This window comes from Zootoca vivipara, chromosome 10, assembly GCF_965207765.1.
Source record: "Zootoca vivipara chromosome 10, rZooViv2.hap1.1, whole genome shotgun sequence".
Lineage (NCBI taxonomy): Eukaryota > Metazoa > Chordata > Lepidosauria > Squamata > Lacertidae > Zootoca > Zootoca vivipara.
The window spans coordinates 24729017-24873195 of record NC_142593.1 but is presented as its reverse complement, the minus strand read 5'-3'; the positions used below and the strand labels follow the sequence as shown (position 1 = coordinate 24873195).

At 42.3% G+C, this 144179-nt stretch overlaps 1 long non-coding RNA gene across 1 annotated transcript; it reads left to right on the top strand.

Annotated features, from left to right (window-relative positions):
• Window positions 1–31594: 31594 nt before the first annotated feature.
• Window positions 31595–92690, top strand: LOC118076833 (uncharacterized). The gene is made up of 5 exons (XR_004691569.3): window positions 31595–31808; window positions 60927–60986; window positions 87551–87661; window positions 88444–88504; window positions 90100–92690. It is a non-coding gene; the product is annotated as an uncharacterized LOC118076833 (long non-coding RNA).
• The last annotated feature ends 51489 nt before the right edge of the window (window positions 92691–144179 follow it).

The following is a 144179-nucleotide window of genomic DNA, read 5'->3' as shown; positions in this document are numbered from 1 at the left end:
ATGATAGATAGATAGATAGATGATAGATACAGATAGATGATAGATACAGATGGATGATAGATAGATAGATACTATACTACATTGAAATGTTTAAATGTTTCTTTGATTGTCCTTGAATCATCCTAGCACACTTCATGCTTTTGACCGAAGGTGATTCGAAGTCCCGGTGTGATTGGGAATTATGCAATAATCTGAGTTCCCACCTGTGGGCTTCTAAGTGTGTTCATTCAAGAGCATTTACAAAACCCATTCACACAGGGGATGGTGCATGCAGGGATGCAAGGATCTTGACTAGTGTACATTCCTCCATGCCCTCCACTCATGTTTACATTCTGTATTCTGCAACAATGGCTAAACAAGATGGGTGAGTCTGTCAGTATCAACGGTATTTACTGTCAGTACCTATCACCTTAGACAGCCAATTCAAGGCATGGCCTCCCCACCACCTTGCCTTTCCATCAGGTAACTTAGCAGTGTGAAAACTGACCAACCACCTGTTTGTTGGAGAAAATGGTTGAACATAAATGCACAGGTATTCAGCACCCTAGAGGATCTCTGGATCAGGGCCAAACAATGCATAGAAACTTTTAATACCCTTCGTTAATAAATTCTTCTGATACCTACTTGATTTTTTTAAAAAAATTATTCTGCCCATGGCTAGAATATCAGGTTATATTGTACTGTACTTTATTTGTAGTAAGGTAGATAGCCTCCAATATCAATGTGTGTTGCCTTGCATTGTAAAATAGAATCTTGCACAGTTGAGTTCTAATCTAAAATAGGCTGCTTCTCTGTTTCATTTACCATGGATCACAGGGATGAAAAAAGTTTATAGACATGGAAGATGAAAGAGAGGAGTAGGAATAATAACGAGAAATAAAGAAAGCAAAGAAATATGTATAAGCCAGTTGCCACTGAGGCAGACAGAATGAAGCAAGTTAACAGAAACCGATATAAAGCTTCAGGCTTCAGAGCTGAACTGCTGGCTCAGAACACCTTCTGCTGCAAAAAAAAAAAAAAAGCGAGAAAAAAGCAAGATGGGTAATAAGAATGCAGAGAGTGCAACTTTCAATACAAGACTGTAGCTCAAAGATCTCATTCCTTCAACTTCAGTGTAACATTTTCAAGCTGATAGGCTTTCAAAGGGGTTTAATTTGTAATTTCACAAATTAAAAGTTCTTGCATAATTCTAAACTTCTGTTCCATATTTTCACAAACACTTAAAAAAATTACCCATTTGTTTCCTGGAGCCCGAAATAATTAATGTCGCCATGAGTTTTCCCTTTGTGTTATTCTAAACAGTGGTTTTGCATACAGAGATTTCTGTGTGAGCGCTATAACAACAGCAACAGCCCGTCAGTTTCCTTTAATGGTTAGCCATGTTTCCTGGAAAGGCAATTCAGTATGGTGGATGGGGGTCTCAGTCCAGTGCTGTGAGTGTGTAACTGGAATGATTAGATGGAGTTTGATGAAATGTAGTTTTGGAAGATGGGGAAACTGCCCAAGTTGTTCCCTGTTGGATTTCCAGTTTTCTGAATTTGAATTTCCTGTTTGCCCCACATGTTCTTTTTATGCATTTACAAGTAAAACAAGTATATTTAAAAGACTACATAAGTCTCTAGTACTCTTTCATCCAAAGGAGGTTAAACTCAGAGAAGTGAGGAGCACACCATTATATTTATTAAACGAAATTAATATTTACTAAATGAATACAATATTCATTAAATGAATATTAGTAGGATAATCTAGTTAACACACATTATATGCAAACCAACAACTCAGAAACAGAGTTTTATAACAATTGTGGGAAATGAGTAATTATAACAATTGTGGGAAATGTTAAGTGTGTTGGGAATTCCAGCCCTCTGTGGTGTAAAGTGCAGTTCCCAGGATTATTTGGGAGAAGTCATGTGCTTTAAATGTGGAATGACCTTATATTCACTTTGGCAGCTATTCTACTTGTATTTATGCACTAAACATTTGATAATTTCCTGTTTTGATCACTGCCTATCTAGCCCCAGGACTTGCTCTTCATAGGCTGGTCAGATGCAATAGACCAGGCACGACCAACTCTCTAGAGACTGTGGTCTACTCCCAGTATAATAAAACTGGCAGTGATCTACCCATTGTCATTGCCAAGAGTTGTCAAGTTTTTTGGGGGAGCATTGCCCAGAGTTGTTGAACTTTTTTAGGGAGGAGTGCCCAGAGTTGCAGGGCTTCTTTTTTGGGGGGTTGCATAAAATCGGGCACCCAACAGTCCAGCGTTGTCCCTCTTCCCTTTCACCGGCGGCGATGGGACATAGCGCAGGAGGTGGGGAAGGAGCGATAAGTCAGGAGAACCAAGGCAATCACTTTTTAAAGTCCCGCAATCGATCTGGAGCACCCAAGCGATCAAACTGTAGATCGCGGCCAACAATATAAGAAAAGGTCTACTTCCTGAAGGAGGAATGGAGTAGGATGATATGCAAGTTACATCTGCTTGAAATTCCCTCTTCTACACAACTACCAGTAGTAAAAGTGCACAAACCATGTTCTCCATTTCACCTGGCCACTCCACCACTTGCTCTAACACTACTGTCATCTAGTGCTATGGAACCATTTTGATTCATCTTTCCTCCACCATCACAAACAGCTCAAGAATTTTGCAGTTCAGAAATTCTACTTGAACAAAATACTTGCCAAGGCATCTACTACCGGTAAGTACAATCTGTGCAAATCATCTGCAAACACAAATTGACTAAAACATTTAAGCAATAAGCCAAAATAATTTCTTCAAAGCAGATAGGTTACTATAGACATTAATATAGAACAATTGAGTTTGAACTCGATAATTTGATAAGGATATTTCTCTTTGGAACGAAGTCAATAAAGATTTTATTTATTTATTTTAAAAAATGCTGACAACACTCCTAGACAGAACCATATTCATTTGATTAACTGTTTTCTATAACTGCCCATTTATTCGTGAAAACTGGCAAGATTTACTAGTTCAGACAATGATCTTTGGTATTGATTTCTGAAGTCTGCTTGAGTTGAAATAAATTGGCATTTATGTCACTAGCCTAGAAAGAATAAAATGTGAAGGAGCTTATAACGAAGCCCTCCGGAGCAACCGTATCAAACAATACAAAGGTTTTTTAACTTCACTTTGAAGGTGGAAAATGAGGGAGGAATGGGGTAAGATGACCCTGTATATTTCTAGAGAATAAAACAACAAGAAGAGAGAAAGCAGAGCAAAATACAGCAAAACGAAAGAGTATTCCACTACGGTAGATTCAGTAGAGTATTTCAGTGTATCTCTTGCGATGGAATAAAATGCAATTCTATGCATATTTACCCCACTGAACAAAGACATGTAGAGCGTTGCACTGTTGGGTTGAAATCCTAACACACTTACGAGGGAGTAGGAACCATTGAATTCATTTCAGCAGGACTTACATTTGAGTAAGTGGGACTACAGTGCTGATTGATTCCAAATTTGACTATGATATAAAACTCAGTTGCTCCAAAAAGGCACCAAAGGATGGTGTAAGCATCAATGCATCTACAAATTGTAATTCATTATGTTCTGTTCTTGCTTTCGAACAGATGCATCTTCTGCAAAAGCGCCAAGTCAACATATAACTTACAGAGTTGTTTATGAACTTGCACATGCCTATTATGTCCTGCGAGCTCATTCTCATTCCATAGCAGCCTTCCCCAACCTGGTAGCCTCCAGATGTTTTGAGAAAAACTTCCATCATCTCTGACAACTAGCTGTGCTGACGGGATGATGGGAGCTGGAGTTTAAAACATCTGGAAGCCACCAGGTTGGAGAAGGGTGGTGTTGTTTAGCTTAGTGCACATTATCTATCTACAAATGTACATGGTCTACTAGACAAACATGTAGATGGTCACTTCTAACTCATTTCTAATACTTTGCAGTGGCTATAATTTTCATCTTCTATAATGCACTTGGAGTAACATAGGGAGAGAATCAACCCAAATTCTCCTTATGTCCCAGCACCACTGTTGACAGGTTTTACTTTTTAGAAGTGGTTGGTCAGAAAGAGAAGTCACCAAGAACATGTTGTGGCACATCTTGCTTCTCTCTCTCTCCCAAATGCCAGCTGCAGAGCCATCAGGTCAGATAACAGTGTGCCGCTCTGCTAATTCCTCCCTATGGAACTCCCTTGCATCAGATGTCAAGGAGTTAAAGAACTACACAACTTTTAGAAGACATCTGAAGGCAGCCTTGTATCAGCAAGTTTACTATGGTTTTATGTGTGTTGTACTACTACTACTACTAATAATAATAATAATAATAATTCTTCCACCTGGGGCACTTGACCCCTGAAAAGACAGACACAGTGTTATTGCTACTGCCCAGTGATCCCCACTCCTTAGAATAGGCATTCCCAAACTGCAGCCCTCCAGATGTTTTGGCCTACAACTCCCATGATCCCTAGCTAACAGGACCAGTGGTCGGGGAAGATGGGAATTGTAGTCCAAAACATCTGGAGGGCCGAAGTTTGGGGGTGCCTGTAGTTTTGGGATGCCTGCCTTAGAAATTGTTGGCATTCTATGATGGATGTGATGAATTGGCCCACCCAATTCCTCTGCCCTCAAATGCAAAAAGAGGGTGTGAAATTTTGAGAAGCCATTTCTGCACATCTCTGCCTTAAAACCCCCTGTGGTTATTTAGTGAAGAGTTAGTTTTGCAACTCATTATAGCAGGTGAATCGGGCCGAATAGCACTTATGCAGGTTTGTCAATAACAGCTATGGGCAATACAACAGGCCCTCCCATTACTCACTTTACTGAGGCTTAAAGCGGGGAAAGAAGCACAAGTCTCAAATACAAACTTGCCTGAGCCTTATTCAACAAGCTAAGCCAACATCAGAAAATTGATTACAGTATAGGCAGCATTTTGCCCTGAAGCTCATTTCTTGCTTTTCGGTAGACATAGCAAATAGAATATCAAGCAAACAGGAGCCCATTATCTGGAATAGTTCCCAAGATAGTTGGAGGCATTTTGGAAGAAGGGCTTGAGCGCAACGTTAGAGTCTGACATTCCAGATTGTGCAAACTACTATTACAGGAGTTTAATTATGGAGAAGCAGCTTGCCTTAATTATCGTAGCCAGCAGTGACTAGACCCAGGCTAAAATAACGAGAGGAAAATAGCAGTGGAAATATTAATTGAAAAGGGTTGCTTGGTGACATTTTCATGCTTTGTGACATATGGCTTCATGGGGAGAATCTTGTAAAATGGGCAATAGAGGCTAAAAGCTAAAATGTTATTATGGAAATGGTGGTATATAGAGTCACGGGGCACTCTAAGGCAGGGCAAACATATGGTGTAGGAAATGTGGGTCATATCCCTCATTCAGAGTGCATATAGAGCAAAATAAATAAAGAATACAGCTATGTAGCCTATAATTGCCACTCCATATATACACTCCTGAAACAGCAGAGACTATTCAGAATATAAGAAGAAGCTGTTTCAGGTTGTCTGAAATTAAGCTATATTTTAAATTTTAAAAGTAGGAATTTGGAGGAATTTGCATTGTGCACTGGTAAACCAGTTTCTTTCTTTTTTTATATAATATATTTATTGATTTTTTTCAACATACAACATAAAAACAGAACAAGAAAAAACACAATACATATATACCCAACATAACAAAATATCCACATTGCAACAAAAACAAAAATATTTCCAATCAATCTTATATCACATATCTCTGTCGACCTCCTCCATTCCCTCCCAGCTACGTTTCTATATATCACTTCCTTAATACTTTCCAAATCTTGATTCCAATCTTTTCAATAATTATTTAAACCTATTAATACTCTTAATACCTTATCTATACAATAAATCTTTTATACTTATCTTAAAATATAAATCTATTCTAATTAAATCTTAAAAATTCAATACCATAATAATACTTATCTAAATCTTAATCCACAATACTCTTAACTAACATTCTTCTACAACCTCCTTTTGCTTCCAGATCTGTAGCTAAATACTGCTAATCTTACAATTCTTCTCTATATAAACTTTAGATTTCTTCCAATCTTCTTCCACCGATTCTTCTCCCTGGTCCCGGAGTCTCCCAGTCAGCTCGGACAGTTCCATGAATTCTATCAGCTTCATCTGCCAATCATCCACCGTAGGTATGTCTTCAGTTTTCCAATTCCTTGCTAATACAATTCTAGCTGCTGTTGTGGCATACAAAAAAAAAGGTAATATCTTTCTTGGGTAATTCCTCTCTAATTATCCCAAGTAAAAAAGCTTCTGGTTTCTTAACAAATGTGTATTTCAACACTTTCTTCAATTCATTATAATTTTTTTTCCCAGAAGCTCTTTACTTTGGGGCATGTCCTCTGGTAAACCAGTTTCAATAAAAATTGGAGGTGCCTGATGATGCCCGACTCTCTCCCCCAAATATGGAACGGTTAGTGTCATGTCCCTGCAGGTGATGTTTGTGGTGACAAAGTAACTTTGACAGGAAAGGAACAAACTCAGTTGAAAGTTAGCATCAAAAAGCTAAAAGACACTTTCTTTAATATATGAAGAGCAAAAGAGAGAGGAAGGATCATGTCACATACCCAAAATTAAACATCAAACTTCATCGTATGCATCACTATGTTTAGGGCAGTTTAACATTCCTATAGAAATTACGGTAAGTGGGGCTCCATCTTCTAGACTTTTTAAAAAAGGTATTAAAAACTCTCCAACTTATGCTGGAGGAAGACATAGATGAAGGTGCCTTATTGGATTTGAGCCCCGCCACAATGGTATTACACTGGTTTTATTTTGCAGAGTGTAGTTTTGATATGCGGAAGTGTTTTAGCATATCTTAAGATGCTGTTTTGTTTTGTTTTCTTCTAAAAGGTGACATTGATTTAAAAACAAAAGCACAGGATATTTCCCTACATCATTCCACAGCAAGCAAGGGATGTTTTAGAAGTGACATTTGTTTTCCCTATGTACATGTGGGGAAAAACACACACACAAATCGAGGTGTACGCAGTCGCATATCGTGAGTGCATACCTGACTTTCCCGGTGCCAATTGTCATCATGTAAAAAGGCAACATGATGGTATGTTAAATGAACAAGACAGCCATGAGATAATTGTAAGCAGCATTTTACAACTTTATTGTATGGTTCTAGGCCCACAGTAAGATGCTTTTGGCAGTCTTGAGCCCTGAATTCCTTTCTAGGGACCCTCAATTGAGAATGAAGAACCAGATTTGATTTGCAATTTTTAATGAATGAAACACAGAGTTCACTTATGATCAGCATCCAAACAGAGCGCTGGGAAGTTATCCATCAAAATGGCAGGTTGTCATTCAAGGGGGATTGCTAATTTACTCCTTCCAGCCATATTCTTTTGCCCTGCCTCCGTGGAGCCTGCAGCTGGTCTTCTCACTGAACTCATGTACATCCATTATGTTGCATTAGGGTCACAGAAGGTGTTAGACCAAAAATAGAGAGAATTCTTCTGTCCAGTAGTGGATGGCAGATTACTATCAAATTTTAATTTTATCCAATACGTTTTTTCAAGGCTTGGGAAACTCAAAAGAAACTTATTAGCAAGACATCTCGCTGGAACATATATTGGATGCATGCATATTATTTAGTTCCCTCATGACAAGAAAAGATGAAGGGAGCCTCTGCGATGCAAAAGGGTTTGGAGAGCCATGACACTAATGTGATCTCCAATTTTGCTGTCAGATATTATTTGCTTGACATCTGGCAGCTGTGCCTGGCATGTTCTGAATCTGTATGCTTCAATTCAGCACGGTAGAAACTAGCAAAGGAAGGGTGAGTTACAGATGCAGGCAGCCCTGTTGAAACTGGTGTGGACGGAGGACAATTAGCAGAAGATACCCCACAAATGAATAGGTCAGCCCTTCACCAATCTGTTGCCCTCCAGATGTTTTGGACTACAGCTCCCATCAGACCCAGGAAAATGGGAAGTTACAGAATATTCTCTAGGAGAGCGTGGAATGAATTCTTCAGTAGCACAAAGGGGGGAAATGTCAAAAAATCCCATAAGGTTCTCTTCTGCTCAATTTTTCTGGCTCACTTAAAACAGAAAGAAATGGAACTGTTAGTTCATACTGGTGGATGAAAAAAGAAATGGGTTAAGACAGAGTGAGCCATGCACAGTGCTTCTTTAAACAATATTAAAATATATTGGGTTAGATCCACAGTTGCACCCTATTCACAAGACATAAAGTGGGAAGGGGTATTTCTCTGATTAATGTTTTTAATGTTTGATGTTTTATCGTGTTTTTAATATTCTGCTGGGAGCTGCCCAGATTGGCTGGGGAAATCCAGCCAGATGGGCAGGGTATAAATAAGTTGTTGTTGTTGGTGGTGGTGGTGTTGTGTGAGAGAGAAATTCTCCAACTGTTTGGGAGTGGTCTGAAAAAGAAAAACTGTGAAAAATTGAGCTCAGTCTAGAAAGTCTTCAAAACTGCACCCAAACTATAGTCATGGCCTTTGTGACCATCTGGTTAAAGCATTACTTAATTTCAACAGTGATAAAGTGAATGTGACAGGTAGGTAGCCGTGTTGGTCTGAGTTGAAGCAAAATAAAAAAAATTCCTTCAGTAGCACCTTAAAGACCAAGTTTTTTATTTTGGTATGAGCTTTCGTGTGCATGCACACTTCTTCAGATACACAGAAACACTGAAACAGAAGTAACCAGACCCTTATGTATATTCAGAGGGTGGTGGGGGTGGGTGGGAATGGGTGATGGGCTGATAGGAGTGGTAAACCTGTTGATGGCTGTTAATGACTGCTGATGACTGCAATAGGTCCTGCTGGGGAAAAGCAAGGGCTGGTGTGTCAGTCTTTGAGGGTGGGTGCCCTCACTTATGTATCAGTGGTTTTTCTTTTTTTAACTTCTTCCTTCTCATGTGGATTGTGGGGAAACAAAACCCTATATGCCAGGGGTCCCCAAACTAAGGTCCGGGGGCCGGATGCGGCCAATCGCTTTCTAAATCCGGCCCGCGGACGGTCCGGGAATCAGCATGTTTTTACATGAGTAGAATGTGTCCTTTTATTTAAAATGCATCTCTGGGTTATTTGTGCGGTATAGGAATTCGTTCATTTCCCCCAAAAAACATAGTCCGGCCCCCAACAAGGTCTGAGGGACAGTGGACCGGCCCCCTGTTGAAAAAGTTTGCTGACCCCTGCTATATGCATACAAATTTGCTCTGAGGAATTTGGGGGGGGGGGACAGAGCTTTGGCATGCAGCTTGACAGAGAGAAATGTCCATAATTCATAATGACCTGGTTGAGAGCACAAATTTGCCTAGCTTTTAATGCTCATTTGAAATATGAACGGAATGCTATTTCTCTCAAAGGTTCTTCTGCAGCACATGAAATGAAGTTGTGCTGCGTACATTGGCAAGGGGTGCACTTTCCTTTGTAGCTGGTGACCCATTTCCAAACAGAGTTGAGGAGAGTTTGTGTAAAGTCTATCACACTGAATAAAGTGTTAGACACTGTGGAAGGAGAGCTTCAGTTGCACCTGATCTTTGCCCTCTACACAGCTGATCTGTAAATGGAAACGTTTTTTCCCCCCAAGAGAGAGCAATTTGAACAGATAACATTTGCTCTTACTACACCAGCCTTCTAAACATAGAAACAGCTGGTCCTGCTCATACAGCTGCTTTGCTTAAGATCTGCATTCTTTTAAACTTCAGATCAGTTGTGAATGCAAGGACTATGAATTGGATGTCTGCTTGCTTGTTTGGCCAGGGAATAGCACAGTAGAGGTTCGGCATCTCAGCAAAAGGGCAAAACAAACAAGAACTGTGCTTGGAAAGTGGATTTTAGAAATCTGACTGACACTGCTCTGTACAAGGCTGACGTTTTCAGGGGTTAGGGTATGAAATTGAAACTCGAAAGACGATAAAGCAAAGGGCAGAGAGCATCTTTCATTACCCTTATGAAAGCTTGTGCACTTTTTGACACTGTCCTCCTTGATGGAGTACAAGGTATTTCCTCCTCCACCGCCGCTACCCTTATTGAATGTCAACATCTGTCTCAAAGCCGAATGTCACAATGCAAACTACTTTTCTGAAGAGTGTGTGGCATGTTGATCTCCTAACAGCTTAACAAATATCCAATATAAAGTAAGTGGTTTGCTGTGCCAGGTATGGGCAGAAAGAGGGAAGAATGCAGCAGAACTGAAGAAATTATCTCCCAAGGCTATAACCAGAAACAGCCCTACCATTAGGCAGAGTGGGGTGGTTGCCTCAGGCGGTTGATGGTACGTCTCATAAGAGGGCAGCAAATTGTTAGCTGTTTAATTTGTTATTATTTGACTTTTACTGCCAGAGAGAGAGAGAGAGAAGGGGGAAAGTGCTTGTGGGATTTTCAGGTGCAAAATAACTTGGTTGGTCTTGGGTCCAATGCATTTGACTTAGGAGGTGTGGGCTCTGTTTAGTGCTTGGCCTAGGCAACAGCTCTGGCTATCATTCACAACCCACTTACTTCAGATAATTTCTTTCAAAGCACCTGGTGTTTGCAATATTTGATTTGTGTGAATTGTGACCTAATTTTTCTGGGTCTCAAACCCTTGGTGATTTAGGGACTTGATAGATTCAGCTTCAAATGAGACCTGAACCAAATTTCTCAACCATTCCTAGGTCAAAGGAAGGGTCAAAGACCATAGCTCAGCTCAACTCCATTTTCAGTTAATGTAGATATATTATCTACATTACTATATTATCTGAAAAGGACTAAAAACAATAAATACATAAATTCAGCATAATATCTATAAGGCCTAGTCACTGATCCACACTTTCCTTTCATCTTTTTGTTGTTGTTTAGTAGTTTAGGCATGTCCGACTCTTCGTGATCCCATGGACCAGAGCACACCAGGCATTCCTGTCTTGCACTGCCTCCCGCAGTTTGGTCAGACTCATGTTGGTAGCTTCGAGAACACTGTTCAACCATCTCATCCTCTGTCGTCCCCTTCTCCTTGTGCCCTCAATCTTTCCCAGCATCGGGGTCTTTTCCAGGGAGTCTTCTCTTCTCATGATGTAGCCAAAGTATTGGAGCCTCAGCTTCAGGATCTGTCCTTCCAGTGAGCACTCCGGGCTGATTTCATTAAGAATGGATAGGTTTGATCTTCCTGCAGTCCAGTTCATCTTTTTAGGACTTAAATTTCACATCCAACTCATATACTTCCCACTATGCACCAAATCTTGGCATAATTTAGTTCTAGATGCCTTTCAAGAGTATATATTGACTCCCCCCACCCTGGAGGGTTTTGAATTATTTTTATGTTAACTTTTATTCCAGGCTTATGTTTGGGTTTTTTCAAAGCCCTGGGCTTTTACCATCACCACAATTTTCTTCTGAAACCTCATAAGCAGTGATGCCAGCAGGGGAGGACTTGGGGGGAGATGTCTGGGGCCTCACTCAGTAGAATGAGCAGGAAAGCCCCCAAACACAGTTGGGCTGGCTTTTCACATTTTGAAGTCATTGAAGTAAAATATAATTGTCATCTACAGAGGGAAGACCCCATAAAACCATAATAGCAGAATCTCAAATCACCTAACTGCCCCCCTGCTCATAGAGGCTATTGTTTCTGATCTGAGTGGGGAAGGTGTGTGTGTAGGAACACAGGTTAAAATTTTACAGATGCTAAAGGGCCAACGTGCATCAAAAAAGACAATCTCAAGTGTGATTGACATAAGAAACCGGTCATTACTCCAGCAATGAGTGCCATAAACTGCAGAACAAAGGCATTAGGAGGCTTAGATTAGTTTTTACTTATACCCTTTATATTATAGCTGTGGTAGAAAAGATGTCTGAGCAGCCAATGGAAGAGATATCACTCTATAATTGAGAGAAAAAAGAGTAAAATGTCCTGATGGGTATATATGAAAGTAATTTCTTTTTGAAGTGGTCTGTGAAACAGAGTTTCACTCCTGGGACCATGCTCTGTGAATTCTGGCTTATTTCTGTTTTAGGCGTTCTTAAGGACGTCTTAGAAAAGGTGAAGTCTTTTGTGAAGGTTCCTGCATCTTCATGTGTCTGTAGTTATAGCAGCTAACTCTGTGGGTACCTAGGCCAGACTTGACCTCCGACGTGTGATCTGAAGTAACTCACTTCCCAGGGATCCAATTTAGAGTCGGAGAGCTGTTTCACATGTTTACAAGAAATGCCAAAGGAGGAAACCCAAGTCTTTGTCTCTTACCATTTCGTCTAGCACAGGGCTAGATGTTGTTGGAGCAATCCCCACCCCCACCCCAAATGTGGCCAGTAGTAAGAGATGATAGAAGTTGCCTGATTTGATATGTGAAAGAGATAGGCTGGCCAGCACAGTCCAATGGGTGAGCTGGGCAAGTCATTAATGATATCATAATGACACTCAGTGCTAACAGCTCACAACATTTCTCCAATGAGAATAGGGACGTACCATTCCATAATGATAATTTTACTATTTATACCACACTCATCTTACTGGGTTGCCCCAGCCACACTGGGCAGCTTCCAACATATATAGAAACATAATAAAACATTAAACATTTTTTTAAAAAAAACCTTCCCTATACAGGATTACCTAAAGACGGCTGGGGGGGGGGTCAGATAACTCCACACCCTCCAACATTTCTCCAATGAAAATAGGGACACCCTAAAGAAAAGCGGGACATTCAGGGATCAAATCAGAAACTGGGACAGCTTCTCTAAATCAGGGACGACCCTGGAAAACAGGGACACTTGAAGGGTCTGCAGTGGCCATAGATAAAGGGAAGGAGTCTAGCCTGGGTTCATGGTACGTGGCAGATGATGCTATGCATTGGTTTGGGGTAGGAGCCAATACCAGTAGCAGCTGGAAGGGGACATGGCTATAGCATGGGACCAGGGTGAAAACAGTGTTGCTCTGAGCTTTGACGAGGCCTTTAAGCCAGGCCTAAACAAACCATTCATATATGTCAGTTCAAACTATCTGCCTAAACTCAGTTTGAAATGGAATCCTGTAATGTCATCCTCGTTAAACCTTGGCAAACATTGACACTATTGACTACACTCACTAGGTCAGGGGTCAGCAAACTTTTTCAGCAGGGGGCCAGACTATATTTTTTTTGGGGGGGGGATGAACCAATTCATATGCCCCACAAATAACCCAGAGATGCATTTTAAATAAAAGGACACATTCTACTCATGTAAAAACACACTGATTCCCAGACCGTCCACTGGCCGGATTTAGAAGGCGATTGGGCTGGATCCAGCCCCCGGGTCTTAGTTTCCCTACCCATGCACTAGGGGGGCATGAAGATATAGCTCCATTCTGCCATTAATTCAATTTTTCTAACTGCCTTAAAATGAATAAGCTTGGGAGGTGATCTGCTTCGAAATGCTTCTCCTGCACCTCTCTAAGTTAAACAAAATAATGACAAAATGCTGGATCTTCCTACATTTCCTCCTTCAAAAAAAATTCATAAAATATTAATTCGGAAAATGTTTTATCAAGAGTGTTTCCTTGAACATTTTTATATTGTACATAGTACACAATAGACATTATATATTTGTAAAAGACTAAGTGGTACAGGAATGCTTTTAAATACATACCTACATACATAGAATGAAGTTATTGCAGTACCGTTTTTCTTGAATTACATTAGTAGTTTAAAACAGAATAGTGATACAGATGTCATATCAATAAATGAAGTGTCCACGTACTATAAATATTATGAAAGACTGGTTTTCTCGTGTCCTTGATTCTTGATCCTTCAATGCATAAAATAAATAAGTTAAAATAAAGATGACATAAAAGTCCAATAATATAAGAGAATTATATCAACAGTTGTGCAACTGAAGGTAGGGATGGACTTAGGGAAGCTTTTAATATTTGATGAATTATTGTATTGTAATATTTTGCTGGAAGCCACCCAGAGTGGTTAGGGAAACCCAGCCAGATGGGTGGGGTATAAATAATAATTTTTTTCTGATTCTTATTCTTACCCAATGTCTTCCTCCAGGTGTTGATTGTCCCTTTAGATCCTGATGACATGAGATTCCTGACTTGGGCTTTGTTGAAGGAATTAGATGGTTATCTTAAAAGTTTAGTCTTTGGAGTATTTTTAAGGAATTATTTATAGCAATTCAGAAATAAGCTGTACTCAGGGCCTTTTTTTTCAGCCAGAACTTGCTGGAATTCAGTTCTGTCACCTCTCAGGTGGGTGCTATTGCCATTCTAAGAAAGCCACAAAGGTGATAATGGTGAGTTCTGGCACCTCTTTTTCTAGAAAAATAGCACTGGCTATGCTGTTTTTGATTTTTGTAAAGGTCTCTGCTGATTTTTAACCTGTGAAGCCATACCTTACATGCAGTTTTACACCTTAAAATCAAGAGTAGTCTCTCTCCCTCTCTCTGCACTCCCCATCCAACCTCCTTACAGTACTACAAATCATAACTTCACTGATATGACCACTGTATCTCATTTAAAACACTTTAAAAATAATAAAGTTCTGTTCATTAAAACACACATGAGAGAGAGAGAGAGAGAGAGAGAGAGAGAGAGAGAGAGAGAGAAGACAAGCTGCTCCTTAAATAATTAATCTAGCCATGAGATTTTATAGCTTGGGGGACACCTTCCTCACTCAGTGTCACCCCAGTGACAGATTAACAATGCTGAGGACCATCCAACCATGCAAAATATATGAGGAAGCCTTCCTACTCACTCATACCTCAAACCTTGGCCATACATTTGAATGAGTAGCAGATCCTGACTTACTATGTTGTCAGCATTTTTAATGAGACAACCCCAACCCTTAACCAGCCCCTGTTGCATCCACCACCCCACCACTTCCACTGGCCAGGGTGGAAGGGGGTGGGCAGGAAAAAGGCCTCTTTATTATATCAGCTCCCAAGCTGGCGCAGTGGAAAGGCCCAATTGAAGCCACTGAATTAATAGGCCCCTATTATAAGGCACCAGGCACCATTTTGTAGTGGTATTTGGGAAGAAAGTGCTGGTGAAACTTGACTCAGGTTATGGGGATTCCTTTTATGGAGGGTGGGGGTGAAAATGTATCAAATTCTCAATGGACCGTCTATATCAGGCATCCCCAAACTGCGGCCCTCCAGATGTTTTGGCCTACAACTCCCATGATCCCTAGCTAACAGGACCAGTGGTCGGGGAAGATGGGAATTGTAGTCCAAAACATCTGGAGGGCCGAAGTTTGGGGATGCCTGGTCTATATCCATCTGAAGCTCCAAAACAGGCCTGTGGTTGGGGGGGGGAACAACATATTTCCCAGGGACCGCTTTGGAGCAAACATTCTAGGGTTAAAAAAAAAGTTCACAATAATCAGTTCCCTTGTTTTTATAGTACACTGGTAATCACATTTGTGAATATAAAGTACAATTATTAATTAGAATTAATAGCCTCTAATCATCTACTGTCATCAACTGATTACATTTAATTAGGCTTCACTGGAAACTAATTTCAAATATTCATACTTAAAGCTAATATCAATATATTTTGTATGTCTTCCAGCAATAAAAAAAGGGTAACTTAACTAAAGCCACCTGTTTTCATGGTTTTTCAAGATTCCCTCTAGATAATATAACGTGCACTCAGCTCCATATCATTGATCAGATCCTAGACTATTTGAGAAACGGGTAAATATATTATCTTACCCTGGATGAAAAATTTGTTGTTTCAAGACCCAAGGCAAGCCATGGTGTGTCCTAGGATACCATTATTTTTCTTTCAAGTAGATAATGAAAGATAAACTAAAAGAACAGAGGGGTTTTAAGGACTGACATCTTTGCAATTAGAGGGCATTGGTCACATCAGACTGAATGCCTGATTGTGGTCTATTCAGATCAAAAAATGTATAACTAATGTTACTGACCATTATGGCCAATGCAACTCTTAAACTAGTAGAAACAAGAATTCCGGCTTGGGATTCATCTAGTCCAGCCTTTCGCATGATGAATTCTGCATATAAGTTAAATAAGCAGGGAGACAATATACAACCTTGTCGTACTCCTTTCCCAATTTTGAACCACTCAGTTGTTCCATATCCAGTTCTAACTGTAGCTTCTTGTCCCACATAGAGATTTCTCAGGAGACAGATGAGGTGATCAGGCACTCCCATTTCTTTAAGAACTTGCCATAGTTTGCTGTGGTCGACACAGTCAAAGGCTTTTGCATAGTCAAAACTCATAACAGTATCCATTTATATGTGTTAATGGTATCAGGGTACATTGCAAACAATTCATTGGAGAGAGGCAGAGCTGATGAATAGCGCCTCGTCTCAAAAAATGGGTGAAAGCCTGGGTGAAACATTTCCCAACACTTAAAAACATAAACAAAGCATGATGAAACAAACTAAAGAACTTTTCATTCCAATGGGAATTAATCTGCAACTACTTTCAATGTTTGTATCATAGTCACATTAAAATCAATAGGACTTAAAACTGCCTGACTGAATTGTGCTTACATTATTATTGCCCCCCCCCCCCCGCAATGAAAGCAAACAGCCTACAATGCATCATATTGCCTGTTCTTCGTTTTATTTTTATATTCTGTTATTTTATTTTATTTTTGCCTCTCCAACAGCATTTGGCCTTTTAACTACTAAAGTGTTAAGGAGTGCTTGTTTCCTAATTAAATTTAAGCACGTTTTAAAGTGCAGCTTGATTAGTTCAATTAAGCAGGATTATAAATTACCCATGATATTTTGTTCTGCAAATTTCATAAAGCGAAACATTCTTCAGTTGTTATTGGTATGCATTCCACAAGTCATTAGCTCTTTATTCAGGAATGCAAATTTGCTCCTATTGATTAAACTGGCATTTTCATGCAAATGGAAATATTTCATTTTATTATCTTTTGTAAGTATTAGAAAACATTTCTGAAATATTTTATTTCAGCTTCTCTCGTAGTCTTAGGTTTCTGCTGTTGAAGAACAGTACTGAGCTGGGCAGACTTCAGGTGTGACGAGCCTCCTTCATTTATTACAAGAACCCCCAGTTTCACCAAGTGCAAAGCAGTGATTTGGGGAAACTGATATGTACTTAGTATTACAGAACATGGAGGAAGCCTCTAAGCTCATTCTCAACCCAATGATTTATTTTCAGTACCAGAACTGAACTCTCATCCTTTTTACATATAAATCTATTCCTGATTCTGCCCCTCCAGGGCGGATTCCTTTTTTCTTTTTTTTTCTTTTTTTTTGCTGCTATGGTTAAATGATTGTGAATCAGAAAACATTTCTGATCAATGGCAAATCTTCCAAAAATTTACCAGTACCTCTCAATCTTCATTTTGCTCATTCCCAGTGTATATCATAATAAAAAGGCCCACTTTGTCTTCCCATGCCTCGTCAATGATATTGTTTTTTTGTTTTGTTTTCTTTTATCATTAGATTACCCTGATCTAGAAAAGGAGATCAGGCTTCTGTGCACGCATTTCCTTATTGGCTCAGCATCTCTTGTGCATGCAGGTTCCATTGCCGGATGCTTGAATGCCACAACTGGGTCTATTTACATAGTACACAGTGCTAAATCAGAAACCACACATGCAACCAGGCAACAGCTTGAGAAGGGATAAGAAAATGTATTTGCGTATCAGGGATGCTCAGATGCAGTTCTGTATCCTGCCAATGCAGTCCTGTTCAGACTGCTGCATGACATAAATGTAGGATATAGCTTCACACTGGTCCTGAACATTGAATGAAAATCTATCTGCCAAGTTTGGATAGTGTGTACTGTTTACTTAACACAGCAGCCATGGCACTGCAATAAATCTTCACTCTTTCGGTGCACAACCCTACTTTCAACTCATTCACACATTAATCTGTTCCCACTTCAGCACTATTTGTTTGTTTGTTTGTTTGTTTAAAACCTGCTTCTTCACTGTGTAATCTCAGCCAAATGGAGGACCATTTGGGGGAAGAAGATGACATTGGCTGTATTGATGTCCCTGAGGACAAACTCTTCCTACTCCTTTCATTCTGAGTAAAGAAAGAACTCATCCATAATGACACAACTGGTCAACATTCCCTGTCTTTTGTTACATGTTGACAGTGACCCTCCAACATTTTTCTGATGAAAATAGGGACGTCCTGTTTGTTTATTTATTTACTTACTTACTTACTTACTTACTGCTTTTGTACTATTTATACCCTGCCCATATAACTGGTTTGTTATATTGTGTGTGTGTGTGTGTGTACACACACACACACACACACACACACACACACACACACAATAAAACAGTAGACATTAAAAGGTTCCGTATACAGGGCTACCTTCAGATGGCTTGGGTGTGTGTGTGTCACTCCATACCCTCTGACATTTCTCCTAAGAAAATAGAGATGTTCCACCATACCCTCCAAGATTTCTCTGATGAAAATAGAGACATCCTAAGGAAAAGCGGGGCATTCCAGGATCAAATCAGAAACTGGGGAGGCTTCTGTAAATCCAGGACTGTCCCTGGAAAATAGGGACACTTGGAGGGTATGCAATGAATGCTGCATGACAAATCTTTTGCTCTGATCTGATTAAAGATGCTTTCAATCACAGATGAACTCGGAAACAGGATGAAAAAGACTAAGAGTGAACACACGAGAGACTGACACTAAGAACAGGGTGATTTGCCCATCCCTATTTGGACTTGATTAGAGGCGAAATGCACAACATCAAATGCAGCTAAATGTTTGTGTATATTGAATTTTTTTTACTGAATCACTTTTTGTTCCCTTGACATATTTTCTTTCCTCCTCTGCCATGTGTTTTCAGATCAGGATGCTTTTCTTCCAACTGTCTCCAGGTTGATAAGTAAATCCTTTGTGCCTGCTGGGAAAGTACATATCTCTATGCAGAAGTATTTAATCAGCATGCCACTGTCAGTGCAAATAGTTTTTGTTGTAATCTTGCATAATGCACTCCAACAGCACTGCTACAGATAATTGTTTCATTTACATCCTTCAAAGGGGGGGGGAGTACAAAACATTATGACTAATGCAGATTGATGGGAATCCTCTGCTAGTCTTTCACATAAAATCACTTGCATAAAATCCTATGATACTGATGGAAATGATAGAAACAGGTGTAACTGGAATGGGAGAACACCGATAATCATATTACATGGGTTTTTTATATTATAGCCAAGATGATGCTTTTGAAAGCAGTCATTAAAAAATTCCCATCTGTTCACACCATTTGTCAAGCCGAGGCTGAAAAGTGTCTGAGAACAAAATCAAACATGAGGTGTGTGAGGGAATTGATTGGAAATCTTGCTGCTGCTGGTGCCATTTTCACCTGCTTGTTTTTCGTTTTTTCGTTTAGTAAGATGCAAGGCAAGTTTGAAATTGGTGAGATATCTCATTAGGCGGCGAAACACAGTGAGTTAGTCTGCAAGAAGGTAGAAGGAAATTAAATGCCAAATTATATTTGTCCAGAGGGGTCCCTGCTCCCTGATGCTTCCTATAAATCCATGTTTAGATGGAGAAGCTCTTTTCTTGGATTAATCAGAAATTAAGTGCCCATTTGCATTATTGACTTAATTGTTTATGTTAGCCAGGATCCAAAGATGTTTCACCCTCAGTGTGACATCACATGCTGCTTTTGAAACTTTCATTAGCACTTTCACTACATGGTATATTGCTGAAGAATGAGGGAGGGAAAATTCTTTAAGCAGACAAATATTTCCAGATATTTATTAGCAAGCATCCTCAAACCCCCATCAGTAATAAAACCAGTTATGTATTTACTAAAAAGATCAATAAATCCCAATACATAGATTCTTTTTTCTATTCTGTGATTCCAGCATTGCAGGCGGTTGGACTAGATGACCACAGGATCCCAACCAACTCTATGTTTCTATGATCCATGCACTTACAAAATCTTGGCTACATTATGGCAATATGGGGTTGCCTGTGAAAAGTATTTAAGTGGCTGTGAAAGGTGCCAAATTTTGGCTGTGAGCTGTTAACTGTATTAGCTATTGCAGCCCCTCAAATTGTCCCTATTTTCCAGAAACGGTCCCAGATTTACAGTAGCCATTTCAGTTTCTGATTTGATCCTGGACTGCTTACAACATAAATAAAAGCAAGATAAAACATTAAACTTTTTTTAAAAAAGCTTCCCTATACAGGGCTGCCTTCAGATATTTTCTAAAGGTTGTATAGTTACTTATCTCCTTGGCTCATGGGTCACATAACTGCATACCCTCCACCATGTCTTTGATAATATTTTATCATGGTACAGAAGGGGCATTGCAATAACAACCATAATGTCTATTAGAATTTTTGTCTTGATCATTTCTGTGTTATACATGCAGAAAAGGTTTGTTTTCCTTAAGGTTTTCTCTCTCTGTTGTAACAGTAATGTATTCTTTGTGTAATGTGTACCTTTTTTACACTGCAGAGAACAGTGTATCTGAAGAAGTGTGCATGCACACGAAAGCTCATACCAAAATAAAAACTTAGTTGGTCTTTAAGGTGCTACTGAAGGAATTTTTCTATTTTACTGCAGAGAATGTTATGATTATAGACAAACAGGCAACATTTCATATCTTCTGGAGGAAATCACAGCAACCTTACGAAATAGCAAAGGTGCGGTGTCTAGAAAGGGCAGATATAGTAGAATGAAAGTGCCGGGCTGCTTCAGGAGAGCATTAGTGCTGTTATATAGCAGCCATTCTGTCCAACACCTCTCCCATTACAAAACAAAGAATGTATGCTGCAGGCAACCTTCTGCTGCAATCCTTCTCTTATTGGATTAACTGCTTTAAGTTTCAACTTGACCCACAGGAGTAATTGCAAATCGAAGGACTTTAGAGCTGCCAATACATCTGCTTTCTCCAGAGTTTTTGTTGGTGTCAAGATTAATTTGTGACCTCCAGCGTGTAGCTGAAAGGGGAGATGTTCTATGAATGCAGCCCAGGAATTGTTAGTCCTTAGTACTAATAAGAGAATGACTTCTGTGTCAGGATATTTGTCTGTGGCATTTGTTGACATCATCACCTGGATCGATTGAGAGCTCGTGGCACAAAGGAGACTGAACCATCATGGATAATTTTCATTGTAAAGGCATAATGTAAGATGGTCTCCTTTGAAAAATTGAAAGAGTTGCCGATGGCTGCCATACGCCTTCTTGGCATCAGTGCACAATGGTCCTCCATTCAGAAGTTTGATGTTAAAGTTGAGTTTGGCATTTCCTTCCTTGTCTCTCCCCCCCCCCAGGGGTCAAGCTGAATCATCTGATGATGGCCGCTGGGCCACAGTTATGTAGAAACAAGGCCTATTTGCATTCAACACTTATTTTGAAATAAATGCCATTGATGCTGTAAAACTTGCTTCTGACCGTGGGCCCAATCTACCAGTGTTTTAAATTATGCAGTTTGCCATTGGAATAAATATTTGTATAATGCATAAATTGTCCCCCAGATTGCAGTGCAGTAGGTGTCTTGAGTCTGAATTACGCATTGCAATCAATCAATAAATAAATAACGGGCTAAAGTTCTTGCTGGTTCCATCTGTCAAACCCAAGCTGGACCAAAGCTCTGAATCTGAGAGGGGAAATAAGGTTGTCTGCCAAAACAACACTAAGGAAACAACCCTGGCCTCTTTCAGGCAGCATCAAGCTTAACAAAGCGGCAGAGCCACTTCTGCCACTCACATCAGCAAGGGGGAAGTGGGATGGGGGAAGGAGGAAAAGTCTGCATGTTTGCTGTCCCAGCTCCAGGATCGACCCCTTGACTCAACTTGGCAGTGCTTGGACTTGTTTTAGTTCTCAACAGTTTCTTGGCCGGCTCAGCTCTGTTCTCTTCCTTCTCAGAAAGCTTTGGGGATTTACACTGGCTACTGTAAGTTAGGGATATTGACAGTGGTACCCATCCATCCTTTCAGAAAGTGGAGCAGGGACTTCTATGGTTGCAATGCCTCTCTGCTGGTGGAGACTGGCAAAGATGGGGGAGAAAGATGCCTCAGCTTCATCCAAGCCCCCTCCAGCACAGCAGTGCTTAGATTGCTCTGCCCATCTCTCCCACAAGAATTTTATAACCCATCTCCATTTTGGCACGATTAGTGATAATCTGTATGCATTCCAGTTTATTTAAAAATTCAATGATGATAAATTTCAGTTTCCAAGTGAAACAATTTGCCATATATATATATATATATAACGTGGGTGGTGCTGTGGTCTAAACCACAGAGCCTAGGGCTTGCCAATTGGAAGGTCGGTGATTCAAATCCCTGCAACGGGGTGAGCTCCCAAAGTGCAAGTAGATAAATAGGTACCGCTCTGGTGGGAAGGTAAATGGCATTTCTGTGCGCTGCTCTGGTTCGCCAGAAGTGGCTTAATCATGCTGGCCACATGACCCGGAAGCTGTCTGCGGACAAACACAAGTTCCCTCGGCCTATAGAACGAGATGAGTGCACAATCTCAGAGTCGTCCGCGACTGGACCTAACGGTCAGGGGTACCTTTACCTATATATATAACTGTCTATATATACAGTATGTTTAAATATAGCATTACTTGTGAGAGTACATTAAAGAAACTAAACCCTCGTTATTATAATTCTCCAAGAAACCTGAATAATAGATGGTTTGGTATAAACCAAGGAAACTAATTTTAAACAATCCTGAGAAAATGAATAAAGCTTTTCCTGTAAACCTCTTGGTAATTATATCAATCAAATACATTATTTCTGGAACTGTAGCATTAGTACTTAAAGCATACAAATTTTGAGAAAGCCCAGATTCTTCTGTAATCATGTTTAATCATTGCTTTTTCTATGTTACATTTCTTTTTTCAAAGCTAGCAAGCTATGATTTCAACAAACAAATGAAAACCTTTCCCCACTCTGGATTATGGAATATTCCAGTATAGCATCTACAAGTATTCTTCTGGCTGAAAAATAATATTGGCTACCTTTAAATTAATATCATCAGGACAATGTTTAGGTCTCACAGGAAATTAAAGGCTGCCTCTTATCACAGGGTGATTGCTTTTGTAGCTAGGAGATGAGATTTTAATGGACAGATGAAAGCATGTTTTTGGCTGCTTTTTCCGCGCATTTAAAAAACATTGGATAGTTAGTGCTTTTCATATTATACATAAATGCTGTGTTCTGAAGGCTGTTTTCCACATCTAGTGACATATTATAAATTAAAATTTCTTAATCTAATATTTTGAGTTTTGTAACTGCATAAACTGTTCATTTTCCAGATTGGTAGCCCATCATTGGGAAAGTTCAGGGGGAATGCCATCATGGGGTAAAAAATTCTGACATGCAGAAAACAAAGTTCAGTGGAACTTCCAAATAAATATGTATAGGATTTTTTTCTTAATCATGGTTATAAAGGTACCATGCTACTTTAAATCTCTCAGTTGCCCCCCTAAAGGCGGAGGAGTTATTTACTTATAAATTGTGCCCAACATGTTTCGGCCAAAAATGCCTTTGTTAGGGTTGGGGGTTATTTCTTTGTGTCTTAGTGAACCAATCTCAAAGGTTTCGGAAATTGAAAGAAATTGATTTTGTCTCATCAAACACAAAGTACTGGGAAGAAGTGTGCCTCTAGCTCTCATTCAATGGAAGCCCATGACCAGGTGAGAACATAATACAACTTGTGGGGCAGTTGCTGGGATCTCAGGTCTATCAATGAAGTCATAAAGTTTGCTTTTGACACTTACCGTAGGCAGTCTTCTTCTTCTTTGGCGATCACTCATAGCCGAGTAAGATTGTCTTCCATGAACACGGTTTTAACAGTGAGTCCGTAAGTGACTATGGAGGGCAATTCTGGATCCACACATCCTTCCACAGTGAGGACAAAGGTTTCTGGGATGAGTTGATCACAGTGAGGGTTTGCCAAATGTGCCTTCCTCTTAGCATGTTTCTCCCTTTCGTCCTGAATTAGAGTGTCTTCAGAGTCCATGACACCTTTGGTAAAAGTTGTTCTCCAATTGGAGCGCTCACAGGCCAGTGTTTCCCAGTTGTTGGTGTTTATACATTTTTTTTTCTAGATTTGCCTTGAGAGAGTCTTTAAACCTCTTTTGTTGACCACCAACATCATACTTTAGTGATTTGGAAGTTGTAGTTGCTTTGGAAGGTGATAATCAGGTATCCGCACAACATGACCAGTCCAATCAAGTTGATGTTGAAGAATCATTGCTTCAACACTGGTGATCTTTGCTTCCTCCAGTACACTGGCATTAGCCCTGCTCTCTTTTGAGTCTGGAAACCTTAAAGAGAAACAAGCAGACCCTTTGCTTGGAAATTAAACAAAGGGTCTGCTGGTTTCTCTTTAAGGTTTCCAGACTCAAAAGAGAGCAGGGCAATTAAAGGCACAGAAGTCCTGTCCACTATTGAGTCTGGCAACCCTAATGGGAATTGTAGTCCAAAACATCTGGAGGGCCGAAGTTTGGGGGTGCCTGGGTTAGAGCCTTCACTGAGCAATTTTGGGTTGCTGGTTGACAGGGCAGGAAATGAATTTTTTCTCTCTCTCAACCTGATTGACACTTGGGTTGGGTCTCTTAACAACTCTCAGCACCCTTAACGAACCACAGCTCCCAGAATTTTGGGGGGGAAGCCACGCCTAAGGCACCACAGTGCTTTAACTGTATAAACGCTGGTAACTTTGATGTTTTACATAACACATTGGTAATCAGGATTTATTCAGTATCCCCACCAGTGCTAATTCTTCCCTCTTCCTCTTAGTGTAGCTGCAGGTGTTCTTTACTAGCATCTGATTCATTCTCTCCAGTCAAAGGAAGTTCATAATTTTGTGAAAAGAGGATAGGCACAAACTTTCGATCCCATCCTTAGATTAAGCAACAACAGCACCTGTCGTTGCCCCATCAACTCGTCACTACAACCTCAATCCTTTCTTAATTAAATATGACATCCATTTTCACTACTTAAACCAGGGAGGGTTGCTTTTCTTTCTGACAAGTAGAGCACCATCCAAACTGTGTTATTTGATACTTTTACAAACAGTGCCAGCCTTCATCCACCTAGGTCATTAGAAGCTGTCAAGAAACAAAAGGACTGGAGCATAAGGATGTTTTAAAAAAAGGGAAACACAATGCTGAATTGTATCAGAGGAGTGACACCGTGCAATTAGCAAATGTTAGCAGCACTGGTTAAGTACCATTAAAGAAGAAGAATGGGAGTCAGTTTAATGGTCATTGCTCTTTGAGCTTTCACTTAATTGATTATGCACAGGATAGGTTAAATCTCTGGCATTTTGAGAGAAGAGCTGGAAAACAAAGCACCTCTTATAATGTGCTTGCCTTAAGAAGCTCTGTAGATCTTTTCTACTGCTCTGATTATGTTTAGGCAAATTTTACCATACTTCTACAATATTTACCGTATTCAGGAGTCAGCTCAATGAGATGAGCAAGGCAATATTTTGGGTTATGCCAGAGGTCACATGGGTGTCACTAGTTTATCTTCTAAGGCAGGGGTCCCCAAACTAAGGCCCAGGGGCCGGATGCGGCCCAATCGCCTTCTAAATCAGGCCTGCGGACAGTCTGGGGATCAGCTTTTTTTTTTTTTACATGAGTAGAATGTGTCCTTTTATTTAAAATGCATCTCTGGGCTATTTGTGGGGCATAGGAATTCGTTCATTTTTTTTCCCAAAATATAGTCGGGCCCCCCACAAGGTCTGAGGGACCAGCCCCCTGCTGAAAAAGTTTGCTGACCCCTGTTTTAAGCTGTCCCAGCAGAAAGTTAACCATGGAGTTACATGCTTGAGTTGTTGTGGCTCCGCCTTAACAACTTTACTTATAACTAAGACCATTCATTGCCACAGATCTTGTACAGAAGAGCTTTCTGATAGATTGTAGATAGAGTCTGGCTTTCGTTGGTTATTTGCTATATGCTTATTGGAGTTATTGTTAACAATAGGGTGCCATTGAAGTGTTAATAAAGTCTTGTTCTTTCTTAGAGCCCTTGGAATGTGTCAAGCTAGAAATGTACATGAATAGGTAATTATCGGATACAGGAGCTATTTTGATGGTTGCATGAAGTGGAAGTTTAAACATTGCTAACGTTTCCATATAATTAAAACGGAACATTAGTTATGTCTGCAGCAAATGAGAGGTACCGTTTTTAAGCTGGTGCAATATGAATCTTATCTTTTTGTTGTTTGTCATTGTAGCCTACTTATAGATTTTAAAAATATTGAGTGGTTCATAAATGCTTCTAAATAATAAAATAAAATATTTAATTCTGTCCCTAATTAATGCCCCACTTCTGAGTTTTTGCTCATGAAAGTCACTGTGTTATTAAAGAGCTACTAGAACTCTGTAGTGTAGTACATTTTAGCTTGTTTCAACCTATGGTTCAGTTTGTATTTCTTTTTATTAGTATTATCTTTAATTGTACTTTTTATTTCTTTCTACTCTGCTAGCTGCCTTGAGAACAGAAAATTATATTGAAGGTATGGTATATAAAACATGTGAATAAATCAGCTCTGCACATGTGAGACTGGTCAAACATCTTAGAACATCCCTAAACCTCCCCCTCACTGTGCCTCTACATAAGCTTATAAAATCTGTGTTTTATTTATTTTTAATGCTTATTTTGGAACTATTCTTCTTTGCCGTTATTAGAGCATTGTTGTTTTCTGACCTAATACAGTTGGGTGGTTGAGAACTCAAGCTAAATAATAATAATAATAATAATAATAATAATAATAATAATAATAATATTTGTTACCCACCCTTCTGACTGGGTTGCCCAGTGCCGGATTTATGTATAAGCTAAACAAGCTATAGCTTAGGGCCCCACTCTCTTGGGGGCCCCCCAAAAAATAAAGGAAAAAAACACCTGGATGTACATTTCCAAAATATAAGACAAAAAACAAATAAAATATAACCTACATACAGCAACAGTGTTTTGTACATATTTGCAATGGCTTTAGATACCTATTAGGTCCATAAATTGCCATATAGCATATATTCAACAACACAAAAAAAAAACAGTGACAATTTGTTGTTGACAAAGGACAGCTGGACATATAAAGGACCCCATTACCCAGGCGTCCCCAAACTGCGGCCATCCAGATGTTTTGGCCTACAACTCCCATGATACCTAGCTAAAAGGACCAGTGGTCAGGGATGATGGGAATTGTAGTCCAAAACATCTGGAGGGCCGAAGTTTGGGGATGCCTGCCATTACCTTCAGTAGCTTAGGGCAGGCATCCGCAAACTGCAGCCTTCCAGATGTTTTTTGCCTACAACTCCCATGAACCCTAGCTAAGAGGACCAGTGGTCAGGGATGATGGGAATTGTAGTCCAAAACATCTGGAGGGCCGAAGTTTGGGGGTGCCTGGCCTCATCAAACCTAAATCCGGCCCTGGGGTTGCCCCAGCCACTCTGGGTGGCTTCCAGCATATATAAAAACACCCTGAAAGTCTTTGTACTGTTTTTCAAAAACTGACTCATAGTCTACCATACCAGTCCCACATATGGTTAGGATTGGGCTGATTGGAAGATCTCTAGATGAAATAGCTTTACATATTTAGGTCCCCATTGCTGGAAACCATAGGAGCTATGAGTGCTCTTGTACTCATGTCCTGCTTGCAGGTTTCCAATAGTCATCTGGGTGTCCACTGTAAGAACAGGATGCTAGACTAGATGGGCTTTTGCCCTGACCCAGAAGTCTCTCCTTATGTTCTTAATTTAGTCTACTCTGAAATGAGTTCCCTTGACTTTAATTGGACTTATTCCAAGGCAAGTGGGTATAGGATTGCAGCCTTAAATACCATATTCTTCAATTTGTTTATTTTAAAGCAGGCTTCCTCAACCTCGGCCCTCCAGATGTTTTGAGACAACAATTCCCATCATCCCTGACCACTGGTCATTCTAGCTAGGGATCATGGGTGTTGTAGGCCAAAAACATCTGGAGGGCCAAGGTTGAGGAAGCCTGTTTTAAAGGATATCCTAGCATCACCCACCTGAGCAGCATACTTACTGATATCATTAAATATATTGTAACTAATGAAAATGGAGTGCTGTTGTCTTAAACAGCTATTGATTCGACTTTTCTCAGTTGTTTTACCACCCTGAAAATTATCTTGCTGGATTAATTCCAGATACCTGCACAATCTGTATCTGATTATTTCCTTCCAGTAAAGAAACCACCACGGAAAACAATAACCACATTAATTTGATTGATACATCATAAGGGGATGAGTGAACTTTGCAGGAACCCAAAAAACAACTCTTCACAACACAAGGAAGAGGCATAGTTCTTAACTGAATTCATTGTGGGCCAGTTGTAGTTTAATCAAAGAGATCTGCAAGCTTGCTGTTGGGAATACACACACAGATGTCCTTGCTAATTACACCCTTATAAATCAAGCATTATATTTATTTATTGGGGGGAAAGTTCAGTCTCAGCTACGCACTAACAACAGCACAGCTTTTGCCAAGGACTTTTGCGGTGCTTTGCTCTCTAAAACCCAGAAACAAAACACCCACCTGTTCATTTACCGTAACTATCCCAAATGGGCAACACTAAAAAGATGGAATGGTGCACTTAAATACAAATAGTAATTGGATTTTGCGTGGCAAGGTCCTGAACCCTCCCCCATTGTAGAATAAAGACACTTGACACCAGAATTTAGGTTAATGGGCTGAAAAAGGCCACAACTTTATTGATTACAGAATGTGAGTGGCATTGGCTTAGGCATTGGAACCAATGACTATATCTGACTCCTGCCCACCTGCCGGGAGTCTAGTAAGGGTTAACCACCAATAGGGGGAGCCCTGTTAATGCACATCAACTAGGAATTCCCCCAGGGTCACCCATAATGGTTGTGCTATGGCCCTGGCCCCTGTTGGGGCTTTGGAGAGAGGACACGCCTCCCGGATTCCTTTAACGGAATACCCTTGAAATAGGAGGGGTAGGTGATGGCCGCCACCTCCCCTCACCTCCAACCAAATATTCCAATGCCTAACTGCCAAACCTTACAAAGTAGTGGCGATTTGCTATGAGGTAGGCGAAAAACCAAGTGGCTGGTGCCAATTTGCTTAGTGGGAAAAAAATATCCTACCAGGCCCCCTGAACAACCAAAGTGACCAACCAAAGTCCACAGCAAGGTCAAAGGATAAGGACCTAACCTTATGGAGGGAGGGAGGGAGAACTGTGCAAGCAGGAGTGAGGTAAAAGAGGGCGTGAGCCTGGCCACGGCTTGTTTAAATGGGCTAAGCCACACCCCCTTCAGCCAATCGGACTGGCCAATATGAAAAGATGCGGCCAGGGACTCCCAGTGGCGCGGAGCTACCTAAGCCTCACATACACTGGTTGGGCTCATGATCTGCCCGCAACACCGAGGGGAATCGGCTATATCCAACTTAGTAATGTTCAGAGTAGACCCATTGAAATCAATGGACTTAAGTTGTTTAAAACTATATTGTAGCCAAAATAATATCAACTCATATGTGTATTGCTGAGTGACTGATAGTCGCTGGTTACAATAATAATAATAATAATAATAATAATAATAATAATAATAATAATATTTATACCCTGGCCATCTGGCTGGGTTTCCCCAGCCACTCTGGGCGGCTTCCAACAGAAAAATAAAATAATCGATTAAACATCAAAAGCCTCCCTAAACAGAGCTGCCTTTAGATGTCTTCTAAAAATCTGGTAGCTGTTTTTCTCTTTGACATCTGATGGGAGGGCATTCCACAGGGCGGGCGCCACCACCGAGAAGGCCCTCTGCCTGGTTCCCTGTAACTTGGCTTCTCGCAACGAGGGAAATGCCAGAACCTTGGTACTGGACCTCAGTGTCCGGGCAGAACGATGGGGGTGGAGACGCTCCTTCAGGTATACTGGACCGAGGCCCTTTAGGGCTTTAAAGGTCAGCACCAACACTTTGAATTGTGCTCGGAAACGTACTGGGAGCCAATGTAGATCTTTCAAGACCGGTGTCATGTGGTCTCGGCGGCCGCTCCCAGTCACCAGTATGGCTGCCGCATTCTGGATTAGTTGTAGTTAGATGCATTAGTATTATCCAAATTCATTGCTTACTTGGAATGTGTATGAAATAAGTTTTGCTACTTTAATTCTGTTATGATCTGAGCTTCTTTGGGCATATTTATTTGGAAAAGCATACAAATTGAAACAGTAATAATAACAATAGCAAAGATAATGATGATGTTAATTAATAGTAGCAATAATTGCACTAATCCCCCTTTTCCAGCACAGCTAGTACAGTTAATTTGAAGGCCATCTGCAAAGTTTTCCAAGACAAGAGTGAGAAATTCTAAGAGCTGACTTTATTGCATGGCTTCACCTCTTCCCCCTCAATCACATCTTTGGCAGCGACAAACAGTATGTGATTAAGATTTTGTTTTTTCTATGCTGTGGCCTATTTTCTTTTCTTTTTTTTAACACGGCTAAAGCTGTTGGCAGGTTCACGTGGCAAGCAGCACATTAGGTGACAAGTGATGGTGTTTTTCTTGGCAGGAGACCTGAGCTTTTGCTGGCAACTGGACAGCAGTCTCTGAGTAGATCTAGGAGATCTTTCTCTCCCCAAGAAGCAGTTCTAAACATAACTGGGCCGAGGAAGACACTCATTGTTCATAACAACAACAACAACAACAACAACAACAACAACAACAACAACAACAACAACAATATTAATGCTCCTTATCACTGGCTAAGGATACCATTGGCTAATAATACTCCTTACCACTGTGGTGGTATGCAGGGAGACCTTCAAATTTGGCTACATTTCTTAGAGTGGTTTAATGGTACTTCCTTTTGGTGCAATGATTTGTTTCTTGAAACTGAGCTGCAGGTTTGTACAGATGCTGTTGGTGGTTTGAATACAGGTCTCTATTTTGGGGTCTGCTGGTGTGCTCTGTAGTAGACAGGTGGTTGGACAAGCAATGGGGTTGCAGTACTAGGGACTTGATATTCTTGGAGTTTTGCCCACTGTAGTTGTGGTTCCCATCTCGGCTGACATTTCGTTAATGGAGCAGTAAAATTTTGGTGTCATAACCAAACAACTGTGATTTTAATTGCTTGTCAGTGGGTAAGTCACCTAGGATTATGAGGCTTCTTAGGGTATTTGTGTTTCATGCCTTGAACATAATGGGTGGTATTCATCTAAGTTTTGCTCGGAGAAACCGAAAACACTAAGCCTGACTTGGCCAGGCTCATAAATTTCAGTGGGTCTATTCTGAGAAAACCTTAGTCGAACATCACCCATGATTCTTTTTGTTACTGGCCACATATCTGGGCTCAATAATGAGATTGTCAATTTCCTTTCTTCTTTCCAAAGGGCCAACCTGGGTGTCTTGGGAATGCCAGGGAACGCCTTTGAGTCAGAGGAGAGGAGTCAGAGTGGTAACAAGAAGGAGGGAGCGATCAGGAAATGACGGGTGAGAGAGAGGGGCAGAGAGCAGGAAGTGTTACGGCTCTCCGATGCTGAAGTAGACCCTCAGCACCGCACAGGGAGCTCTGGAACAGATGGGGAGCCTTCAGCGCAGGAATGGAGAGGGTTAAAAAGGAGGGATCAGAGGCGTCCTTTGAGGCTTCCTCGGCTCTTATGTTGGAGGAGAAGCCGGAGGCAGCCACTCCCTGAATCTGACTCGGATGAAGAGGCAGCATGAATGTAATTGTACTTTGTACATATGTAAAATAAGGAGCTGTAAATATCTCTCTGAGTTACCAGTAGCAGAGTGATCATTGCGGAGAGGAGCTACCAGCCTGACACTGGGTGCTATGTCTGCATGGCTTGAAAGATCTTGGAAGATCAAGGCACAGTGAGCTGTAGAGGCTCTCTTGGCTCACAGTATGCATTCAAGGTATAGTAGGGCTGTTACTGAATTCTGGGCTTTGGTTTGTCTGATGTTTGGCCTATACCATTGGAGCATATTATTCAGTCTTATATAGTCCTCAAAGGAAAGGATTTAGCAAAAGGATCTGTTGCAGGGAAATTGGCTGGTCTGCCGCATCATTCAAAAGCCTGGGGATTTTCTGTTCCTACGGGGGATTTTTGTGTTTGGAAAATGCTTGAAGGGTGGGCTGGAGAGACCCCTCAGCAGTCTTATTTACACAATACAATTTCCCCTGACTGCTTGTTGGTACGTGTTAAGGTCCTTGCTGTTTTAAGTCCTTGTAAATAGGAAAGCTACCTTTTAAAGTTGACTGTGCTTTCAGAACAGAGGAGTTGCTTCTGGTTCTGATTCGGAAGGGTTCTGAATTTCCAGGAACTTTCCTTTTAAAATTTCTGGTGTGGTTCTTAAGCTTCAAAAGGTGGACAGACTTCTTGCTTCTTCTTGCCCTTTGTCTCAGGGCATCTCCATCAGCTGACATTTGGCATGGTGATGGACCCTTTTTTTCATCATGAAATTTTGACTCCTTTTGCCTATTGTTGGCTTGGGACAGTAGTTAAGAGACCCCTGGAGATGGCTGAGACTCATTTTTCGAGAGCTACCAGCATGGGTATTGATGCCCAACATCTTCAAAGGACTGGCAGGTGGAAGGGGTTTTTTTTGGGGGGGGGGTCTGCAGATGCATTGGTTGGGGTGTTCATTTTCTCCTTGTGTTTTTCAGTATCTTCATTTAGCACGTGTTCCTGACTGTGTTCTTTCATTTATATGTTGTTGTTGTTGTTGTTGTTGTTGTTGCAAGTTTTAGTTGGAGCTGTGAGCCCAAGCGAGTCCTGATCTGCGTCCAAAGCAAAAACAACTCATTGAGTGAAGTGGAGCTGTTGTGTCAGCTTCCCAGCAAGAGGGCCATTGTTGCTTACCAAGAAGGTTAGGAGGCAGGAGGAAGGCTGGCACAATACAAATGTACTGTCACAGTGGCCGGAGTGGGCTACTTCAGAGTAACGACTCTACACAGCTCTGCATTTTATCTTTTTATTGGTGCTGCGTATTTACAGTGCTAAAGGCAGTGCTATTTACAGAGACACATCTTATCCGCTTGAATCAGAACCTCCGAATGGCGTTTGGCGCGTTTTTCTCCAACATAACAACTTGGGGAGACCCATCCTCTTCCCCCTACGTTTTCTGCGCAATTCCGGAGTTGGGGGGACAGGTCTGCCCCCCTTGCTTCCCCCTTCCTGTCTCACCTGGGACGCTGGCTCCGCTACCCTGTCTGAGCCTCGGACCCCACTTACTGCTTCCCCACTTGAGACGGAGCTCTCCCTGCTTTCCCCTGCGCTCGGGGATGGGCTGGAACTCAGGAGGGGAGGGACTTCGCGATATCCCCTGTCCCTCACATGTACCATCAGGAATGATGTGTTGGGTCTGTTGCTTCATTTGTACCAGGCCAGTCTCCCTGCCACCATGCCCCTCTTTCCCTCTATTCATGTACTCTATTTTTGGGGACTCCAATTTAAGAAAATGGCCCATAGTTGTCAAGCTTTTTGGGGGGGAGGGTTGCCCAGAGTTGTTGGAGGGGATTGCCCACAGTTTTTGAGCTTTTTTTGGGGGGGGAAGGTTACCTGCCTGACCCATCGCCACCAGCAACCTACATTCGACTGCCTGCTTGCCACCGCGCCAACCTATCAATAGCAGCCCTTGCCTCATACACCAATCAGCCTCCCTATCACCAATGAGAATCTCCTGCTGGCAGCGACAACCAATCGCCAGTCCACCCTCAGCACTATCCATGTATAAGACGCCCCCAAATTTTGGACATTATTTTGTAGGAAAGAAATCTAGTCTTATACATGGGAAAATACGTAAGTCATCAGCTCTGACTCTTGATTCGCCCCGCCCTCCATATAAGCACCTTTTTGTGCCCCCGAACTCCATCCGGTAAAAAGAGCCATATATAGAAACCTGTTTCTTATCTAATGTATGCCAAAGCACTTAACAATTCAACTATTTTATGAGATGGACTGCAGTGGGAACTTGGTCTCCAGTTTGACGATTAAAGTTTGTAAAGGTTATACCCAAGTCACAGGAACATCCAGCTAAGAATTGACATCCCCATGGCCTATTGTGGGTGAAGACAGCACTTTCAGTTCATTCAACAGAATTCATGGGTGCCTGGTGTTATGTCTAATATTTCAGTTACATTGTACAGGTCCAGTTTTACACCAAATAAACATTTTGACAAATGATCAACAGTCATCCCAGTCAAAACTTATGCAACATATCCTGGCAATGAAGAGATTTTTCAAAACCATCAAAGTGTTTCTATGTTCAGTATCTAGGTTTAAATCTCTGGTTGTCATGAGGAACGCCACTCAGATTTGACTTCTGCTAAATTGCATCAGTGAGGAGAATATTGATAATCTCCTAGAGTAAAATCACCTGGAGTTAAAACATTGTTTTCTAAAAACAATGATTTGCAGCCTTACTATCAGCATAATAAGATTCTTTTATAAAACAATGCTTTTAACTTGAACCTCTTTTACATGAACTAATTCTCAGACTGTAATCAAATCATTTGTATTTACAGCACAATTTTTTTAAAAAAACAAACAAAACCCAAAACTTATTTTTTCTATAAGAACTGTTTGAAATTTCTTTCACACTCAATTGAATGAACAATTGAGCAATTTCCTTTGGTAATAGGCTTAATTAATCAGAGAAAGTAGGGCTGCCAAAGTGACAGCTTGAATGGGTTTTGGAGAGGGTATTTTATTCTATTGGGAGCATTGGAGACTAATGCAATTTGCCTAGGTTTTCACCAATGAGTGTCAACGCATGACTCATATTTCCAAGAACTGGGCTATTTAAAGCAACTCCTCGTTGGGGTCTTCAGCTTTTAAACACGAGAGGGAAAATATCTTTCAATCAGGTTGGAAAGTTTTTCAAAGATAAGTACAAGAACAGTCTATATAGCACTTAAATTTAAGGAACAGGATGTACATAGTATAGTTCTCTGATTTCTCAAAAGTTTCCCTTGGTTCCATTTTTCTGCCTCATTCTCAAGGCACTTGAGGATTCATTTAGAATTATCATTGTATGGTGGCTGAGAGTGTTGGGAGTGTGGTTTTCTTTCCATTAAACATTTCTTCAGGAAATATAGCCTCCCTGGCTGCCCACACTTCCTGATTTGAAAAACCCCCATAGAAAAGGGGGAATCTCTTGATTATCAAATGGTCACAGTGACAATGCGATGATGTCATGCAGTCAAGGTTGATTTTACATGGTATGGAAATGTCTCCAAGAAGTCCCCCTCCTGGTTTCACCTCATTTATAATCATTGTATCTCTTTGGGCATAGGTAGAAAGAACAGACAGAAGTATTGCATGATCAAATGAATGTGGCTTGAACTTTAGGGGCTTTTAGAAAACAAACAAACCAAAAATACCAAAATATGTATTCATGTCAGTGCTGTGTCTTAACTTGCTGCTGAAGTTGTGTGTTTACCTATCCTGCGTGAACTGATGATTGGACAATCAAATAGCTAACATGCTAAGGGTCTCAGGTGGTCTTTGCGGCAAAGAAAGGGACACATTTTAAATCACTGATTCTCAAAGACTGTGCTGGAGACACGCAAGTGTTCCTTAACGGAGTCTGAGGTGTGTCTTGAAAAATTATGCAGTTCAAGAGGGAAGGAGACCTCATGCAACATTCAGTCCACTATCTGCCAATATGAATAGAATAATGAAGACAGGACTGTGGCTTTATGGGAGAAAGGGCCATTGCCCAGTGGTAGAGCTTCCGATTTGCATGTAGAATGTTCCAGGTTCAATTCCCAGAAGCTCCAGATAGAGCCGGGAATGTTCGTCACCTGAAAACCTGGAGGGTCACTGCCGATCAGTGTAGACAATACTGAGCTAGATGGACCAATGGTCTGATTGTGAGTAAAATAGCTTCCTGTGGCACACTAGGATTCCCTGATGTGGTCTGCACTGCAGAATACAAGGGCAGGTGAATTCTGCTGAAGCATTACAATTGCCTCCAAAGCATAGCCCCAGTTTTTAGATATTAACAAGGCCATCCCACAATTGCAAGGAGGATGCCTGGCCATTGTTGTAGGAGTGGATTGAGAAAATATATGCTTATATTTTTGAACATAAAAGTAAAGTGTGTCCTGGGTGTCAAGAGTTTGAAAACATTGCTTGAATGGCATTTATTATCAGTGCAGTACTTGAAAAGTTCAGTTGCAAGTTGTAATAACAACTTGCATGACCACCAATTTATAGCTTGACTATTTAGTTCAAACAACATCCTGTAGTTTATATCTGAAGCATCTAGAGAACATTATGTGTTTGTTTTAAGATACAGATACAAATTTCTACTTCCCACATGCTTAGCTTCCTGGCTTGGATTTACCGAGTGGCAGTGGAGAACAGGAAGGGGTTGCTGCTATTTTGACACTTGTATAATGCCCTGCAGTGATACTACATTGGGACATTGCTGGAGCATGAAAATCATGGGTGGATGTCAAGCACTCACCACAGATTGCAGCAGTGCTACTGGTAAGTCTGGCAAGTCTGTGGGGTATGAGATATTGGGTGGGCATTGTATGGAGGGTGCTTGGCACCTGGCACCAGTCTTGATTGTTGTCATATTTTCATGAAAGGTGCCAGGGTTTTGTAATGATTTGTCTTTATTTTTCAAGCAGTTCATTTGTCAGGATAAAGTACAGTCATACCTCTGGATATGAATGCTGCGGGTTGCATACAACACGGGTCACGAACGTGCCGAACCTGGAAGTAACGGAACGGGTTACTTCCAGGTTTGGCGGTTTGCACATGCGCAGAGGCATTGAAGAATGATGTCATGTGCATGTGCAGAAGCGCCAAATTGTGACCTGTGCATGCACAGAAGCACTGACGTGGGTTGCGTACTACTCATGTTGCAAATGGGGCTCGGGAACAGATCCCGTTCACAACCAGAGGTACCACTGTACTGGTATAGAAACACAGAGCTTTTCAGTTTGGATTTTTCTAGCATTTTCTAGTACAGGGGTAGTCAAAGTGGTACCTCTTTATGTTGTTGGACTACAACACCCATGTGCACCCCTAACCCCTCTGGCTGGAGCTGACAGGAGGTGGACTTCAACCAGACCTGGAGGGCAACACCTTAGCTTCCCAATTCTAGCATTTTTGTGAACGAGTGACAGCATTTTAGAGCAATTATTTATCCCTATTCTTTCCACTCTTCAGAATACACTACTGAGATACAAACACAGAGAGCTTTTCTGCTGGAGGTTCTTAGTACGTATTTCCAGTATCTATTTCATTCAAAGCCATGCTTCCATTTCCTCACTCTAATTTGAACGGAATACATTTGCGTTGTTAAGCAGACAGTTCTCCCCCAACTTTCCTTTGCTTTCCCCATATAGTAAATGAAGACACACACACCCCCCAAGACTAGATTAGGGGAAAGATCCAGGCACAGCTTTTTCCTAAGCTATTGTGAGTGGATTTAGCACCAACCCTGAAAGACAATATCTAGTCTGGCATGACGAGATATGAAAACCCGCAGCCTAATTAATGTGGTTGTGGCCCACAGTTTTATAGAGGATGCTAGGAACTGAAGTAGAAGACATTGTGTTTCTTTAATCCTTGACTGATTGCTGTTCTTCTTATCCACATGTTGTTTTTACCTGATAGCAGGAAAATGCACTAGCAGAGCTCTGTTTTATAATTGCGGGGATGATTATGAAGCTATGCATTCTTGGAATAACAATACATCTAAAGGAGGTTCAAAGTTTCATCTCCGTTACTGAGGAAAAGTGCTAGACCTGATCCAATGAAGTAGCTCTCTTGCATACAAAAATAGATACTCTTAATCTGAAAGGGATTGAAACACATTATTATGAAGCTGTGTGTCTTTCTGGAATATTAACTCTATCCACACTTTCACTGAAGTATTGTGTTGTCTTTCAAAACTCTGATCTGATAAATAGCATGTATTGTATTCATATGTCCTCCCTGTTCGTACAGAAAACAGAGAGTTGTGGACTCCCCCTTTTTAAATGTTGAAGGGCAGGGTTGAGGGAAGCCAAGCCCTGATCTGTTTCCTTACCACACTTCGCTGCTCTCCACTATTTCGGGCCATTCTGTGCCAGTCTTATGGCTAAACTAGATGAGATTCAGTTAGCAATGTCTTTTATTTAACAAGTCTAGGGCCCCATCTGCACTAGGATGCCACATTAAACAGGCATGGTTTCCTCCAAAGAATCCTGGGAACTACAGTTTGCTAAGGATGTTGAGAGTTGTTAGGAGCAGGGCTGTCTTTAGCATATGCGGTACTGGGGAGGAAAAAACTGCCCAGTGGGGAGGCCAAAGTTGTTGAGCGTTGTTTTGGTTTTTTTAGAAGGTCAGCTCAGAGTTGTTGAGCTTTTATTGGGGGACACGCAACTCTCTCTCTCGTGCCACTGCGAGTGGAGGGAGGAGAGCATTTCCTGCAGAGGCTTGGGAGGGAAGCTGCACACCTCGTGTGAGCAGCATGCCTGTGCTGGGCGGGCCTTTCAATGGCCCGCCAATCCCAGGTGTGCAGGAGGGCGGAGCCAGCCGGCTGCTTCAGTGCTCACAGCAGAGAAGCCTGCGGCACTCCAACGGGCTCTGCTCCACTCGGCAGCCGCTGTTGGCTGGCCTGGCTTTTCAATTCCCAGGCTCCAAATCTCGGCCCCGGACTCTCAGCCTGGCACCCCTGAGAGCCCGGCGCCCGGGTGCCTCACACCCCACCATCTATGGCATAGCTGCCAAGTTTTCCCTTTTCTCGCGAGGAAGCCTATTCAGCATAAGGGAAAATCCCTTTAAAAAAGGGATAACTTGGCAGCTATGATCTATGGGTAAGCCGGCCCTGGTTAGGAGACCCCTATTCCTCTCAATGAGCTATAATTCCCAGAGTGGTTTAACAATCAATCCTCTTCCCAGGGATCTCTGAATTGTGGCTTTCTGAAAGGGAATAAAGGACCCCTAGCAACTCCTAGCACTCTTAACAAGCTATAATTACCAGGAATCTTTGAGGGAAGCCATGGTATGATACTGCTTTAAATGTTTAATGCAAATAGGACCTGGATCAGAAACAGGGGTAAAGGTTTACATCCACTGTCCCCTGACATGGTCCTGATCTGAATTGGGCCATGCTGCCTGCTGCTTCTCATCTAATGTAGTCTTGCATTAAATCTGGACTGGGCTAAAGTTTACAGGATGTCAGGAAATGGTCTGAAGATGAGGACTGGGGAATGCATTCTATGGCAGACCAGCTTCTCTCTGATGGAGAGCTGGAGGGGGAAGAGTCACCCCCCTTCTCCACAATGTGTTGAGAGAGAGAGAGAGAGAGAGAGAGAGAGAGAGAGAGAGAGAGAGAGAGAGAGAGAGAGAGGAGCTGAACAGCTCAGGAGGGAGTTACCCAGTTATGAGATAATGACAACAGAACCAGAAGGAAGGGGGCAGCTAGTTGAGACTTGGGAGTGTGGAGGACCCCCCCCCCCCACGGACTTGGAGGTCCAAACGTATCAGAGAGCAAAGGAGTCACAGGGAGGGACTTCCTGTTGGTGCCCAAAATGCTGCAGAAGTCGGAAGGAAGATTAGACTAGCCAACTCCCCTCCTTGTAGAGAGCTGTGCATTTGTGCTCGCAACATGATGCTGTAATAAAAGGACTATAAATCTATCAACTGCTTGTTAATTCTTATATGTGAAGTTACCTAAGAGAGGGGAGGACTCTCCATGCCTGACACAGGAGGTTGGACTAGATGACACTCATGGTCCCTTACAACTCTACAATTCTATGATTCTTGAAACCTAAAGGTCACTTCTATGGAGTCTGTCAAATACAGGCCCACATCATGCAGGTTTGGAGAACATGGTGGTCATCTATGTATGTGTGCATGATGGGCATAGCGCCAAGTGGTAGAGATGAGCATTTTTCTCAGTACCACTGATACACATGTGGCTGGGTCTCTACACAAACATTAGTACTGAATGGCAGATTATGGATACATGTGCAAAGTAAAGCTTTTAATTGTGAATTGGAAAACTGGGCCGGCTTTCATCTCCCTTACCTAGCAAGTGGAGGGGTGAAACCTGCAGAATGGGCTAGATTAGTGCCATTCCCATTGGTTGGCAACTGTATATGCTGCATACATTAGTTTGATCTAATCGAGGTGGGGGGTCAAGAGCACTCGTCAGAATTGTCTCCATATTTTTGGTATTTCAAGCTTGATCAAGAAGCCTGGATCCAATCACTGCACTGTGCGAAGATAACAAAACAGATAAGACAGTGCTTTGAAACCAGGCACTCAGCAACATTACAGAGCACATATTTTTCTGCCTTTTAATTAGAGTTCCAACAGCTCTGCTGGCATGTACTATTTTATCTAATTATTTCTGCCATTTCATCTGTCACAATCTTACCTTTCATCAAGCGACAGCAAATATATATTGTCTCCTTGGTAGCAAAGTACAAAGCAGTCTCTCTAGAGAAGAAATGCTACTGGAGTATCTTCCTTTTTTAAAAAAAGCAATCCCCCAAACCCTGCTTTGTGTGCATATATTAAAGAACCCTGTAAGTAAATGGCAACGTTTGCATTCAGTTTTCATGGACACAGCTGTCTTTTCAATCAGCTTTTCGCTTTCTTGAGAAATTCAAATCTGGGGAGTCTGACGAACCTTGCACAGTACTGTATTTGCATAGGCAGGCTGCTCTTCTGAATCTGCTCCCATGTGTCCAAATGGCTGTTGTGGCATTGCACAGAGCTGCATAGGCAATGCCTTTGTACCACCTCCTGTTGCACCAGCTTCCAAACAGACAAATCACTTGCTGTTGGAGAAAGAGTACAACCCTTTGACTGCATTGGCAGCAGCTGCACGATTTACTGCTGTGCAAGGGTGTCCAATCTCCCATGGCGCCTTTTCTTAGCCAAAGATGGTCCTCTGCTTGCTTGCTCTACATTGTCAGGCTTCAAGGAATCGGTTTCCTCCCCCCTTGGTGGTAGATAAGCAGAACAAAGTGAACAGAGTCTTCTTACCAGTTAGAATTCTTTAATAATCACAGCGAGGGGTAACAAACGTCTCCTTCTAAGAATGGTGGTGCTTCCAGTTAAGGCTACACCTGCCCATCCCTCTCAATCCATGTCACCCCTGCCTCTGGTAACCTGAGCTTGTAGTCACTGTGCCTTCTGTTTTTCAGCTCTCCTAGAATGTGGGGAGGGGGGAAGGGGTATGCTATCCAATCACTGTGAATCTGTTAACTCTCTCTCCAAGTGTTTCTTTTCCTAGCTGCTCGTCATCCAGTATTTCCCAGCTTTTCCCTTCTGAACTATGCCCCTCTGCAAACCACTGCTCTAAATCTATACTGTCCTCCTGCTCCTGGAGAGATTCAGTCTCAGGGGGAGAAGGAGGCACCCACCATGCCTCCTCACTGTAGCCCTCCTCAGCTCGGTCTCTGACATAAATCTGGGGAAAGCCAAGAATGGGTTTAGTAGGCATAGTCTACATCAGAACATTAGGAATGATACTTGGTGTTCTTCTGACCTGCCTCTTTCGTATCCATTCCCTTTCCTCTAATATTAACATGGGAAGCACCCGTTCAAGATATACCCTACTTACATCAGTGCAGACATCCATAGTAATGGCATGGGAAGACACTAAATAAAACATGTGGCAGAAGCTAAGTGCATATGTGGGGTTTTCTTGGAACTGGCTGGGTGCTTTGGGAACTGAGGGAGTGATGTTTGTGGCAAGGAGAAGAACAGGAGCCAGAGAGGATATGAGGAAAGACTTCAGTTTTCCTACCACCTGTGGCTAACTGCTCCCTTCTCACCATCAGGCAAGACAGCCCCATCAGCAGTGATAGTTTGGTGACCTACATCTCCTGGCTGCAGCACCAGCTACAAAGCAGAAACAGAGCCACTGCTATGATGGTTTTAACTGTTTGTTTGTTTTTAATTTGTGTGTGGAGTTTTGTTGTTTGTTTTTATTGAGTCTGGTAGGAAAGAAGCTGGAGAAAGCAGGACAGTGGCAACCAGGGTAGGGGAAGGTATGGTCAGGATGGGGGGGGGCAGAGGCAGAGCTACAGTAGTTGCTCTGGCACCTGGAGCAGCGCACATGCTGTGCATTGGGGCGGGGCTAGCCGCCCACGGCGAGTGTCCCAGGGGCGCACCATGCCGATGTCACCCCCCCAGGGATGACACCCACAGCAGACTACACCCACCGCACCTCCTTCTTCTGTCAGTGTGGGGTGGAAAGCCACATAAGGCACATAGGGCACGGGCAGTTAGTGATTGTACCATGTGCCAGCCGCTCCTCCAAGGTAGGGAATTGTAGTTGTCCAGCAGCCAGCCCTCCTGTCTGCAGCTGCTGTTGCAGAATGTCAGATCAGCTCTGATTCAGCCCTCCCTCATTTATGATCTTGTTATGGATGAGAAGGCTCATCTGGTCTGTGTCACCGAGACCTGGGTGGGTGAGCAGGGTGCAGTTGGTCTCACCCAGCTGTGCCTACCTGGGTACTCAGTGCAGCATCAGAACAGACTTGAAGGTCAGAGAGGGGGAGTTGTTGTGGCCTATAGAAATTCTCTCTCTCTCCAGGTTCTCTGTCCAGTTATGTGTGTCTGTGTGTGGGGTGCCTAGAGTGTGTGCTCGCGGCATTGGGCAACCCAGACAGCTTAAGGATTCTGCTGGTTTACCACCCACTTCACTGCCCAGCAGTCTCCCTGCCTGAGCTGGTGAGCCGGGTCTCAGCAGCAGTGTTAAGGACTCCCAGTCTTTTGGTTTGGGGGGGGACTTCAACATCCATGTTGAGGTGACTCACTCTGGGGTGCCTCAGGACTTCATGGCCGCCATGAGGCTGTCCCAACATGCCATTGGCCCAAAGCATGTTACAAGCCACAATCTGGACTTCATTTTCTCAACTGGGCAGGAAGAAAGTGATCATCTGGGGGATATTGACATCAGTCCCTTGTCATGGTCACATCACTTCCTGTTGAGATTAGGCTTTCAGTACTCCCCCCCCCCACCTCTGCAGAGGGGAAAAGGTGCTGAAAGCCTAATCTCAACAGGCACCAATTGATTTCCAGGTGGTTCTGGTGGATTTTCTGGCTGATATAACTGGTGCTTCTGTCGAAGCCCAAGCTTAGAGTGAGGAAAAAGCTTGGAGATGGCTTGTCTGTTATAATGTGCTTTGGATGACTTTGAGACAATGGACCAAGCTATATGGTGTGAGAAATGTGTGGTCGCATTCCATGTGCCTTATTTCTTAAAATAAAGAAAAAGAAAAATATGGAGAGGGTTGGGACCATAGCATGTGGGAAGTGGGTATTTAATCATTCCTGCCAATTCAATGAAAAAAATTGAAGGGAGGGCGCTGTTATTAGTGCCAATTGCATATTCCATTCTAAAGCAAATATAAGAAGAGATTTAATTTACAAGGCATCATATACTATTTAGTATCCATGTTATCAGTAAGCCATTAAAACTTAATTTAATAAATTTCAACATGAACATTTCATCAATTGCAAGTCAAACAGCATAGTGGAAAATATCCATCACTAGCAGTATATGACAGATCTATAATTCAGTGGACTCTAAAGTTCTCAGTTTAAAGGTCTGTGTTTTTGTGTGTGTGTAACATTGCCTGATGCCATAAGGTCCACAGAGAAGGTGCTAAGCAAGCCTCTCTGATAGGGACATTCCATAACTGTGGTGCCACCATGAAGAAGACCTTTTGACCAGTGTCCACCCATCATACTGGAATGGAGACACTCAGAGAAGAACCACAGTTGATGACCCATTTTGGTGGGTTTGTGTGAGAGGAGCTGCTCCTGCAGACAACCTTGTCCCAAGCCCATTTATAGGGCTCTAACAGGCATGAGTAGAATCCCTCCAAAATCTCAAGCACATACATTATTTTGTTTCCTCAAGAAAGACACATAATGCCTTTCCTGCTTTCCAGTCTCATTGCCCAAACTCCAGGGTGGGAAGGAAATGTTCATTGGTTGTGCAAGTTGTATGTTAGTTGCCTTCTTTTATATTCAGCATACTTGTTTCAAGCAAAAAGGGAAAATATTAAAGTTTATATATTCAGAGAGGAAGCGTGGCAAAAATATCGACAGAGCCATTACCTCAGAAGTATTGTACTTGTGATTTTCAATGATTTCCTGGCTGGCTGAGGCATCTGATTTGGAAAGCAAACAGTATATTCGCAGCAAGGTTATGTTATGTTAAATACGCCTTTAAGCTGTGAGTGAACCTTGCACATTGTCTTTAATCCACTGTAAGAAAATGAAATAGGAAAGAGGGCCTAGCTGCTATAGCATTTTGGGGTGAAGGCCTGGACCTTGTAATACCTTCCTCTCTGTGTTTGTTTATTCCCTCTTCCCATTCATCTCACCCTTGCTACCGGATCAAAGCATAGTACATTTAGCAAGGCATGTCTTGTATCGATTACATTCAATATTCCAGCAGGCATTTCTTATGTTCTTATCTATTATTGACTCTGGCTGGTAGGGCTTCTCCAGGGCTTCAGGCAGTGGTCTCTCCTAGCATGCCCTAGAGATGGGAGGAACTGAACCTGGGAAACAAATGTTCTACCACTGAGCTATGGTACTTCCCTGAATGAGGTACAATGAATGTCAGGAGTAGTGATGATGATGATGATGATGATGATGATGATGATGTTGCCGCCCATCAGATTGACTTCCAATAAATTAAATACATTAACATCAAACATGAAAAACTTCCCTATACAGGAGAAAGCAGGGGCAGCATGTTTTCATGTTCTGTCCTGTATGTTTAAATGCACACACATACTTGTAAACTTGGGATAGTGCCTGCTACTACAATATCTACCCTTCTTGCGGTATTCATTGAATTCAGTGTCTGTAAATGGTTTTCGTTTCACTGTTTCATGACTGATATGCCCCCCACCTCACCCCCAAAACAACAATATATGATTGCAGGGCTTTTTTCAGCCGGAACTCACTGGAACTCAGTTCTGGCACCTCTCAGGTGGGCACTATTGCCATTATAAGAGAAAAAAATGAGGCATTCATGGTAAGTTCCAGCACCGCTTTTTCTAGAAAAATAGCACAGATATCAAATTATACAAGCTATAGCTTAGGGTCCCACTCTCTTGCCCCCCCCCAAAAAAAATATACGTACTTCTTCTTAATTATATTTCACTATTAATATACTTCTTATTTGTATTTCAGTTCAACAATTACTTTGATAAAATACATAATTTGTTATGTGCAAATGGCTTTAGATATCTATTAGGTCCATAAATTACCATATAGCATATATTCAACATAAAAAACAGAGACAATTTGTTGTTGACAAAGGACAGCTGGACATTTAAAGGGCCCCATTACCTTCAGTAGCTTAGGGCCTTATCAAACATAAATCCAGCCCTGACTGATATGATGCAAGTTAAAGAGGAGCATATAAAAAAAATATCAGATGCAACCCTTAATTTATCAAAGCATTGCCTAAAATTTGATGTGATAGCAGTTCCTTTGGGGGAAATACACATGCAATGAAGCAAATGGCAAAGTACCACTGATAATATTGGAGTTGCATTGCATCTTTTATCTGTAACAATCTTTGCACATATGCACCACATATTTCTTAAGGGTGCAGTTTGCACATCATATGTGATGATAAAATTCTCTCTCCTTCAACGGGAGGTAAGCCAAAGTAAGTGATCAATGAACTTGACCCTATAGTGGCAGAGTATTTAGGTTAATCTATGGATCTGAAACTATATTGTCAATCAGGGCTTGTTGTAGCTCCTGGTACAGCAGATCAGATAGCAGTCAGTGGCTTAGCATGCTGTGACATTTATTTATTATACCTGACAAGGTAAATGGCAATGACTATCTCAGACACACTGATGTTAAAAGTCTAACAAAAGAAATATAAGCCAAGAATCGACATGCTCATCACTGCCATGCTGATAACTGCTTGAGCAAGGTAAATGCTTCATTCATACTTGCTACAAATGTGTTTTGATGAATGATGGGATTAAAAAAACAACAACCTGACAAGGAAGCATATTTGAACTTTACAGAGACAAAAGATGCTACAGTTCCATTCACTTCACTGTTGAAGTTAATTAAGTTTGACTGTATTTTCAATACATCGTGGCTGTTGCAATAACAAGGTACTTTAGAAATGGTAAAACATTTATGGAATGTTTGAGAAGCATTAACTGCAGTTGAAGGAAAATATTCTACTATCCAAGGGGATTGTGATGTAATCTATCCCAGTACCATAAACACATTTTGAATTCCCAATGGAGGCATGAACATGGGAGACACAAGCAGGCTAACACCTGAAGATGTAGTACAGAGATGAGGACGGGGAACCTGGGTTCCTCTGCTTCCTCCACATGGCAGGCAAATAACCAGTCGAGCAGGGTGAATTCCATCATTCCCTTTCTCCCTCCTGTTTTTTAAATGTACCTTTGTGGAGCTGAGCAACTGCCCACCTTCAGGTTCACATGGCTGGTGGGCAACAAATGGCCAAGCAAATGGAGCAATCCCTATTGCTTCTTCTTCTCTCCCATCCCAATGCTTAATAAAGCTTCTCACAGTGAGAAGCAGGAAGAAGCGACTTGATTGGGAGATGCCCCTAGTTTCCTCAGGATTCCAAGAAAGACCTTTGTGAGGACCGGAGATGGTGAGCCCCACTGTACAGGATGGACAACTTTGTGTACTTCTCTGTACCCTTGATCTTATCAGTCAGGCATTAGTAGTTCTGCTCTAGGGAAAAAAGATTAAGCTCTTGAGAAGTTCTGTGCACAACATTTGCGTGGACAGGCGGAGTCAACAACTTGCTATGGGATTAAAATTGGCCACAACTTTATTAAGATTCAGATGTAGGGAGACCTTGGCTCAGGCATTGGACATTTATCCTTCCCAGTCCCCAGCTGGGAGACATCAGGGTTATCCAGAATATGTGGGGATTGGGCTGGCTCTGGAGAACATATGTTCAAGCAGAGACCCCACCCCTACCCTGTTCGCCGCCGCTGGAGGGGAGAGCAATGACAACCTCTTGGCGTATGGCCAATGCCTCCCCTCAAGACCCCTTTAATGGGAAACCTTGGTATCACCGCTGCAAAGGGGGGCATGGGTCACTGCTTCATGCCCCCCCCCATTTAGGAAGATAGACTAAAGGATTCCGTCCAAGGCCTGAAACCGCCAAAGTTGTGACGTTTTGCTACGGAAAAGGCAAAACCTATCAATGCAGGAAAATTCCTTTCCGGCCCTTCAACAGCGACCTTGACGTAGCAGCGCCTGCGTACCTGTGGAGAAGAAGTTAACATGCAAAAGAAGACTTAATTGAGGTAGTGGAGGGTGGGAGAAGCTCTGGAACTGACTGCCGCTTCCCAGGTAAGCTACACCTTCTGTTGTGTGGGCAGGGCGGTCCCTCCCCTTACCTGACCAGTCCCCTGGCAACGCCTCCCCAGGCAGGACTGAGGTAGGCAGAGACCCCAGGTATCCTGCCTGCGCAGGATGAAGCCAGTACTGAACTACCAGGAGCCGCACTTTGGATCCAGGGGCTGTGTGCAACCACCCAAAATCACCCCCCATTTGATGTGGGGAGCGGTCATTTCCAATACTGTACTTTTTGATTTTTGATAAGTTTTATAGTATCAACTGCTGTTGGCGTACTTAATATTTTAGTGCTTTGCCTTGTAGCCCTGGGCCAAACGAGAAAGAGCGGAGATGCATAAAAAAATTAATAATACATACATAAAGTGAAACCTCAGTGAATTATAAACATTTTGGAACTTCCACAATTGTTCTGAGTAAGTTTAAGCTAAGGTTGAGTAAATAACAATACAAAAAAAATCAAAACAAAACTGAAACCTTCACACTACTTGACAGTGGTGAAATTTGAGTGTGTCTGTGGGGAGGTAGGGTTTCACCTCTAAGGGAGAACTAAAATCTAAATCAATTCAGGAGGAGTTTGAAAAATAAAAATAAAAAAATTGTTAGACATGGATTTTCAGACAAATTTTAGGACACTTAATGTTGAATGAATATTGTGAGTTTATATATGAAGGATGAAGGAATAACTGTTATTAACATTTATTACATATGTGTTCTGCCCTTTAGGATGGTTATACAACATCATAAATACTACTACTACTACTACTACTACTACTACTACTACTACTGATAATAAATTATTAAACACCATGTACAGTATAATGCATTTTGCATGTTATTTTCACTAATATATGCATTTTTATGCATATCTTACCCTAGCATATACATATTATTTTACACATCACTTGCTTGTAGAACTGCATTGCAAAATTCAAACGAGTGCAACTTTCAAAGATGACTACGGTATGTTTAAATTTGCATATGTTCCAAAAAGTGCAAATCAGGTAGGTTCAACTATAAATGGGATCTGAATTGAATTTCCTCCACCCCATCCCAACTCCCAAGTATGTGGTGTTGAGATTTCAGACCTAGTGTGTATTTTACCAAATGTACACAATTTTACTACACATGTTTGGGTTGGAAAACTGCATTGCAAAATCCAGGTAACTGCTAATTTTGAATTACAGTTTTTTTAAAAGAAAAAGAAAAAGAAGAGTGAATTATGTAGCTTTGGGTGAATGTGGGGACTGAACTGAATTTATCGCCATCCTCCATTCCTGTGTTGAACTGCGGCAACTTCTGCTGAAATTGCTATAAAAACATGCTCAAGTTGGAGGAAGCCCTTGGCAAAGGTAAAGGTAAAAAGGTAAAGTACCCCTGGACAGTTAAGTCCAGTCAAAGGCGACTATGGGGTTGCAGCACTCATCTTGCTTTCAGGCCGAGGGAGCCGGTGTTTTTCCACAGACAGCTTTCAGGGTCATGTGGCCATCATGACTAAACCGTTTCTGGTGCAACGGAAGACCGTGACTGAAGCCAGAGCACATGGAAACGGTGTTTACCTTCCCGCCGCAGTGGTACCTATTTATCTACTTGCACTGGTGTGCTTTCGAACTGCTAGGTTGGCAGGAGCTGGAACAGAGCAACAGGAGTACATGCACACGAAAGCTCATACCTATGGCAAACTTAGTTGGTCTCTAAGGTGCTACTGGAAGCAATTTTTTTATTTTTTGTTTCGAGGAGTTCACTCGAGGATTCGAACCACCAACCTTCTGATCGGCATGCCCAAGAGGCTCAGTGGTTTACACCACAACGCCAACCGTGTCCTCTTGGCAAAATATCTGTCATCTCCCCATGTGAGTATACCTGATGGTACGAGTTGGTTGCCTTGAGGATGGATGGAGCTCCCTCAGCCAGCATCTTCCTTCTCAGCATAAAATAATTAAGAGTATCCAGCATTAGCCATGATGAGCCATTTGGCATCTCCTGGCCCTGACATTTGCCCAGCTATGGCAGGTGCTGATGCCAGGCTTGAAGAAAACAAAAAAGAGGGCTTCTACACATCACACTTCTTACATGAAGGATGCTTTCCCATCCAGCAAGCAATGGCCTCGGTCTAAGATGCCATTGCAGTGCCACCAATGCCTTTTTGAACTGAGTTTTATGCCCCGCAGTTCCCAAGCACTGGCTACAAAGACCATGCTTTGAAATGTAGAAATGAATTGAGTGGATCATTCATTTTTGAGTAGAATTCTTGCATTTGAATCATTGCAATGACTTTCACATTTTAAAAAGGGGAGAAGAGACCTCTTTATGGAAAAAATATGCTTTATTTATTCTTGCTTTGAATTTCTGAGTAAACTTTGAAGTATTATGTTCTACTCCTTAACTTCATTGTACCTATCATCTCTTTTATATTGAGTTTCACTGAAAGCACAGCATAGGCCTTTGCTGCTCATTATATTTGAAGGGACTGAATTTAAATCCAACATTATTCTCACCTGAGTAACTGATTCAGGTAATGTCGCTGTTCAGCCACTGATCTGGGCATTCCTCTTTTCTTCCTAAAATATTATTTCACTGTTTTTCCCCCAGGAAAGAAGTGACTTCCATGTGTTAATATGGATCTAATCAGCTCAGTGATAAGAGTTCTACACCTGGATGCCTATAACCTGCCTTCTTTCCCACTTCAATATCAAGCATCACATTTGCCCCCATCTCCTTCAAATGAATACACATTCTTAAAGAAGTCCAAAGACGTGTCATAAAAATGGATATGCTGTAGGGTGGCCAGATGCAGAAGAAGACAGGACTCCTGCACCTTGAACAGAAGAAGGAACCGTCATCTGGTAGAGCTTTCATGAGAAGCTACAATGGCTGACATTGTTTTGTGCTCTACAAAGGTGGAGGATGCCAGTCCTCTTCTGCATCTGGCTAACCTGGTAGGTGTTACTCACATATTCCAAATTAGAAAATGGGATTACAAAAATTGGGAATAGTTAAACTATGGAACTTGCTCCCACGGGAGGCAATGATGACCACTAACCTGGAAAGATTTAAAAGAGAATTAGAGAAATTCATGTAGGACAAGGCTATCAAAGGCCAGGATGGCCATATTCTGTCTCCAATGCCAGAACCCTTATGCCTCTGAATACCAGTTCTTGGGAACTGTAGGTGGGAATAAAAGTGGTGTCCATCTTGCAGGCTTCTCCCAGGCATCTGATCAGCCAGCATGAGAACAGGGTGCTGAACTAGATGGGTCGTTGGCCTGATCCAGCAGTCACCTCTTATGTTCTTAATGTATATATCCAGAAGATCCTCTTCCTGGTGATCTTCCTTTTGCTATTATGCTTGAAACTTTTAAAGATGTGAACTGCTACTTCAAAGCCATGGGTCCCAAACTTTTCTAAACATACCCCTGCTTCAGCATATTGAAGGATAAATTGAATTGGAAGCTTTCTTTCACTGTGTCAAGCCATTAGCCCATTAAGCACAGTGGTTTTTACATTGACTGGTATCAGATTTCTAGGGTTTCAGGCAGGGAGCATTCCCAGCCTTATCTGGAGATCCAAAGCATGCATTTAAAGCAGCTGCTTTACCACTGAATTATGGTTGTTCCCTGGAGAGACAAAAAGAGGAGGGGATCATAACAACTGGGTTAATGTTGAAGAAAGTGCTGTTTCTGCTACCAGCCACAGCATTTTCAAACAGAACATAGTAGCAGGTTTTTGACCGTTCACCAAATTGCTGTCACTTCTCTTAACTGATTAGATAATGTTGTGTGGCTGTGCTGTGTAGTATTACTTGAATGTAGGCTGTGCCTAACTTGCAGATACACTTTAGAAGGTGACAGATGCTATTCTTCTTCTTTGGCGATCACTTGTAGCCGAGTAAGATTGTCTTCCATAAACAAGGTTTTAACAATGGGTCCGTAAGTGACTGTGGAGGCCAATTCTGGATCCACACCTCCTTCCACAGGGGGGAACATTGCTTTTCAGGCGGGAGTTGATCATGGTGTGGATTTGCCAAGCGTGCCTTCTTCTTAGCATGTTTCCCCTTTCGTCCTGAGATCGAGTTTCTTCAAAGCCCATGACACCTTTGGTAAAGGCCATTCTCCAACTGGAGCACTCGCAGGCCAGTGTTCCCAGTTGTCAGTGTTTATACTACATTTTTAAAGATTTGCCTTGAGACAGTCTTTAAACCTCTTTTGTTGACCACCAGCATTACGCTTTCCATTTTTAAGTTCGGAATGGAGTAGTTGCTTTAGAAGACAATCATCAGGCATCCGCACAACATGACCAGTCCAACCAAGTTGATGTTTGAAGAATCATTGCTTCAACACTGGTGATTTTTGCTTCTTCCAGTACACTGATATTAGTTCGCCTGTCTTCCCAAGTGATGTGTAGAATTTTTCAGAGACACCGATGATGGAATCTTTCGAGGAGTTGGAGATGGCGTTTATAAGTGGTCCATGTTTCACAAGCATATACCGTAGTAAGGTTGGTAGTACAATAGCTTTGTAAACAAGCATTTTTGTTTCCCTGCGAATGTCCCGGACGTCAAACACTCTGCATTTCAATCGGGAGATTGAATGCTATATGCTGTCAAATGCTATATGCTGTATGCTGTCAAAGAGTGTTAGGACCTGAGATGTGACCTAAAGGGACCAATGGCAGTTATTGCATTGCCTCCCAGCTGACTCTAATCTAGCATAGGAGTCACAAGGTAGTCATTCTGCACCTCTGCTTCTAGGGACCTGATTGGCTGGCTTTGGCAAACTACATGAATTTCCACAGCAACTGCCAGACTTTTGATGAGCATATGGTGAGCAAAAAGCAATGGAAGTCATACTGGTCCATAAGAAAGATACCAGATTGGGCAATACTTTTATTAGGACCAACCAACAATGTCTCCCCCCCAAAATGAGCAAACTTGGTGTTCTGGGGCTGGATATCACACTATGTGGGGGCACATAGAAAGACACACTCAGCCTCTGCCTCTGTAATGGGTTTTTAAAAAATGTTTTCTGCACCATTATTTTAATAGTCAGGTGGACTGTAGCCTCTTTCAGGGGAAAGGAGCTTCCACACACGATGCATTCAGGAAGCCATTTATTGTGCACTCAGATGAAAGCATCTACCATTTTTAAAATTTCAAAAATTGCTCTATGAATTATCCCCAGAGTGTTCATCAGGGATATTGTGTGGCAGCTACTGAAGGTTCGTCTGATTGCTGATTAGCGTGCTAACTATGCTATTTATTTTATCCAAAACGCTGCTTCTGTCAGCCTTACTTTACGCAAAAGAGAACTGTACCCTTGCCTGGTACAGTAACTTATATATGTGTAGTTTTTGCAGCTCTTCATATGAATTGAAAAGAAAGAAAAATGCCATCTGTTTCAGAACAGTAAAGTGTAAAGGTTCTAAGGAAAGAAATGCAGGATGCATATCTTATTTTGACTAGATTTTATTCTTCTTTGCAGTTAAATTGTTAGTAATGGAAGTTACCTCTGGTGACAAAATGCCCAAGGTAATGGCGTTCAGTGAGCCAACAGGATGGGAGGATGAATCAAAATGATGGGACTGTTCACTTTCATTTTCTTACAAAAAGTGTCCCATTATTTTCTCACATTGCAATAACTTCTGGGAGCTGCTAAATCCCAGAAGGAAAGGAGATGGATCACTCGAGGAGAAGAAGCCAAGGAAGTTATGTGGCTTTTTGGAAATGAAAGCTTAGCTAAAATCGGTTTTGTAAACATGCAAGTGTAATATGTCCCTTTATTTGAGTGGAAGGGGAAGTGAAAGAATGGCATAATGACAAGCACAACAAAAGTGATCCCAAAGCAAAATATATCAAGCTATGCAGACATCTTCTTCAGCTGCATTTCAGCTGCATCACACGGGTTCTTGGTCCCAGGACATGTGTGTGTGTTGGGGTAGAGTGGGGTGCGGCACAAAGCGTGGCTGTGCCAGCCCAAGCCCTCATCACTGACCAAGCCACGGCGGTGTTTATCGAGTTTATAGCAGGGGTCGGCAACCTGTGCCCCATGGAGGTTGTTTAAACGGCCCCCAAGCCACCCCTGAGCCGCCCCTAAACTGAGCCACACACTCGGTGAGTTTGCGCACGCTGTGCTAAACCGGAACAGTGCAGAGCAGGGACTCGCTTCTGCGGCACCAGAAATCGCGTCCACGCAGACACGATCCGGCCCAAAGAGCGATCTCCACGGGAGTGAACTGGCCCAGGCGAGATAAACCTTGCCGACCCCTGGTTTATAGTGTTTATAGAGTTAAACCTTCTGTGCTTACCTATATTTAAATTACTGTATTTTTCCATGTATAAGTCTAGGTTCCCCCCTCTAAAAAGTAATGTCAAAAATTAGGGGACATCTTACACACGGATACATCTGCCCCCCCATTTTCTTAAATCTGAGTCCCCTAAAATAGATACATGGGGGCGTCTTATAGACGGAAAAATACTGTATATCCTGTGCTATATTACTGATAAATTGTTATTTTTGTTTTATATGATAAATCAAGACACCTTCAGATACCTAGAATAGTACAGGTAAAATGGTGACAGCCACTAATTAACCTAGGAAACAGCTGATGGTATAATTTGAGATGTTGGTTTATATATGGCTTTGATCTCTCACATTCTACAGCTGAGACATTCAGCGAGACTCTAGTTTTTGCTTGCACCAAATATTTTAAAACATCTTGTGAGCCATACACTCCATCAGACACTTATGGAAAATGATTGTTGGCCCAGCAATGCACACATTCTGTTATTTATTCAGAGGTTCTGTTTGCTTCCAACTTGCCCATGCTTTTGAATGTTCCCCTTAGTGTTCCAGCTGGCAAACCTCCACATCAATAGCACACTTTAATCCAGCGAAGAGAGAGAAAAGCCAGACATTTATGTGCTGAAACAACCAGGCAAGACAAGCTAGATGAAGAGGGAAACATTGCAAAGCAAACACTGATTTTGGCAAAATAGAAACAAGCTTGCTTGAGTAGGTGTGTTTTCCTTCTAAAATACCGACCAAGAACAGAAGAGCTTTGGCACACATTCTGTTCATTCACAGAAGTCAATCGACCCCGAATTTAAAAGATTTAAAACCAATCTACAAATTAGGACAATCCAAGAATTCATTTGACTCAAAAATAACAATAAAGATCACTCAGTCCAGAGCTGAGGGACGTTCTTAAGGCTGGCTTATAAAAAGAAAGAAGAAAGGAAGAAGTTGAGCAAACTCTCAGTACTGTTGAAATACATCTCCCATGTAATTTCACACCAATTAGCCGACGTTTTGAAACCGCGCATAGTGAAAACGCATTCTGCGATCATTTTTTAAAGACTGGCAGTGCTGCCAGCAATAGTACACACCCAGCTTGGCACAAGGAGCCAGGGCTAAATGCCAAAGCTCTCACTCACAGTTCAAAACAGGTTGCTAATACACTGAATCTGTTTCCAACATGGAATCCTCTCTAATGAATTTAAAGAACCAGACATCTGCTAGCACACCAAGCAACGAGAAACAAAAGCTCACTTTGTATTAAGGCGCAGATGCTGTCCCCTGCTCGACAAGGCTAAAGAGCAGTCATATGGCAGATCCATTTGCAGCTGGGTCCCACTTGTGCCCCCCGCCTCCATTTGAAACTAGGATCTGCTGTTATTTAATTCTGAATATACAACGACACTTGTAAAGGAAACAAAGGGAAGCAGCTGGGCCTGACCTGTGTCATGTTGTTTCTGGTTTATGTTTTGGGAACCATGGTACCTGATGGAAACTCTTCCACCCAGACCCTCCAAGTGTCCCTATTTTCAAGGGACAGTCCCAGATTTACAGAAGCCATCCCACTTTGATTTGATCCCAGAATGTCCCACTTTGCCTTAAGACGTCCCTATTTTTATCACAGAAATGTTGGAGGGCATGGAATATGATGTCCCTATTTTCCTGGAGAAATGTTTGAGGGTATGTCCACCAGTTTCTAGAGGCAACACCACATTTCTTTCTCTCTGAAACTGCCATTGCACAGACTTTGGTAGATACTCCCACCACAGTCGAAGAAAAAACAACCGTCAGGAAAATCCTGATTTCTGTTGATAAGACTGAACAATTTTGTAATCCACTGAATCTCCCTGAGGAATATTTTATTGAGTTGTAAATCAACCCACTCAACATCTTTCTCTGATCTCATGTTCTGGCAGCCTCTAATGTTCCAGGCATCTGTTTATCACAGTATCGCCTGCTTTTAACAGAGGCATGCTGCTGGAAAAGAAAGTACCAGTTTCTGAGCAATCAAACATCTTTTTTTTGCCTCCTCTTAAAAAACAGGACTTTATTTGTCCTATACTACAATTTGCCCTTGATCCACTTGATGCTTAATTTGTCTACCACTCCAGGGGAGCACACATTTTCCAGAACACAGAATGGAGAAATGGTGGCTTGTTTCTTAATTAATGAATCCCCCACGCTACATAGTTTGGGGCCATATTCCGTAACTGCCACACAGAGATTGGGTACATAGCGATAAACCATCTGTCTGCTCTGCAATGGCTTCTTTTCACCTTTGCAAGTGGCTCTATGCCACATTATCTCATTGTCACTTTTCTTCTTGGTTGGGTATTTTCTTCCTTGACTGCTCTTTGTTAGGCATAAAGTTTCATTTTTATGTGTGATGCTTGCATTATCCCCCCCCCAAAAAAAATTTCTAGTTGACCATTTCAATAAAATCCATCACAGCCAGAAAGGGGAATAAGCCTCCCTCAACAGTCAACCAACAGTTAAACATACCTTACGGACAGGAACAGAAAATAGATTGCACAAAGTCCCAGCGCTACACCTAAAAGTAGAACAGCTACATGTTGGACTTTATGTGTGTTTGGGGCCTAGTCTATCAACCTTTACTCCTCTCACATAGACATCTGGTGGCATCAGATGTAGGAGAAGCACACCACAGGCAGGTGGATGAGAAGGGAAGATGTGTTTTGCTTCCAACCAAATGTAGAGGAGCAATATGGGAAAATATCATCCGATTATGTCCTTCCTGTGTTTTACTTCCATGTGGAATGCGATCACTGTCTTTTACAAACAAGGCAGCCACACTCCAGGGACTGAATTAAAATGTTTGCATGACAATACCAACTTCATCCACCTACCACTGGCTTCATCTGTGAATATTATATCTGTTCACTGCTTCAACAGTTGTTTATAACATTACTTTTTTAAATAACAGTCTAAAGCAGTATTTAGCTTTTATCTCTAGCATTTTGATGCTGAGGTACCAGTCAATCTCAAGAATCCAAGATAAAGGAGTTTTAAAAGTGAGAATATCTGTTAAAACACACTGCAGTCCTCTGTGAGTTTGTCAAACCTAAATGTTAATGAAATTCTCCCTTTCAAATTACATCCACAAGGCAAACATTGATAAGAGGCCTAGTTATCAAGGGTAAAATGTGATTGTATTGCTTGTTTTACATTTGAGAATCCACATCAAAAGCTGTAGGTCATGGGGGGTGTGGTATTTAAGAGTTTTCTATTGTGTCATTAAAGTGACAATTTCCCCCAAAGGCAAGATCTGCCTGGCAATTCATTCCCAGATGATAATTTAAAACATAGTAGCTGCTACAGGGATAGATGTGTAGAGGTGCCGATATCTGTTCCCACCTTATTGCATGCTCTTTCTCCCCTTAGCAGAAAAGGGAAGGGCAGAGTAAGGGTTTAAGACTCCTTACCATCTGCATTGCTGAGCTATGTACAAAATTTGCACATATACATGCCACCATGAGCAGGGATGCATGTCTTGGCAATGGAATGCCTACTACTCATATAATTGTGTAGTATGTAAAGTAAGGAAAGCTTCCTTTTGTACACCCTTCTGCAATGCTACCACAGACGAGGGCTTTTTTGTGACCTTCATAGGCAGCTAACCTAGGGCTGCCATATTTCAAACGGTGGTTGAGGTTTTTTTTTGGGGGGGGGGAGGTTTAGTTCTGCCTGAAGTTTTTGTGGAAAAGCAAAAACAAAAATGGCACTGCTGCCATGAGCTGCCATACATCCAGATTTTCCCGGACATTTAGCCAATTTCCACCCAAACACTGCCACCGACTGCAGTATTCCGGACATATGGCAACCCTAAGCTAACCGACCCTGAGAGAAGGTAGAAACCAACAGTCCTGAGCAGCAGGAAGCAACTGAATTGTTATGAAATGTGTTTTGAACCCACAGTTGTCACATACAACCCTCTCGTTTTGAGATCTTTTGATGTTGAGAACAGAGTGTGTCCCCAAACTGCCACTTTAAAGAATCAAAGAAGATCGTTGAGGATCATTCAAGCAATTTATCACAATAAAAAGCAAATTAGCTTCTTTCTCAAAAAGACATTAATAAGAAACAATTGGCACAGACTTTCATAATCAGCATGTTGACAATAGGCTTAACTTATTAAAACTAGCCTAACTAGTCAAGTTGCCAGTTCTACAAACCAGCACATAGAAATTCTAGTATGTAATACATTAAGGGGGCAGTGGAAGATGTTGGTTGCAGCTAGGAGAAGGGGAGGTGTTGGCAGAAGAGATGGGGTGATATCAGAAGGAAAATGGATGCAGACCAGAACCATTTGCTTTAGAAAGGGAAGTGGAGGTTGTCATAAGGAGGAGGAGATTTGGTAGGAATTGTTGTGGAGTTTTGGAAAGGGGTATAGGGCTCGAATCAGGAGAAATTCTTGTGACTGGAATTCCAGCAGCCATTCCCTGTACAGGCTACCCATATCAAAATAATCACAATTCAGTTTATCTCATAACACTCTCCTGTGAGTGAACATCCTTACAACGAGAAAACCCAACAAGCAATCCTTCTGTTTTTGTTCACTACTGCTGTTCTCCATCATCGTACTTGGGTGAACTTGATGATGCACAACTGTTGGCCATAACTCTGGTGTTCACGACAAACTTGCCTTGGAAAAGAAGGAAATGAATGTTATTGTCTCACATTGCTCTGGTTATGGTACATTCAGAATGGACGGTTCTTCAACCCTTACCCAACCTTGGTTTCTCAGATGTTGTAGGATTACAACCCAGCCTGGACCATTGTCCATGCTGGCTGGGGATCATCCAACAGCATCTGGGGACCCAAGGCTGGTCTAGAGCAATATTATTAGGCCACAACTATTATCTCCTGCATTTCCTGTTTAGTGGTGCTGCATGGAATCCAGGCCAATGAACTTTGGATCAACTTCAAGAGCCTCCTTTCTCACCACCAACTCTCCTCTTCTAAGCTCCTTCTGTTGCTTCTACTGAGCCAACTCTGAGGCTAGAATTGTTTCCTCCCAGTGCTGGCACAAGGAAGTGGATCCTTGCCACCTGGCACAACAAATGTGTTGAAAAACTCGGCTTATACACGATTATATACGGTACCTTCCCATATACCCTCTTCACTAAATTGCAGTTTGTAGGTTGGTCAGAGCCAAATGGGATGAGAAATTATGCTTTAGTTTTAATCAATAACATAATACAATTAACACAATTTGAGTCATACCTAGATATAATTTTTTTCAATAAGAAAAAATGTAAAGATGCCCTTTACAGCTAGTTTTTTTGCCTCCATAAGCAATAATACATTGATGATCAGGTTGTTTTTTGCAGGGGAAAAAAGTTGGCTGGCTTTCATAAATGTGTGTAATGAGCTTCAGTGTAATTATCTAGATACCAGATTGTGTGTGGATTGTTACGAGGTCTCAGATTTCTGTTCTGTCAAGTACAGCTGCGCTAATCAAGCGAGCATCAAATGGCTCCCTGGTTTCTCTTGCCACTCACTAGCTTTCTGCACAAATTCTGAGAATTCCAGAGTAAAACCAAATGCATAGCTAAGTTTAACAGCAATTGTTTTTTCTCACATGTTTACAACATGATATTAGTTAATTTTGCTCTCAACAGAGAGCACACTAGAATTAACATCATTAAAACAAGGGCATTTTGTAGAAAAGTTGTTAGACTGAGGGCAAGTGGGTGATAAACTAATTTTTATTTCCATGATGGCAGTTCCATAAATAAGTGGATAACTTTCTCATAAAATCAAGTGGTCTGTTATTATACAACCGCAGGGATTCAGCAGATAGAATTAGTATAAGTCATATTGTAGCAGCAAAGACATAAGCAACAATGAGGGTTGTTCAGAAATAAGATATCCGCTAGGTCATCCCCATTTTTCTCCATTGCCAGTCAATTTATATTTAACATACCATGTTTCTCTGAAAATAAGACACCGTCTTATATTTATTTTTCCTCAAAAAACACACACGGTGGCTTATTTTCAGGGGATGTCTTTTTTCCCCTCCTCCTCCTGCCGCAGCCGGCATTGCTGCTGCGCCTATCACTATCTTATTTTCGGGGTATGGCTTATATTCCTTGAATGCTTAAAAATCCTGCTATGGCTTATTTTATGGGTATGTCTTAAAATATGAGAAACAGGATAATTAACCTGTTGACTTCATCAAAGCTCTAGTGTTAAGTTCAAAAAGCATAACTAATATACAACATATATATTGTACCTGAAAAAATGAAATTATGTTTCCCACAACACATAAATACAAGAAAAAAATAAGAATCTCCTTCCTTCCTTCCTTCCTTCCTTCCTTCCTTCCTTCCTTCCTTCCTTCCATCATTTTGTCATCTAGATATCATTGCTTGGAAGCCTAGGTTATTCTCTTAGGCAGATACACTGTTCCATTACAGCACACATTCAGTATTATGTAGCAAAGACCAGATTTTCTGCAAGAAATGATAACTGGCTGCTATGGTAATCAAGGTTGGTTTGAGTGCAATTCCTCCATACCCACCATACTGCATGTGTATTGACTATATAGATAACTGAATGTGCTTAGAAATCACCACCAGTATTTGAGCCTTGCTTTAATGGGGTTTCCAATCATTGGCAGAGTTTCTAAGCATGTTCAATTGATTGATTGATTGATTGAATGTGCATGCATGCGTCCACCTCATCCCCTAAACACATATGCTTGAGCACAGCTCCCGATGAACAAATCCTACATGTTTTACAATGTTTTAATGAAATCTGCTCTGAAATTCTTCAAATAAATGAAGTGGGATATAAACACTTCTCAACAGAATAATAATAAAAAAATCACCACTTCCAACAAGATATGTAGCAGAAGAGTGACTGTTTAAAAAGTATTCTCTCCCTACTGCGTCTTCAGAAATAATGGGAAACATTTTAGGTTACAGGTTTGTAACAGAGAAATAGAACTGACCTGTCACCCACAGCCTGGGTGAGGCAATCACTCTTGTCCTAGGGCTACTAAACCTCTTCAAGTTATCAGTTAAGGTTTCTGTCCTGGGCATGTAGGAAGAAGGAGAGAAAGAAGGAGATGCCAGAAAGACAAGAGACAGAAGGAAGTGGCAGAGAGAGAGAGAGAAAAGGGATGGTCCCCATGTGGCCCCTGATGGATTACACCCAAGGAAATGTGGCCCTCCACAGAAAAAAAGGATTTTCCACCCCTGCCCTACAAGGAGGGGGGTGTTTTGTCTGAGGGTTGTAATAGCTGTAAGGAGTATTAATTCACTTTCTTTGTTGTACCTGTCCTATAGCAAATAAAGCCCTGGATTCATTCTCATATTGCCTTTTCAATGTGCTTTTTCCCTTGTCTAGGTTGGCGTTGCTGCTAACCATGCTTGGTGTAAATTCTCCAGGAGCGAGTCTCTGTCCAAGGTACTGAAACTACAATGCTTAAATATGTGGTGAGCTCCTGAGCAGGGGTATCAATCCTGTGGGATGCTCCTTTGCAAGAGGTTTTCCTGCAGGGAAGCTGCTTGAAAAGGAGCCCCCTAAAATAAAGGATTGAGGCCTCCACTCGGCAGTTATTTGGCATCGATCCTGTGGGGTGCTGGTTCAGGAATGGGGCAAATGACAGCATTGGCAAGACTCTCAGAAAGTTGCAGCTGCTGGTTGCCTTTCTGTCTAATGTGTTCCTCTCTTTCCTGCCTAATATTCTACCCTCTGACAGCCCACATCTCTCTGAGACAACCCGCCCACCCCACAGTGATACATGACTTTGACTCGGTCAATGCCCAAATCCCTTTAAATAGGCTCAATTTGGCTCAGGAACTGAGTAAGTTAGGGTGGGATGTGGGGTTGGGAATAATGACAATGACAATGACAACGACAATGACAATTTATTATTTCTACCCCGCCTATCTGGCTTGGTTTCCCCAGCCACTCTGGGCAGCTTTCAACAGAACATTAAAAACAGAATAAAACTTCAAACATTAAAAATTTCCCTGAACAGGGCTGCCTTAAGGTATCTTCTAAAAGCCAGATAGATGTTTATTTCCTTTATTTCCTGATGGGAGGGCATTCTACAGGGCAGACGCCACTACCAAGAAGACCCTCTACCTGGTTCCCTGTGACCTCACTTCTCACAGTCAGAGAACCACCAGAAGGCCCTAAGCGCTGGACCTCCGTGTCCGGGCTGAATGATGGGGGTGGAGATGCTCCTTCAGGTATACTGGGCCGAGGCTGTTTAGGGCTTTAAAGGTCAGCACCAACACTTTGAATTGTGCCCTGGACCTTTGTATAGTTTCTATATTTCCACATTCAATCTGGATAGCTGAAGAGGGCTGCTGCCTTCCTTATTGCAAATGCTTCTCTGCCTTTTTCCTCCACTGTGTAAAACTGTTTCCATCACCCCATTCCTATGCATGTATTAACTTTCCAAGTCCTTTTCATGAAAATGACAAAGTGGGTTCCAGCTCATGATTCAGTAAGCGTGCTTGTCTTTAAAATGGGTGTAATGATTGCTGTTTTGCTGTTATCTGGCTATTCCCATTTTAGATTGTTTATTTGTATGTTATTGCTTTTAATACGTATGACTCAGCTGCCTTGAGGGTCCCAATTGGAATAGAAATTGGAATTGAGCATAAATATTTTAATTAATTAACAAGGGGCAGGCCCTCGTAGTAACTAAGACTGCATTAAATGGACATTAATAATATTCTGTAGAGTTTTCATCACTGGAATTCCTCAAGCAGTTTCCTGCTAACTCTCGCCTTAGGAAATTTCCCAGTAGGATATCGCATGACATGAAGTGCTATAGAAATGCCTGGCCTATGTGGCTTCCTAATGAGATTTGCTATAAATAGATCTTGCCTATCAGGCCACTTTGCTTTAAAATGCCTCCACCCACTGCAGAAAGGAGGTCACAGAATCTGCCAAGTTATGTCTCCTGACAATGTAAACTTATCATTGCAAAAATTGCTACCAGGCATTTGGCGCCTTAAGGAACATCTGAAATCTACATGATGATACTTGCTGGCTTGTAACATAGTACATTCATCCTATAAGTGCTTGTAACAAAAATAAGTCAATTATACTAGCAGAAGAGTCTAAAAACATGATGGAACTTAAGGGAAAGCACTGATGCATCCAATGTGGAAAAAAATAAGAGCAACTAAATCAATAGATACAACAAAAGCAGATGTTCAGTTAGGACCTGGACAGATATATTAGAAGGCAGGCCAAATCTTCCTAAGAAATGCATTGAGATAAATGCAGGGCAAGTGACAGGAGCCTTGTTTTCCTGAACTAAACAATTGCAAAAATTCTGCACCCCTTCCACTGAACTGAAAGTGCCATAGAAAGCTGCAACTCCAGTGCTGTGGTCAAAGGGAATTCCTTCCTGGACAAACAAATGATAAGTACTAATCAGCTCTGATTACCTGTTGATTTAAAGGGCAAAGGATCTTTGGCATAAGCCTATCTTTAGCAGGTGATCAGAGCCATCAGAGTCAACTTTGTCATGTCTTGAAGATAAATTAAAAAATTGTCGAGTAGCACCTTATAGACCAACTAAGTTTGTTCTGGGTCCAGGGCTCAGCAAACTTTTTCAGCAGGGGGCCGGTCCACTGTCCCTCAGACTTTGTGGGGGGCCGGACTATATTCTGAAAAAATATATATGAACGGATTCCTATGCCCCACAAATAACCCAGAGATGCATTTTAAATAAAAGGACACATTCTACTCATGTAAAAACATGCTGATTCCCGGACCATCCATGGGTCGGATTAAGAAGACGATTGGGTCGCATCCGGCCCCCGGGCCTTAGTTTGGGGACCCCTGGTATAAGCTTTCATGTGCACATGAAAGCTTATACTCAGAACAAACTTAGTTGGTCTCCAAGGTGCTACTCGACAATTTTTATTTATATTTATTTCGACTGCGTCAGACCAACACGGCTACCTACCTGTATCTAATGTCTTGAAGATGTTTACCTTGTAAGAGGACAAGGGATCAGTTTTTAAGTGTAGCAGTTCAGTTCTTGCTTCCTGCTTCACGAGAGCTAATCATAGATTAGCCAATTACAGTTAGCTATGATAACATGATGTTGCACAGGGATCAGAGTCGTAGCAAGAATATACTTTGCAGTTAAACCAGTCCCAATGTGTACAAGTGGGGTGGGTGAATTTGTCTGTTTTGGCTACTCTCAGTGGAGAGTCCTAATGGCTAGCTAGAGATGCATGGAGTGCTGTCATTGGCTGCTGGACCTGAAAATTCCCATCCCAGTGTTAGAAGGTTCAAGGTTCAGTCTTTCCCATCTACATACACAGCAAGCACTCTACCACTGAGCAAGGCTTGCAGTTGTATCATTATTACCTTGTCATAATGCTCTTGTGGCTTCATATTCTCTCGCAGCAAACAACTGGCTAGGATAATTAATGCATTTTTATATTTTATGTGACTATTGTGGGATGTATTGCCTGATGAGGAAGGCATTCGCTAATGACAGTGATGTAGTCAATAAGCTGTGGGAGGGGGGATTAATTGCATTATTACAATATTCCACCCTGAAAATAAAAGAAAAGCTTGTGAGTTGTGCCTTATACAAAATCCTGCGCGAAGCCTGACTAATTTTAACTTGAGGTGATTAGCCAAGCAAAACATTTTGAAAACACTTTAGAAGAAGCATAATCTGAAACAACTAGCATGAATATAATCATATACGGAATCAGAATTTCCTGAATGATTGCGTTGTGAATACCAAACACTGGGAGTACAACATTTTAATAGTTGTCTATCATTATGTATTACTCAGGGCCTCTGTTGTAAATGAGATGTTTACCTAAATGAGCTTATTCCCTCCTGGTAAAAAGAAAATAGATAAATAAACCAGATGCTTGGAATTCATTAAGATCATTGAGCACACTGAAATCATCTTTCAAACTTCCTTTTGACACTGTAATAAAGTATCAGTATTTATGAGCAAAAGCATATACCTGGATGGTAGTCATGGAAAACTGATTTCCTTATGTTTACAATTTCTGGATATATTAAGACCCAGTTGTCACAATTTGGGAGCTCCTGTACACAGGCAGAGTCTTATAGGAGCACACAGCTTCTCCTGAGTTGGGGGTTCTCACAGTCTCATCTGTGAGACTCTGAATGATGAGTGACATTGTCAGAAGATAATGTGAGAACATAAATAATAAGGCAAAAAGAACCCATCTAGTTCAGGACCTGCTCTCATAGGGGCCAAACAGATATCTATAGGATGCCCACAAGTTCAACAGCACTTTCCCCACTTTCCTTGTATTTTCCAGTAACTAGTATCCAGAAGCATACTGCCTCTGGTAGCGGAAGGAGAAAATAGCAAACATGACTAGTAGCCATTGACAGCTTCATCCTCCATGAAGTTGTCTCTTTGAAAGCCATCCAAGTTGGTGGTCACGGCTGTGTCTTATGGAACCAAGTTCATTCCAGTCAAGCAAAAAAAGCCTCAGGGTCCAAAGTGGGGCAAGAAAGGGGGTATAGCCTGGGATGGGCCAGATAGAGCAGTCTGAAGTGCTGTATTTGGACTCTGCACCTGAAATTCCTCACCCCTGGTCTAGTGAATAGCAGTGTAATGTGGGCACCATGCCCTCTGCTTAAACCCTGCTAGCAATAAGCTCTCATGCCAGTTAGTGTACTAGATACAGTGGTGCCTCGCAAGAAAAACTCGTCTTGTGAATCGCGGTTTCCCATAGGAATGCATTTAAATTTTTTATTTTTTTGCCCATAGGAACGCATTAATTAAACTTCAAAGCATTCCTATGGGAAACCGCGATTCGCAAGATGAATTTTTCGCAAAACGAATTTGTCTTGTGAGTCACCATCAGATCGCAAGATACATTCGTCTTGCGAAAAATTCGTCTTGCAGGGCATTCATCTTGCGAGGTACCACTGTAGAATGAAGAAGGCACGAGGCATTCCGCTAGCTGCACATCACAAAGCTTTTTTCATCTTCCTCTGTGAAAGAGGTGGGTGAGCCAGTCATACATGCAGCACCAAGCATGGCATCACCCAGGGGAAGTTCCACATATATTAATTGTTTGGCAGGAAAAGGAGGTGATTCCACTGGTAGTACTTTTCACAATGGCAAATAAGGTTGGAGTGAAAGGGCTGGTTGCCATATCCTTGCCCTGCATATACTGTTTTAAAAGCTATCACAGATGCATAAAAAGAAAATATGTTTGCATTGTATTATTGTGTATAGATGGCACAGCACAGCACAGCACAGCACAAGAATGTTTTATGAAATTGCCCGAGAACAATGCACATAAAGTGCGTGGTTGGAAAAATAAGTTATTCATGCCAAGTGACTACCATTCCCTCCCCCTGCAAGAGGTATTTTGTGTTAAAATAATGAGAGGAATTATTTTGTTATACTGCCTGCTGTACAAAGTAGTTTGTCACGTCATATACACAAAATCTATTTTGCAGTGAGAAATTTTCAGAGTTAGTTATTATAAATAGGAGATTCTATAATTGCAGAAAGTACAATGTAAAGTGAGCAAAATTATACAGGCACTCAAGGATCTAATTTTCTCAAAAAGGTGAGAGAAATTAAACCTGCATTCTCAAGGAGGAATAAAGGCATATGGGGACAAGGTGAAGTTTATGCAGCCTAGAGTTTCTATTCACTACATGAGCAAAGAATAATTTAGAAACAGTGGAATAAATCCTTAATATGTGTCTATATTTCCCACAAATTGCATTATTACTTAGAAAGTATCCCAAGCTATAGATCTTGGTTCTTTTTAGTAAACCTTTGCAATCTAAAATTATTGATATTATAAACTAATTTTGTTTAGATTGTGCCTTTATTTGTTGAATCAATAAAAATGTCAGAGCAGGACAGAGCTACACTGAAATGTTGTTTGGCCAAGTACGAGCTGCAAGAAAAATCATATAATCTTGTAAGATAAGCAGTTCTTAGTATAATACGGCTGCAATCATATACAGGGGAAGGACCATAGTGTAGTGGCAGAACATCTGCTTTCAACGCAGAAGCTCTCAAGTTCAATCACTGGCACCAGGGTAGGGGGTCTCCTGTATTAAACCCTGGAAAACCACTGCCTCTCATTGTCAACAACACTGGTTGGATGGACTAGTATTCTAACTCAGCAGTTTCCTATGTTGCTGAACCTACTTACTTTAGGGTAAGCCCCATTTAATTCAATACAATTTGCTTCTGAGCAGACATGTATGGTACTGCACTGTAAAATGTGCAACAAAGACAGCACCGCCATCCATTTATGGAGTTCAATCCAGGCAAATATTTGCACTCACGATGAGGGCAGCCGATAGGTCTCAAACCCTCAGTGATTTGGGAACCTCCCCTACATGCAAAGGCAGGTTCTAGAGGATTGAGTGGATGAGAACAGGGCCGTCCCTCCCATTGGGCTGACTGGCGCGGTGCACCAGGGCGCCCGCCCATCAGGGGGCGCATCAAGGAGGCACACGGAGCTGCCCACGCCTCCGCCTTGCCCGCTTCGCTCCTTTCCCAGCAGTGGTGGGAGACCTGGACCTGGACCTGGGCTACCTTTCGCCCACACTCCTTCAAGTCACAGTGAGCACAGACAGCTCTGCCCCACAATGCTCCGTGGCACCTCATGAGGTGCCGCGAAGCATTGTGGGGCAGTGCTGTGCTCACTGTGACTTGAAGGCGTATGGGCGGGCATGCACATGAGGTGCCATGGAGCAAACCTGTCGGGGCAGCAGCTAGGGCTCCCTGGACTGCAGCGTTGCTCCACTGCTTCCGATGAGCAAGCGGAGGCAGAGCACAGCTGGCAGCACCCCTGCCTGTCACGCCACACCCTCCTGCTGCGCCTGGCTCTGCTCGGCGGAGTGCGAGGGGTGCCGGAGGGATCATCGCACCACGTGCCCGATACACTTAAGCCGGCCCTGGATGAGAACAGTAGTGGGTCCAGTGGTCAAGAAGGCGGTTTCTGCACGTGTTGTAAAAGGAAGTGAGGGGCAGATGGGGCTCGTCAACCTGGGATGGCAGCCCATCTGGGAGAAGGAAAACTCTGATCCTAAATCTCTGCTGTCTTGCAGGATATCTTCAGAAGAAGAAAAGGCTAAGGAGTAAACTCTACACAAATCCGGAGTGGAGTCCCTAAGACAGTTGGATGACGCCTTGCATGCCTCCTTCCAGCAACTCCTGCAGCCAAGCTGGTGCCGAACGTATTGCTCTGCTTTCCTTTGGGCTACATCAGCGAGGGGGGGGGGTCCTGTGTCCCGGAGAGGATCTGTAGGGAGAACAGGCAGGATATAAATTCAATAAATAAATACTTTTGGGTCTAGCCATGCTCACCTTTGGCCCAAGCTCCACTTCTCACTGGCTCCAACACTACCCAGCATCACACCCACGCGACAGACTGTTCCCAGGGAATTATGAACTTTGGCAGATAATAGTATCTCAGCACTGGTCTCAGGAAACCCAAGTCTCGCCTAGGCTTTTAGCTCTGTGCAATTCCAGCATAATCCATGCTCAGTCTGAATAGAGACAAGGCCCCAAAACAAGTAATTTGGATAGTTTATATTACTAATAAACACAGCCATAGTTTTTTTCTTTTTTCCCAAAGGGCTAATTGAAGAGAAAACGGCCACCATTGCCTAAAAATGTTTACTATCTTTGTGTGTGTCCCACAGGATGACTCTTCCAGAGCTATAAACTAATGGGAGCAGTGTTTTAAAACAAACAGACAAAAGAAAAATCCCCCAAAAGCCATACTTAAATATTGTGTTGCAAGGTGTGACACCGCAATGCATGCACCAAGCTACCCAGAGCAATAAAAAAGAGCCACTCGTATAAATTGTTTTAAAACTGGAGATGAGCAAGTATTTGGAGAAAAGAAATATTATCAGGGCATGCCTTTTAAATCAAAGGGAGCACTGCACAGTAAATGCCAAAGCGCCGTGCCTGTAGGAGATTTACGGTGAAATTTCAAGGTAGCTCAGTTTTTCTCTTTGAGGAAAATGGAATTATGACATGACACCACGCCAGATCTCACGAAGTGCCAGGATAAAGATGTGATAAATTGACATTTATGGTGAGGAGCCAATGAATCTGTGCTCCTGGTATCCTTCGGGGTTTTATCTTGATGTTAAAAGGGTGTCCAAGGCACAATGTGGCTGAAATGTTTCTACTGTATGCTGTGCCTGCAACACAGGAGCAGATTTCAAAGATCAAATTCACAAGTCAGATTACGTGTATGAATTACTGCATATTTGCTTTGTCCAGCAACCCTAATATTTTGTTCTTTGATAGTCCTCTTTGAGTATTCAGGGAACTGTGTCTACCAAGGGTAAGGAACCTCAGACCCTGGGGCCATAGGCAGCCCTCTCAGACTCTCTATCTGGCCCCTGCAAATCTCCCTGGGCCTAATCCCCCCTAAGACACACCCCTCATCTCATTGATTTGCATTCTTCTTGAGTATTTTTGCCTGGCTGGAATGTGTCCAGCACTGATAATGATGGTGTGTGTGTGTGTGTGTGTGTGTGTGTGTGTGTGTGTGTGTGTGTAAAGTAGCCTTCTATGCAGAGGTAAAATTCTGGCCCTGCCCACTACAGGCATGGTGCTGACCGACAGTTGCCTAGAAGGGAATGCAGCCTTTGGGCTGAAAAGGATTCCTCTTGTGTGGTGTAAACTAACATCTGAGAGGGGTGGCACAAGAATAGAGCTGGACGCTATCTGGTTTTCAACATTGTGATATATCATCAGCTAAATACTGCAAGATGAGTAACTATATAACCTTTAGAACAGTAAGGCCCGGGGGCCGGATGCGGCCCAATCACCTTCTAAATCTGGCCCACGGACGGTCCGGGAATCAGCATGTTTTTACATGAGTAGAATGTGTCCTTTTATTTAACATGCATCTCTGGGTTATTTGTGGGGCATAGGAATCCGTTCATAATTTTTTCCAAAATATAGTCTGGCCCCCCACAAGGTCTGAGGAACAGGGGACCGGTCCCGTGCTGAAAATTTTTGCTGACCCCTGCTTCAGAAGACATCTGAAGGCAGCCCTGAATAGGGAAACCTTTTAATGTGTGATATTTTATCATGTTTTTATATGTGTTGGAATTCATCCAGAGTGGCTGGGGCAACTCAGTCAGATGGGTGGGGTACAATGTTGTGATGATGGTGATGATGATGACGATGGTGATGGAATGTATCTTGGCTGTTTCTTCCTCTCCCCACTTAAGGGGAGGAAGAAGCAGAAGCTGAGATACATCATCTAGCCCTACACGGTGAGTGAGCCCCCATGCATCAGGGTCTCCTCGAACTGCTCAGCTGGGAGGAAGAAGCCTCCTGCCCCCCAGCTGAGTGAACTCTGCCCCCCAGCTGAGAGAACTCCCCCAGCTGAGTGGTTTGAGGAAGCTGCAATGCCATACGAGCCAGATAGGCATCAGGGCTCCCTCAAAGGTGTCCGCATCTTTCTTCCTGGAGCGACTGACAGCCCCAAGAGGAAAGATGCAGCCCATCCGCTCGGGCAAAGCCAATTTGAGCTGCTGATACATCGTAGTGGTTGGAGAGCCACAATGTATCAGTAGCTGAAAAAGTCTGAAACTGGTATCATGACGTGAACACCACTATGATCACCTAGGCAAATATGACTTGAAGAGGGCACCCAGAGTTCTACATATATAGCCTCTTCACAAGGTCAGGGTGTGCTATTGTGTATGTCTATGTAAATAGAAGCAGGCTCCCCTCATCACATGGTCACTCTCCTACCTGCAAAGGGTGGCAGGGATTGGGAGGGCAGAACACAGTGGCTCAAGAGTGCCTTCTACCAGCTTTGGTTGGTGCCCCAATGACAACCATCCATGGACTGTCAAAGTCTGGCCACAGTTATTTGTGCATGACAATTAATACCATCTAATTGTCTTGAGAGTAATGGAGGAAAGAGCCACAAAGAAAGATGGGGGAAATGGTATAGCCTATGGGCCATACAATGTCTTCTCTCATTCTGAATGTATCCAAGATAAGGTCAATCTTTTTGCAGTCAAAAGCACAATGTGCATGTCCCTATTACTCCAGTTTGTCTTATTTATGTATTTAAGTGTTCTGCCCTTCCTTTCCTAAGAGCACACGGAAACTTATCCTGGAAGAGCTTTGCCATGTTGCTTATTTGTTAGTTCACAGCCTCATTTTGCATCTCCCAGGATTCTGTATGAAAGTGGCTGCAACCATTTAAAAATGACATGCCCCATGAACAAAGCTTAATCTATTATGTTAGCCACGGGGGTCAGTGACCTCTGATAGAAAATAAGCATTACAATATAAATTTGGAGTAACCTAATCTATTCAATAATGATGATCCCTTCCACTATTGTGCTGAATTATTTATTTCTACCAAAACTAGTAGTATCCGCTTTGGAGGAAAACTCTAGCATTAGCCACTGTGCTTGCAAATGTACTTTTTGAATAAGTCAGTAATAGGATTTGGCCTTCTGGATAAACTAAAATCCCATTGAATGGGTCCTAGAGCCACTGCAAAAGGTTATCTCATCATCTAATGTATGCTGGAGTATGAATCAAGTAGCATCACACGAGTCACAAATTATGTATTAACATTTTATTGGCTTTCCCCAGATTCCTACATATAAAAAGGACTAAATTGATGTGGTTGGATGTTCATACAGGACTGGGTGTCTTACAAATCAGCAACATGGAAGCTTGCAGATAGCAATACGTAATGAAAAGGTATAAATCTCAGCTTGAAAGTAGAATCTCAGAGTCAGTGGACTCGGTCTGATATGATCTTGATTGCTCAAGCCCACCACTAATTGAACAGCATTTTGTACGAATTTCAATCACCATTGAATGAAGGCCTAAATCAGCGGAAGGAAAATGGAAAGAGCAAAACACTTCAGGCCTCTTTCGAAGGCTGTGATAGAAATGTGTGCATGAAGTTCAGGCAGGCAATAAAACAGGCTGGATAACAAAACAAGGTCAAGGGCAGTTTCAGACAACAAACTTCTTAACACACACACATGGTGGTGGAAGTCCAGAGTTTTCCCTAAAAGATTAAGTGAAAAATAAATGGACTAATACCATGCAAGCAAGCAAGCAAGCAAGCAAGCAAGCAAGCAAGCAAGCAAGCAAAGGGATATTCAGTCAGTAATATTAAACTGGAAAGTGGAAGTAGTAAAACTATTTCAGAATGTTAAATGTGATTGACTTCCATCTTTATGGAAGTGCCATGGTCAGATCACTACCTGGTCAACTGGACTTCTCTGCGACCCTTCCCCTCTGCAGGGAGGTGGGACCGATTTGGATGGTCCGCCCCTGCCACTTAATGGATCCAAATGGTTTCCAGAGAGTGGTAGGGAATGCTTTTTACCATGTGGTGGCCTTTCAGCCGATTCCCTGGTGGCCCACTGGAATGTGGAGTTAACCAGGGCTACTGACTGCCTGGCTCCGAAGCACCCTCTCCGATTGCATGGAGCCCGGACAGCCCCGTGGTTTTCCACAGATCTGAGGGCAATGAAACGATCGCTGAGATTGCTAGAGCGCCGGTGGCGGATAACTCATTTTGAATCAGACCGGGCACGGGTTAGAGCTCAGTGTCGAGCCTACCAAGTGGCAGTAGCAATGGCGAAGAAGACTTTCTTCACCGCCTCTATTGCATCTGCAGAAAACAGCAGGAGGAGACTCTTTCAGGTGGTTCGCAGTTTAGTGGATCCACCTGCTCCATTGGGGCCCAGTACGGGCCACATAATCTCCTGCAACGATTTTGCAAAGGTTTTTTTGCAGATAAAGTCGCTCAGATTTGGGAAGAGGTAGACTCCACCGTGAGAGCAGGGCTGGGGCGGGGGAGTGCTGGAGGCCTGTCTAGTCCAGTTGTGTGGGATCAATTTCAATCTGTTACATCCGAGGATGTGGACAGGCTGCTTGGACGAGTGAAACCAACCACCTGTCTCCTTGATCCTTGCCCATCCTGACTTATAAAAGCTAGCCAGGAAGGGCTGGGCGATGGGCTTCACGGGTTGGTGAATGCTTCTCTCTGTGAGGGAGCTTTCCCAGACCCGCTGAAAGAGGCAGTTATTATACCACTACTTTTTTTTTTAAAAAAAACCATCTTTAGATGCAGCCAATATGGCCAACTATCGTCCAGTCTCAAATCTTCCATTCTTGGGCAAGGTGATTGAGCGAGTGGTTGCTGAACAACTCTAGGCACGCCTGTAGGAAGCAGACCATTTGGATCCCTTCCAGTCGGGATTCAGGCCTCATCATGGGACTGAAACTGCCTTGGTCACACTGGTTGATGATCTCCGGCGGGCTAGGGACAAAGGTGAGAGCTGTTTCCTAGTTCTGCTGGATCTCTCAGCAGCTTTTGACACCATCGACCATAACATTCTTCTGGACCATCTAGAGGGCTTGGGAGCTGGGGGCACTGTCATACAGTGGTTCCTCTCCTTCCTCCTGGGCCATGTTCAGAAAGTGGTGGGGGGGGATGAGTGTTCAGACCCCTGGGCTCTCACTTGTGGGGTGCCTCGGGGTTCTGTCCTCTCCCCCATGCTTTCTAACATCTACATGCAGCCACTGGGAGAGATCATCAGGGGGTTTGGGCTGGGTGTTCATGCGGATGATACCCAGCTCTACCTCTCCTTCAAATCAGAACCAGTGAAGGCGGTGAATGTCCTGTGTGAGTGCCTGGAGGCGGTTGAAGGATGGATGGCGGCTAACAGATTGAGGTTGAATCCTGACAAGACAGAAGTACTGTTTGTGGGGGACAGGAGGTGGGCAGGTGTGGCGGACTCCCTGGTCCTGAATGGGGTAACTGTGCCCCTGAAGGACCAGGTGTGCAGCCTGGGAGTCATTTTGGACTCACAGCTGTCCATGAAGGCACAGGTCAATTCTGTGTCCAGGGCAGCTGTCTATCAGCTCCATCTGGTACGCAGGCTGAGACCCTACCTGCCTGTGGACTGTCTTGCCAGAGTGGTGCGTGCTCTAGTTATCTCCCACTTGGACTACTGCAATGCACTCTACATGGGGACCTTTGAAGGTGACCCGGAAACTACAACTAATCCAGAATGCAGCAGCTAGACTGGTGACTGGGAGCGGCCGCCAAGACCACATGACACCGGTCTTGAAAGATCTACATTGGCTCCCAGTATGTTTCCGAGCACAATTCAAAGTGTTGGTGCTGACCTTTCAAGCTCTAAATGGCCTCAGTCCAGTATACCCATTGTTCTGCCCAGACACTGAGGTCCAGCACCGAGGGCCTTCTGGCGGTTCCCTTGTTGCGAGAAGCCAAGTTGCAGGGAACCAGGCAGAGGGCCTTCTCAGTGGTGGCACCCGCCCTGTGGAACACCCTCCCATCAGATGTCAAAGAGAAAAACAGCTACCAGATTTTTAGAAGACATCTGAAGGCAGCCCTGTTTAGGGATGCTTTTATTGCTTAATCAATTATTTTATTTTATTTTTCTGTTGGAAGCCACCCAGAGTGGCTGGGGAAACCCAGCCGGAAGGGCGGGTTATAAATATTATTATTATTATTATTATTATTATTATTATTATTATTATTATTGCCTATTCTAGCATCAACAGGCAGCTTCTGCATATGCATCCATGTTATTTGGTCAGCTGCAGTATAATCAAGAGAGAATGCAAATCTTCCCAGAGCCAGAGGCAGCTCATGAGGAGACTCAATGCGCAAAATTGATAATGTTGCAGAGATTATAAACACATCAGGAGGAATGCAAAGCTTTACACTTTTCATTAATGAGCTCATTATAACAACACCTCAGCATTACAAGGTAGCTCTTCACACATTTTCAGATTTCTTCACTCTAATAAACTTGGCAGCTTTCTCTGAAGCAGCTTAACCATGATGCTTTCTAGAGCGATCTTTTGGGCAAAATAGATAGAAGGATGTGTAAACATTTGCCACAGTTATTTCGATTTCAAAGTTATTATCGGGATGGATACTAAGCACGCTTTCCAAGAAATACTTTTTGCTGTTTTCTCCGAATCACATTAGAGAGAACTTTTACATGACACAGAGATGGTTCAAAGAAATGAATAACTTGTCATTCCTTCAGACTGAGCCAAATTAAAATCTTCTCACAAATGAAAGCATTATACTTCTCATGCGCCACATCCCACACCTCCTTTGCAAAGCTAGCTCCTACTTCAGTGAACTTGATGTAAATGCAGATCTATTATTTAGGACTTGGTTTTAGTATCATACATTTTCCATAGCAGTAATTTAATTCTTTCAAGCAAATACGTGCTTCTGGATTTATCCCCTAAACGTAGAATAGTATATAATAGGCCTCTGCCGGCTGGGTTTCTTTACAAGAACTCTGGTTGCCTAAGATCAATGGAAAACAAAGCTTCTGATCTCCCCAGGCCCTTTTATTTTTGCGTGGGTGGGTGTCTATATCTGTGCTACCGTATAACATTGCATACCACTGTAATTGTTCCAGACAGATTTAAAAACTGTTCTTCTTTACATAGATGTTTACATAGATCACATTAAACAAATGTCAGTATCTAGGAGGAAGGCTCTTTTTGGTCTTAAAAAGGGAAAGGGAAAGGTACCCTTGACCATTAGGTCCAGTCGCGGACGACTCTGGGGTTGCGGCGCTCATCTCGCTCTATAGGCTGAGGGAGCCGGCGTTTGTCTGCAGACAGCTTCCGGGTCATGTGGCCAGCATGACTAAGCCACTTCTGGCAAACCAGAGCAGCGCACGGAACCACTGTTTACCTTCCCGCCAGAGTGGTACCTATATATCTACTTGCACTTGACGTGCTTTCGACCTGCTAGGGGGGCAGGAGTTGGGACCGAACAACGGGAGCTCACCCCGTCACAGGGATTTGAACCACCAGCCTTCAGATCGGCAAGCCCTAGGCTCTGTGGTTCAGACCACAATGCCACCAGCGTCCCTTTTTTGGTCTTTCTATAAGCTAAAATGTCAGGGAAGGTACATAGGAGGACCAGAAGAATCTCTAATACAGAGGATGGTCACTCTTTTAGGTCATGGAATCCCAGAAGTGTCGAGTCAGAAGGAACAGCAAGGGTCATCTTGCCCTACCCTGCGAAATACAGGAATTGCTACTCCTGTTCTCCCTAATTTATTTGCTTCCACCAGCCTAGACCTGGTGTTGCTTATCTCTCCCCTCAGTAAACATCCTGCTCGATGAGACACAACACGGCTAGGATAGATGCAATTAACAGGTTATAGATTAGTTTTGTTAGTCAGAAGAATTTACTAACATGATGCTGAGATAATATGGCTGGAACAAAATTATATGATTAAAAAAATAGAAACACAAAACACATTTCATTTTTTCCCATCAGGACCCATTGCATGGAAACGTAACCCCAATATTAATATAGATTGATATCTACCTAGCTACTTATCTACACACAAACACATCTTACCCTATTATGAGTACTGAATGCCTCTTCTGCTTCTGTCTTAAAAGAAAATGTCACAAAAGCAAAACTATTTTTGTCTTATTCACGTCTTCTCTTTTGAGAGCAATCTTTAGAAATTATATTATATCTCCTCAAAGAAATATTTATTTTAAGACATGAAGCAGTTTGTGAGACAAAAGCTCAATTGTGCTTCATTTCTTTTAAAGGATAATCTAGCGTACATAAAACCACCTAAAACAAGCGTGTTAAAAGCAAGCTTTGCATCAGACATTCTGGACCAGGGTAAGATCTAACATTTGGAGCTTTTTTAAACAAGACTGAGAGATCAGGAGAAGAACACTAAAAACATAACTGGACACGGGTCAGGCAGGCAGCCAAATCCAACAATCCCACTCTCTTCTGGAATACAACAAGACTCTCCCAAACTAACAGATTGCCAATGGCAGAATGTCATATCCTGCCAAGGATCTGGGAGACACATTTCAGGAACTGTACAAGGACAGTGGTGGTAGGAGAGGCCAAATCCCGCAAAACATAGTGAACCTCCCCAAGTGGGCCCCTGTAACCAGGACAGAGATCGAGAGCCTGGTAGCTCAATTGAAACAGGGGGAAGCCCCAGGAGCAGATTTAATACCTGCAGAGCTCTTCTGTGGCTGCGGAGACCTGTAACTTGAAACTGCTGCCTCCCACATTGTTTTTGCTGCATTAGCAGCATGGAAGTGACCTCTCTAGGGCACAGACCTGGGCAGTGTGTAGGTAGGTCCTGGGCTGCCCTGATGACAGGACACCCCACTCAATAATAATAATAATAATAATTTATTATTTATACCCCGCCCATCTGGCTGGGTTTCCCCAGCCACTCTGGGCGGCTTACAACAGAAAAATGAAATAAAACAATTAAACATTAAAAGCCTCTCTAAACAGGGCTGCCTTCAGATGTCTTCTAAAAATCTGGTAGCTGTTTTTCTCTTTGACATCTGATGGGAGGGCGTTCCACAGGGCAGGCGCCACCACCGAGAAGGCTCTCTGCCTGGTTCCCTGCAACTTGGCTTCTCGCAACGAGGGAACTGTCAGAAGGCCCTCAGTACTGGACCTCAGTGTCTGGGCAGAACGATGGGGGTGGAGACGCTCCTTCAGGTGGAGACGCTCCTTTGGATTACGCTCACTGAGGTAGTCCAAAGGAAAGCAGAGCAATACACCAGCTTGGCTGCAGGAGTTGCTGGAAGACCCCATTACAGGCGCCATCCCACCACCTTAGGGACCACTCTGGATTTGTGTAGAGTTTAGTCCTTAGACTTTTCTTCTCCAGCAGGCATCTCCCAAGGCAGCAGGTTACATACACCAAAATTAATCATGGCTAAATGTTGGCCTCCCATCCATGGTGGCATTCTATCAGAGTTTGAAGCTGGTTGAACTCTGAGGAGAGAGTTGGGAGCACATGCTCCCACAGCCTGGTCCCAATCTCTTTATTGCACTTGAGCAATGACACCTGTGTTGACAGAGTGTTTATTAGTGCCATCTTCTGCCCCACCGGCAATCGTTCGTTATTACTTTAACTATAGTTGTTTTTGTATTATGGATTGCTGAAAATATACAAGATACAACATTCATGTGGCCTTCTCTACAGTTACTTTTTTTTTTTTTAGGTTTTAAAAACAAACTTTATTGAATCTTCCATTAAAAACATTACAAATACATAAAAAGAAAAAATATCTGTACAACAAATCCACACATATAAGATCACTTCCCAACTCCTGACGTACTGCTTGATTCTCATATTCCCCTTAATCTTGTGTTGTCATTTCATTACAAATATCATAAACATATTACTTTCTTCATATCTTATAGCTTCTTTAAAACAAATCCCTGTACTCCTCTAGCTAAGACAGACCCTTAATTCCGTTTTAACATTCTTTTTTTTAAAATATTCCTCTACATATTCCCATTTTTTTATCAATTTTTGCTTCGATGTATTTCTTATAGCGGCAGTCATTTTGTCCAAGTTCATAAATTCGACTAATCTTATCTGCCATTCTGTTATTCCAGGAATCTCTTCTTTTTTCCACTTCTGACCTATCAATAAACGTGCTGCCGCACACCCATAAAGGAAGATATCTCTTCTATCCTTAGGAAGATTATCCGGGAGAAAACTTAACAGAAAATATTCCGGTTTTTTCTTAAAGGTGACCTTAACTATCTTTTTTAATTCCTCATAAACCTCTCCCCAAAATTTTTTAATTTTAGTGCAACCCCACCAACAATGCATATAATCTCCTAACTCACCACCACATTTCCAACAATTTCCGTCGGTAGATTTATATATTTTAGCTATCTTATCCGGAGTAAGGTGCCAACGATATAGCATTTTCAGCATATTTTCTTTAATTCCTTCGCAGGCTGTAAATTTCATTGTTCTTTTCAATAATTGTTCCCACTGGGCTATATAAATTGGTTTGCCTAAATCTCGTGCCCACTTAATCATAACACATTTTGTCCCCTCATCTTTTAATTCCCATTCCAGGAGATATTTATAAACCTTGGAAATTTGTTTGACCTTATTATCAATTATTAACTCCTGTAATTTGGATTTTTCTTTGGCAAATCCTTTAGCTTTGTGTTCCCTAAATAAACTTTGGATTTGCATATACTGTAACCAGCTAGCACAATTAGATTTTAATTTCTCATATGACTTTAAATTTAATTGGTCTCCATCTTTTTCTATTAAATCTTGATAAGTTAGCCAATTCCCCTTTTTGTTTTTACCTCCCAGTGTTGTCATTTCTAATGGGGAAGCCCACCACGGGGTTTTAGGTTCTATCAAATCTCTGAATTCCAGCCAGTTTTTAAAAAGGGTTTTCTTTAACACATGATCCGAGAATTTTTTAAATTTGCTCTCCTCTCCCTGAACCAGGTAAGTGTGCCATCCAACCGTATTTCTAAATCCTTCCACTGTCAAAATCTCTTCATCTTCTAAAGTAAACCACTCCCTGAGCCAACAGAGGCAGGCCGATGCATGATACAATCTGAGGTCCGGGATCCCCCAGCCTCCTCTTTCTTTAATATCCGTAAGTAATTTAAATTGAATCCTCGCTTTTTTCCCCATCCAAATAAATTTACTTAATTCCTTTCTCCAATTATTAAAGATTTCTTTTTTATCTACTATAGGAAGCATCTGAAATAAAAATAGCATCCTTGGGAGTATTGCCATTTTAATTGCTGCAATTCTCCCTGAAAATGAAAGTTTCAATTCTCTCCATCTCTCAATATCTTTTTTGACCTCCTTCCAAACTCTCCCATAATTATTTTCAAATAAATTTATATTATTTACGCTAATTATAATACCCAAATATTTGACCTTCTTCACAATCTCCCACCCTATAACTTTTCCTAATTCTTCCAATTCATTTCCTTTTATATTTTTAACCATCACTTTAGTTTTTTTCTCATTAATCCTAAGCCCCGATATTTCCTCAAAATTTTTTAGAATTTCTCTCAGCTCTTTAACCGATTCTTCTGGGTCTTCTATCATTACCAACATATCGTCGGCGAAGGCACAAATCTTAAATTCCTTCCCTTTTACTTTGATTCCTTTGATTTCCTTGTCTTCCTTGATATCTATTAGCAAAAACTCAATTGATAGAACAAACAGCAATGGGGAAAGGGGACACCCCTGCCTTGTTCCTCTTCTTATCTCAAATTCCTTTAGCACTTCCCCATTTAGAATTAATTTTGCAGATTGACTTTTATATATCGAATTGATTCCCTCATAGAATTTCCCCCTTATGCCATATGAATCTAACGCTTTTCTCATAAAATTCCAAGATAAGGAATCAAAAGCTTTCTCGATATCAAGGAAGACAAGCCCTGCCCTTTTCCCCGGGGACCAGTCTAAATACTCTATTAGGTCCAAAAGAATTCTTATGTTTCTGGACATCGCTCTTCCTGGTAAAAAACCCTGTTGATTCTTATCTATAATCCTAATCAGAACCCTTTTCAATCTACTGGCCAGAATATCCGCAAAGATTTTATAATCTACATTAAGAAGGGAGATTGGTCTGAAATTTCCAGGTTGTCTGAATTCCTCATCATCTTTCGGGAGCAAGGTCACATATGCCTCCTGCCATGTCTTTGGCACCGATCCACCTTCCAGGATTCCATTCACCAGTTTTTGGTAAACCCCTCCTATTTCCTCTTTAAAAGTTTTATAATGCAGGCTTGATATGCCATCTGTCCCAGGGGACTTACCTAGTTTTGATTTTGTGATAGCCTCATAGATTTCCTGCAGCGTCACAGGGTTATTAAGTGTTTCTCTTTCTTCTTCCGTAATTAATTCTCTTCCTCTCTTCTCAAAATAGCTATTTAATTTCCCTTCATCTATCCTACCTTTGTCATATAATCTTTTATAATATTCAGTAAGGCATTTTTGGATATCCCCTAATTTTGTTAACTTTACTCCCTTATCCATAATTCCGCTAATCGTTCTTTCCTTTTGGATTTTTCTTAATTTCCAACCTAACAATTTCCCTGCCTTATCTCCCCATTCAAAATTTCTTTGTTTGGCCCACTTTATTTTATTTTCTATCTCTTGACCTATTAATACGGAAAGCTCCTTCTGTAAAATTTGAATTCTCATCCTCGCTTCCTCATTTTTTGGGTTGGACACTAATTTTTTCTCATTTTTGCCAATTTCCTTCTTTATTTCTTCTAAATTCCTTTCTCTTTCTCTTTTTATTCTGCTCTTTTGTTGAATATACAAACCCCTAACAAAGGCTTTGCCCGCGTCCCATACTGTTGTCGTATCTACCTCTTCTGATATATTATTTTGATAAAATTCTCTCAGCAATTCTTTCACTTTCTTTACAAATACCTCATCATTCAAGACTCTCTCATCCATTCTCCACCTTTTACATTTAATATTATTTTCCTTGATTTTGGTCATAATTGGATTGTGGTCCGTAATTGATTTAATCATTATTGCACTTTTATTTGCTTTCTGAATTAATCCAGGTGTTAGCCAAATCATATCGATTCTTGATGCTGATTTGTTAGCGTTGGAAAAATAAGTAAATTTCCTTTCTGCCGGGTTATCCCTCCTCCAAACATCTTCTAGCTCATAATTCTTGATCAGATTTGAAAAATTTTCTGGTAGTTTCCCTCTAACTTTTTTACCTTCCTTTTTCTTGCTTCTGTCTAATTCTGGTTGCATTACCCCGTTAAAATCGCCCAGTAAGATTATCTCTTCATCCGAAATGTATTCTCCCATCTTGTCTCCCAATTTTTTAAAAAAATCTTTTTTACACCCATTTGGTGCATAGATGTTAATCACTACTATCTTCCTTCCTGGTATAACTAGTCTCACTCCCACCATTCTGCCCTCTTCATCCTGAAATAGTTTTTCCGATTTGATATTTTGTTTAACATAGATTACTACCCCCTTTTTCTTCTTATTATTACAAGAAATAAATTCCATTCCTAATCTTTTATTAATTAATACTCTCTCATGTTTTTTAGAAATATGCGTTTCTTGAAGTGCAATAACATTCCAGTTATTCTTCTTTAATATACGCTCTATCTTATTTCGCTTACACTTATTATTTAATCCATTAATGTTCCAAGAAACAATATTAAAATCCATTACTTTATTTAATTTCACAAATAACTTTCAAAGATAAACTTCTACTGGGAACGCAAAAGGGTGGGAATTTCGCTTTCAGAACAGCTTTAAGACAAGAATATCAAATTTCAAGAGGGTAATTTTGATCCTAGGTAGCACACTGTTAATATTCTCAGGGTTATTATCTACTTGAATTAACAAAAGAAAGAAGAGGAGGATTCAACAGATCAAATTTATAATCAGCCACTCGGTCCTTCAAGTTCGTCTCCTCCTTCCTCCTCTTCCTTAAAAAGTTCTTTTCTATTTCTATTGCAAAATTTCTCCGCTTCACCCACCGATCTGAATGTTTTTTTCTTGCCTTTGAATACGAAGGTGAGACCCTCGGGATACTCCCAAGCAAACCAGATACCCTGCTTTGTGAGGGCCTCTGTCAAATTTTTGTACGCCTGTCTTTTCATCCTAAACCTTTTGGGCACCTCCTTAAATATGGCTATTGACCTCCCTTCAATGGTTAAATTTTCTTGCTTCTTCTTCTGGAAGATTTTATCCTTCAAAAAAACGGAGTTCAAAATTACCATACAATCTCCCGGCCCCTTGATGTTCTTTGCTCTATCAATTCTTATTCTATAATTTTTTTCAATGTCCATTGCTAAATCCTCTTCCTTCACTTGCAGCCACTCCGCCAATCCTTTTATTATTTTCTCTTCCACATGTTCGTTCGCAGTCTCGGGCACGCCCCTCATCCTTAAATGCAGTTCTTTCTGCTTCATTTCAAGCAGAGCAATTTGATCCGCTAAGTCCTCCTGCGTCTTATTCCTTTTTTGAGCTTCTGCTTCGTCTTTTTCTCTGGCTGCTTTCAACTCTTTATTGTCCATTGTTACTTTCTTCATAGCTTCTTCCTGTTTAGTCATTTTTACATTTAAGTCTTTCACAGCTTTATCAAGTTCTTTGTTTTTCCCATGCAATTCCTTCATCTGGGTAGCCAGGTCTGTAATCATTTTGGAGTTTCCCTCAATTTTCGATTGCAGGTTGTATTCTACAGCGTCTAATTTCTCGTTTAGAGACTTGTTCATTTCCGTTATAAGCTCCTTTATGTCAGTTAGAGCATCGTTGTCACTTGAATTAGCCATAGATTGTCTCCTTTGTTGGCTTCCCGCCGTCGCTGTAACTGCTCCTTGTTGTTCTTTATACTTTTTCAACGGCATGCTCTGCTACAATGTCTTTTTTCTTCCCCCCAAGTCTCTATCAGAATCTTCCCGTGTATTTTACCTTCCTAAGTTTGACAGAGACCTTTTTATTCTCTTTCTTGGGAGCTCCTTCCCCCACCTTTTAAGAAGTCATTCTTTTAGATCAGTCCACTTTTAGAACGGGAGTCTTTCAGCGTGCAGGGGGGGGGAGGGAAATCTCCTCAAAGACGGCTCTTTGTTCTTTTATGGCTGCTTGCCAGGGCGCTAGACTGTAGCACTCACTCCCACTCTCTTCCTTCTAAGCATGCCGTGCGAGCTGTCACGTCGCTTTCCCTTTCTTCTTCCCTCCTTCCCTCCGTCTTTACCCCCTCCTCCTCTTTTCTGCTTTAGAAAGGTCTCTTAGCAAACCCTGGCATTCATCCAGATCTCCATTTTGAAGCAAAGTTCTTAACTCCTTTATATGGGGATCGATCTTTTTAAATGTAGCTTTCTTCTCACTCTTCTAATATCCCCAACAAACAGTCCAGGGTCTGAATCACCAAGATTTTGTCAATATACCACAGGGCTATCTGGTCGCAAGTCTTTAGCGGTACGTTAAAAAAAGTTCCTTCGACTCTTCTCCCCCACCCGCGTCGTACGTAGTGCCCTCTTAAGATTTTACTCTCTCAACTCACGGGTCGGTGTTCCCTGTTTTCCTTCAGCCGAAGAGCTCTGGTGCTTGCTAGGTGGATCTTTGGGGCGCCGCGTCTGCAGTTACTCTGTAGCGGCCGCTGCTCTTGCCGCCGCCGCCGCCGCCGCCAATCTCGCGCCTGGCTCCTCTCCGCCGCTTTCACCGTTTTTGGGGGTGCCGCGGCAGAGTTCCGCCAATCCGCGCTGCTTTTGTTGCCTCAGCAGGGGCCCCGTACCTCTGCCTTTGTCGTCGGGGGGTTTCAGGCGCAGATCACCCCCGCCAGCTCCACTAACTGCAGTTTTTTGCTCCGCTGTTATCGGAGCTCCTTCACCCAGCTCCACTCGCTAGCGCACCTTCACCGGAAGTCTCGGCCTTCTCTACAGTTACAGAGGTGCGGGCACGCCTGCAGATCCCTTTGTCAGCTGGTTTAAAAGCAATGAGATGGTTTTTAGTTTAGCATAATAAGAGTCCTGCTGGATCAGATCAAAGACCCAGGTAGCCCAGCTTCCTGTTATCACAGCAGTCAGATAGATGCCTGTAGGAATCTCACAAGCAGAACCTGAGTTCAGCAGCACTCTCTACACTGGTGTTCAGATTCAGAGACATCCTGCCTCTGCAAGTAGAACAGGACAGCCATGGCTGGTATCTATTGATAGCTTTATGAATTTGCCCAATCCTCTAAAAGTCAATTTTGTTTTGCTGTAAGTCCTGCAATAGAGATGTTCCTATCGACAGCCGAACCTTTAAATGTTGTCCCCATAACTCTTCCCTTTTTAATCACTAGTGGATCTCTCAGTGGATAAATGAATCTGAAGTGGAATTAATTTGCTTGTAAATGTTGGCATTTTATAGGGGCATATATCTGACCGAGGATAGTTTGCCTTCTCTGTGTGCTATTTCCATTTTAAAAAATCTGTTTAGGAAGAGAGTTGACCACAAAGAAAAAAATCAAGCCTGAACTTTCAATTTCAGAAGGGGGAAAAAAAGCAGTTTGAGTATACTGGAGTCAAGATTTGAACTCCAAGTATCCTTCCACATGTTTAAATCAAATGTTTCTATTGCCTTTTTCATCCTTGCTCTCTCAGTAATGGCAGATGAGAACAGACAGCAGAATTTAGGCTATCACTTTCCAGTTAAATAAAAAAAATTCCTTCAGTAGCACCTTAAAGACCAACTAAGTTTTTATTTTGGTATGAGCTTTCGTGTGCATGCACACTTCTTCAGATACAGTGAAATGGAAGTTTCCAGGCACTTATGTAGAGAAGGGGTGGGGAGGGGTGGGGATGGGGAGGGGGGATCACTCAGAAGGGTGGTGGAAATGGGTGATTGACTGACTGATAGCTGTTGATGACCGGAAACGACTGCAAATGGTTTTGCATGAAAAAGCAAGGGTTGAGATGGCTGAAGATCGCTTATCATGTATAATGAGATAAGAATCCGATATCTCTGTTCAAACCAGGTCCCTCCATGGTTTTGAGCTTGGTGATAAGTTGCAATTCAGCAACTTCTCTTTCCAGTCTATTTCTGAAATTCTTTTGTAGTAAGACAGCTACTTTGAGATCTTGTATAGAATGTCCTGGGAGATTGAAGTGTTCTCCTACTGGTTTTTCTGTCTTCTGGTTCCTGATGTCAGATTTATGTCCATTTATCCTTTGGCGTAGGGTTTGGCCTGTTTGTCCAATATAGAGAGCTGAAGGGCACTGTTGGCATTTGATGGCATACACAATGTTAGAGGATGAGCAATTAAATAGTCCTGAGATGGTATGTTGGATGTTGTTGGGGCCAGTAATGGTGTTGTCTGGGTGTATGTGGCAGCAAAGTTGGCATCTGGGTTTATTGCAGGCTCTGGTACCAGTGTCCATGTTAAGTCTGGTGGTTGTATTATTGTGGGTGAGGAGTTGTTTAAGATTGGGTGACTGTCTGTAGGCAATGAAAGGTCTTCCTCCCAGAGCTTGAGAAAGGGAGCTGTCATTGTCCAGGAGAGGCTGTAGATCTCTGATGATGCGTTGTACTGTTTTAACTTGGGAGCTGTATGTGATGACTAGTGGTGTTCTGTTATTTTCTTGTTTGGGTCTGTCTTGCAGCAGGTTCTGTCTAGGTATCTGTCTGGCTCTGTTGATCTGTTGTTTAACTTCATCAGGTGGATATTTTAGTTCTAAAAAGGTTTGCTGTAGATCTCTTAGGTGAGATTCTCTGTCTGTAGCGTTGGAACAGATGCGGTTGTAACTTTCCAGTTAGTTAGAGGTGTAGTTGAAGCTGATGGAAGGCTTTTTGTGCTACTAAGAGACAGTAATGCATAGACAAGTAACCCCAAGCTACATACCTGCTCCTTCATAGGCAGCATAACCCCATCCAGAGCAGTCCACATCCCCTACAACCAGCCTTGGGAACCACCCACTAACAATGCCTCAGTCTTGTCGGGATTAAGCTTCAGTTTATTGGTTCTCATCCAGTCCATTGGTCTCATCCAGCAGGCTCTTATTATGTTCTTGTGTTCTCCTAGTGAAAACAGAATTCAGGAGGAGTAGAACTTAAATCAGAGACATTTCACAGTACAATACAGAAATGGAATAGAGGAAAGTGGCCCAACTATGGAATTCTTTTAAAATGGTTTTTTAAAAATGCTCTGGGCAAACTCAGAACAAACTGCTATGCAGTGGGTGTTTTGCTGGCCTTAGGGCTCTAGAAATACTCTATTAACTGTATCATTCTCTGGAGCCAGACTGGTTGAAAGCTGCACATAGTTTTACAGAGATTTTTTTTGCCAACAGCCATCAAAGCAGTGTCACAAGCTGATCAGTTGTTCTTAAAGACTTATCTCTTGAGCTCTGTGGCAATGTCTAGACAGGGAAACCGAAACTGAAAACTTCATTCAGTCATAAAGCTCACCTGGTAGACTTAGGTATAAGCTACTGGGTTTCACCCAGGGTGTCTTTTCTGTAAATGAAAAGTCATCCATTCATGGAAAGGCCTGCCATTCATCCTCCTTTTATAGGAATGGGGGGCTGTGTGATTTCATATACCTCTTTCCCCTGCAGCCCCCATTTTCACATCCACATTGTTCTGGAAGGTCCTTCAGTCCTGTTTATTGAAATATCTATAGATACCCTTTCATGCTGAGATAATACATTTTCTTGTGAAATGTGCCTTATAATTGAAGGTCTTAGATGATTTTGTTCAGAGGAATCAGTTATTTTTGAACATATATTTAGCATTTTAAAAACCATACCCAAAAGCTAACTGGAACTTTGGCCAAGACTAGGTGATTTTATCTCCTCTAGATTTAATCACTGCTTCAATCAAATAACCTTCATAAAATGCTTAACAGTTAGTAGAATAAATATTAAAACAACGTTCTTTATGGGGCTGAATTAATTTTTATTTGGTGCCCCTATAAACCTTATCTTGACATTGTGCCCAAAACATATGAGGTAAAATATCAATAAGATGCAATATAAATGAACAGTCCATTATGTTTTAATATCCTTTTAAAAGCGTAACGGCTTTAATGCTATTTTATCGGTCCTTGGGGACTGCTGACGCATAGACAAGCACATCTAATTCCTGATGTTGTTTAAAAACCAGTTTATGTGTTTCCATATCTCTTGTCATCTGGGGACCAAGGAGTACTGAAGTTTCAGTAAATTATTCATGTATTTTGCCCATCCTCTTTTTTATTGATTAATCCACTACTAAATTAAAGTCTAATTCGCAATCACTGTTAAGTTGAAGCACTCAGATGTAAGCCCTTTTCACCTCGTTGAATCCAAGGTTCTTGGTCTAAATCTCCACACACTCTTATGTGTACATGGAGCTCTTGCAAGAATGGGCTATATGAAATATGAAATGTCTCCTAAGACTATGGACCCTCAGTGTTCCAAACCACAAACATCCCACTCAGCATTCATCTCTAGAATGCCTTTTGCCAGGCAGGCCCATCTAGTCTTTAGTCATGTTTAGCACCAACATCAATTGGCATATTTTTGAATTATAGCGATATGAGCAGACAACTGCAACAATACAATATGAATGTGGTGGCTTGGTCATTTTTCTCTGGCTGCATAATTCAATGTCTTCTTTCACTGCTGAAACAGAAAAGGCAGCTTATCATAAATACTGACTGAACCTGCAGTTCTAGCAAGAAAGTGCTTTCTGGTTATTCTTCATCAGCAAGACATCTACAGACTCTGTTTTCCGCCATTACGGTGAGTTAGGATGTCGCTTCCAGAATTACGCAAAAATCCCTTTTCTTCATCATGTACCAAATGTGAATTTAAATGATAATGTTTTTGTTTGTTTGTATTCAGAGAGACAGACTCTAACAAAGCAATCTTAACTCTAGGAAGCCAGTATAATTTAGGCTGTCATAATTCACACCAGCATAAATTACCCTTTATTCATCCAGTGCTTTACCAGCTGCACTGGCTCCCAGTGGAGTACAGGATCAGATTTAAGGTGCTGGTTTTGACCTTTAAAGCTTTATTTCTCACTCTTATCTCACAGTTCCTTTTTACAAACATAAATAAGTTCACTTTGTAGGATTTATTTCAGTCCCGCAAGTGTCTTTAAACTTCTACAGTTCTTCTCCATATAGTCAATAAATTTACTCCATTCCCTCTGGAACTTTGTCTCTCCCTGGTTTCAGTTCCCGCAGGTCAACTTTGCCAGTTCTGCATAGACCATCATTTTCGTTTGCCACTCCTCAATCGGCGGTATCTCCTGTAATTTCCACTTTGGGGCTAATAGTTGTAGCAGTTGTAGCATACATAAACAGTCTCTGATCTCCCTTTGCTATTTCCTCTCCCATTAAACCCAGTAAAAAGCTTCGGGTTTTGGGGGGAAAGTGTACTTAAACATCTTTGTCAACTCATTGTATATCATTTCCCAAAATCCTTTTACTTTCTCGCATGTCCACCACATATGACAAAATTCACCATCTTGTATTTTTCTAAAAGAATCCTTTAAATTTTACACATGCAAACTCCAGGATCAGAGGAGGAAGCAGCTGAAAACTAGCAGTGATGAGTGAAAACAAAAGGGAACAAGAGGTATTATTCAATGTCCTCCTCCTCCTTCCTCTCTCCCTGAATACCACTTTTGTCTCAGACAATTTATTTTCCAAAAATGAAAATGATGCAGCCATATAGAAATTCAGGTTGTGCCTGACATGCAGTGGGCATTTATCGAAATGAATGAGTTGGTGATTTTTTAAGGCAGGATAGTCCTTTATGTACATATAGTCTGAAGATGTTAGTCACTTGTGAAAACATCCTTATTCAAGCATTTAGAGCATGGAAGACATGGTTAATTAAATCATTTTATGGAAAGCTTTTATTTGGTGCTTGGAATCCCTTAATATATGTCAAGCAATGCAATAATGAGAAAATAAACCTTCCCCTTGAGAGAGAAATCTCTTTCCAAATCTCCCCGCCGACCATTGTTCGGGAATGATTTGCACTGTTAAAATGAAGTTTTTGAGTTCTATCCCAGTACATTTCCATTGAGATTTTATATGTCACTGGTGCGGTCTGGGTTTGCTTCCACCCCTACCAGATATCATGTACTCTGTTGGGCAGAAAATTATTGTTAAATAGTCCACAATAGACAGACACGTTAACCAGAAAATGTACAGTCTCAAAGGCAGAAGAAGCACAGGATGCTGCAGAAAGAGAAGGAAAGGTTAGACAAAGCTATTATTTTTGGCATAAGATGCAGGAGGTTTTCACTCTTCTCTGTCCAGCGCATGTTTCCAATTTGTACATTGGGTAGAAAATCTATCAAAATAAATTGCAATAAATTCTGCTTATGTGGCTGATCCTCCTTTAGTAACACAAATGGTTATTATGCTGCTATAGCTTAAGCTACAGGACACCGGCATGGTTACAGCTTAATGGATTACAGTTGCAGAGGGGAGAGAGGTGTCACATGTGGGGTGCCCACCACAATTTTTCTGCCGACAGACCCACCAAATACTGGGAACCCCCAACTGAAGCAGTACCCACTTTCTATCGGATAACAGACCTTCCAAGTGTCCCTATTTTCCGTTTCTGATTTGATCCCAGAATGTCCCACTTTTCCTTAGATTTCTCTATTTTCATTGGAGAAATGTTGGAGGGCATGAAGGTACGCAAACACCGAGCCAGGGAGATAAGTAACTATACATCCTTTAGAAGACATCTGCACAGGGAAGTTTTTTTAAATGTTTAATTTTTTTTATGTTTTATATATGTTGGAAAGCCATCCAGAGTGGCTGGGGTAACCCAGTCAGATGGGCAGGGTGATGATGATGATGATGAAATAGGACGTCCCTATTTTATTGGAGAAATGTTGAAGGGTATGAGATAAGGCATCCACATGAGCCAGATTTTCTATTTCCCTGGTGCCTAGTGCAAAATAACTCAGACCTGCTCAGGTCCCAGGTCAATTATTTCCAATATTTAAGAGGAGGTTGAGTGTGTGTGCAGAGATAGAGAGAGGAAGGAAGGAAGGAAGGAAGGAAGGAAGGAAGGAAGGAAGGAAGGAAGGAAGGAAGGAAGGAAGGAAGGAGGAGAAGAAGAGTTTGGATTTGATATCCCGCTTTATCACTACCCGAAGGAGTCTCAAAGTGGCTAACAATCTCCTTTCCCCTCCTCCCCCACAACAGACACCCTGTGAGGTGGGTGGGGCTGAGAGACTTCAGAGAAGTGTGACTAGCCCAAGGTCACCCAACAGCTGCATGTGGAGGAGCGGAGACGCGAACCCGGTTCCCAAGTTTACAAGTCTACCACTCTTAACCACTACACCACACTGGCTCAGGAAGGAAGGAAGGAAGGAAGGAAGGAAGGAAGGAAGGAAGGAAGGAAGGAAGGAAGGAAGGAGATGCCTCAGAATGATGTCAAGTCAATGGTCCATCCATAACAATATTTTCTTATCTGTCTGGTTACGCTCTTCCAGAATCTCAAGTTGAACTGCTTATTGAAATCCTTTAAATAGAGATATCAGTAATTAGAACTGGTATTTTCTACAACGGGGTAGGCAACATGGTCATAGCTGCCAAGTTATCCCTTTTTTAAGGGATTTTCCCTTATGCTGAATAGGCTTCCTCGTGAGAAAAGGGAAAACTTGGCAGCTATGAACATGGTGCCTTCCATCAACTACATCCCCCATCAGCCCCAGGAGGCATGGCCTATGATAAGGGATTGTGGTCCTGAATATCCGCAGAGCACCAAAATGCTTACCCTGAACATGCACTCCGCCATCAAGCTGCAGTCATTATCGGGGATCAGCACAATACTCTTCCTCATGCAATACCCGTCTTTGCACAGCGGTGTTTGATCTCTGCTTAAGGCACAATCCCTTGCTATCGCCAGGCTCAGAGCCAGCCACTAGCACAATGGCATGGGCTTTGTTGTTGGCAGATGGATGCAGAGGGAGCCTGTGTAACTACAAGCAATATGCTTGTGGCCTCTCCCTAGTCAAGGTATTCAACAAGGTGTCAACCAGCATCAGAATCAAAGCCTGGCCAGAGCATGCTACCAAATGTAGACAGAACATCCTGACTGCAATTTAAACGTGGAGCAGAGAAATCACTCTGATAACTCATCCCTTGAATGTTAAATGGATGTGGTAATCACTTTGGAAAACAGATAATGACACAATGGGCACAGCATGTGAAAATAAAGGAATAATTGTGCCCCTAGGGCATTGAATGGGACTTAAAACATAACAATGTGTGCGCCTGGATTCTGAAGATATGATTAATATGTATCTCAGAAATAGCCCTGATTAAAAAGTAGTCTTTGTCACTGAAAATACATTTTGTGCGGAAGAGAAGGGTGAGCCAACAGTGCAATGCAGTTAAAGGAAGCTGCTCTTTTATTTCACAAAAACTATAATGTGGATTTGTAGAATATTAACTCATAAGTAGCTTTATCTGAATATGGCCAACAAGTCAGAGTACTTCACAAAAGCACAAGTCAATTGCAGAAGAACTGTCTTCTGTTATTTTTTGCAGTGACAGCAACCACTTCTCAGTCAAGGAAACAGCCACAGGCGACGTGTCAAATAGTCTCTCCAATTGTCTACACTCCGTATTATTCAAGAGATACTAGACCACTACCATCCCAAAGATGCCTCTGTTATCAGATCTAGACATTTTCAAACTCTGTTCTTCCTTTCAAACTACCATACAGAATAGGTTATGCTATCTAGTGATATACAAACATATCTGCTTTCCAGCAAAGGGAGTCCATGGCATACTGATCTGATCTTTGCTTTTCTTTGCTTTTCTTTTTAGCTTGCAGCAGATATAGATTTGTTTTCTCCTTTCTAGTCTCAAAAAGATAAATGGGCAAAAAAACAAAACAAAACTTCCAGCATCGGTTCACTGTTGTGTTGGGCTTGATAAATTTCCCAATAGGCTCTTTAATGCATTGTGCAAATTCTTTTAGCTTACAATGATCAGGTTTATCTTCATTGATATTTATTTTGATTTAACTACTGTATAACTAATGCTGTCCACATAGAATTTGTAATCACAGAATAACATGCAGTTGCTGGTTGAACCAACAACTATAGAAACTACTTACACAGAAAACAAACTCAGAATCTATTTCTTTCCATTAATTTCACCAATTAATAACAGCAACAACAACCCGGGACTGAATCCTTATGCCTGTGCTCATTTTCATTTCATTATAATGCTAGGAGAATGATAAATGATGCAGCCACTTGCTCACATTACGGTTTGGCCATTTTAAATTGTTTTAAGAATTATTCTGGAAGTGTTTGTCAGGGATATTATTGCTAGGATCTCTTACTCACAAGTAGGACCCTGGCAGAGACACATGCCCGACTGACATGTTCCCTCCCTCCTGGTCGATCGTTCAGGAGCTTCAAAAGCTTTCTCCAGCCCGAACATCACAGCAACGATGCCAACTGACATCAGCACACTTACGGATCCACAAAGTTTGCGCAGTTGCATAACAGAACTCAGCAACTCAGCATTTTGGCTAATCTATGTTTATTTACATATAAACATACACGGAGCACTGCAACATGGCTCCCTCTCTCTCTAGCATCAGACAGCAAAGAGAATGAACAAAGCACAATAGTCCCACTTCAGGAAACATAGTAACACAAATATCCTGTCTTCGTCACTTCCCACTCTGTGGAATGTAAAACATATACAGTCATATGATAGACAACAATCCCATGAATGCAAACACGGGGAATGAATCTCCAACAATTATATAGTAATTATTTTTCTAGAAAAAGAGGTGCCAGAACCCACAATGAAAACTCTCTTGTTTTCTTCTTATAGCAATGGCACCCATCTGAGACGTGGCAGAACTGAGTTCCATTGAGTTCTGGCTGAAACAAAAGCCCTGGATATGTGTTCTAAAGGTAACCCCAGCTAGTAATCTGGCTGCTGCATTATGTGAGATCCAGTGTTATTGAATCCCTACCATCTACCTGGTAGCCGAAGCCTCTTTTTCTGCCATAGAATAATAATCTTCTCAGGAAAGAACATGTGGCTAAGGAAGACTAAGGGTGTTCTTCTCTACTGTAGAACTGGGAAGATATCCCTGATCTACTTGGAAGCATCTGAAATAGTGAAGAGGAAAGCCACATGGCTCCCCAAGAGATGTGTCTATGTGTCTTATCTGCTGCACCTGTACTTTGGAGAATGACTACTTGAGCAGCTGTGTCATTGAACCAAAGTCCTCTGAACCAACAGCACCTAAGAGAACATCCAAATTGCTGTGGTGACTGATCTCTCTTAGCTTTATCCCATATGGTGGAGCACTTTGTAGGGGCCCTGCCAATGACTGGAATTTTCCTTGATATTTCCTGGTAGCCTGTGATAACAAGAATAGCTACAATATGTAGTTCATTCTAAAAGGCCTACAGTCTCCATGCCAGTTTTGTGGGTAGGGTCTGTAATGATGCTGCCAGAGGGTTTCATTTGTATGTCTTCTGATGTAAAGAATTGCTTTTATCTTGTCCGGGGCATGACCTGCACTGGTATCCTGGCTGCGGGCCCTTCCCTGGTATTCTAAAGGTGGCTTGTGGAACCTCTCCCCATTGCCACAGAAACATGATCAGTTCTTCAGCCTCACGTCCTCTGGACTTTGTAATTTGCCACAGCAGGTTCCGCCATTTCTCTGACTGAAACATTCCTCGGGCCCATCGCCCCTCACTCTCCATATTTTCACTACACAGTAGTGGAATAGGGTATGATCAGAGCGGAGGATGATCACTCTGCTATCCTGCACTCACTATGGGAAATTCCACATCTACCTGTGGGATACTTGTTCAGCATTCCAACTACTCCATCCCATGCCCCCACTTTCCTATCTCTCTCTCTCTCCCTTTCTCTCTCTCTCCCTCTCCCTCTCTCCATCTCTCCCCCCCCAACTGTAAACATGTTGGGCCAACATGAGCATACATAGTCTTCAATGTGCCCAGTCCCCACTGCATTAAAAGCATGGCTTTTTCCATTGATGCTTAAGGATAGCTTTCTCTCTTCCATCCTGGGAATATTTTAAAGTAGCTTATTGGTGTAAACCAGGAAATAAGGTATCCAGACAATGGGATGGTTTTCCCCCCTATCATCTTTATATCGAACAGTCTTGAAATATACTCAGAGTCGAGAGTGAATTTCACGCTCTTTATTCAGCTCGTAGTCATCAAGGAGGAGGAGAGAAGAAGAATGCCCTTTTCCCAAAACCATCTGCTTATATACATTATTTACACAATGGGCTTTGCGTGATTGGCTACTTCAGGGCTACACCTGTGGGCCAATCAGTTTGTGGATTGACTTCTGCCAGCAGCCTGATTGGCTGCTCCTGCAGGCCAATCAGGTTGCAGATTCACTTCCACCTGGAGTTGGATCGGGTGGCTCCTGCGGACCAATCAGACTGCTGATTCTGGATCCTATTGTTCTATGATTCAGCTCAGTACATAACATGTCTCTTCCTCCCTCTTTCCTTTTCAGACATTCCATTCCATAAGAACTTAAGAAGAGACTGCTGGATGAGGTCAATGACCCATCTAGTCTAGCATCTTGTTCTCACAGTGGCCAACCAGAAACACACAAGCAGGACCTGAGATAAACAAGAGTTCTCTCCCCATTTGCGATTCCCGGCAACTGGCATTCAGAGGCATGCTACATACAGTGGAGGTCGATTTCCCACCTGCTTGCCAATTTTCTCCTTTTCTGTCAGTCAACATTCCATGTCACTGGCTCTTTATGGAATTATTTTTAGGTTCCCCCCCGCTAAAAAGATGCTTTGTGGTTACCCCGAGTCTGTGATACCTATGGTACCATTTTGGTTGCACCATTGTAAATACAGTGAGACTTGAGTCAGATATAGTGGGAATGAAGATGACACAGAGCAATAACTTCATGGAATTGCTCGCAATATATTTGTAATACATTAAAGTTAACAGGCAGCTTCCTGCCAAGCATTTGGGGTCAAAAGCCTATTGTTAACATATACTTATTTGCATCTCTGCCCAGGCTGAGTTGTACACTCTCATTTGAATCATTTGGCATGCATCCTTTGAGACAGGAAGATGTGTTTAGCTTTTCTTGCAGAACAAATATTGTTGAAGCTTGCTCTGCAGTGGCGTACGGCTACTTTGTTATGCTTAATTCTCGTGATACAGATTACAGAGCTGCTTTGCCACTTCCTCTAATGAGAAAGAAAACTTTCCTCCTGTGTTAGGACAATAGGGGAGCTATTAAATGTGAAGGCAAGCTACATTTCCTGTGGCATAATTTTAATAATTAAAAAACAAATGCTGCTTCTATAACTCAGCTAATTTACTCTGGTTTACAGTTGCGCCGAAGATTTGCTAACAAAGAGTAAATAATTAACTAAAAATAAGAGTACATTGTCCCAATAATTGCATACACTGAAAAATGGTTTATGCTGCTGGGCTAATAGCATTTGTCCTCCTCCTCCTCCTCCTCCTCCTCCCTCCCTCCCTCCCTCCCCCCCCCTCTCTCTCTCTCTCTGTACTTGATTTGCAAGGAGGGGGAGTTTTCCTCCCTTAATAAAAAAAGAAGAGTTATTGTGGTATGATTTGGAGATACTTTCCTATTATAATTCAGAACTACTTATGCACAAGCCCCAATACACAACTGCCATCTACCTTGTATAGCCATATTCTTGGCGCATAAGGCAATATCCAATCAGGCACAGCATTACAATTTCCTGGAGACTTGTTATTCATATTTTACAGTTGAGGAGAAGCAACTGGCTCCATTAAGTTGAGCCAAGAATATTTCAAGGCAAGTTTTCTTAGGGCCCAGTCTATGCAGCAGCTGTGCAGGCTTCCACCCCTCTCAAGCACCACTGGAAAGCTTTCTAGGACACACATTTAGTTACTTCCTTGTTGATGAATTCATTGCCATCACTCACCTGATCTCCAGTAGTTGCGCTGCTTATTAGGAGGTAGGTAAAGGTAAAGGACCCCGGACAGTTAAGTCTAGTCAAAGGCGACTTTGGGGTGCAGCTCTCTTCTCGCTTTTCAGGTTGAGGGAGCTGGTGTTTGTCCACAGACAGCTTTCCAGGTCATGTGGCCAGCATGACCAAAACACTACTGGTGCAATGGGACACTGTGATGAGTGCCAGAGTACACGGAAATGCCATTTATAATAATAATAATAATAATAATAATAATAATAATAATAATAATAATTAATAATTAATAATAATAATTAATAATAATTTATTATTTATACCCCGCCCATCTGGCTGGGTTTCCCCAGCCACTCTGGGCGGCTTCCAACAGGAAAATAAAACACAGTAATCTATTAAACATTAAAAGCCTCCCTGAACAGGGCTGCCTTCAGATGTCTTCTAAAAGCCTGGTAGTTGTTTTCCTCCTTGACATCTGTTGGGAGGGCGTTCCACAGGGCAGGCGCCACCACCGAGAAGGCCCTCTGCCTAGTTCCCTGCAACTTGGCTTCTTGCAACGAGGGAACCGCCAGAAGGCCCTCGGTGCTGGACCTCAGTGTCCGGGCAGAATGATGGAGGTGGAGACGCTCCTTCAGGTATACTGGACCGAGGCCCTCCTACTACTAGGAGGTAGAAGGAACAAGAAAATTGGCAAGGTGCAAATGCACCACACCAACCTCACCACTCCCCCTCTACCTCTCAGTAAGTGGCAGCGATGTAATAAAGCAAAGGTCAGAAAAGGTGTGATATGTTAGGGATGGAGGAGAAATTCGCATTTCATTGTGAACTTACCTAATTCACACTTTCCAAGACAAGACTTGGATCAAAATGTGTCATCCTTCAAAATTCCCACATCTCCCAATTTTGTAACGCCATTCTCTAGCCATTTAATGAGTACAAAAATACCGTACATATACGAGTGTAAAGGGGGAATATAAATGCATATATTAATAAAAATGTGATACAGAAATGCATTACAGTGGTACCTCGACTTACAAATGCCTCAACTTCCAAAGGTTTCGACTTCTGAAGTCCACCAACCCAGAAGTATTTTCGCCGCGCACGCATGCACGAAGCGCAAGATGGACGCTTCAACTTCCGAAGTTTTCGACTTCTGAGGAGCGCCGCGGAATGGATCACCTTCGTACGTCAAGGAACCACTGTATATTGTGGGGAATTGCTTGCAAAATTGTATATGTTACTGAAAACTGTATGTATTACTCATAATTGTGTACAAAATGCACTTATTAGAGAAATTCTCACTAATGTACATCCTCACATATGTACATGAGGATTGTTATTTTTTAAAAAAAGAGAAGAAAAACACAGCTTGCTGCAGAAATATGAAGAACTTAATTCAAGATGGGTGTGTGTGAAAAACAGAGAAACAAAATGGAAAGATTCTTCCGTCCCACATCACCAACTGCTATTATATATATACCGGTATATATATATATATATATATATATATATATATATATATATATATCCCTGTACAATATCATAAATGCAGAGAGAGAGAGAGAAGAAAAGCATCTGCCAGCTAAAATATAAGACCATAAACCAGTGCAGCAGAGGAAAGCAACTAAAAAAAAAAGCCAAAGACCTGTTGAAAGAGGACAGTCTTTGCATCTCAGCAAAAGGTCATCAGAGACAGGGACAGGTGGGTCTTCTCAGAGGAGTTACATAGCCTATGTGAAGCCACTCAGATGTCCCTCTCCTGCTTCCTTTTCTTACGCTCTTCAGGAATATAATTTTATTTGTTTTATAAGATTTATGCCAACTCATAAGGAAAAACACCATGGTGGTGTACAATAAAATCATCAAACCACTGTAAGATTACAATATCGTAAAATATGGAACAAACGGCCAATACTGAATCAAATGCTAAAACAAAAACAAAAAACAAAAACCTTTGATGAAACAAAAACATTTTCATCAGGCGATGAAATATCAAAATTGTAGGTCCCTGTATGATCTCAGTAGGAACCAGTGTTCCAAAATACCGGTGCCACTGCGCTAAAAAGTCTTAGCTCACATAGAAACTATGAGGTATAACTGTAGGAGAGTCAGGAGGTCATCTTCAGTTGATCTCAATGATCCAGCTGAGGAACCTGGTTCTAAGCTATTAAGGGCTTTATACACTAATACCTTGACCTTAGCTCAGTAATATACTGGTGGTCAGTGCAGAACTTCCAGTGTGATATGCTGACATGATGCTGCTCTGCCCATATGATAATAGAATCATAGAGTTGGAAGTGACCTCAAAAGTCCTCTAGCCCTACTTCCAATTCAGGAAAATCTCTATTACAACATAAGACAGTGGGATACAGAGGAGAACCAAATATCTTAAGGCTTGGACTGGAGAAGACAATCTTCCAGGTAGCCTGGTTCTAAGCTCCCGTGATCATAAAAAACAGGTATAGGCAAACTTGGTCCTCCAGGTGTTTTGGGACTACAGCTCCCATCATCCCTGACCACTGGTCCTGTTAGCTAGGGATGATGGGAGTTGTAGTCCCAGAACATCTGGAGGGCCGAGTTTGCCTATGCCTGATATAAAGCTCACAATAGGCAGACCTTACTCTATTCAGTGTTAGGCAACGGACTGTTCATGTAGTCTCATGCATACAGTCTCACTGCATTGCCCAACCCTAAAAAAGAACAGAATACACAAAACTATGCTCATGTACCAGAGCCAAATTTCTCTGCTCTGGAGCCTCTAGATCAGGGCACCAATGTTAATTCAATGATGCTTTTCTGGGAAATATAAAAGAGGACTCATCATCTCTGACCCTGCATTAAACTCTGTCACTGTTGTTGTCATTTTACATGTTGTAAAAATTCTGTGTGATTGAATAAATTAGCAAAATGAATTGATGTGAAAACAATCACAGCTTGACAACATATTATTAACATCAGTCCCTTAGTGGCCCAAATCTTCTAAAAATGCTCATCTAATGTCAGTGGACTGTGTAAATCTCCTCTTCGAATGCAAAACTGAAAGATGGCATGTGGGTGCTTCTGTGAGATTGAAGAACTGAACAAAGAACACTGCGACATGGGTGGCCACCCACAAATGAATCTTAAACTGGCCATCCACAAATGAATCTTAAACTGCTTAATATAAATGACATGCTATTTGTGGTTTAGTAATTATCCAACTATGCCAAAAAAATATGTAAAGATTGACAGTTTTGGGATGGTTTTGCTTATTACTTGTAATCATCTTCCATAATGACTTGTGAAAATAATTGAAGAACAAAATGCAAAATATCATCTCCAAGTCTATTTGAAGGGGCTTGCAAGGATTTTTGATTTTGACCTCATACTCAGGAATAATATATGTTATTTAAAAAAGGAAATGAATGCATGCAATTGTATTTCCAACAAGGAGGTTCAACAGTAGGAACAGGAGAGGAATTCAGTTCAAATCAAATCAAAGTTTATTAAACGGTCACAGACCAAAACAACTCATACAGCTATTCAACAGGATAACACAGAAATTAGCAGAGGACAAATTTAATACAAATTTGGCCCTAACAACACTTTAAAATAAGGACGTGGCTAAAATTAGATGATCACATTCGCCTGTGTATTGACATTGGAAAACTCTTGTTTCCTGCATCTGATAGCAGAGAAACAGAATTTAAGGAATTCAGTTCAGTTCACATTTAAGGTGAACAAACCTAATCTGCATGTCCCCTCTCCCGGAAGAAAATACATTAACCAAGACACAGCTGTCCTTTAAAATTCACGATTTCCCAAATTTTGCAATGCAGTCTTTCAGCCACGAAATGTGTTTTCAAAATGCATATAGTAGGGTATGGTATGTATAAAAATGGATATATTAGTGGGAAAAACATATGTGGGGCACCATTTTGTGGTTTTCCAAAATGTCTTTGCAGGCATTCAAAAGCTTTTCAAAAAGCAAAGTGCTAAGTTGGAAGTCTGGATGATCTTCAGTCTTCCTGGCAAAACAAGTCTGGATGTTACAATGAATTGTTTCCCAATGGCAAGAGCTACCTTTGCATTAGGTGGTTGTGGTGCATGGAATCATTCTTGCTCAACTCGATGAGGGGAATAGTTCTTGAGATATTCAAAACCAAGGTCTATTTAGAAAGCACAAAGGTTTTTAGAAGTAATTTATGCCTAGTACATCAGGCTGCCATTTGAAAGGGGGAATTGTGCCCAACTCGTCTCTCTGGGAGTTCATGCTTCCTAGTTAAATAAAAGGAAAAGATCTATCAAAGCAGGGACATTCTGCACCCCACCAGGGCGCTGGAAGCTGCTGTAGTAAAAAGCAGAATAGAAAATGTTTGTTCAATTCAGAAAGATCTCATATACAGTTGTTGTTCTTTAAAAGGAGGGGGGAATTAAGCCACTCCTAAATTGGGAGCCTGAGGCCCTCTAGATCTTCTTGAACTACACTCATCCCTGACCATTGCACTAAGGCTGATGGGAGATTGAGTCCAGCCATTGCTGCCATCAATCATACAATGGCTATTTCACTTTGAAAATGTAAACCACATGTTTCCTTTCTCCCTTCTGCCCTCCCTTTCCTCAGCCCAGAAAGCTCTGTAAAAAAGTATCTCCAGGTCATTGGTACCATGTAATCTACCATCTTCCTGAAGTTTAGATATTTCCCTCCTTGTTCACTGGTTGTATCAGTTGGAAACTGTAGAGAGCCTTCCTCATTTCTTTGGCTTCCATGACAGCTGGATATTGTAGTAGCTTCCTCCACTGCTGCTGACAGATACTTGTTCATCCTTTTCTTGTAAATGTCTAGGGAAGAAGAACATTCCCCAGGCAGCCAATCCACAGCTTAACTGCTCTTCTAATTAGGGCAAATTTGTTTCTCTCGTGTTTAACCTAATTGGCTCATCCTGTGGTTTGAACCTATCATTAACAGGTTCACCCTCAATATGTAGGGTGAAACTGGTTTCCCATTTCTACCTTTTAATATCCATGGGGAGGGAGAGAACCAGTCATGACCCCCCCTCCCCACAACCTTGCTTTCTGCACTGCCACAAAATAAATCTTATTTCCCTCACACAGCTTGTTTTCTAGACTAGTCTGCATCCTTGTTGTAGCTCTGCTCTCCTCAGAATCCTTTCAAACGTGTTGACACCCCCCCCCCCGTCCTTCTCAATGTGTTTTGTAGGAAAGATATATATTTGAATGATGAGACGGGCATGCTGCATGTAAAGACCCCCTCCTCTGCCAAGGTGAGAAGGTGAGATACATTCTTTGAAGAATGAATTCATAACTCACACTGCATGTGCATCCATTAAAGGTGTGCTGAAAATCAGTCCGTGAGCCAGTGAGTCAAATGACAAGTGGCAGGTGCTGATATCTGGACCCAGCCCCAAATCCCCAAGAGCTATGCTCCTCATTTTAAATGAGTTGTGTATATGTGTGTGAGTGAGATTAATAATAATAAAAGCCTCTGAGAACTTTACAGCCTGAACCAAGATCAAAGAAACTCCTCAAAGCTGCTCTTCCTTCTTGAGCAAAAGTGATTGAAATTCCCAGCATCTAAGATCATTTTAACGAAGCAAGTCCCTTGCATAAAAATTGTTCACCCATTGGAGCAGGACAAGCAGATCTCGGCCTTTCAGCTCCAGGGAGAGCAGATTTTTCATGTCTATTGCAAGTGTTAACTGCACTACACGCTTAGATGGCTTCAGCTTTCAAGGCTCGCTCAACGAAGCGACCTTCAGAATTGTGGTTGAAAGCAAGGAAGTTGGGGGAATCTCAAAAAAAGCATGCTCTCCCATATCACAAAACAAGCCTGGATAGCTCAGTTGGTTAGAGCATAGTGCTGATATTATTATTTATTTATTTATTTATTTATTATTTATACCCCACCCATCTGGCTGGGTTTCCCCCGCCACTCTTGATAACGCCAAGGTTGCAAGTTCGATCCCTATATGGGGCAGCTGCATATTCCTGCATTGCAGGGTGTTGACTAGATGATCCTCAGCATCCTTTCCAACTCTACAATTCAATGATTCTACAATTCCCAGGGATCCATGGGGACAGATACAATTGTCAGAACAATTAGAAACCAAATCAGGTCATTGGTCCATCTAGCTCAGTAGTAATGTTTACACTGGCAGGCATTGAGCATCTCTGAAGGAGTTGTTCCTTGCCAACAAGGATTGAACCTGGGACTTTCTGTATACAAGACAAGACAGATGCTCTACCATTGAGCTATAGCCCTTCCCTGTTTGGATGTGAGTTTGATATAGCTACAATATCCATCACCCCATTGATCAGCAGGATTGATTTGCCTGCTCTAGCTGGCTAGCTGGGTGCTCCTTTCTTCCCTCCCTGCAAAGAGGTCAAGAGAAACCCACTGACTGAAGGATTCTGCTTACTGGGACTGGTAGTACTGCACAGTGAGGATTCTTGAGCTATATCAAAGGGGGAAAGGGAGAAGGGTCCTCACCACTCAAGCACATTTGGGGATCCAGGCTGATCTATACAACATGATGTGACATGGCCTGATTAATCACTAGTCCCTAAAGGAGGCTGAAGGAGAGCAGAGTCATGCCAACACAGAGGACAGCTCAAACGTCCTACTGGATTTAGTCACTGCATCTTACCTCCGTGTAAGTGGCCAACTGCATGTGGCACTATTGCCTTTGTCTCAAGCTGAGTTGCGAGCAAAATATGACTTGTTAATTAACAAATGACTCTGTTAATTAAAAGTTCCATTGTTCCATATTATGGCCAGGTGCAATGCCCCCTTGCCCTGATAATGCAGTGCAAGGACCCTGATCCATCTCATAGTCTAAGGGCTGAGATACCAATAACATATTTGATTACATTAGCTCTTGCCTTTTTCAGAATTACCACCTATTACTGTTCTAACCCATTTCAAAGAATCCTTAGCGTAAAAAAATTGTGTGGGATCAAATCCTTGATTTTAAATTTCCTTGATTCTAAATGGTAAGGAACACTAATGACTTTTTGTTCTCTAGATGTATAGAGTTAAAATAAAAATCACCTGGAACTCAAAGCTCTTGGCAATGCATTAAAAATAATATTCCTTTCATGCTTGAATTGACTTTTACTTGTCAGTCTTTAGCAGATGATAAAGCGAGTTGCATTTGGCAAAGGCAGGTAAATACATAGATGTAACTCATCTATATAAATGCTAGCAAGAACAAAATGCTAGCAAGCAAACACATGCATAAAGAGTGAACATGTCACTGACATTCATAAGCCTAGCAATCTGGGAATTAATTGCCGTCGTAAGAATTAATTGCCATCACTTACTTTGTGAAAAAGAAGAAATTTGACAGGGTGGTAGAGTTATTTTAAACAAAATTTTACTTTAAAAGTATGGTTTTAGGAACTAAAGTAAAGAGAGTGCACTATTCTTCATTGGAAAAGGTTTGTGGCTCAGTGGTAGAGACCATGTTTTGCATATGAAATGTACCGTGTTCAATCCTGGGCATCTCCAAGCAAGTTTGGGGAAGATTCCTGTCTGAAATCCTGGAGATCCACTGCCAGTCTGTATAGACAGTGCCAAGCACTTGGCTCTGGTAAGCACATGGAGTTTTGGATCAGTAGAAATACTAAGACATTGGGCTATTTTTAGAATCTTATGCCCTACACTCGCTGATTGGGAGTAAATCCGTTGAATTCAATTGTACTTCCAAGTAGATATGTACAGGATCAAGCTGACATTCTATTAAGTCCCCAAGTGATCCATGTTAGGATCAGATTCACACCTAGTTATCAAAACATAGTGAAGCATCCCAGAAATGGCTCCATTCAGTTGTTTTAGGCCAAAGTGAAGTTATGTTCATTTTAATCTAGACTTTCCCATTCAACGTTAACAGTCTCTCCATGTGTATTTTAACTGAAGATTGTACTCGTAGTGAATTTCGTGGCACAGATTAATTACCAATGGGACTGGGCTATTTGTGGGCAAACAGATTTTGACAGAGGAAGGTATTTCATTGATCTAGTAATGCAGGGAGAGGGTTAATTGAATATTATACTCAGTCTTGGTTACTGGAAGACAGATGTCTCAGCCGAGATTTACTTGAAGTGCTTGAAGTTCAAAGAGAATTACATTAGCGAATGGAAGTCAAGATAATGTGGAAATAGGTACCGTACCATTAATACCAATTATACCATTATTACCCTAGATTTAGGAAGCATTTGAAAAGAACCTGAGAGTCAGTAAGACTGGGAAATAAATTATTAAGAAGGATGCAATTATAGTGCCAGTCAATACTTTTTTCTTTTACTACAAAAGAGTGATGTGGATTTGGGGTTTTTTGTAACTTCAAAGGCCAATAGAATTTAAAGTTAAAAAGAGATTCCTAATAACTACATAGTACAAGTGCTCCCAGACAGGATCTTAAAGTCATAAACAGGTTGTTGAGACATTATATTTTAAAAAACAAATTGGCTTTTTCCCAGAAAGGGGGAATTCTAATTAAATTTGTTTGTGTGTGTGTGTTTTGCGGTATGGGCTGGCATTTTGATGTCACAATATCATCATGCAGATGCAGCAATCCAACAACGAATGCCCATTTGGAAACAGCCTAGAAGGCTGGTGTGGTAGAACATCCATTGTCTCTAACAGCAATGGAGGACATGGAGAGATGAACTTAGCCCATGCTAAGGCACGGGTGGGATAATGTTGATGCAAAAGCTAAAAGGCAAAAATAACATTCCCGTCAATGAGAATCTCAGAATCACTCTGTGATCCGTTATGAGAGAGACTCAGTCAATCATATTTCATTCTGAACCAAAACTTCACAGAACCTGGCACACTGCTTTTCTTACACCCAGAGCACCGGGATTCCAGGGGAAAACAGGTTAGTAATACAGATGTCTGTGTGCACTTTTATTTTTTTTATTTTTTTACATAATTCAGATGGCTTTCCAGACTACTGAGGTTTTCTCTTCTGCATGATATTTAATGTTCAGATGAGAGTCTTGAGTAGTCCAGGGAAAACACAGGAACTGTGTAACAAAAGTAAAATTTATTCAGGAAAATAATTTGGAGTTAAAAATGTACCCAGTGCGAGGGGAATCGAGGAAGTCTACAATGTTAATTAAAATGTTAGAATTGATATGTTTTTCTTTTTTATGTTTTTATGCTTTTTTTGTTTTTGTTTTTGTGAATTTTTGTAATTTGTAATGTTTGAAAATCAATCAATATTATTTGAAAAAAAACCATGTTTATGGAAGACAATCTTACTCGGCTATGAGTGATCGCCAAAGAAGAAGAAAGAAGAAGATGACTAACGTCTAGCACCAATAATTACCCATGGTGGTTAAATGGGATATCCATGGTTGAAGGCTTGATACCATGGGAAAGGGCCATAACTCATTTTGTAGAACATTTTTTTTAATAAATACTTTTTATTGGTTTTATAGGTTTTATAAACACATCTACATCACACCTCACACATAAAACAAAAATTAAAAGAAAATACAAAAAAGGCAAATGTCACAGTGGCCGGAGTGGACTACTTCAGAGTAACGACGCTACGCAGCTCTGCATTTTATTCTTTTATTGGTGCTGCGTATTTACAGTGCTCAAGTCATTGCTATTTACACGGAGCGATGTTGTCAGTCGGTTTCAGAACCTCCTAATGGCTTTTGGCGCGTCTTTCTCCAACACAAAAGCTTTGGCAGACCCATCCTCTTGCCCCTCCTCTTCCTGCGTAATTCTGGAGTTGGGGGGATGGGTCTTCCCCCCTTACTTGCCCCTTCCTGTCCCACCTGGGACCCTGGCTCCTCTACCTTGCCTGAGCCTCGGACACGACTTCCTGCTTCCCCACTGGAATCGGAACTCTCCCTGCTTTCCCCTTTGCTCGGGGACGGGCTTGAACTCAGGAGGGGAGGGACTTCGCGATATCCCCTGTCCCTCACATCCACCCCCCTCCCAAGCTCTCCTTCACCCCTCCCCAGGCCCCCCCCATGTGTCGGTGACGACTGGAAGCCTAAAAACTCGGTGCTCTCCGAGCCCGTTGGTGTGAACACCTCCCCCCAGTCCTGCGAGCCCCCCCCTTCCGCCTGGGAGGACGGGAATCCCAAAAAGTCCGTGGCGTCAGAGCTGGTGGGGGTAAAAATGTTTTGCCAATCTGCTCCTTCCTCTGACTGGGTGGATCTTGGCGACACCCATACCTCATCCTCTGGTTCCTCAAACTCCGCTTCCCAGCGCCATGGTGAGCTGTTCTCCCGTGCCTCCTCCTCCTCCCCCTCCCTTTCCATGTGCCAGGGCTTGGGTCTGTGGGGAAAGAGGGCGTGAAATTCTTCCACCAAGAATTCCTCCTGTATCTGAGTGGCGGGAACCCATTCATTCTGGGACGGTGGAGCATCCTCCCATGCCATGAGGTACTCCAGGCCCCCCACCCCCCACCTTGAATCCAGGATGGCCGTGGCCTCATTGAGTTGCTCCCTGCTTTCCCTCTCCCCCCCTCCCTCGGGGGTTTGTTCGCTGTCTCTGAGCCTGCTGCTTTCCCTGTACGGCGACAGCAGCGATCTATGAAACACTGGATGCACCCTCATGTCCTCTGGCAGTGCCAGCCTGTATGCCACCGGGTTGACCTGTTGCGTGACCGTGAAGGGGCCCAGCCATTTGGGTGCCAGCTTTTTGCACCTCCCTCTGGTGGGAAGGCCCTCCGAGGACAACCACACCTTGTCCCCCACCCTGATGACCTCCCCTTGTCGCCTGTGGCGATCTGCCCCCTTTTTGTACGCTTCCTTGGCCCTCTCCAAGTGTTCTCTGAGCTGCTGGTGCACCGTCTCCAGTTCCTCTGCCCAATCCTCAGCCTGTGGGCCCTCCTCCTCCTCCTCCCTCTCCCTCTCTGGGAAAGATCTGAGGTCGCGCCCGTAATTGGCCTTAAAGGGCGACACCCCTGTGGAGACGTGCACTGCATTGTTGTAGGCAAATTCTGCTAGTGGCAAGCGATCCACCCAGTCCGTTTGCCGCTGGCTGACGTAGCATCTCAGGTACTGCTGCAGAATGGCGTTGACCCTCTCCGCTTGTCCGTTGGTCTGCGGGTGTCTAGCCGTCGACAAGCTGACCTCCACCTGCAGGAGGTTCATGAGCCGCCGCCAGAACCTGGAAACAAATTGGCGGCCACGATCCGAAATAACCCTTAAAGGTAATCCATGCAGTCTGAAAATGTGATCAACAAACAGTTTGGCTGTCTCTTCTGCCGAGACTGCCCTGGCACACGGTATAAAGTGACACATTTTGGACATGAGGTCCACCACCACCAACACTGCAGTCTTACCCCTGGACGAAGGCAGATCTGTGATGAAGTCCATGGACACCACTTCCCACGGCCTGTGTGGTGTGGCTAAGGGCTCCAGCAACCCTGGTGGCGCTGCTCTGACCACCTTCGCCCGCTGGCAGGTGGTACAGCCCCTTACATAGTCTCGAACATCTTCCCTCACCCCTGGCCACCAGAAGTGTCTCATGACTAGGTGAGTGGTCTTGTCCCTTCCAAAATGCCCCGCTGTAGGGTTGTCGTGCATCTGCTTGAGGACCGTACGTCGAAGCTGGGTGGTGGGTAGGTACAGCGCACCCTTGTAGAAAAGCAGCCCTCTGCGTTCTGCAAAGTCTTTTGCCTGCTCCCTCCCCCCTCTCAGTTCTCTGAAGATGCGGTTGGCAAATTCATCCGCTGCCGTCAGTGCTGTGAGTTCTGCCTCGCTCACCACTGCTGCTCCGCAGGACCATGCCGACGGGGGGAAAATGTGCCTTGGGGCTGGTGGCGCCTCCTCCTCCATGTACTCTGGCTTGCGGGAGAGGGCATCCGCCCTGACATTCTGCTCTCCTGGGATGTAGTGTATGGAGAAGTTGAAGTTCGAGAAGAACTCCGCCCACCGTATCTGCCGCTGGTTGAGCACCCTGGCAGTTCTCCAGAACTCCAGGTTCTTGTGGTCTGTGCACACCTGGATGGGGTGCTTGGCGCCCACCAGGAAGTGTCTCCAGTGCTGGAACGCCGCGTGGATCGCAAGAAGTTCCCGATCAAAAACTGTGTAGTTTCGCTCGGGCTGGGTCAACTTCCTGGAGAAGAAGGCACAGGGTCTCCACTCTCTGTTGGCGTCCAGTTGCAACAAAATGGCGCCCACAGCCTTATCAGAAGCATCTGTTTCAATGCGTAGGGGCGCGTCCTGAACCACGTGGAACAGGTTCTGGTCTGAGGCGAACACCCTCTTGAGGCTTTCGAACGCTGCTTGCGCCTCTGGTGTCCACCTGAACTTCTGCTTGCCTCTCAGGCAGTCAGTGATGGGAGCCGTAACTCGAGAGAAGTTCTTGATGAACTTCCTGTAGAAGTTGGCAAAGCCTAGTAGGCGTTGGGCATCTTTGCGCGTCCTGGGGCTGTGCCAGTCCAGGATGGTCTGCACCTTGTCCTTGTCCATTGCCAGCCCCTTGTCTGACAGCTTGTAGCCCAGGAAGTCCACCTCCTTGGTGTGAAACTTGCACTTCTCCAGCTTCACATACAGGTGGTTCTCCTTCAGGCGCTGTAACACCTCCCTGACGTCCTTCACGTGCTGCACTGGGTCGTTGGAGTAAATAAGGATGTCATCCAGAAAGACCAAGCATTTCCTGAAGAGTAGGGACCCCAGGACGTGGTGCATGAAGGCCTGGAAGCATGCTGAGCCCCCTTGCAACCCGAAGGGCATCACCAGATATTCAAAAGAGCCCAGAGGCGTGAACATCGTGGTTTTCCACTCATCGCCTTCCCGGATCCTGATCAAGTTGTACGCCCCCCTCAGGTCTAGCTTGGTGAAAATCTTGCCTCTGCGTGCCGCTGTCAGGAGATCATCCACTCTGGGCATGGGGAAAGCCACTGGCTCTGTCACCGAATTCAGCCGTCTAAAATCCACCACAAGACGGCGCTGTTGCGTGTCTTTCTTGTCCACCCAGAAGACCGGGCTGCCCCCTGCTGCCTTGCTTTCTCTGATGAACCCCCGCTTGAGGTTCTTGTCGATAAAAGCGCGCAGATCCTCCAGTTCCTGGTCTGACATGGCGTACAGCTTGGCTGGGGGTATAGTTGCCCCAGGCACCAGGTTGATCTGGCAGTCAAAAGGCCTGTGTGGGGGCAGGTGGTCGGACTCCGCTTCACTGAAGACCTCCTGCAGGTCCCAGTATGGTTTGGGTATCGCCTCACCCCCTTTGACGTGCATGGTGGCCACCGTGGCTATCGGAGGCCCCTCCCCTGGTTGGTGCTGCATGCAATGTTCCAGGCAAAAGTCCGATCCAAAAGTGATGCATCTCTGATGCCAACTTATGGAGGGGTCGTGGCGCGCCAGCCAGCTCATGCCCAAAACGATTGGGGGGTCTGAGATGGTGGCGACGTTGAATGCCAGTGTCTCTGAGTGCCTTCCAACCGTCATTCTCATGGGGGGGGTTTGATGAGTGATGGCCCCTCCCAGCAGCTCTCTGCCGTCAATGGTTGCCACGTGCAGAGGAAAATCCAGCTGCAGAAGCTGGATCTGGTGCTCTTCTGCAAAGTTTCTCGAGAAGAAGTTGGCTGAGGCACCACTGTCAATTAGGGCGAGGACCGTCAATGGATAGCCATTTGGGAGCGTGAGCGTCACTTCTAGAACCACTCCTGCTCTGGGAGGGGTGGGCTGGCTCTGCTCCTCTCTGTGCGGGTGGGTGGGCTGGGGCTGTTGTCTGCTGACTGTGCCTGGCTGCCGCCCCTTGTCTCCTGCAGCCAGGCTTTCCCGTTTCCCTGCTGTGGTGCTGCGTCAGTGGGGGAGGGCACAACCGTTCCCGCCTTTCCTTGCCACTCCCTGCGATGTGGGCAGTCTCTGACGAGATGCTGGGGGGAGTTGCAGAGAAAGCAATTCCCACCCCTTCCCTCCTTGCGTCTTGGCGCCGCTGGGGTTTGAAAAGCCCGCGCGCGCGCGCTATCAATCTGCATGGGTTCCTGGTCCTGACTGGCCCCAGGCGTGGCTTGAAAGGGTTGTTGAGGGAGTGGCTTCTCCTGCGACCGTGGGAACCAAGCCCGCTTTGCGCGCGTTGCTTGCTTGTCGCTCCATCTGGATTCCTGCCTCACCCCCACCGCCAGAGCCGCTTTGCTCAGTTGATCCATATTACTGGGCTTTGGACCTCTCGAGAGCTCATCCTTCACCTCCTCATGCAACCCCAAGTAAAACGCCGCTTGCATTGGGGCAGACTCCAGATCCCACCCCAATCTGTGCACCAGCATGGTGAATTTCGCCCAATACGCGCGAACTGTCATATTTCCTTGGCGTAAATTATGAAGTTCCTCCTTAGTCTGGTCCATATGACTATCGGACGAATACATCGTTTTCAAACCTTCTAGAAATAGTTTGACATTCTTCATGCAAGGATTCCTTGTTGCAATTAACGGTCTTAGCCACTCCCTGGCCGCCCCTGTAAGGTGCTCCACAATAAACGCTACTCTGTGCTCATCATCAGGGAACTCATCGTGGTGCAGCTCAAGAGCATACACAATCTCAGTCTCAAAGCCCTGAAACTCCTTCGGGTCTCCATTGAACTTGCTTACTAGGGTCCCGGCTCTCCTTCCTGGCAGCACTTGGACTTGGGGTGCCCCTCCCGCCTTGTTTTTCTCTGCATCCAGCTTGTTTTGGAGGTCTACCGCCACCGCCCTTAAATGCTGCTCTTTTTCCTGGAGCTCTCTCACCTGTTCCGCAAGTTGTAGCCGGTCGTCCTGGACCTTCTTAGTCTCCTCTTTAGCTGCCTTCAATTCCCCCTGCGCCTGCAGCGACAGCTGTTGCAGTTCTAGCTGGGCTTGCTCAGCGATCTGCCGCCACTTCTCCGCCTCTGACACGCTCATCCCGGCAACTCCCAAGTAGCCCAAAAATGATTAGGAGGTTGCTGTCACAGTGGCCGGAGTGGACTACTTCAGAGTAACGACGCTACGCAGCTCTGCATTTTATTCTTTTATTGGTGCTGCGTATTTACAGTGCTCAAGTCATTGCTATTTACACGGAGCGATGTTGTCAGTCGGTTTCAGAACCTCCTAATGGCTTTTGGCGCCTCTTTCTCCAACACAAAAGCTTTGGCAGACCCATCCTCTTGCCCCTCCTCTTCCTGCGTAATTCTGGAGTTGGGGGGATGGGTCTTCCCCCCTTACTTGCCCCTTCCTGTCCCACCTGGGACCCTGGCTCCTCTACCTTGCCTGAGCCTCGGACACGACTTCCTGCTTCCCCACTGGAATCGGAACTCTCCCTGCTTTCCCCTTTGCTCGGGGACGGGCTTGAACTCAGGAGGGGAGGGACTTCGCGATATCCCCTGTCCCTCACAGCAAATAACAAAAAAGAATACAATACAATACAATAAAAATAACAATACATTTAAACAAATATCAACTTAATTGAACTCTTACAGCCATTGTTTCTTGTGCTTCCCCACCTCCCTTCTGACTGATTTCCCTGTTCAAATCATCATTAGCAGTTTCTTATTCATTGCAAATATTAACCATCATATTACTATTCCCTCTCTATTTTGTCTCAGTCCTTTAAATTTAATTCATTAATCTTATTTTTTTCCTCCCATCTTATTCTTCCCTAATGCCTTAACATCTGGTTATTCCCATAGATACTCAGTCTTTTATCTTATAAAATATTTCCCTAAATATGATTTGAATTTCTTCCAATCTTCCTCCATCGTCTCATCTGCTTGGTCCCGGAGACTTCCTGTCAGCTCAGCGAGTTCCATAAAGTCCATCATCTTCATTTGCCATTCTTCTATAGTAGGCAATTCATTTTTCTTCCAGTATTTCGCAATTAAAATCCTTGCTGCCGTAGTGGCGTACATAAAAAAATTAACATCTTTTCTTGGGATTTCATCTATACCAACTATACCAAGTAAAAAGGCTTCTGGTTTTTTCAAAAAGGTATTCTTCAATACTTTTTTCAACTCATTGTAAATCATTTCCCAGAAGCCTTTTATCTTTGGGCAAGTTCACCACATGTGGTAGAAGGATCCTACCTCTTCTTTACATCTCCAGCACTTATTGTCACAGTTATGATACATTTTAGCTAATTTAACCGGTGTCAAATACAATCTATACATCATTTTCATTAAATTTTCCTTCAAAGCAGTGCATGCAGTGAATTTCATTCCCTTCTTCCACAACCTTTCCCAGTCCTTCATCGTAATATTATGTCCTATATCTTTAGCCCATTCAATCATAACCGACTTTGTTTGTTCATCCTTCAAATGCCACCATTTTGTAGAACATTTGATTTTCATACAGAAGGTTTCAGGTTCAACCCACAGCATCTTCAGGTAGGGCTAGGAGCAGCTGCTGTCTGACGTTTTGGAACTAGATGGTCCAATGGCAGCTTACTTTGTTTTGATGACTCACAGAGGGGGGAAAGCTGTTGCCTTCATCCCACCCTGTTGGAACCCAAAGACACCTGGCTGTTCACTGTGAAAATGGAAGCTAAGTTTGATCAACTATGGTCTGATCCAAAAGGGCTGAGCTAGATGGACCAATGGTCTGACTTGGCATAAGGCACCTTTCTAGGTTCCTAAATTCCTATTTTCTTATGCTCATTCAGCAGCCATCTATTCACAACCTCTTCCCCTTCATTAATACAATGCTAGGCAGTAACGGCAATGCCATTAAACCTGCATTAAAATTAAGTGAGCAGCAATAATGTCTATTGAAGTGCATTATGCAATTGCTTCTTGGTAAGCAAATGGAATTAGGTATGAGTCACTTAACTGAGACAAACACTTTGGTAAGTAGAACAGAAAACCTTTTCAAGGTTGCAAATAGATGTGGAGAAGTGCTGGGTATTTTGCACCCTGGAACGCTTTCTGGTTCATCTGATGCTTCTAGAGTGCAAATGTGCAATCTCAGTGATGACCTTTTTGAATTTCAAAAACACCCAAGAAGGCCTTGCTGAGTTCTGAAGCCCACCATAGTCCAGCAAACTTTAAATTTCAATCTGCAAGAGCTTTTAATGGCTCCCACCCACACGGCACATCTAAAGTAGAAATGAATTATACAAGAAGAGCATGGGCCTGGCCTTCAGCCTATATACGAGAAATGACGAGTCGACTTTCCTGCATCGTTTTACACTACAAAGAAAAACTATAAATTGATTTTGTTAAAAAATAAAAATCTATTCAGATCCTCAACTTTGCTGTCCATTTTCACCGACAATAATGCTGATCTTATGTGTAAACCCCTTATAACTTACTTGCTTGTTGCTGCTCGGCTAACCATTGGCCAGATATGAAGGGCTAACTAGGCCTTTTCCCTTGATGACTGGTTTAAGAAGATATCATTTGCTGCAATATCTGAAAAACTTACTCATTCTTTATTAGTTTACAGGGGTAAAGCCAAACCTGTGAACTATGTGGCTATAAGGCTGTGGTTCATGACATATGCCAAAAGACAAACTTATAGCTTTCTAGTTCCTGCAAAGTACATTTTTAGCTGCATCTGGTTGTATTCCAGGATTTCCATGGAATCATGATTTTTTAATTATTCATCTCATTGTTTTTATCTCTCTGCAATAACCATTTCTCTGCTCTGCATCACTTTTTTATTATTATTAAGTTGTGGGCTATATGATGTCAGACAAGCCATTATTAATTTATCTCTCTCTCAAACTTTTGTATTGTTATATATAACAAAAAGAAAAAGATAGAGATTACCATCAGGATTAATTTGATTTTATGCTGGTTTGTGTTTGTTGTTTCTGTACTTTATTTAAAAATCCAACCAATGAAACTGTTTACATCTAGTTGCGTGTTCAGACCCAGAGACTTCCCCCCTAAATAAAGACATATTTGACTCAAATTTTAGTTTGGTTTTTGGCAGAATTTAAACAACAACTTTATTGATTACAGAAAGTGAGTGGTTGCATAGGCTCTGGTTCGACTAGCTCCCTGCACCCTTGCAGGTGGCGCTGATCCAGGGCACCAGTATAGGTCAGCCAAGGGTGAACACCTGGGTAGGCGAAAAGCCGGGTACAGACTATGTTCACCCCCCCCCCAAATGCTCCCCTGGACTCAGGCATGGGCATAACCCCCTCTCGGGGGTTGACCAAACCAGTTGAGTCCCTGGATTCCTTTAACAGAATGCCCTTCACATAGGGATGGCGAGACCATTCTCCCATCCCTATCACCTGAACCAGTGCCTATCTGCAACCTTACAAGTTGTGACGATTTGCTACGTGGTAGGTGAAACCCAAATGGCAACAGCCAATCAGCCAAGTGGGGGAAATTCCTGCCGTGCCCCTGTCCCAACGACAGACGACACATGACGGCATAGCAAGGTCAAGCTCAACAAAGCCCTAAAAGTAGGGAGAGGTTGGCGGGTGTTCTGAATACACACATCGAAAGAGGAAGCTCTGGGTCACGTGCATGGGTATATATAGGTCCCTCGATCCGTTTGAACTGTGCCCCATTGGCCAGATTGAACCCAACATCGAGGGACCTACCAATCGGGTTCTGTGGCTGACCAATCTTACCCACCCACAACACAGGAGGTTAGTCTCCAGGTCTCACCGCAACACGTGCCCTCTTTTAGGGAGGACACGATTTAAAATGACACAAGCATCATTCTTCTGCGCTCAGCATCAAACTCATAATACAACCCTCCTAGCAATGCTACCTTGCCTGTTTTTTTGGGAGGGGGGAGTTGGATTGATTGGTGTCCTTTCTCTTCCTTTCATTCCCTTTTCCTTTGCTGAGTTTACATTTCTTGCAGCCTTATTTGTATTTATAGGCAGATATGACAGTATGTAGGCTAATGTAGTATACTAATAAAGCACATGGGGGGGAATACCCTTTAGATATTATTATTCTCTGTCCCTAAGAGTTAGGTAGGATCCAAGCCATTCATACAACCACTACAAGGAGGTACCCATTTATTTAGAACAGGAATTGCAAAGGTGGTATTCTGCCAGGAAAATTACTACCATTTATTTGGAAGCAACCAGCATTTAAATCAATGGGGCTTATTTCGAGGTAAGCAGAAGATGTGGAATGAAAAACCTGTGTCCCTTAATTGAATCCAATAATGTCCACCCTTGATTTCTTTTCCTTAGGAAAAATGGACAATTTTATCTCCAGGAAAAAGGAGGAGGCCCAAACACGCCTCTATGACTGGACAAGTAATGACCAGCCACAGTTATTATATTCTTGTAGACATTTGAGATTAAGTTAGGCCTATAGTTCTTCTGCACTTTAAAAGCTTTAGAAGGCTATTTCCATTCAGAACATAGGGCTCTGGTGAATTACACTTGCCTGAACAATTTATAAATAAAACCCTTGAAGAAATGAAGTTCCTGCTTGAAGCAATTCATCTTAGATGCCACAAAAGAATTATGAAGAGCAGCTGTTGCATGGCTATGCAGAGCAAAAGGCGGAGTGCATTTTTGCAGCGTGTGATTTTTCTTCCCATACAACCTTCACCTTGGCCTTCCTTTAATACATGAGCTGACTACTAATCCTCTAAAGGAATACCGTTTGGAAAAGAATAAATGAGAGCCAGTGTGGTGTAGTGGTTTGGGTGCTGGTCTGCAACCCGAGAGACCAGGGTTCAAATCTCCACCCAGCTGTGAAACCAGTCACCATCTCCCAGCCTAAGGTACCTCACAGAGTTGCTGTGATAATAATGTGATAATAATAATGTGAAGGGGGGGGAGTCAGGAACCCCCTCACAATGGCTATCCTGCCGACTCCATCCTGCTGATGGGGGGAGAGCCATATGAGCTCCTTGGTGGGAAGGTGGGATTTAAAAGCAAAATGAAAACAAAAACAAACAGGTCTGAACAACTTCTCTAGAACTCTGCCCATCTTAGACTATGGCATCTGCAGCGGTCCTTTTGCATCCTTGTTTGCCTGCTCCAGGAGTTATCACTGACCGGTTTGAACTTATTTGCTCCTGGCTCTGCTGGATCCTGATAAGATTATGAAAGGTGTCCCTGAAAGATACCCTAAATAAATTGGAGTCCTTGGAGAGTTGGGAAAATCAAATGAAAAGATTCCAAGAGCTCTAGCCAGGTAGTAGATTATTTTTTTAAAGTTGAGAATTATAAGACAAATTCCAGTAGCAATTCAGTTTTTAGAAGTCCAGGACAAGGCCCTGTTTCGGTTTATTCTTCATCAGCTGGAATGACAAAGAGTGTTACATTAAAAATGTGTCTTAGAGTATATTGTATTACATTCTGTCTCCTTTATATATACACTTATATACAGAAAATTCCAACAGACAGAGACAGCACATATTTTGTCACCTTTACATAGGAGGTATATAGAAAATTATATATAGACTTATAACAAAGGATGCTTACTTCTAGTTTCATAGTTTCAAGGTCAAAGCATACCATTCATGTTTTTCTAACTTACTCAATCTGTTTGCAGTATTTAAATAGAGAACTAGGTGTGGTCTACTATCTAATTAAAGGAACAGTACTACATTTGCAGAGACTGGCTATGGCTGCAACAATTTAAAGTTGCAGTGGCATAATTTAAATACAGGCTGTATAAGAACACAATATTGATTATAAGAATGCTGTAAAGTCAAGACTGTTATTCAAACCCCGCAGATGTAACGTGTTAAAAAGATGTATGAACTTGGATTCTTGTTGTATAATTTGGTTAAGAAGAAATCTAAGTGGGATTCAGGCAGGAGAGAGCATGTGATATGATCATCATCAAAATAATTTATATGCTAGCTTTTATTTCAGGAAGAAATCACAAACAAATAAAAGCCAGCAGCAGAATAACAAGGATGAAAACAATGATAAGAATGCAACTACCCATAATTAAAAATACATAGTAAAACAATTACATTAGAGGATCCATAATTAAACTATGTAATTAACAAGCCCATTAAAACAGCGTAACATTTAAAACAGCTCAAAGTAAATCGAAGCCGGACATCAGAGATATGCTTGTTGAAACAAAGGTGTCTTCAAGCGTTGGCAAGAGGCCAATTGTGATGGGGGTTCCAGTATATCAGCAGGTAGTGCATCCCATAACACTTCTGCCACCAGAAAAAGTCCACTTCTGCATTACAAGAGATCTACACACAAAGATAGGCTTTTTAGACTCTGTAATAATTGGGAGCACCAATGATGTGTTATTTATTGGCTTAGATTGTGTTTGTTTTAGGATGTGCCTGGTGTATTTGGTACGCATAGAGTTGTTTGCTATGCCTTATTAAAAGAATATTCTTTCTCAAATCCCATCAGTTGATTTATATAATAACTTCTCTATAGCTTTGGATTTACATAACAAACATCTGAGTGGCTCCTCGGTTTTTATTTATTTATTGTTTTGCTTGAGGCAGGAGCCAGAATCTCTCCAGTTGCATCTTTCTGTCAATGTTAAGACCCTTAAAGCAAAAAACTCTGAAGGAAATGCTGCGTCAGTGCAGTGCCTCTTAGGACTGCTAATAAGATGGAATGAATTGCTAGCATTAATTGTGCTTGCCAATTTAAAACAATGTATATTTTATAGCCTAGACAACTTTGTCAAGCAACACACCTGCTGAGCAGCCTGATCTTGCAAACATTTAGACAGGAGACCCATTGAGTTCTGTGGGGATTTACCCTGAAGTATGTGAGCATAAAATCTCAGCCTAAATCAGGCATAGGCAAACTTGGCCCTCCAGATGTTTTGGGACCACAATTCCCATCATCCCTGACCATTGATCCTGTTAGCTAGGGATGATGGGAGTTGTAGTTCCAAAACATCTGGAGGGCCGAGTTTGCCTATGCCTGGCCTAAATCAACAGTTATTGTTTGATTGCACTCAGCAATGCAGCAAGTGCTGTGGTGGAATGAGGTGGTGATGACGGTCTCATACCAGCAACTCCTTGGACATATGCTAAGCCGATGTGGAGAAGTAGCAGAACCAGGGATCCCCTTGGTCAAGCCACGGCAGGCCTTTGACTCTGCCTACTGCCCTGCACAATACCTGAGCCATGCTCTGCTGCCAGGTGGAACCTAGGTGCTAAGTGGGGCTGTGCTGGGTGCCAAGCCTGGGACAGTGAGCAGGGTCTGCTTGGGTGCAGCCCCCACCCCTACCCCCAAAATCCTGACCCACTCGGCACATTTCCTCACTTCAGCTACTGCAAGCTCTATGCTAACTGGTGCCTCCTACTAGGACCAGAACATCTAGAACAGGCATCTCCAAACTGCGGCCCTCCAGATGTTTTGGCGTACAACTCCCATGATCCCTAGCTAAGAGGACCAGTGGTCAGGGATTATGGGAATTGTAGTCCAAAACATCTGGAGGGCCAAAGTTTGGGGATGCCTGATCTAGAAGGTCTTTTCTGAACTAGCTGAAGTTTCTGAGGCGGCCTCAAAAGCAACACCACATACAATAGTAATCTAGTCTGGATGCCACATAGACGTGGATAACTGTGCCCAGGCAATCTCTGTCGAGCAAGGGCTGTCAAGTCGGCCAGAAGCTAGGACGACCCCCAGTCATACAATAGAAATGGTTCCAGCCTGTCTCTCCCATCAGCATGAAGCGTACAGCTCTAGGGAGTTCTGACAGCCTTCCCCGACGATTTATAATGTCTTGGAGACACTGAGCACATATTCAGAGTCCAGCAGAGATAAACGCAGTCAGAGCTAGGCTGAGGTTGTAAGCACTAAAGCTACTTTATTAAGCATAAGGCAGAACAAAATAAAACATGTCTCCTCTCTCTTGTCTTCCTTGGAGAGAAGTCAGAAGTGAAAGCAAAAACAAATGGAAACAGAGTACAGTAAACATCAGCTCCCGTGATTCCAACAGTCGGTGCTGGAATGCATAGCACAGGCATGTGTTGAACCAATCCTACACAATATCTGCACAGTGAGAGGAATAGAAATCCAACAAGGGCTGCAGCTGGCACATCTGCCTTACTTCGGGGAAAATGCTATGTGCTATAGAAGCCACTTGGGTTCTCAAGGACAGAAGCCATCAACACTTCCAAATTGCAGCCTGATTCTTTAGGAGGCTCCACAGCGAAGTCTAAACACCATCTTCCTCCCAGGTTACTACTCACTGGCTGTCAGGCTTCGGGAAATCAGCTTCCTCCCCCTGTGGCAGTAGATAAGACAATCAAAGAAAGGAAGGTCTTACCAGATAGAAACTTTAATAATCACAGCGAGAGAACAAAGAACACATCTCCTAGAAATGGCAGTGCTCCCAATTAAGGATCACACCCCCTTCTGTCCCTATTAATCTACGTCACTCCTATGATTTGTAATCTGAGCTTGTACCCTCTGTGTTTTCTGTTCTGACACTTTCTGAGCTCTCCTTGACCTTGGAATGCTGTCCAGAGACTGTGAATCTGTTAACCCTCTCTCTCCAAGTGTTTCTTCTCCTAGCTGTTCCCCATCCAGTATTTCCCAGCTTCTGCCTTCTGAACTATGTCCCTCTGCAAACCACTGTTCCAAATCTATACTGTCCTCCTGCTCCTGAATAGATTCAGGAGCTGATGCAGGGGGAGGGGGAGGATCCCACCATTCCTTCTCAGTGCAGCCCTCCTCAGCATGGTCTTTGACATCGGCAGGCCATCTGCTTTTCATGAAGAAGGTCCCAGGTAAAATCCCCAGCATCTCCAGGTAGGGCTAGAAACCTGATGGAGTTGCTGCCAGTCAATGTAAACAATACTGAGCTAGATGGACCAGTGGTATGATCCTAGATAAGGTACCTTCACATGTTCCTATGATACAAGAGACCTTTCTTAAATTCTCTTGGATCACAATCAATTTTTGACCTGGTTATATGCAGCAAGTCCAATTTATCAGCACTGACCATGTTAGACCTATCTTGGATGCCTGCGTTTATTGCACCCTAACGACATGGTTTCCTAATTTTTGTCTCCAACTGTGACTTCTGCTTAATAATTACAAAGCAAAAGCTAAAAAAAAATCAAAAGATTCCAGGGGTCTCTCACAACAGATCCAAAGCTGCTTACACTTTTTGGTAAACTCGCTTTGTTAGGTGATCGACTTTAGTAGCTACTTTAAACTCTAACATGTTATTTTCTCTTAAAAGACAAGATACATCTTTATGTCTTTAAAATAATAGGGGAGGCAAATGTCAATAGTTTGTTAAATGGAACATAGTGCATCTGTCTTTATTGGAAATGACAGCTTCAAGGCACACATTAAGCACTCCAGCAGGCCTGGTATTGACTTTTGGAGGGAGGGGAAAAACCTTACCACCCTCGCAATAAAGACAAAACATTCAGTTATATAGAAAACTTTCCAATTCGCTTTTGTTAAATCTGGGATAAATCAATACCTCTCACTTTGCTGAGCTTCAAAGTGTGGTCTGTGTAAGTCACACATGAAGGGAGCAGGAAAACTTTAGATCATTTCAGAATATGGCTTTGGCATGAATGTGAATGCTCAAGCGGTTACTGGAGTTCGCCTCAATAGACATATGCTTAGGAGGTGCTATGGCTCAGGAGGTGCTATGGTCTAGCAGATAGCTTATAGTGGCTAAGGAGAGAGATGTGCTTCTAAAGGTACCACTTTTGCAGCAGGCTTTTCAGCATGTGAAGGAAGAACGACACATTACATTACACACATGGCATTCTCATATCAGGAGGTCTCCATCTCCCTTGCGATATACAGGTACACCCACTCCATTTTGTGACATTATCATATATTTGGTGGCTGCTGGCAGAAAGGGGAATATGTGGACATTGATAATGTTATAACAAAGTACCCCTACCTGTTAGAAAAAGGGAGTGAGAAGCAGTCTCTAGTCTCACCATACTTATTCCTTGAGTAACTAAAACACAGACATTCTCCATCCAGCTCCTTTTGAAAAGAATGCTTTGCTTTATTCACCTTCTTCAGTATTTGTCCTGCCTGTTCTTTGGTGTTTTACATGGCTTATCAAAGGCCAGCCGTTCATTTTGAAAAGGCCTTTATTTAATGTTCGAGCATTTCCAATACTGTACTCTAAAGCAAATGCTATTGCTGGGTAAATCAAACATTTATTCCATCTCTTTAACCGAAATATCCAGAACTTGAGCAAATTAGGCTCTGGTTATTGCAGCAATTGCAGTCTCAAACACAGGCTGCCCTCTGGCACGTAGGAAAAGACATGTGAAACTGTGCTGTAGGCTTGGAATGGAGAGTCAAGTCAGAACAGCAAACAGAGGTTCCATAGGCCAGGGATGTAGAACCTTCCTCAGTCCAAGGGGTACATTTCTTTGGAAGAAATCTTCCAGAGGCTGCATGCCAGTGATGGGCTACACTGCAGCCAGATAAAAGTTAGAGGTTACATTTTTCAGATATATTTTATTAAATCTCCAGAAATTTCACATAAACATTCCAATACATAACAGATTTTTTTTCCCTTTTGTTTTGTTGTCTTCTATTCCATTTTCCACGGTGCTTTTTATTTCTCCCCCTTGCTGTACCCTATCATTCTCTTATACCATAACAATAATACAGTAATCTCTAATTCCTTCTGTTGCTCATAGTACAAAGCCTGCTGGTGAATTCATCATACTATAATATTTCTTTGAATAGTCCTAAAAAGGCTTTCATTCTTCTATAAAGCAATCATCATTAAGTTCTCTTATTTTAGCTGTTAACTTGCTGATTCAGCACAGTCCATCACCTTACTTATCCATTCTTCTTTGGTGGGAACTTCTTCATCTTTTCATTTTTGTGCATAAAGAATCCTAGCTGCTGTAGTTACATACATGAACAACTTAATCATCTTTTTTGGAACGTCTGTCCTTATAATCTAGGGAAGAAAAGCTGCAGGGTTTGTTTGTTTGTTTGTTTGTTTGTTTGTTACAATCACTTTAAACATCTTTTTTATCTCATCATATATCATTTCCCCAAATTCCCTCGCTTTCTTACAAGTCCACCACATATGAAGGGAAGAACCATCTACTTGTTTACACTTCCAGCAGTTATTAGGAACAAAAGTCAGAGGTTTCTATGTACCCCTCCTCTGTCCCCGTCCCCACCTTGAGTGCTGTCAAGCAAAGGTGCTAAAGGAATGTGTGGACCAAGGACCAAGCATGGTTTGACATGAGGAGTGGGCCTGGGAAGCAGGGCAAGGCCTGGGCAGAGTCCCAAAAGACAGAGAGGCCATCAATCCTGAGGTTCCCCACTCCTGCACTAGACAAATAGCTCGTTGCTAGATCAACCTCTGACAGGATTAGAGAACTTCAGTGCGAAATTGCAGTACTGAATGCTGATTATTATTATTTTGATTTATTACCAGCACTTCACCCTAAGGTCCCAGGGCTGGCCACGATGATTTTAAAATACAACATAAAAAACAGCTGAACACCAATATGAAACAAAACACCCTAAACAGAGAGTGCTCGATGTCAGGGGAAATAATCTTACATTAGCTTTCTCCTTAACTAACTAGTTTTTCCCATTGGGGAACACCCCTTTGCAATTCAGAATGGCAGCAGCAGCAGCAGCAGCAACAACAACAACAACAACAACAACAACAACAACAACAACAATTTGGCTGGGTTTCCCCAGCCATTCTGGGCAGCTTACAGCATATATAAAAATATAATAAAACATCAAACATTTAAAACTTCCTGATATAGGGCTGCCTTCAGATGTCTTCTAAAAGTTGTGCAGTGCTTTATCTCCTTGACATATATGAAGCGAGGGCATTTCTCAGAGAGGGCACCACTACTGAGAAGGCGCTCTGCCTGGCTCCCTGTAACTTTGCTTCTCACAGAGGCAATCAGCAGAAGACCTCCAGAGGAGGGCCTCAGTGTCTGGGGTAGGGATGATCCTTCAGGTATACTGAGCCAAGGCCATTTAGGGCTTTAAAGGTCAGCACCAACACTTGTCCAGGAGGAACTGTAGCACTTGGTGAACCATTTGTGCAGAGAACTTTTCACTTCTGCAATAGCTTGCAAGCCTGTTTTGGGGGGGGGGGGATATATTACCAACACCTGATTTGCGGAATAGTTGGAGAGACTTAATGCTGGAAAAAGGAAGAAGAATCCAGTACCCCCCGTGTGGATTTAAAAAAAAAACAGGTAGAAAATGTAATGAGGTTTCCATAGTATCTCCTGGAAATGTAGATTTCTGCAGAGTTCATGGACCCCACTGCATCTGCTAGAGACTTACATCAATACACTGCCCTGTCTTGCTGCCAGCATCACTAATGAGCCTGTGATGAAATGCATTTAAAACCCGCTTCAAAGCAAAAGGTCAGCTTTGCTGCACAATTGGAATTTAAAGAACCACTTCAGCAGGGTCAACATTAGCTACCTTTCCTGTAATGCTAAATCATTTTCAAATAGACTGTGTCTTGGACAACAAAAGAAGGCAACCAGATTTCATAACAATGGCGATTTCATTTTCGTTGATAGAGAAGGATCAAAAGAAGGCAGCTTCTTGGAGTTAAGGAGGTCTCCTAGAATGTGCCCTCTCTAAGTAATGTGGTTTAAAGCAGTAATAAGTTCACAAGCTACAAAGCAAATACTTCAGGTAGGTAGATCTCCTGCAATGTTGAGCCCCAGATAATAAGAAGTACAGAAGATCAGGGCAGTGCTAAGCATAATAATAGCTTTCAAGTATTGCGGAACATTTGTTCATGATGAAAGCATACATTAGGTATATCTACAAAACAGGCTCACTGGGATGTGTCAAGTCTCCTCATCATTTCTTATTTCATTGTGAGGACCAGACCATTTAGAGTTTGCTAATTTGCAAGCTTAATCTGGTTGGGGAAAGGTGAATGTTGGTGTTTTGCCAAGCACTGTGCCACAAGGGTCAGAGCAGACTGCTGAGATTGTAGTGGGGGGACTATGGGGAAGTTCTACAACCTGGTGCCACCCAGAAGGTTTGGACTACAACTTTCATCAGCCCAAGCAGGGATGGTGGGTGTAATAGCACAATAATAGCCAAAGGCATCAGGTTGGGGGAAGCTACCCTTGCCTCTAACTGGTCATATGATTACATTTACACACATACCATTGCTTAGAGCAGGCACGTCCAACAGGGAGATCGTGATCTACCGGTAGATCACTGGACGTCTGTGGTAGATCACTGGTAGATCACTGGCTCCCCTCAAAGAAGCTCAACAACTTTGACCTGAACCCCTAAAAAGGGGCTTTCCTCCCTAAAAAAAAGCTCAACAACCTGAACTCCCCAAAATGGGGTAGATCACATTCTCTTGGGAGTAGATCGCATTCTCTTGGGAGTTGGCCACCCATGGCTTAGAGGATTTTTTTTCTGGTGGCAAAATGTGTTCTTTTGGGTGGGTGAGCTTTGTTTTTTGTTTTTTTGTTTTTTGCTATTCAGTCATTTAATAATATGGCATGCAAATGATATAGATCTTCACTAATGGTATTCCTCATGACAACACTGTACAGCTCATGCATTAAGAGAGCCTTTTAAGATGGTTTGTCATTCTGAGCAGGTGTAGGCCTCAATCTCATGTGTTAAATGATATTGCATAGTTGCCCCAATGAAGACCAAAATAGCTCAGAGGAACAAAACAGCAGAGTCAATTCCACCAGAGCACTCTCTGTCATAACTACGTACTGGCTCGATGAGAGCCCACATGCATAGCAACAAAGAATGGAGGTATTTACAATTCCTGTGAAACCAGTTCCTAGTTGCAGGCACATTTAAGCATGGCAGTAGAGAAATGCAAACAGACATATAAGTTGTATCACCCAGCATGAAGAAAGAGACTCTGTGAATGCTCATGCACATAGCCTACCGAGCAAACGTAACACACTCATCAACTGCCAGAGCAAAGTCAGAAATTAATGACTCAAACAAATCAGTGCAGGCTAAACAAGTAGCAGAAAGAAAGTCTTAGGCAGGAGATAATGAAATAGTTGCCTCTGCCACTCACAATATCTAAAGAGAGCCCTTAAGCAAGGATCAGGAGTGTGTTGATATAGACTATTGAGTTTAACATCATCATTATTAATCTAAAGCCTTTAGATGCTGTATTATATATGTTTAAAAGGCACATAAGCCTGCCTGAAGGCCTCTAAAATGAAATAATTTGGCAAGAATGTGCCTGTATGGAAGACTTCATCAACTTCAGTTCAGTGCTTTAGTGAAAAAAGGACATGTTTAAAAACATGCCACAATGCAGTATGTTAGGGTAGCCAACATGATACCTCTAGATGTTACTGGATTTGTCATGACCCCATATCAAGAATTTTTGTAGGTAGAGTCTTCATCCACTGGCAGTCCCAATGGACATCCACTTCCTGACCCTCCTCTAACTCTGAGGATACCCATCTGCCTCCAGACTCTGAGTATTGGTCCACAGCCTCCTTGGAGAATCAGGAGAGTGCTAGGGTCTAGAAGCATCCAACAAAGGAAGACATTGGCCTTTGAACTGAACATATGCAGCATTCAGAGGATGGGCCTCTAGTCAATGAATGCCTAGCCCAGGCTATAAAAACCTGCCAATTGCCCCAGCGCATTGCTGAGACAGGTTGTATGTTCTCCGTCAGCTGTAGAATCACCAACTGTGGTTCACTGAAGCTCCTACCTAGGTCCCTCTCCAAGGTGCTGATCCAGCCTTGTAGTTTCCCAAGCCTCCTCCTTGCTCAGACCTTCCCCTGTCCACCATGGTGGACATCACCAAGGACAAGGACAGGACCACCGCAACATAATCCCTTACCATTGACAACGCTGGCTTGGGCTAATGTGAGTTTGTGTCCAAAAACAGTGGCAAGGCACTACTCTGCCCTGTGCTAATAGGGTACAATATGTGATTGTGAAAGAAGACTCCAAGAGCGAGTCTGCCACAGTCATCCTCTGCAATACAGATAGGCCAAAATAGGCCATGTGGATCATATTGTGCCCCAGCTACTGAACCCCATTAAGACAGGCACTATATGTCATTCATTCTTCTCTATATTGATCCAGAGCAGACCCCAACGTATAGTTAACAGAGTAAAAATATAAACATGATGCAGGGTTCCCAAAAAATTGACCAGAGGCAATCAACTTCATTAAGCAGAGCTTTTTTTTTCCTACTGAAGGCAAATGAGCATAACGGTCACAAATCCATATTCTTAAGGATTGGCACAGTCCACAAGGAATCCAGTTGCAGAAGACTGGCCACCGGGCATGCGTAGAAGCGACTTCCGGTGCCGCTCTGCCCGATTTCCAGTGCCCACACATGGGCAGAGTGGCACCCAAAATGGAGGCTCCCTGGCAGGTAGGAAATCTGGGGGATTTCCGGGATTTTTCTCCATTCAGGAGAACAGCGGGAAACAGATTAAAATCTGGGGGTTTCCCGCGAAAAACAGGAAACTTGGCAGCTAAGATTTATCCACATTTGGTTGTCTTGACTCTTCTTCCTGGTGTGTTGACAAAGAAGGCATGCCTTACTAGCTGTGTTGATAATCCTTCTTGAGAACATCTATACCAAGCTTTTCCTTGTAGCATCTGCTCATATTTCCTTACACATCATGATTTCTTCACCCAAAGTAAGAGTGGCAGACAGGATAGTTTTTCAGCTTAAAATCATGCCTAGCATTTTCATTTATGGTCTTCTTAGGCAGCTCAAATAGCTTTAATAACATTTACATTTAATAAACATTAGACGACAACTTTCAAAATAAAAAACCCCACATTCGTTTTTAAATTAACTTCATACCCTTACGCTAATAAAATTTAATTAGTCTAAAGCATTGCTAGCCCTTGAAGTACATTGCAAATTAAAATTTCATCAGGATCCTGCTTATATGCTTGAAGCTGCTAGAAATAGGAATTTTAGTAATTACATTAAGATCCATATGTCAAATGTTGATATCAGTGTTTCACTACTTGCATATTTACCTGAGGCACCTTTCCGATAAGTAACTCTTACAACAGTTCATAATAATTTGGGTAGCACTTTAAAAAGTGATTCTGCTTCCCAAAATGACTGTGCAAAAGTTCCTGGAGCCAATTTCCCTATTCCCTGTGTGGAGACTTTGTACCTTCCAGACTAGATTAGAGCTATTTGGTGTTCAGGGCTGTAGGAAATATGGAGGCTCCAAGGGGACTAATTTAAATGCTAGTGCTCATTACACACATACATTTAGTATGTTGTAAGTCGTTGAGGGATTGTGGAACAATGTATTCATCTGATTTGATTACTGCATTTCTATCCCACCTTTTTCTCACACGTCTCATAAAGGCACCATCATTTTGCCCAGTCTTTCCATCAACCATAAGATAGATAATCATAGGATTGCAGAGTTATAGAGTTGGAAGTGACCCCAAGGATCATAGCCCATCCCCCTGTAATTACTGAATCTCTATTTTTTGTATATAAAATCTTTAACTTTTGTCCTTTTGTTGAATCCCTTTTTTATGATACTGTTCCATTATTTTTATGGTTTTTTATGTTGCATTTTTGTATATTGCTTTGAGATGTTTTACTATTAAGCAGTTCAGAAATGCTTTTAAATAATATAACCACCATTGAACTCTCTCATTTACCTCTTCAACATTTAGACAAATCTTTTGCATGGCTAGCTAGTTTTTGAAGCAGCTCAGCACTTTGGATCCAACTCAATTTTCAATGTCTCCAGTACTGACTTGTTCTGGGTTTGTTCTTTTGCCAAACTATCTCTGCCCTCCTTCCCAGAAAAAGTTTTCCTTAGTTATGACTGACACTTCTCAACTGTAGTTATAAAAAAAAGTTTCAGGAAAGGGCAGGAAGGATCTCTTCATGCAACATTTTTGGCTCCAGGGATTATGACACCTTGGCTCTTGCATACAGGGGGGCAGGTCAAGTATTAAACAGCAGCATCTGAAATGGGGTCACTATCTGCTATCATCATAATGGGCATGCAATAAGGTCAGGATCTTCTCACCATCTGCTGCCTTGATGCAAGGATTCTGATAGGAACAGGCTATTAGAATATGGCAGCAGCTAAATATTTCCCAGCAAGTCCTCAAACACAAAAGAACTGTTTCCTAGTGATATGAAAGATAGTATATTTGTTGTTCCCTCCAACAAAAGACTTAATGAATCCATTCTTAGAAAACAGACTAAAGCAGTACTGAAAATAATTGTTTGTGTTTGGGTTTATGTTCAATTTTCATACTGTTTTGCATTCAAACAACGTAATCAGGAAAACTCAAATGGATACTATTGACTATTCAGCTGCCTGGAACATATACTTTTATGCAGTCATAATGATGCTCAAAGGTGTATATTTACATTTTAAAATTTGGTTTTAGTATTGTAATTTTAATTTTTTTAATCAGTAGCTTGGAGTCTGTAATTATCATCATCACCACTGTGACTAAAACCATTCTTCCTCAGAATCTGACCTTTCTGTATAAAGTTGTACTTCATTATTGCCTAGTGGCTAAAATATAGATCTTTCTTATTTTCCATACTTCAGACAGTAATATAATGGAATTTTTAAGAAAGAGAGACAGGTCTCTAGAGGTTTCTTTCTACATTTCATATTGCTTTGACGTAATTACAGCATGTTCTTAGGCCAGTACTTTAATTCTATCGAGATATAATCATAGCTATCTTCTGATCAGAGTAGAAAACATATTTTATCTTGTTCATAAGTGTGCTCTGGGCCTGAGCACCCTCTATCACACACACTGCAAAACATATCTAACTTTAGAACCCTATGGTGGTATAGTATGCAATTATGTTCGACTCAAAGTAGACAAATTGAATGGACGTGTTTAAGTTAGGTCCATTGATTTCAATAGGTCTATGCTGAGTAAAATTTAGTTGATTCCACTCATGATTGCAAATCATTGTATCCAATTCTCATCCTACTCTGAGTAGACTTATTGGGTGAAATTCAACATTGCACTCTTCCAGTCATTCCACCATACCCTCCAACATTTCTCTGATGAAAATAGGGATGTTCCATTCCATAATGATAATTTTACTATTTATACCCCACACATCTTACTGGGTTGTCCCAGCACTCTGGGGAACTTCCAACACACACACACACACACACACACACAGATTATATATATATATATATATATATATATATATATATATATATGTGTGTGTGTGTGTGTGTGTGTGTGTGTGTGTGTGTGTGTGTTGGAAGTGTGTGTTTAATTAAAAAAAAACACTTCCCTATACAGGATTACCTTCAGAGGGCTCAGAGGTTGAATACCTCCATACCCTGCAACATTTCTCTGATGAAAATAGGGCCATCCTAAGGAAAAGCAGAACATCCCGGGATCAAATCAGAAACCGGGGTGGCTTCTCTAAAGCAGGGATGTTCCTGGAAAATAGGGACATTAGGAGGGTCTGTTCCACCTGAATGAGGATTTCTGCTTTCCTCTCTCTCCCCCATCCTGCCCTGGTGCAGTGGAAAAGAATGATTATTTTGTTTGTCTTGAATGAAAATGATTTGGTGGGCAACATCTGCATTGCTACCTGCTGACTAAACTCCCACCCCCTCTAATCCCACATTTCCTGCAAAACATGAGCATTTGCAATCAAAATGTCAGAGATCAAAATGTTCAGTGAGAGTAAACATGCCCCTCATGTTTTAGGGCTGACCTGAATGCTTAGAAGTTCATGCCCAGATTTTCTGTCTTCCTGATCTGCCTGCCTGTCATTTGCATCTTTCGTTTCCTTTGGATAAGACATCCTTCTCTGTTGATGCAAAGCTGTCACAACATTCACGTACAATCTTTGCAGGATTTAAATTCAGCTTGTAAGAAGCAAATCCGAGGACGCAGAGTTTTTCGTAGCTTTCTGTTGGCAAGATGTAAATGACTTTTCGTGCTATGATAATACTGCTTGGCACAAGAACATACAGAGCATTTCAATGCAACATGACTTTGCAACCACATAACCAAGATAATAACATGCTTCTCCTCCACTCCTCCCCTGTCTTTTGGCGTCAAAGATGCCTAGGAGCTGGTGGGTGCTTGAGTTCATTACTACATGAATTGACTCAAATAGTGGAACTAATTTGGAAGCCTATGACAGCTCGGGATCTCCTTGCCAATTGTTCATAGGTTATGCTTTATTGGCACTATAAATATTCAGGCCAGATGCTTACTGCATCGTAGAATTCAAATCATTCAAATTTATCATTAAATAAACCCCAAACTCTTCATGGTGTGTCAATTAAGTGCTTTTCTCAAGCACCATAAAAAGATGGATTTTTTTTTTTAAGGACCAGAAGCTGTTGACTTGGCTTTGATAATGTGGGCTAAATGGTAGCATTGGGCCTCTCACAGAACAACAAGGTGAATCTGGGTGATTTGGGTCATATTCTCATATTTATAATGTTACGAGAAGTGCTAATTTTCTAGAAAAAGAGGGGCCAGAACTCACCATGAATGCCTCCCTTGTTCTCTTGTAATGGCAATGGTTCCCACCTGAGAGGTGTCAGAACTGAGTTCCGGTGAGTTTTGGCTGGAAAAAAAAAACCTGGTTATGAGTTTGTGGGTGCAAGACGCCTATAATCCTAGCAAGCATTAAAAATTAATTAAGCCAGGCTAGCTTCCTAAAGCGGCGGTGCGAATCCCTGTGATGGGGTGAGCTCCCGTTGTTCGATCCCTGCTCCTGCCAACCTAGCAGTTCGAAAGCATGTCAAAGTGCAAGTAGATAAATAGGTACCGCTCCGGCAGGAAGGTAAACAGCGTTTCCGTGCACTGCTCTGGTTCACCAGAAGTGGCTTAGTCATGCTGGCCACATGACCCGGAAGCTGTATGCCGGCTCCCTCAGTCAGTAAAGTGAGATGAGTGCAGCAACCCCAGAGTTGTCCACGACTGGACCTAATGGTCAGGGATCCCTTTACCTTTACCTAGCTTCCTAAAGAGGCAACCACCTGGGGGATGGGTCATTAAGAGAACAAAGGAAGTGGGAATCTGTACCCAAAGGGGGGTCTCCTGAACAGAGTTTGGAATATGGGTAACTTATGCCAGCGTAAATTATGATGGCTTGTTCATTTGTGTGAATGAGGCTCCATGGTCTCACTCCTTCTGATAGCCATTTACCCATGGAACTTCTGAAGGGATATGGAGTTAAATGTTTCCCTGTCTTCTAAAAATGACCAGGAGTAGTAGGGTGGGGAAAGAGATCGTGGTGGTTTCTTCTAATAGATTTTTCTAAGGAGGATAGAAAAGCAGCTCAATCAACACGATGAGACTGTATCCTCATCGTGGGTTAGTGTGGGTTAGTGTTCAAATAATTCTGTGGAAGAGAATGGCCTTTTACCCTTTCCCAGGTGGGTGATAGTTGCGACCCCCTCTTGCTCCCATTGGCGGTCAGAGCTCATGTTGCCGGCTGGCTCTGGGAATTTCCCTGGCTGGCTGGTCTGCTGGGCATGATTATCGGCAAGACCTGAAGTTCAAATGGGCCAATCAGAGGCCCTTATGGCTGGTCAGTGCCTTGCTGGTTGGCCAGGCATGGTCTGCTTTCATGGCCTGCCAGCAATGCATTTAAAGCCGGTTGCACTCGGTGGCCAAGAATATACCAAGCTGAGTTATTCTTGCCCAGCTGCCACTAGCACCAGTAAACAGATATATGGCAAGAATGATGAGCTAGAGCTAAAATGGAGACACCTACAATGAATTACACACATAGTTAACTAGGTTGACTTCCTTCACGCCAACACTGGGTGCTGCAAGAAGCTTGTTACCCGCTTTATTCGCAATGAGCAATGTGAAAGGCAGAAATTGTAGGCACATGAAGAGAGGGGCACAGAATGGAGGATTGAGGATTGCAGGGAACTGGAGGAGGCAGGGAAGCCCCATTGCACAAATGAAGCCTGCTCTCTGGCCTCTGGATCCTGCCCATTGTAAAAAGTTGCATTTGATTACATAGCTTTATGTGGGAATTCTCAATAAATAAGTTTAATTAAGTTCATATGGGAAGTCAGTTAACATTAAAGAGCAACATTTGTAACCTTAAAATATTCAACATAAAACTTTAATGGACTAATTAAATATTTGGATGCAGCTACAATCATGCACTACAAATGTATAATTATTTGTTGGGGAGGGAATTAACGCAATTAAAATAAAGGTCAAATGCAATGTACTTTTTCTACAAATAACATATTATTAAGTGGCACTGTAAAGATGTGTATTTTAAATACCTTAATTAATAAAGGAAGTGCTACAGAAAGGCTGGCGGAGAAGGAGTGAACTTGCAACTTTTGGCAGTCAGAGGAAGGGCTTAAAATTCTGTGTAGCAGCAAAATCTCTAGAAGATGCGGGGACTCAGAAGTCATTCAAATAAATGCATATGAACATAATTTCTGTCGGAGTTCCTTAACTGTATTGATATAAAAAGAGAAAGCTTCTAAAACTTGGATGTTGTAGAATTTATTGCTTTGGTAGGTGGAATTGCACTTAACAGGCTGTTTTCTTTTCCAACAATATCATTTCATGAACACAGCCATTGTAATAAAGAAGACCTGTGTAAGTCCTTGTGAAGTTAGGCTGACACTCTTCTTCTTAAACAAACTAGCCAGATGTGACCTATATTGTATAATGATGCAGTGTAAGATCATCTGGGAACCATATGTAGAGGTCTTTGGAGAAACAGGAAAGTATCTTTGAGAAGCAATTATTAATTAACATTATGAATTTAAAAAGAAGCCATATGTGTGTTGGTCCTTAAGGGCTATTTCTTTCCCAAACAAGTTGTCATCATGTTTGTTTCGGTGTTGTAATAGCTCCGCTCTGCCTGACTAAAACCTTCCTTAAATGGTAGTAATACATTTCCATGCAAACACGCCTTAAATATTATATTGCTGTTGATTCCTTATAAATAAGGAAATCGTCAGAAATTGTTATATCCCCAAGCTAAAATTGTCTCAGCAATTTATGATGGGCTGTAATTCTTTAAACTCAGTTGCTTATTTGTTTTTAAAGAGTATCTCCTAGCTTGACTTTCAAGCCAACACTGGGCTTTTTGGGGGGGCGGGGTTGTTGGATGATGGATTACAAGGAAATGTACTTGTTGATCTTCCAACACATGGCATATTAAATCACATTGACACGTTTGCTGATCTTATTTCACCACCCCACAGTCTTCAAGTAAAAGAAGCAAGCAGTAGATGAGTCAATAATAGAATTTGTCGCAGAATGTTTGATTAGTATCACAGATGGCTTCCTAGAAAAAACAACAACACATGGACATTCTTCGGTCCCCAGACAGGCAATGCTCCCCATGAGGCTCCCTTCAGCAGAATCAAGTTTATGATGGTTGTCATATCCCAGGTGAGCTCATTGCTGGAGCAAACCAATTGGGCACCGGGGGCGGTGTGTGTGCCCTGCACCCAGGAGCAGGGGCCAGCTGTGCAGGGCAGGGCCAGCTGCCCATGGGGCAATCTGGGACAGGACGCTCCACAGGGCCTCCGAGGAGTCTGCCTGCCTCCTCCCACTCAGCCACCCTACAGCTGAGGGAAGGTGGCGGGTGGGCCATTTGGAGCACAGCTGAGCACAGAAGAGACGCTTGGCTCGGGCACGCTGCAGGCCCCGCAGTGAGTGCCACCTGGCATTTGGTCACCCCCCTCAGTGGTGACACCCGGGCCGGACCGCCCCCACCGCCCTTCCTCCGCCCCTGGGTGAGCTAGAACTCTGAGATGGAGCTTGAAGAACACAACTTCATTGCCTTAATACCAACCATGGTGCAGCTGGGGGGGGGACTCCAAGGCCAAAGTTGAGGACCCCCACAGCCCAAAGCTCCCCAAATGGCCATGGTAAACAGGTCTAACATAAACAGCCCGTTTTGGTTCCCTCTGAAGGAACTCAGAAAATTTAGACAGAGAGGGAGAAATGACCATAAATTTGCAGCCTTGGGAAAGTCTTAGCCCTATGCTCCTGCAACTTCATGTGGGGTGTGTTCCTCCAAGTGCATTTTCCCATTTTTGGTTTATTCTCTGGCTGCAGGTCTGTGGTATCTGCAAGATTCACATGAACTGGATTAGAAGGATTAGAAGGAACAAATTTTGCTCAGCATTAAGTTGCTAATAAACTATATAACAAAACTGAAACTAGTCGGACCTTCTTAGCTTCCCTTTCTTGGTAGTGTTACCCAGAACTGATTCCCACACCCTCCAACAAAATGTAAAGAGATTAGTCCTTCAATGGATCAGAAACAATGTGTCCACTGGTTAAATTGGCAGCTTGTATCCTGAAATGTTGAAATACTGTACATTTGTGAAAACACCAAATCCAGGTGTTTCCCATAAGATAACCTTGTTCACTTTGATGTTTGAACAAGCCCCTGTTGAAGTCAGGAGTGCTTGCTTCAAGGTAAAAAATGTGGGAATATATCATTTATAATGGGGTAGCTGGCTGTTTCAGATAGTTGCAAATCTTACCAGAGTCTTATTTGAGTATGAAAAAGAAAGGCAAATGAAATAAAATGAGCTGTAATTCACACTTGCATATCATCAAGTTAAGTTGCTGGCAACAAGAGTGGTCCAGCAAGCTGTGAAAATTCAATCACTGCTCATTTTTTCTCTATCGGAAGAAGATGTCTTTAAATGTAAAATGCTTATTTAAAGGCTTTTAAAAATCAACGTAGCAAAAGATAATACACCATTAAACATTTGGAATGTGTGCATTTACCTCATGTTTCACTTCAGGTCTCATAGTATGTTTTTACATAACGGGGGGGGGGAGAGAGACTAGATTCAGCAAAAAGGAGATATTTTGTTCTATTAGGATAATCTCATGATAAATTTGTGAAGCATGCTGGATAGAGTCAATTCGATTTCTGTTTAGTCATATTTTGAAACCAGCCCGGGGGGGGGGTTCTAAACCTCACAACACTTATGTTAGTGTCTGGTTGCTTCCTAAATATGTCCTTGAGAGTCCAAATAAAATGAGCAGTTGGCTCCATTATTATTTTAAGAGATGGAACGGAATCTAAACTAATAGAGAGTCTGAGTGAGATGGCATCCCTGTTTTGATTCTCTGTCCAAACCAACATTATAAAATTTAGTCCAGGTGGACTGAAGAATTGTGACAGTGGGAAGGGAAGAGGTGGAAGACAGTAGATTTTATGGTGGGGCAGTGGCACTCACTGACAGCTGAATCACCGCTGATTCCTGGGAGAGGCAAGATGGCAAGGATGCAGTGCAGTGCAGATGCACCATTGGAGTCCATCCGGTGCCCCTGTCAGTGCGTTTGCACCGTGCTAACCTCCCTGCCACCTCTCCCCCAACAAGCAGCAGCAACTCGGCTGTCAGGAAGTTGGGTGAGCACTGCAGCCCACCTTGCCATCCACTATGGGTGCGAGATGAGTAAGGGAGAGCCATTTCTGCTTTAACAGTGGGAGAGAATGCTCAGAAAAGAAGCACTGAGAGAACAACGGAAGATGGTGTGGGAGGAAAAGGAGCAGCAGCAACAAAAAAACCTGGAATGGCTAGTTGGTTTGAGAAGGAAGTGGGAAAGGGGAGGCTGACCTCAACACCTCTCTTCTAGGTCCTGCTTTTGACACACAAGAAGACTGTGAGGGGTCTTTGTGGACATCACAACAGGCAGACAGGTTGTAAAGATAAAGGTAAAGGGACCCCTGACCGTTAGGTCCAGTTGCGGACGACTCTGGGGTTGCAGTGCTCATCTCGCTTTACTGGTCGAGGGAGCCAGCGTACAGCTTCCAGGTCATGTGGCCAGCATGACAAAGCCGCTTCTGGCGAACCAGGGCAGCACACGGAAATGCCGTTTACCTTCCCACTGTAACTGTACCTATTTATCTACTTGCACTTTGAGGTGCTTTTGAACTGCTAGGTTGGCAGGAGCTGGGACCGAGCAACGGGAGCTCACCCCGTCACGGGGATTCGAACCGCCGACCTTCTGATTGGCAAGCCCTAGGCTCTGTGGTTTAACCCATAGTGCCTATAATTCTTGCTTTTCTTCTAAATATGTTCAGTGAACTTATCTGTTCTGGGGAATGCTTTGTGTTTTGTGAATGCTTACCATTCCCTGTAGTTCTGTGCCTTTTGCACAAGCTATATGCATTATTAGCTATTCTGTGCATATGGTTTGTGCAAACATTTGCACATCCACATATGAAGCAGTAACCTGAAGATGGTTATTGATTTGACCAGAAATAAATATTTTCCAAAAATATTCCCTTGCATAAAATTAGCATAATATTTCAAGAGTTTTTCACTGAAGGGGGAAAAGAGAGGCCCTTTCTTTTTGCAACTTTGCTGCCCTAACCCTCTTTCTTGATATGTAAAATACTTTATGAATGACTCTCTGGTGTTGTATAGGGTAGGAGATGTTTGCCTTTAATTTGCATGATGTGATGCTACAAGAAGCTCTAGCTGGAGCACTCATACAGAAATATGCAATGGCAGCAATAAAAGAAACAAGGTAGTAGATAAGCAAGAAGAGGGAATATCATCTCCCATGCCAAATATACTAGCAATCCTAAAGGACATGGGAATCGCTGAGAAAGAATCCATTCTGAAACTCATTTTCTATTCTATAGTGAATTAACTTTTCACAGCCAATTAGAAATTCCTCTCCTCAGTCAATATCTAATTTTCTTTCTGTTATATTCTCATAAGCAGTTATTTGTTTCACTGCAACGACAGCATGCATTTCCATTACATCTGCGGTAAGCAAGATGAATAAAATCTGAGTGAATCTGTAGAGAAATTCATGGCTAGCGTGAAGAGTAAGAGATTACATCAGATTTGAAGAGGAGAGGGCATCAACATATCAAGACTGGTAGCTTGATCCTGTTGTTCTCCTCATTATCCCACTGAGCTATTAGGACTGTCTATCAGGGCTGTGGCCAGGATGCAGAAAATGATCTTATGCATTAAAAGGAGACGGCAGCTGCACCCAAGAATATCTATCAAAAAACAAATTTGAAATGGACAGATTTGTCCATCCTCAGTTCCTTCATTGATGGTTAATATGGACACAAGCTCTGCCTACTATAACAAGGAGAACACTCTTTCCCCGTAACACAGAAAACAAAGAATTCCTGCTGGTTTAAGGTAGAACCAATTAAACATACCAAAGGATATTTTTAACAAAACCTGAAGGTACGTGTAAAGGTAAAGGTAAAAGGTAAAGGACCCCTGGATGGTTAGGTCCAGTCAAAGGCGACTATGGGGTTGCGGTGCTCATCTCGCTTTCAGGCCGAGGGAACAGCGTTTGTCCAGACAGCTTTCCAGGTCATGTGGCCAGCATGACTAAACCACTTCTGGCACAATGGGACACCGTGACGGAAACCAGGGTGCATGGAAACACCATTTCCATTTCCGCTGCAGCAGTACCTATTTATCTCACTGGCATGCTTTTGAACTGCTAGGTTGGCAGGAGCTGGGACAGAGCAATGGGAGCTCACCCCATCACAGGGATTTGAACCGCCGACCTTCTGATCAGTAAGCCCAAGAGGCTCAGTAGTTAAGGCCACAGTGCCACCAGCGTCCCATGGCACATGTAGCCAAACTGCATTTATTGAAGTTGACATAGGTCTGGAACTTTATAGTACTAAAGTGAGTAAACAAATTGCTCTCCGCTGATGGCATTCTATGTTTATGTGAAAACAGTTTTTAACAAAATCAGGAACAAAGAATTAAATGGACATATACCATTTGGTATATGTAGATGTTAAGGTGCCTTTTGGCCAGGTCTACAGCAGCAGCTGCTCCCTCTGTCATCACCACAATGGCTCTAATGAGTAAAATTAGAGTACGGAAGGTCTCATGGGAGGCAGCAGTAAGAGCACTCAAGCCAGCATGGCTGGATCCTTATGAAGTGAAAAGTTTCTAAGTTCTAAATTGGAAATGATAAAATTAACTATGCTGATGCAACCTTGCAAAATGACTACAGAAGGAATGGCTAACTGGGCATTTACAATAGCTTCTATTAAAAGAGAGCTTGGTTTAACAAAGATAGGCTTAAACTGAATGTGTTATGAGTTGCTTACACATTTCAAGATGCAATTATTGGAGAAGAGATTAATTGTATGTTCTATATTTAATATTTGCCTGTTTGCAATGTTTTGTATTTTCATGTTCATTTCCTTTTTAACTTAATGGGATATGGAATAGATGTTTATATAATCGTGTAGAATTATGTGATTATTGTAATGGTAGAATGAAATATTTAAAATTATAAAATTAAAATGTGGTTGTTTTTTTCAATCTAACACTTTTCTTGGGTCTTTCCCAGTTAACATTCCTCCTCTGTTCATTCCCATCGTCTTCACATATTTTCCACATGTTACATTGCAAAGCTGTATGTGTAGTTTCGTTGTTTTTAAAGTCTGTATGGTTGGTTTTATTGTTTCTTGAAACTGATTTTATTGTTCTGAGATTTTTGTGTATCTGTGTTTGATTCTGTTTTTACAATGTACACCAATTGCTTTGATAGCTTTATGCTGTGAAGCCGTCAATAAATTTCATGAATCAATAATCGAAGTTGCTGGCCATTTCCCTGCTCCAAAGGCCACCTGGACTGTTTTCACCCCCACAGCATCCCACCATAATTAGATGCTTTTCTCCTTAAAAGTGTTGTTCGTTATTGCTCTTTGCTATAAAGCTTATCATTCTGAACAATCACAGCCATTATCAATGTTCGGATTACTTATTAGTTGCTGCAAAGTGTTTGGTAGTTTAGATGCTGTACACAAACAGAGTCTCCTTCAATTGTTTCTGACTACAGAATCAATGCATTTTGGGAAGCCCATATAATGAAAAAATTAACCTGTAGAATAGGACCCTGAACGACTATTGCTTCTTTTGGTTGAGTTTAGCACCACTGGCCAGCTAATTGCTGCTATGAATGCTTAGATTGATTTGCCCTTTTGCATTAACATTTTTATCTTGTGCTCTTTTGCTTCTGGATGAAAGGTTAACCCCGTGTCTTCCTAATTAATTTTAGATTTGAATCTTTGATCTTTATGTCTGTAGCCTGCAGTTGTCACATAAAAATAAAACAGTCTTGCGTGTAAGCTAATCAGAGGGAGTGTGTACAGAGATGACTGATAATGGCAAAAAAGAGAAGAAGAAGAAGAAGAAGAAGAAGAAGAAGAAGAAGAAGAAGAAGAAGAAGAAGAAGAAGAAGAAGAAGAAGAAGAAGAGGAAGAAGAGGAGGAAGAAGAAGACAGGGTGTCATGGATTTATGCCCTGCCTCTGCAAAGGATTTGTTTTGTGATCTTGGTAATCATTACTTTGAGCCTTTGCTCAGCCCTGCAGCCAGAACCAGCTCAAGATATTTTGCTGCCTGAGGCAAAGATCCTCATGTTCACACACACATCCCACATGACAGAAGCTGACTAGACTAGCATCTAGATCTTATTTCAACAATGGTGATGGGGCAGCATTCTCCCCATTACTTGAGAGCAGCTGGCAAGTTTAGGGGACATGGATTAAGCTGCATGGCAACTTAGCTGTTCCTCACCCCTCACCACCCGCTGCCTAAGGAGGCTGCCTCACCCTGTCTAATGATAGGACCAGCCCTGATCTATCCTATCATCAACACTAAATATCAGTCTCGGGACACATGAAGTCATAATGCTGTTTTATTTAATTCACATTTTCCAGGGCTGATTTCCCACACCAAGAAAGTAGGGAATGATTTCTAGCATGTGTGGAGTGCCTTTCCAGTATCACAGATTCCCAATTTAAATGTGATGTTGCACACCTGCCAATAGTTCCGATTTCTCCAAGACATCAAAGATTGACAGAAGTTGCCCCAGGTTCTTATGTCAATCTGTGATGGCCTGCTTTCTTCTCTGCTATTTCTGCAAAGCATCTGCTGAGGCCTGGAAGTACATCGGTGACCTTGGTGGGACTCAGCAGAGACCTTGCAAATACGGAGGGCTTCTCAGAGGCGGAGGTGGAGAGAAAGCCCAGCAGTGGTTGGTGGCAGCAGTTGAAGTGGCCTGAGTGAGGTCCCGTGCCAGGAGAACAGTGGCGGGCCTGAGCGGAGTAGCCGTGGCTTGGTGGGGGTGTGCCCCAGATTTCAGTTAGAAGAAGTTGGAGGGTATGACATTGCTGTGCAAACATATACATACAGTCCTTACTCGTGTAGATGTTCCAACCATCATATGAAAGAGGCATCATATGAAAGAGCTCCTATGTATACATATCATTAGCATACCAGTTATGGACTTGGGGAATCCATACACCATGGTGTGCTAATACTGCTTCTGCATGGATTGGCAGTAGGGATAAGTTGTCTTCTCTGAGTTGTCTTCAAAAGACACCCATTCCTATTCAGCAATCCAATGGAAACTAAGGTCATTGGATGAAGGGTGGCATACACATTTAATAAATAAAAATAAAACAAAACAGTCGGATCTTATTCAGTGCCGCATTTGAAATTGTAGCTTCAGCACAATTTCTTATTCAAATAAGCCACAGTTCTTGCTGGCTACCAACCAGTTTGTAGATCAAGCAGCCAGCATGGACAACATGACAGAGCCATAACCAAGCAAATTTAGCTATGTAACAATCTAGTACAATGCAGTGGTTTAAAGGCTGCAATGGGATTTGGAAGACTTTAGGTTTAAAGCCCTACGCAGCCATGAAGCTCACCAACAATCAAATGATTGTTGAGCAAATGAAAGGAAGAGGGAGAACTGGGAATATTATCCTTGAACTTTGGAGCACAGTCACAATAAAATATGCAATAAATCCATAGGGAAGTAACTGTTTCCGTCAAATGGAAATGATCGTGACTTACATCACTAAAGTGTGGGTGAGCACAATTAATTTTATTAGCATTTTGCAGATCAAGAATGCAATGTAAATGATAAGCTTTCTGCAAGAGGATTATTGAAAGCTGGCCTAAACTATTATGCCTATTTCCCATGACAGCTTCCTAGATTGTGTTGAATGATCAAAACGCATAACAATAGACAAACAAACTGCTGTCGCTTGCTGCACAGAGCTGTGTATAGCTGACCCAGATGAAGAAAACTTCAATGAAGCTGCCATTTTCATTCCTAAATCTGTCACAAAGTCGGATATTCACCATTGAGACCAACCACACTGAAGTCTGATCAGCTGCTTCTGTCAGTAAAGATCTGACTGCTTGTGGCAATTTTGCTGCATAAACAATAGACAAGAGATTTATTTTCTGCTCTGGGCACTTTAAATTCTACCTCTTGTGGCTTTTTAAAAATCAGTGGCTCTGGTTAGCTCTGCCAGTTGTTACCAAATGGAAAAGTTAAAGTTTGTCATTGCTGTAAAATAGAAAAACTGATTGATGAGGAAACCGTACCTTTCATTTTAACAGAGCTTGTGTATGTTCCACATACCGAATCCATTTCCTCAGGGGCTTGCAGGTATACAGGAAAACATGAGCCATGAGCTCTCTGAAGGAGCCTCAGTAGTAATTGCAACAAGAGTGGCATCAAGGACAAAGAATGTATTCTGCACAGTAGAAAGTCAGTTGCTTGGGGGAACTCTGTTAAATTTTGAGAAAACAGAGAGAAGGCAATATGGAGGGAAATCAATTTGCAATATGGGAATCTCTTATGGATGCCCTACAACTTAGCACTGAAAACCCCTTTTAACTTGCAGTCTAGAATCTAATTTGGAGCCTCTCTGTTGATAGAATCACAGAATTGGAGAGTTGGAAGGGACCATGAGGATCATCTGGTCCAGGCATCCCCAAACTCCAGTCCTCCAGATGTTTTGGACTACAATTCCCATCTTCCCCGATCACTGGCCCTGTTAGCTAGGGATCATGGGAGTTGTAGGCCAAAACATCTGGAGGGCCGCAGTTTGGGGATACCTGATCCAGTCCAACCCCCTAGTCCAATCATTTGCCCAACATGGGGCTTGAACCCACAACCCTGAGATTAAGAGTTTTATGCTCTACCAACTGAGCTACCCCTCAGGCCCGGTGGAAGGAATCCATCAGCACAATGGACAAGGAGAAGCTTTGGCGTGAGTTTTCGCTGTAACTTTACTGTAAGCTTTCATTTTTCCTAAATCATGATTAGAAGTGATGTTAGGGAGCCTGTATTGGTCAGCTTCTCAGCTAAAAAGAAATATAATGTAACAAGGCAGCTAACATGTTGTTGTTGTTTTAAAAAAAACCATAAAAAACTTGACCAGTATTTCATAGCCAGATCAAATCAATGAGTATAGTTGAAAGGCTAATGTTTAAATGTTTAAAAATACTTTTGTTAAAAATCCAGAAGCCTTTTTATTGGTTATAGTGGGGGAAGAGATACCAAAAGAAGATAAAATACTGTTGATGTATGCAACACCTGCAGCAAGAATTCTCCTAGCCCCAAAATGGAAACAACAAGAAGTACCAACAAAAAAAGAATGGCTGGTGAAAATGATGGACTCTGCAGAGCTGGCAAAGCTGACAGGAAGAATCCAAAACCAGCACAATCAAGTATTTTACAAGGACTGGAGTAAATTAATACAATATTTGAAAGATTACTGTAAGCAATTAACACCACTAGCAGGGTTGTCTGAAGACTTGTAATGATGAACTTTCTCCCTGTTTGTTTTAATTTAAATCTCAATATTTTATGTAATGAGTGATCTAGAATTGGAAAAAGCAGAAAATGCAACAATATAAAGGTTAGTTTTGAAAGCCATGAGGCGGGAAGGAGGGAAGAGATGTATAGAGCCAGAGATGTAAAGTGGACAATATTGATGTGAACATATATTATTAAATGGGAAACTAATAAAAAATTATAAAAAGACAGGCTAAGTTCCTAGTGTTCACATTAGGGTGATGACTTTTTCATTTTTCCCCTCAAAAATTATTTCCTGTAGCACAAATGGATGAACTTTTGCCTATTAATGACTAAAATGAGGTATATTCCACTGAAATATTTAAAAAGGTTACGCACAAACCGTTTTTAATTTTTTTTCGTGCCGTTTTACCATTTCATAAAATTGTATTAACAATTCTATATATATTTCGTATCAAATTTGGACACAACACCACATTCCACAATGGGGAGTGTTCTTAGTAACATAGGGTATACAAATGTCACACCTGCGCAAGGTAAAAGCCCCTTTTGGGGACCTCAAAACTCAGCCAGCAGACCCTGCCGGGCATGCTGGGAAAAGAACCTACTGGAGAGGTAGCAAAACATCGTCCTCTAGCGGCGTCTATACTGTTACTGCAGCTTAAAAAAGCTTCCTTGTGTGTTTGATGACCCTATATAATGTTGTATATATGTGACTCTAAAGCTTGGGTTCAATTTTATATCTGCTTACAGTGACTTCAAAAATGGTCAAAAAACTGATAAATAAAATTTTAAAAATCATTTTGTGTGTGAGGTTTTTTAATCAAATCTCTTTGAAAGTAAGATTTTATCTAATCTTTAATGAAAGCTCATCAAATTATGATACAGGGAAATGAGGTTGTAAAAAGGTCATCACCCTAGTTCACATCCATCTGAGTACACTCAGGGGGGTTGACTTTGCCACCTTAGAGAGCAGTGAAGTTCTCCCTACCAGGCGTGTTTCCCAGCTCTTTCCCCATTAACTGTTCACATCAGCACAGCTTTGTTAATGTCAGATTTGAGAAACAGCACATCATACAGAAGCCTCTTATAACAAAGTACGGGATACATATGCGTTTTCCATTATGTTCTGTGAATGTGGATTAGAAACTTAGCACATTCCAGGCGATGCCTTGGAAACTGGCTCTTCACCTGTCAACTTTGGCCCCATCACAGTTGCAAAACTGGCCCCTTCTTTGCACCTAGGAAAAGTGGACAATAAAGAGTGACTTCTAATAGCAAACAGGTCACGTGATAGTTGTGCTCCACTTGCCAGGCTAAGGATGCTGCTGTAGATGCTGATTTACAGATGAGGCTGTAAGCCAGTTTGGACCCAAGTACTTTGGTTCAACCACTTGGCCATGACAGTTTTATTATCACAGCTTTATAGAACAGTAAAGCTCTGCAAAGGTAAGGAATACTGCATTTATATTAGATTTATTGCATGTTATGAGGCGGAACGACATGTAATTCCAGAGGTACACTTTGGGGGAGGGATTGAATTCAGAGGCACAGCCGTGTTTGGAGAAGAAAATATTCTATGCAGCACACCAGCTCGCTTCAGCTAGACAAGGCTTATACTCATTTTTCATTTACATAAATCAGGGAATGTTCAAAAGAGAGTCAGATACAAAACTGTGCCATCTCGCAAACAGACCTAGGCAAGTTATCCAAATTACGGCAGCAGAGAGTTGTGGACATTAAGTTTAAATAAAGACAAATCCTACGATTTGGTTTTCATTCCTTTTCATTACCCATTACTCCAGCAGAAACATTCTCATGCCTCTCACTTGTAGAGGTTATCCCGGTGTTGAAACGGCAACATTCTTCTGAGATGCTTGAGTTATCATACCC